The sequence below is a fragment of the Dicentrarchus labrax genome, unplaced genomic scaffold, assembly GCF_905237075.1.
Source record: "Dicentrarchus labrax unplaced genomic scaffold, dlabrax2021, whole genome shotgun sequence".
NCBI classification, from domain to species: domain Eukaryota; kingdom Metazoa; phylum Chordata; class Actinopteri; family Moronidae; genus Dicentrarchus; species Dicentrarchus labrax.
The window spans coordinates 22447113-22591291 of record NW_026136723.1 but is presented as its reverse complement, the minus strand read 5'-3'; the positions used below and the strand labels follow the sequence as shown (position 1 = coordinate 22591291).

Genomic DNA, 144179 nt, shown 5'->3' with positions numbered 1-144179 from the left:
TTTATACTTTTACTCGTTTAGTTTAAGCTACATTTGTCTGATAGAGTCTTTGTAGATTCTGATTTTATATATTTATATTTTTGAATTTGATCAGGATTAAGTGGCTGGTTTTATGAGCTCATGAAAACTCTTTTAAGGCCTTTAAACACAGAGGATGGGCAATTAATTCAGACGTCAAAAAGTTTGATTTGTACTTTCACACAGAATACAAATATTATGCAGCTACTTTTCTTCAAAAGGACCTTTAATGTCGAACCACTGGGTGGACTTTGTAACTTTTTTATTATATAAACTGAATATAAGCATTAGTTCAATCACTTTTCATCTGAATCTTTTTAACAAATCTTCAATTACCCAGCGGGGCACTGCAGCATAATTACATCCTCCTATAAAAACAGTGATACCACCAGGCACAAAGCCATGCTGTGGATTACTAAGATAGCTCAGAAGGTACAAACTGGTTTCCAGCATGAACCCGTTCTGGATGAACATAAGGATTCTTGGTTTCCCTCTTTAAGTGCTTCTTGTCGCTGCTAATGGGCTGCTGGGAGGGCAGAGGAGTACATGGGAAACAAGCTTGTTAAGTCATCCTACAGCAGGATTTCTAAGGGCTTCTCTTATGTGACAAAAGGGGGCGAAAACAAAAACCAACTGGTTTATTGTTTGGTTTTTGTTATGCAGTAAAAAAAAGAAACCTACCAGTCAATGAAGCACATTCCTCACAGTGTGAACATGTTAAAGCTCAGATGTAGAGAAAGAAAGTACGATACTGTGGCCTTCAGTTGATGTAGGTAATTAGAGCCCTACTTAACCTACTCTGGTTATCATTATTACTATTATTATTATTATTTTAATACCTAATAATCAAATTTTTGCCAGGTTTCACAAGCTCGAAAACCCATCAAGCTTCAAAATTCAGTGAAAATTTACATGTTCAGCTCTAAAGACACGTACGATCGTCAGGTACGAAAATTGGTATGCAGGTGTATCATCACCAGACAAATAAAAAAGCCTCTTGGACCCCAAACCCAACAGAAATCTGCCATTTTGAATTAAGTGGTCTTGATTTACCGTCCTTCGTTTAATTTCTCATTATAGGCAAAAGAAGCTGTGTGAAGCATTCAAACGTTTATTACTGTTTGATAGACACAGAGGAGGGCAAAAGGGCTGTTGCTCGGGCAACTTTAGCCCGTCCCTGTGCACGTCCTTGCTAAGCACATTAAACAGCATGGGGTTGAGGTTTGTGGGGGCCCTTACTCTTCAAAAATCACTGCTAACAACATGCTGACTGCAACATGCAGGCTGCAACGGCACAAGTTTGTTTATTCTGTCCCTCGTTCTCCTGCCGGGGCTCAGCTGCTCTACGAGTCAGTCCCTCCAGGGAGTTGCGACATTGTGGTTGCAACAGTTAACGCGAATTCAATCAACCCCTGTGAATTCTGCACAACCTTGAAATTTTGTCCCATCATCGTAGTTTCACCAATCATAGCAATGTCACCAAACTGCTAGCAATTTTATTGTCACTGGTACAAAAAAAAGACGCAACATGCATCGCAGTGTTTTAGAAAAGGCATTGTGGGGCTGCAACAAGAGCTCCTGGAGGGACTGATGAGTGTTAATGAAACAGTTTCTGCAAATCTCCATCTCTAAAACTGATTCATTTGTAACATTCATGGTAGACACACTGACAAAAACATTATTTTCTTGAGGAAAAAAGGTCATCTGAGGATCTGAAAGATCAAACTGTAACCCGGGACGGAGACGGTCTGGCTGCAGTTTACACTGAAACAAGCTTTGTATGTTTCCTAAATAACATGCATACATAGGAGAGGCACCACGAGGTAGAACAGTTGCTCGACTGTACACAATGTAACCTTGAAATGGGGCTTAAGTGCATGACGGACAGAGGATTTATCATCATAATCCACAAGAAGGGCACTGAGGTAACATCATGTTGCATCATCAAACAATTTACCCAGAGTGGACGAACTGTTTTAGTCTTTAAATGACTTATATGTTGCGTCAAGAAGATCCGTCACCCCCTCAGCCAGTTTGTTGACAGTGAAAACGTGTGTTTGTTGACTGCAGTTGTCCCCTGGGTGCTCTTCCTGTCGTCTGGGATGAAAACTAAGCACCAGAAAAGCAGGCCCAGTGACCTCGGCCATCGGCCCGAGGATGGAGGGATGTCCCAGAGTGTGAGCAACGGTGTGACCCCTTTGAGTTCACATATATTATGTCTACAGGCGGCGTGTCCAAGCAGAAACTCTGACATGATCTCCATCCAAGTGCAATATTAGCAACAAGTCAGAGTAAAACTGGTATTTTTGTCTGTTTTTTCCTCAATAATTCTGGTTACTTTAGTTTTAGGTTTGAGCCAAAAAGCTTGGTGATATTTCCGATTTTTCCTTTTGTCAGCAAAACCAAACAAAAAGATCCAAACCACATGTCTGAAACAGTAAGTTGATTATTTGATTAACAACTGTTTAGCAGTGCTGTAGTCAAGACCATCTTTGTTGAGTCCAAGACCAGGACTTGTCGCGACTGCATGAAAACTTTCATGTCACGATTAGCTTGTCCAAAATAATTGCGAGACCTAATACCAATGGGTCTGAGACAATAGCAGAGTTCTCACGCGTCCTGGGAAACCTGGATATTTAGAGACTAGTTTTCTGGTAATGGAAACACCTGGAAATTGATTAAAATGACCAAATATTGTGGGAATAATCTGTGTTGTCCTGGAAAACTGTAATTGTGCAGATCGCCTACTTAAACCTTGGTTTGAGGAAAACTGTAGTAAAATCACTGGAGAAAGCAGAAAGTGAGCTGACATGGAGCATCCTGTAAACGATGACCATCTACCTGTAACGAACCTGCATCACTTCATCACAAACCTGCATTATTGAGATAAAGGAAAAATAGAACTGGGGAAAAAATGGTGGAAAATGTCTCGGGAAAAGTCCTGGAAAAGGATTTCTCTAGTGTCAGTTTCTTGTTTCAGTTATATTTTAACATTTCCTGGTTCCATCTTCTAAAATCTTAGAAGATTTAGAACTTAGAAGAGTTTTTTATGCTTCTCTTTGTCTTATATGACAATAAAATGATCATTTTGTGGGTTTTGGACAGTTGGTGAGATCAGTTTGGGCTCCAAGAACTTATTTATAAACAGTATAACAGAGTATTGGACCTGATTATCAGCAGATACATTGATATTAAAAATAATAGTTATTAGCAGCCAACCAGTTGTTTTTGTACAATAGGAAAATACAGTTTCCAGAGTCTCTCAGTCAGTCAGTCAATCCATCACAATAAACACAAATCCTTCATTTGGTTTCTGCTTTATCGTCTTGTTTCATTGTCCCAAAGTTGAATTGTCGTATCAGTGCACTTCATTATGTTTCACTCTGTTTGCTGTCAATCAGCTGCCGCCTGCACAAAGAAACACAAATCTCTGCCAGAACATTGGGATTGAAAATCTGGGTCTTTGTTTGCCGGAACAAGAGTTAATTTCAAGCTTGGTTTCAGACAAAAAAAACTGAACAGAAAAAAACCTGCTGATTCTGTTCGACTTTGCTAACAGATTACGAGAACTGTAGTATGTACCAGTAAATAGTCAATAAGTGAAGAACAAAGCTTGAAATGTTGTGTGATGCGGAGACGTCCTGACAGCTTGGTAAAACAAAGCTGCATCTGTTCTTGTGTTGTGCGGAGACGGATGTGGAAGCAGCAGGGGAGCAGGTATGAGTCCCCGCAGGCCTCCACGCACTCAGTCTGCTCTCTCCCGTTAAAGCTCAGACCAATATTTCATTGATTTCTTATTTTTTCCTCCCCCCACCCCCTGCTCCTCATTTCTGTGACAAGGCAGAGAATAAGGTTTTCAAAGACGTCTCATCCTCAGAGCTCTAACCTAAATGTAGCAGCAGTGGAAAAAAGAAAAAAATAAGGGCTTGAGGTTTGTCGTGCCGGTGGGATTGCAGTCTGGTTTTACCGAGAGGGGCTCGCCTGGTTAGGAAAACGGCTGCCATGACCCAGTTCTCTGCTCCATGTGAAGCTCCTCTCTGGATTTGATGTGGTGAAACGAGCTGAGCAGACGTGGAACAAAAGATGTTTTTTATCTTTATGATGTCTTAAAAAAACATTTAGGAAGATCTATCGGCAGAAATGGAATATAATATTCATAGGTATGTTTATTTTAGTGTATAATCACCTGAATAAAGGTAATTATGTTCCTTAGAATGAGATGTTTTTAATCTGCAGGAGGGAGCGGGTCGCCTTCTGTGGAGGCCACCATGTTTCTACAGTAGCCCAGAATGGACAAACCAAACACTGGTTGTAAATGTGGAGTTTTGCGGTGAAGCTGAGCTGCATTCAAATGATTTTAATCTAAAACTTCACCGCACTGTAAAACCAGATAAATTCATATAACTTGATTTTTTTTTTTTTTTTAGCTTTTATTCCCTTTATTTGATAAGGGAAAGAGGGAGAGAGAGAGGGGCTCACACACAGCAAAGGGCCGCAGGTCAGATTTGAACCCTGGGCTGCTGCAGCAAGGACTCAGCCTTGGTACATGGGTTGCCAGCTCTGCCCACTGAGCTAACCGGGTGCCCAGGAACTGACATTTTTTAGAGAGAATTTCTTAATTTTTAAATGTACTACACAATAGTCTTTTAGGTTCTTCTACTTATTTTATATCTTCAGTTACTTCGCTGATTTGGACTAATACAAAATATCAACTAATAAATTATGATGTATTCTAGATTATGCAGCAGAATATAAACATAACATTATAATTATAATCCAGTAACATAATATAAATGATTCTGTAATCAGCCATTCTGCATAATGAGTACTTTTCTTTTTGGTACTTTAAGTATATTTTAATGCTAATACTAAGTAAGATTTTAAATGCAGGACTTTTACCTGTAGCAGTATTTTTATAGTGAATTATTTCTACTTTTACTTTAGTATCTGATAACTGGCTGTAAAGTACAATTAAACAAAGTCCTGCTGCACATACTGCGGGTTTTGTTTCATTTTCGAATTTACGCTTCAACGTGAAAGAGGAAACCTGAGAAAAGGTAAAGGTGACAAAGAAACCACAACAATAACAATGGCTGCAGTGAAACAGAAGTTACTGCAGGTTAGTTTTCTGGCGTTAGACACAGTGACTGGTTACTGGATCACGTCTCTTCTGTGAGCTCCGTTCCTGGAAATGAAGATTTAGTTGAGAAGATTCCTCTTATGGCTTCAGACAAGTTAAGGTGTGTGGTTTGATATTGCTGAAAGCTGGTAAACACTGAGAGGATTAATCCTGATTTTAAATCCAAATCAGTCACCCAGCCTCAGTTTTAATCCAGTAAAATTTGAACCAGATTAACAGATTTTAATATTGTGTATTTCGGGGGGTTATGCAGTTGATTAATTGCCCAAATTAACAATCTGGCTCTTGAATGGATTTATGACTTTTCAGAAACTTTGTTCGGCTCCACGGTTGCACAACCTTTGTTTTAAAGTCTCTTTTGTCAACATTTTTGAGAATGCGACCACCTTGTTTGACTCCAACGTCACTGAAATTGTCAACAGTAAAAGTTCAGTGTGAAATTACAAATTCAAATTACATATTTTAGTGGGACAGAAAAGGTGATTAAAAAGAAAAATATGAGATAACGAAGCGTACAAAAGATGTTCTACAGAATCTACCTGCTTCAAGAGCAGGAGGCTAATGTATGTGCATAACAAAATGGGAATATCATGATGGCAAATACTAAAGTCTCATAAACCGTCAAAAAAAACACCTAATTAGCTAACAAAATGAAAGTGCACTCAGTAAGTTGGAACGTCTGCTTCAATGCGTTCTTCTTGGCTCAACTGATCCTGGCCGCAACAGCGTTTCTTCAAACACACACCTGTGTTCATCGAATTAAACTCCTGCTGCGGTCTGATTACATCATTTAACAAAAACTCTTGTAACTACATTAAGTAAAAATGTCTCATACAGATTCCTGCTAACCTCATAAGTCCTGCTTTCTGGTGCGGAGGAGATGTAACATTTTAAAACCACTGACAGAAAAACTGACATCATTATAATGACAGACGTTTCTCGTGTGTTTCATCTCATCTGTTGCAGTAAAAACAACTGAAGCTGAAGGTTGAGAGTCATCAGCCTGAACTTCTGCCAGATTGCTTCACAGCACATTCAGCCCTCGATTGAATTTGCCAATCTACCGAGGCCCTGAGGGCACATAGGGGAGGAAAAAATAGATGGTAGAAAGAAGAATACTTTTGCTTTCCCGCAAGAAAAGGGTGATGATAGTACTTCTTGGTTCATTGCTTCAGGTATATTGTTTGGCAAACAGGAAACCAAAGCCATGGAGAGGTTCACAGAGTCAGTAGTAGGTGTGGTTTTCAAATAAGTAAAAGCCTGCTGAAGAAGATACTTTGTGCAACAGGATATGCTCCACAAAAAACTTACTAAAGCTTGGTGGATCTAGTTAATTCGGTAGTTAACTGCTGTCCTGCAGTTGGTTGAAAAAACAAGAATGTTTTTCACTGAGAATCTGTGAATAAAGTTATGAAAGTTGAAACACTCAACTCTGGCAGCGTCTGGCATTTTTCCAACATGCCACATATCACTGGGTTCACCAAAATCAGAAGATTAAAGATACCTTCTTTTTGCAGTTTTCTTAATCTATTTAAACAAGGACATATTCAGTGCTGTGTTTATGGAGACACAGTTACGCCAGCGTTTAGTATTGCTGTAGGAAGTGTTGACTGAAACTGAAAAACTTGCTGGGGGGGGTTTGGGGGCATCAAAGTAGTTATTTTAGGAGATTATTTCACGTTTTAATGTGTAGTCCTTGGAAGAAATACTTAAGTCCACACCTCAGTGGTGATTACCATTTCAGACACAGTCGGTAACAATCCGATTTTATACAATTGAACAAAACCTTTGTTAGACGTTGACGTCACACTGCTGAGTCCACAGCAATGCACACTTAGTTCTTTTTTTATCTCATATTTCTGCACACACACACAACACACACACACAGCATCCAGTTTACCCTTTCTGCGAATGTCCTCTCTTCCCCTCTTACAGTTTCTTTGAGATCCACTTTCAGGCATTGCGATGGAGCAGGGTAATAAAAGAGCTCAAGTTGCCCTTATGTTCATTCACAGGAGACATAGTACGGCAAACAAACAGGGAGAGTGAAAGGCTAACCCTGTTGTTTGCAGTCAACTACATCCTGTACAGTATAATCCCTAAACGGAGGTCTTTTGTTGTGAAAGGACTGAGCTAACTGCAGGGCGTGGTGGTATTACTGTACCATACCTCAACAGAGCTGTCAGGATGAAATACAACTGCCTTCAACTCAAAACAAAAACCACGAGAAAGAGGAGACGGGAGCACCGAGGAGGCCGATACGAACCAGTCTGAATGCAGACGTGACATGAAAAAATAACATTAAAAAAAGGCTTTAACGCTGTTGTTTTGTCCTGGATTATAGTTCAGACACACACACACACACACAAAAAAGGGCCTGCGGTCCACAAGCTTAAATCATATTCATAGCTCCGACAAAAATCAGGTCAAGTCATAATGGGAATGTTGTATCCCAAATGACAGACAAATCCAGCCTCGGCGTGACAGTGATATACAGTAAACGCCCCTGCAGGCTGAAAACAGGCGAGGATGGTTGGTGATAAGTGAGAGAATGGCTCACCCAGACTTGTTATTATAACAGGACGTGGCCATTTTGCGGCTCCTGTTCGGCACACATCCAGCTGCACCATTGCATAATATGAGAATAGGAAATTCTGCTGATAAACTCTCTATTGTTCCAAAAGTGCCAAGCAGACCAACAAAATAAACACAATGCAGGGTGTGAATAGTCCAAACAACTACAGTGAGATGGATGTAGGAAATAACAAAAAATTAAATGTGTATTTTTTGTGTTATTAGTTTTTTTAACATTAACGGTAAGAAAATAATTTAAATGTGTGTCAAGAAAAGGAGCCAAATATTGTCTTGAAGACAATTTTGCTTGACTAGAATTCCTAGAAGCAGCATAGAAATAATGTATATAAACAGGTGGGGATTTAGATTTTAGCAGATGATACACAAACAAGAGTAAATGCTTTAGTTAGGGACTATTTTCAACTGCGGATGAATTCACATTTGGAGTATTTACAGAAGTATGTGTGAAATAAAGTGCAATTGTGTTCGTTGTTATGAAGGAATATGTCTTGTGGTGCAATAGAGTTTCTTGTTTTTATAGTTTTTGGACGACAATGAAGCTCTGGAATAAGTTTTATCAGGCTTCTTATGCGACAAAACCTTTAAATAAAAGATCAATTTATTGTTTTGGATGTTTTTTTTAAAGATTTATTGACAGAAAAATCAGAAAAAAAACGAACAAACCTATTCTTTAAGTGTAATAAATACACTCTAAAAACCAGATAAGTTAATTCAAGTTGGTTAAAACTGTTTATATCAGAAAATTATAATAATTAAAGACCTGTTTCATGTCTTTAATATAATAAAATGAATATTGATTCTAAAAGTGTGCAGCTGTGCTTGACTGAAAAGGAGTAATTTAAAATTAGCCTTGGTATATTTCAAAGTTTATTATTAGAAAGTCTCTTCACAGCAACAAACATACAATCAAATAAAATCCACATACAGTAAATATAGAGATTGTAGTCTTTTAACTTCTAACAGTCCTCTAGAGATTTCATTAGCGTGCCCTCAGGACTCTTCCCGCTCACAAACAAACATCTCCCTCCTCCTCCTCCTCGCTTCGGCCTCCTCGCGGTTTGTGTGGATAACGAGATCAAATGTGGGTGAAAGTCGGGGATGCGAGCTCGGTTTAGCAGCAGCAGGGAAGCCTCAGGGGGAGCTTCACGCAGGCAGGTTATATCAGGTCAGGATTTTGGAGCAGGATACCCTGCAGCGGCCGGCGAGGTTGCCCTGTTTTCATTCCAGCCGTCTGCTCGGGGACCCGGCTCCGGTGGAATTGGTTTAGCCGCAGGTAGCGGTGGATGAGGAATCCATATTTTTCAGCTAAAAATTGGGAAATCTGCACTGCTGTTCAACGCAATAACCTCGGCATCAAACACCAGACAAGGTTGGTTGTTTGCATCGTTCCCCTTTTCCCCCCAATCACATGGGAATTGAAACGCAGACGCAATGGCACATTATTTAAAATGTCCAAAAAACATCCCCAGGATCACCAAACACAACACATCCCTGACTCAAGCCCCATGTTGTTTCAACCGTGACTTGGAATATGAAATGATTTACAGCGAGGCACATTTTTTACCCACATTAAAACTCTGCTCCCCTCCTTCCTCCTCCTCATCCTCCCTCCCCAGCCTCCCTCGAGCCAGAGCAACACAAATATAAACATCACTTAAAGTTCCTGCGCCCAGATGAACTCAATAGCAAAAACAAATGGCTGGTTAAGTCAGGCACAGAGCCTTGTGCACATTCTTTCAACAAATGGATTTTTCATCTGCTGCGAAGGGAGGTTTTTTTTTTCTTTTTGTCGCTTCTTCAGCATCTGTTGCTTTGGAAATGTGAACACAGCATTAATCTGAGGTGGTAAAAAATGTTCTGGAAACGTTCCTGTCGTGAGGGTGCAGAAACCTGAGGGGCATTAGTTCTGTAAATGGAGCGTTTGGAACGTCGTAAAGGGGAAGAAATTAGAAAAATGTGCCCTTATATATAAATTCGGAGCTAGTTGATGAGCTGATTGAAGGCACCCTTTTACTGATTACTTTCCTTCTGATTGGTCAGTGCTGATTCACTATTTATGTGTGGTCTGATGGCCTCCAGACAAAAAACTGCTTTCTTCCTTTTTATTTTCTTCATTTCATAACAAAAAACACGTTTCTCCGAATGAATTTGCCACATAAACAGAAGGATTTAATATTCATTTATGGGCTGAGAAAACATTTAAAAACCCACTGATCCGGGCTGAAAACGGGGCTGTTGAAGCTTTGAATATACATTGTTCTCACAGATTAGTGACTATGAAGTAAATTGATCTTTCTGGCGTCTTAAAAACCTCTTTTAGTTCTTTATTAGTCTGCTTTTCTTCTTTCTACTTGACGATAACCTGATGTCTTCCATCAAACGCACAAACTTTCCCATTTTGTTGGTTTCGTTTGAGCCAAATTAACCAAACGACAGTAAAAAGCAGCAAATAAATCTGGTTAAAAGTATCTTTCAGAGCCGTGACATTGCTCAACTCCGCAAAAAAAAAGTAGATATATTCAATCTGAAGGCTCGTGTATAACTACTGTGTGTGTGGCTGCCTTTATTCAGATTGACTCTGACTGCATGGAGGTGGGGGGGTAGGGGGAGCATGGCATTGAGACGAAACCACTCCGGATGGCCGAGAGCAGAAACTGGATCAAACTGCTGACCACAAGTTTGGCTGTTTGTTCTCGAGTGTGTGTGTGTGTGTGTGTGTGTGTGAGAGAAACAGAAAGCAGAGGACTTTCAGGTGATGGAAGACATATTGGAGGTCTTCAGCTGGTCGGTGTCTAAATATAAAACTCTTGAGGAGACGTGTTTTGTATCTCTTCTAGTTGTTGACGCTGAGGTTTCCTCGCTGGGACATCAGATTGATTATTGCGCGCTAACAATCACTGCCTTGTTGTAAACATCTGTTTCGTGTGCTAGCTAATGTGGCCGTGGCTTGTAGATGAATGTTTTCATGGCAGTCGCTGCACAAAGAAAACTTCAACCCGAAGACACAAAGGGGGGTCAGAAAGGAAACATGCATGAAATATCTGACTTAAATAAAACTCAGATGCAGGATTCCCTCGCAGATTAACTTTATCAGGTTAGCTGGTTTGTTAGTTTACAGCAAATTAAAGTGTGTGTTTTGCTAAGTTTAAATTCTAGTGCGATAAATCGGGTTTAGCTGAGCAAGTATTTTTGTGTATTTCTTTTGATCGCTGAGACGCGTCGCTGCAGGCGCCGCCGCTTCATGAACTCGTTGGCAAAGCGCGTTGGGGGAATAACAGCTGGTGCATCTGTGGAGCAGAGCAGCGTTCGCCACCCGTTGAGCAAATATGACTAACAGAAAACATGGATTCTCCAGCGGTGGAAAACTGAGTTCACTTGGGTTTACTCGCCACCACTTCTCCGTTAATTTCTCAGCCCAACGGCGAAGTAGCTTGCTAGCGAGCTAACCTATTTACCAGCATAGTAAACTGTATCAATGCGACCCGCCAGATTCAGTGTTAGAAATGTTAAGTTTTCTTACACCCCCTTAAAATCAAGGAGGCCTCGTGACCCCCCGTGAAGCTTTGGCGACCCCTAGTAGGGATCAAGACCTCCAGGTTGGGAACCACTGGTTTAGCCTCTTAATGTTTCTTTCAGGCAACTTTCTTTTTCCCATTTTGAGTTGTTTACCAGGTTCACATGACCTCCAGGGTGGTGCCAGACTCTACTCCTACAGCTTTGTTGATGTAATCTGTTTGCTTCCATTTCACAGTGAGCAAACACAACATCGCTAATATGAGAGATGTCCCTCGTCTCACCGTGTCTCATCGTGTCTCCTCCACCCGCAGGCCCAAATCCAGATGTAAGCCAAGCGCTCGCTTTACTTTTCAGCCGCAGATCCCGGGCAGAGCTCCGTGTCCTGACAACGGCAACCAGAAAGCAATCAGAGCAGTCAGTTCTGTTCTCAAGAGCCACAATTAGATTTGTAGCATTTTCTCTCCAGACTTGGTGTTGAGCAACCCGCCAGCCCAGACTACACCCTGCTATGAGTTCATTAAGAAACTACCCACACTACACCCATTCATCTCAGTCAGCAGGGTATGCAGGAAACCAGAACCCCATTTCCAATGCACCGCCAGCCATACCAGAGGCACACAAAGACCTCAGCACGGATGGCTTGCATTGTATCACTGACTTTCCTTCCTGCGTATTCACATATTTCCTCAACTTCTCTGGTGAGATTTGCGCTTTGTCCCGATTGTGTTTTTGTGGGATTAAGTTAAGAAAACACTTTGAATGCAGGTATGAAAACATGGCGAACATGAGCCGGTCCTGGTTAAATAAAGCAGGAAGGAGAAAAGGTTAATGTTGTACAGTGCAGCCAGAAGAAGCTAAAAGTAGGTCAGTTGGCAGAGAGCCACAACAAAAAGGTGAGTAATAGGACCTGAAGTGGAAGCAAAGGTCAGGAATCCCTCTTACAATTGTTTTGTTTTTCTGTTTTGTGCATATTTAAACATGTGTATGAGTGCACTCTGGAGCACCATATTTCGAAAGCCTAGAGGCGGTGGCGGTTTTCACCGTCCACCAACATGTTGTTGAGGAGGGGAGGGAGGGTTGTTGCCTCGTTTTTAGATCCTTCACTTCCCAGAATTCCCACCCGCATCGCCCCTTGCCCGCAGAGCACAAAAGGATGGATGGATCCTCTCCATAAATAACCAGCAGAGCAAAGCCAAAACCACTATGTTTTTCTCTCCATGCTTTGTTTCAAAGCCCCCGACAGCACTCTCTAGAAAGTAGCTGTCCAAATGTGCTGGATCCATCACACGGGCAGATAAATCTCTGGCACACATTGGAATAAAGAGGGGGAAAAAATAAAAGCACTGAATCTTGCAGAGATAGAGGAGCAGAAAACTGTGAATGTGATCAGATTAGACCGACTTGTCTGCACTTGAGATTATAAATGTCAGAACGTGTTGAAATAATGTGTCTGTGGAGGGAAATGAGTGTAATGATCGCTTTAAATCAGTTCTGACACCATCAACAGAGAACTGATCACCAGTTCTGACAATGGATTAACACCTTAAACTCGTTATATTTTACTCAACTCATGAAAAAGAGTTCAGTTTTTCAAATTAAAGGACAAATGAAGGATCTCTGGCTACAAAGATGCTTAATATTTGAGGTCATTTAAAGCAAATTTATTTCTTCCAACTTCATAAATGTAATGATTTGCAGCTTTTGTCTGTTTTAATATTATTTGAAATGAGTATTTTGAGGGTTTTATTGTGTTTAACAGACAAAACAAGAAATTAAATATGTCACTTTGGGAACTGTGGAGACCCAAAGTGTTCGATATTAAATATATAAAACTAAATTCAGACAAAATATTCCGACCACAGCAAGATCCCAGACCAGGACTGCTCTGCTCCCGTTTGTCTTGATGGACAGAAAAAAACGTTGTGATGAAAAGTGGCATTATGACATAAAACAAAATCACATTTTGTAATAAAAACTATACTGGAATGAAAGAAAATGTATTTTCTGACATTTTTTGGGGTTATGCTGCTCACAGTTATGTGTTTTACTACCTTAAGCCATTGGTTCACAACCTGGGGCTCCAGACCCCCACAAGGCCTTCTTGATTTTAAGAGGTGTAAGAAAACTAACAGAAATAGTTCATTGTTGTTTTATTTTCAATATTTATTTGGGTTAATTGTACAGTTTATCAGTTATTTGTCCGTCTATGGCTGAATTCATATAATAAATGTATTCTTCGTCGGGGTCTTCCTCTTTAAACTATAAATAAAACACCACTTAGTCATCAGGTTACACAATGATAGAAAAGGGGTGAAAGGGGTTGGGTAGTAGATTTATCATTGTAACTTTAATCTTTGGGTTCTTCAGTTAGTTTTATGTTTCATTGGTTTTGGTTGATTAGTTTGTTTCTATTCTCCCTGAAGTTCAATTTAAAGCTGCTCTAATCAATATTTTACATTAACACTGAGTCACAAATCATTGTTCTGGGTTACTCTCACAGCTCTGATCAGCAGTTGTTCACAGCAGACCAGAGACCACAGCTCAGGGTGAATGTGTTGCTCTAAAATAAGCTTATTATTATTTAATTCCACCATAAAAAGCTCCAATTAATACTGTTTAAAGCTTCTGTATTCTGCAATAAAAGATTAATCGACTCATATTCTGGTTTTATGCTTATAGACAGACGTGGGATCATAACAATCCACTAAACATTGAATAAAATAAAGGTTATTTGCAGCCTTCTTTTTTTCAAATGAACACACAAAAGACTTCCACACAAACCCACCGTCATCGTCTCAACCTCGGCTTAAAGTGTCTCATTTCACTCCCACAATGCTGCCGATTTAAAGCACCCTGGGACTGGTGGCCTGATTAAAGCTGCATGTGCTCACACATCCCTGCAACACACACCCCAAGTACAGTAAATACATACACACACACACACACACACACACACACACACACACACACACACACAACTCTCCAATCAGACAGAGAGCAGAGGGGGTCAATACGCTCAGTCTGTCACCTTGCCAACTGGAGGTCTTATCATGCTTCCAACCAGGCGGAAAAGCATCTCGCAGCAGAAAATGTGAGTGTCGACATTATTATCAGGCATCATCACCCTTCAAATCACAGCCCGGACTCTAAATCCAAGACCGGTGGTTCCCTGACCCCCCTCCCCCACCGCACACACAGTCCCTTAACACATGAAGTACCTGCAGCCATAATGTGTCAGTTTGAACTGGATGTTGTTTGACAATCTTATAATATTGTGCTGTTACATTATTCTTTTATACAATTAAAATATAACTTCACACCCAGAATTTGAAGCATTGAAATAGTAACGAGTACCCCTCGGAAGCAATACTGAGGTCCACACCATGGTGACCTCAGTGCTGGTGAGTACTGGCCCATTTCAGACATATGGACATTTATTCCCCCCAATAGTTGTACTGAACAGTTTCTCCCATTTTCAAAGTGAAATCGACTCCAAAACACAACTGAACTGCTCCTGCTTCTCCCTGGTTTGCATGTCAATCATATAATTCCCAATCCAGCTGGTTTCCTCACATATACTGACCGTACACTGAGCTCAAAGGTCTCTTCCTGCAGTGTGTTGACTGAAACATACAGGCTTACAGTACTGGTCAGTGGAGTGGATGATTGGAGGCGAGACCTGAGCCTTTACTTCATCAATACCACATATAAGCACCTCCGTGTCCTCACTTTTAACGTGTAAAAGAAGTATTTTTCACCTTCTCGCTTTGTTTCCACTTATAAAGCGCTGCTGTATGCAGGGATCTGTATGTCGTCTGAATTTTAAAACTGCTTCTGACACTGAAGCATTATCCTGCAGTAGCTGGTGACAGAATGATGAACAGTTGGCTCTGCAGCAGAATACAAGACCAATCCAGAGGCAAATTACTCACAGGGGGAAGGTGTGCCCGGGCAATGTACAATGAATGAGCAAGTGAGAGGGATGAAAAAAAAACAGAGTGAACATTGAACTCTGGATTTTAAAAGATGGCCTTGGCATCCAAGTTAAGAGTAGTTTCACAGCGAGCGTCTACGTGTGCAGCACAATCTACGTCTAATACAGACTTTTATGGCCTTGTTTTTCAGCGACCATGGATCACTTATATCACTGCCAAGTTGAAGGCCAAATAAAGCAAAGCCTTTAGCCGCGTACAAGGAGCTATTCAGGTCATTGAAATACAACTGTGACAATCAGACGTAAATGAAACCCTTCATGTTAGTGAGGTTGGTCTGGAGCCCTCGGAGCCTATAGTGCTGCGACTGCTTCCTCTGATCTGTGGTCGATTCAGCTAATGATGCAGAAGGGAATCAATCTACTGTAATGTTTGAGCACGGGCCGGATAATGTTTGTAGACTTGGAAATGTGATGACTTGAAAAGACTGATGTTGGCTCGGGGTCGCTGTGTTGGTTCGACTAAAGTTCAGATCGTTTAAATCTTGTGTCTTTGAGCTGTTGCCAGGAAACAATTAGCCTAGCTTAGCATAAAGACTGGAAGCAGAGGGGTAAAACAGGTAGTTGTGTACTTCTATCGTATATTATATTATCCCAAATGTTTCCAACATAGTCCAAACTCAGAGAAATCTGTGATTTTATTCAGGTAACGCTGGTCGTCTGTCAATGGCGTCATATCTCCTTCATGCATGTGTTGTGGTCGCCTGCCAGAAATTGTCATAAAGTGACTTTTTATCCAGTTTTAAGCCACATTTTTAAAATATACTTTTTAGATTGTGGTTGTTTTAAACTCTATATTTTAACCGTATGAAGGATTTTAGTCCTCTTAGTCTGGATCTTAAGTTATCAGAGGAACAAGCTGAACTAACGTTAGCAGCAGCCCGTCTGAGACGTCTTTTGTCCACCAAACACCATCTAAATAACACAGATTTTTAAGGTGAAACTGCTTTTTTCTGTGTTTTTACTGGTTTTAATCATTGAGTCCATTGGTTTTAGAGAGGAGAAGACCTCTGTGGATAATTCAGCTCTTGGTAGAAACCTCCTGAACGATGAACACTGAATTAATCCTAACCAGGAGCATCTGACTGCAATGGTGGTGAAGACAACAACTCCCATGATCCCACACTACTTTACATTGTCATCAAACTTATTTTATTCTTGTTTTGACGTGAAATCAAGCCAGACAAGCTTCTAGTCTTTATGCTAAGCTAGGCTAATCTTCTCCTGGCTCCAGCTCCTCCTTTTCTAACTTTAAGAAAGCGTATGTCTCTGAATGTTGAACTTTTCTGTTATCAGCCGCTTTAGAAGAAACTGTTTGTTTCTTCATTGTAGATCCATGGAAAACATACATGAACATATAACATCATTCTGGGGATTTTCCAGCCTTTCACTGAGGTTTTAAGCTGGAAGTAACAAGTCAATGTAGTGAAGCTGCTACTACTAGTGACTAATGTATCTCACACACTGAGGCCAGTGTGAGGATCATGCCCGGTTATAACCGCACCTCTAGATCTCTCTTTTTCCAAAGACAGATAAATATCTGAGGTAAGTTCAAAGAAGGGTGCAACACTGTTTTGTCAGAAATACTCTGAATTTACGAGAAGAGGAAAAGTAAATAGTACCAGGGAGGATCAGACTGGTCCCAGTTGCGTAACAACTTAACCACATGTTGTCTTTTCTTTTCTGTCTCAGGTACGTTATTATTTCACTCACCTCTGGTGGTATTTAGAGGATATTTAATGGAATCTCTTCAAGCAGACAGCTTTGATTAAATGTGCCCAGGTTTCAGGAGATTACCGCCTCCGCTCAAATACAGTGAATGAGATTTAGTTTGTGGTCCTCACAGCAAGGTTATTAAAAACACTATTATGTACTTTAAAAACGAACTAAAATAAAGGACAAATATACAGGAAATGTAGTTTTAGCACAACAAGCATGAGGAGGCGTTGGTGGATGTGTTTACTGTAAGTTTACTGTGTTACAAAAATAAAAAAACAACTTACACTAAAATTGAAACTAAACATTCAGAACGAAACTGAAACAGGCACAAACCCACAATGGACACTGAACTGAAAACAAACATTAAAAACTAAATAAAAACGATTTAAAACAACACAATAAACCCTAAAATAACTCAAACAAACTCATGATTTAGTGCAGTGCTTGTGCAGGAGGTAGTGTGTCATTAAGGTGTGGACTGCCTGTGGGTGGTGCAACCTCTGACTTTCATTCAGGAAATCTCAGTTCATGTACTTTTTGTTCTGCCTAACTGTAACCATACACCAACCATAGTTATTGTGCCACAACCAAAACCTTTGCCTAACCTTAACCGTAGCACAGTTGCTTCAAGCAGATAAGGTCAAGAGCAAAAAAAAAACACACGTGGTATTTTTTATGTAAAATAAATTGACTTCCAGGTCTGTGAAGTGAAGCCAACACAGAAGAGTCTTAAACCAGCATTTTTCTTGTGGGCCAGCAGGGGGCAGCTGCATTGGCTGCATTTCTTATGGAGAAATGAGCCGACTTCTCATTTGATTTATTAGCTCGGTAAACAGTTTCCTAATGAGTTTATGGTCTAAATCGCTAGTTTCAACTCTTCTTCCATACAGCATGATGTTAATTTACTAAATTATGATCCAATTTAGATTAAATTAGACGATAAAGCAGGTTATGTTTTAGGGAGAGGCTACCTTGTGATTGACAGGTGAGTGAGTTCTGATCAAATATGAATCAATATTCTGTCACTGTGTTGACTATTTCTCACTTAAAATCGTTTCACAAACATATTTTAGTGTACTGTTAAGCTGTAATATGAGATTATGTGTGACCAGGCAAGCCGCCATTGTTTCCTGCTACGGAGAAGTCGAAACTGAGCAGCCAATGAGAGCAGCTCGACTCGTAGTACATCACCTCCGCTGGCTGCAAAACGCAGTATTTCCATTTGGAAATAACTCTTAAACTCTCAATCCAAATGGCAAATATCCATATACATAAAAATGTTCCAATAGAAAACCAAAGTTTAACTTATTTATAAATGATATAAACCAACAAAGACCCAAATAATATTTGTATATACTGTATGTATTGTTTCTCTTTTATTGAACATCTATGTCATACCTTGTTTCCTCCTTCATGTTCTTTAAACTTAAAATTTGATTATCGATGAAGTTGTATTTTGGTGGTGACGGCCTTAATGCTGAACTCGAGGCTTCAAAACTAAAAAAAAGATGTTGCTGCTGGATTACTAAATGTAATTTTGTTTCCATTCACCTCCGTTGTTCTAGGGAGGCGGCAGAAATCTGAGAGTATATACATCTGAAAACAAATAAAACCAAGACAATGTGAGTGGCTGTAAGTTTAAGACATAACTCCTCAGTTTATGGCACAAATGGCAGAAAAAACATCGCGACCCTGACAGGGTGTCAGACTCATATTTTCTCACTCTTCCGTCTTGTGTGTTTTGTGCATTCCTCTCTGCTGCTGCCCGGCCACAAGGCTGCACAAGGTCACGGGGCACAAAGAGGGAGACACTAAGGACGAGTGGGGGGGCCTCGGCTTGTCTGTGGAGTAAGGAAGGGGGGTGGTGGTCCCATAAATCTGCCTGAGCTGGTTTTGCGAGAGTTTGAGAGACGGTGTTTCACAGGGCAGCAGTGAAGGGGGCCACCCTCCGCCAGAGGCCTGCACAGAGAGCCTGTTGTCAGGCTTCTCCACCAACCAGTAACCCCCCTCCTCCTCCCTGCTTCTGTCCATCCAGCAGCCAGGATCCCGCTTCAGGCAGCCCTGTGATCTCCACTTATGGAAGATGTATGGCTGCTCTGCCCTCTGTTAAACCTGGGGTCAGATCTGCAGGGGCTGCTTATGTAACCAAAAACATCACAGACACCTGGCGGAGATGAAAAGACCCGGAGCGGCTCATTTTTCACTCTGCACTATCACCGGCTGAAAATGTGTGCCATAATTACACTGGAGAAAGACCCCATAAAGACTGGAGGTCTCCTTTTTCTTCTTCTTGTGTAATACTGTAGGTGTGAGACCACAAATACTGCAGCCATGGTGGCAGTTGTCATGACGACCGGGGCTTGCCGCTCAAGCCCAAATGCCAATACAAAATCCTCTCCTTGCCCGGCGATTGTTTGACTTCTCTGCTATGAGATTGAAAAGGAGTGTGTGTGTGGGGGGGGGGCTGTAAACTCCCCGATAATGCGTGTCAGTGAGTTGAAACCAGCCAAAAATGAGACGCCACCAGAGACTGAAGAGTAATGGACTCAATTCAATCCCGCCAAATGTTGTGAGGAGGGGATAAACAAACCTTTTCGGCTTATTTCAGGCTGTTTTCCTCCAAAACAGGCTGATATAAACAGATGGGGAAAATGAGTTGTGTTTGTCATAGGAAACAGGTGCTCGCAGGCACATAATCACATGCCATACACAGAAAAGAATAGCCCCCTCGTACCCACTTGTGGCCCAGAGAATGGGCTCCAGCTGGGCACGGTGTATATTACACAAACGAGTGTTTTGAGTGCCCTTACAAGAGGCATTCATCTGAGGATATGAGTGTTCGGAGGGGGGACAATGAGAGCCGATAGGGTCCCTGTGATTGTGATAAATGAGCTGACACAAATTAGAGCATTCGGAAACACATGAGAGGCAGACTAATTACAGGAGATTTCTGCCTCTTTTATAAGAAAACAGTCTCAATAACAAACAGGCAGACCCACGTCAGGCCTGTATGTGTGCAAAATGTTAGTAATAACTTATTTTCCATTGGGCCTCTGTGTCTTCATGGCATGCAGATCTTGAGTGCACATACTTTGCAAGCTGTGTGCACTGATGAGGTGTTAGCAGGGTGATGCAGAGAGGCGAAGGCTTTCCTGCCAGCTTGTCAGCTCGTCAGAGATCAGTTTGGGTGTTTCTTGTCACCTCCGTTAGATGCTGAGCTGAGTTTATGGAAGTGACATCTCTGCTTTCATCTGCGCTTTCTTCTCTCAAGTCTGGGTGAGCACTGACACCAATAACCTACATTTATGTAGAATAACTTGTAAATTAATGGAAAATAACATGTAAATTAATGTAAAAGAACTTATAAATGAATGTAAAGTAATCTGTCTTTAAGAAATTATAACAAGCAGGGATGTTATGCACTTCTAAATGCCCTCTGATGTCCATCATTCAGTAGCCTTCTGCCAGATTAATTTGTGTTTCCAAGGATGGTTAAGGCATGACATAGTTATCAGTTAAAATGTATGATTATGTAGCTGTCTCGCCCGTCTGTGGACCAGTACTGACTGTAAAATCTGCACCTCTGCTGTGGTCCATTTTTGGGGAGAGATAAATGTGACGTTTATTAATTACGAGTATACCTACTTCTTTAGCCACCAATACACCAAGGATAACAAGCTTGTTTTTGTGAAGTATTAAGAATTTATTGGGAGTTTTGTTTTGTCCAGAAGAACTAAGATTATTATGAGTTACTATAAGACTCATCCTGCCTCTATATGAAACAGGCCTTTAATTCCTTTTGCTCAGCAAAGATGAGAAATACTACCAAATTGTCTATTTAAACCAGTTTGAATATTACTTGTATAAGGCTATCGACTAACATATTAATGACAAATAACTCATATAATCATTTGATACTTTGGTGCTTGTGGTTTCTGTAAAATTAACTGAATGATTAAATTGAATCTAACCGATCTAACGATGTGTTACACGACCACATTGTGTCGGTGATCTGATCAGATTACAACTCTTTCAAGCTTTAAGAGGTTTTATACGTCCAGAAGAATTTCTATAAAATCCAGACTAGGCTAGTAGACTAGTGTTTATGTTGCTTAGTGGTTAATTTATTCAAATGAACCAGTTTCAACAGTTCCAGGTAATATTTGTTTAAATGGAAAGAGACAGTTTCATGGACAACAGAAGGATTTATCAAAGACCTTTGAATCGCCTTGTAGTTTTGTTTCATGTTCAGTTTAGATTTCCCCTAATTCTGGAGGGGATTTCCTCTGATGGAGCAGTGACACTCTTTGGAGGAAACATCTTTCCCACATTTTAACCTCATCTTGTCCTCCACACTCCAACAAAATACCTGTTTGTTTTGTCGTTGATGTTTAAGCACAAGTGTGTGTCATCTGCAGTGCGGGACAGCTGATGGAAAGACGAGGCTATAGCTCGGAGAAAAAACGTATTTATTTATGTATTCATTGAAGAGCAGGATGATGGTGTAAGCTACAGGTGGAAAAAAAAAAGGTTTTGTGACTAGGTGTAATAGCGGAAATGTTTCCGTGCAGAAGAAAATTCTGCATAATCACACTTCCTTCGGCGTTCATAGTTTCACTGAGAAAAACAAAAAACACTTGATCACGTGAAGCCACAATAACTTCCTGATAGGGTTTTTTTTTTTTCTCCACTCAACTGTGTTGCAACAACTTAAAAGCAGCATTAGGTTTCACACTTTAACAGCTTCAGTAATGTGTAATTTTTTTTTTTTGTTGAACTCTGCGGTTACATAATCGTATCCAATCAAATGACTGAAAAACAGAGTAATGAATAATGGTGACTGGAACGTTTATTTTATGTATATGATGTTGTGCAGCCACGCTACGATGGTGACGGCAAAGATATTGCTATTTATTTTATTTAAAGTGAATTAGTGATGAATCACCCTCGTGCACAAATCATACATCAGTAGTAGCCCAAGTTTACGCACAATCCATGACCAGGAAGACATAGACAAATCGAACTGCATGACAAAAGTATCATCATGGACTGTACTTGTGTAGCACCTTCCAACCTCTCAAAGTGCTTTTACACTTCATACCACATTCACCCAGCGATGGCAAACATACCCCCAATGCACAACATAAGGAGAGATTTGGGGTTCAGTATTGTGCTCAAGGACACTTCAACATGCAATGGGAGGAGCCAGGGATCAAACTTTATGATTAGTGGACAACCTACTCTTCCTTCTGGAGTGGAAACCATGTTTTCAGGGGAGCTCATGTCTTATTAAGAGCAGCCCAGCTCGCCTGAAGTTCTTTTAACTCCAGAACTTGCCTAAGAATAATCTCGTTTTTAAGTTTTCATGAGTATCACAGAAATCCAGTGATGGGTGTCTGTACTTGTGTGGGTTCATTACAAAGAGGGACTGCTAATAGCTAATTCGGCACACTTTTAATGGCGCTAATATAATATTCATAAAATTTAGAGCATATTCATCCCCTAAAGAAGTGTGACAAAAGAGTGAATTAACGGTTTTAATGCTGCACTATGCTATTAATATATATATTTAACATCACTGAGTCACATTTAAAATAAAATATAGATATAGATATATTGTTATAATAATACCCCAGTGAGTGGCTGCGTTGTAGCTTTATAATGACGTCATTTATAAGGGCAAGGGAAGGAAAGGGGGCGTGGCCAGAGTGTAGCCTCCACCAATCAGCGGGCTGTTATGCAAATGGGAGGCTCCACGGTCAATGTGGTGAGCAGCAGTCTGGTGTAAAGGAGTAGAAAGAAGCGGACCGGACCCAGAGAGATTCCTCCGTTTGTGTGCGTGTGTGTGTGCGTGTGTGTGCGTTTTCCTCCCGCCTGTGAAGCTCTGGATGGCCGGTTAACCAGCCAGTAAACCCCCCCTCCCTCTCCAGTCCTCCACATACTTTCAGATGTGCGCTTTCTGACGCGACAAAGCGGATATATACTTGTTTTACTTTTTTGTTTCTTGTTTACTGGAGTCACAGAGAAGAGCTACAAGATGAAATACAAAGTAAGTGAAGCGGCACAGATGGGATTCTTGTTCATAATGTTCATAATGCGGGGGTATGCGGGGCTTTTATTTGACCCTCCACACAGCTGTGGGGGGGTTTGGGTCTGGAGGAGTCGACTGTAGTGCTGCGATGATGAAACTTTTAATTATAACTTCTTTAAATTGAGTGCATCCGGGTTTGTTTGTTTTTTTAAAAAGGGGAAACTGCTTATCAAGAGGGGGTGAGAAGAGGATGCTATCACTCTTCTTAAGTGATGTGTTTAATGTCTCATCTTCATACCTCCAGGCTACATTTAATGCAACCACAGGGGCGTAAATGGAGGAAAAAAACGCACCGTCCTCCCCCCCTCTTTAAAAAAAAAAAGAAGGTAGAAATAGGAGCAGAAATATGTTGTTTGAGCTCAGATGATCACTCCTGTGTCTCTGCTGCAGTCAGTTTGACACCCAGCAGGTATAAAAAGGCACATTGATTATTGCACGTACGTCCTCTTTAATGACATCCGTGTTGCTGCTGGACTTTGTTTTGTTATTGTTTTATTAGATTTGGCAATCCTTCTATATTTTATTACGTCCTTCTTTAGGGTTGCAGCTAACAGGTATTGTATTGCAAATGGGGACATCTTTATATAACATATTCACATAATCAATCGATCATATAAGACAAAAAAAAGCAGCAAATCCTTAAAACTGTGAAGCTGGAACAAGGAAAATGACTCTCCATCAATCGACTAATTGATCAATTCTTTCAGCTTCTTCTTTAATAACAACAAATCTGTTCAAAATCTGTGGGGTTTTTTGAGGGGGTTTACCCACTGAGTTAAATGATTAAACCACCCTCACATGGATGAAACAATCCAGTTAATAATTCACCTGTTAAAAGGGAAGCTAAGATTCATATCACAAACCTTTTTGTCATATTTTCGACTTTCACTTGAATGAATCACGTCCTTGTAAGAAAGGCTCGGTCACTGTCTGTCTCAGCCTGCTGCAGCTTCATCTACAGCTACAGGAAGCTTTGGATGGACTTGGAGTGGGATGGTTAACATGTTTTGACCCACTGCTTGGTGAATGTTATATGGGAGTATTTAGCAAGAGACGTGATTACCCAGAGCTGCTGCACATAAGTGTCACCCCCCACCCCCACCCCACTCTCCCTGTTTTATTTCATTCATCATGAGCTACATAGTTTGAAGTCTTCCTCACCATATTAGGGAAGCAAATAGTGCACAGTGTTTGGATGATTCAGGGGTTTTGAGGGCAGTGACTCCTCTTCACTTGCTGTTGTCTGAAGTGTGAAGCTGCTGTTTTGCCAGAGTTTTTGGCTCTCGACTCGACACAGTTTGAGTCCCCTTTTTTTTCTTCAGCATCTGCTGGGCCTGGTGTCCCTGTTTTAGTGAGGCGTGGTGGTGATTGGAGGGCGTCCACGCTGTTGCATCTGCGTCATGGTCCCAGCTGACTCATTGTCCCGTTGAGTACACAGTTCTTCGGGGCAGAGGGAGCGCAACAGTCCAGGATGGTGATGATGTTCTTGGGCACGAGGCCAGAGAGCGTAACGAGGATTTCAAGGGGAAGGGAAACAACCCAGAACAGGTCCTCTATTGATAAAGACTCAGTGGGTGTTAATAAATGTGATCAACACCAGGGTTTTCAAACACTATAGGAAGGAGATATGCAACCTCTCTCTGACGTCTACACTTCTTTTGTTTGCCTCTGCACAGTCAGGCGAGATAGGGAGAGTGCTCTTTGCTTATGATAAACATATCTGCATTATGCAACCCCGCCAGAGGAAGGTAGGGTGGCAGGGAGGGGGTATAAAGTTGGGAAATCAGGCAGCCAGAGAGGCCTTGTCTCGGCTAGAGTGTTTACGGAGTTTCCTGCAGGTCAAATAAATCTGTTAAACGGTGTCAAAGTTTACTATGTTCCCCTATCAGGTCTCAGTGTTTGCTCTTGATCTCCGCCGCAATGAATTATTCACAGCTATATTAAGCACTCCTGTCCTCGCAGAGTGGTAATGTTTCCACAGAAGCTTAACGAGATCGCCCCCGGCGGGTTGGCGCCCCCGTCACATGTCCTGAGGTGAAGTTGTGGCCAGACGCTGCTCCCCCTCCCTCCCCTCTCCTCCCTGACATCAGAGATGGTTTCCAGTGGGTGTTCAGGTGTGAAGGGAAGGCTTGTCTTCCATAGGTCACCTAATGCATATAATCCCCCTGATGGGTCCGCACACAGACTCAGTGAGGCCCAGGAAGAGGAAGATGAGCAGGCAGAAGAGAGACAGTAGAGATGTTCTGATGCCACTTTTTCTTTGCTGATACATCTGCAGTAAAATATATATATTATTATTATTATATATAAGCCTGTGTGATTGCTCTCATTGTTGGCCTGGCTCTGGTTCTGCTGGGATTTCTGAGCTCATAAATTAGGTGGTATTTGATCGGTGCACAGACATGCGCACTCGCCAACAGGTTGGGAACCACCGCGTTAGCCTAAACTATTACATAATTAACTAAACTTTGGGCTATGTATTTCTTCTCTTATTGGAGAAGAATATTTGTTTCACAGTTGTGAGCATGATGTTTTTAGATGGCTAGATTAGGCAAAGTCTGTCCATACAAATGTATTAGAGATGATACCTGAAGGGGGTTTAAAGGAATAGTTAAACATTTTGGGAAAGGGGCTTATTCGCTTTTTGGTTGAGAGTTATGGCGTTTTCCATTCACATGTGGTCGCTCGGCTTAACTCGGTTTGACTTGGCTTGACTCGACACACCAGTCCTGGAACAATTTTATATTTAAATGCTTTTATTATGAATCAGCAAAACCAGGAAGGATTGGGTGAGGCGTCACCGCAGGCCGCTAGGGGGCACTTTGACCCGACTCCAGAGGAGGCCTATCTCGTGGGCAGCGCAGCACAACTCATCACAATTAACGTGGTCATGGAAAAGACCTTTTAGAGAAGACTGATACCACTCTCAGTTTACCTAAACATAAAGACTGAAAACAGCTAAAGAGAGAAAGCAAATGTATTTCCGAAAAAACTATTCCTTTAAAGTGTTATGACACAACTTTCTGGGGCAAAATAAGTTTTAAAAAAAAGTCTCTCCCAGAGACTTCCACAACCTTTTAACTCATTCCTTCGTAGCTGACGTAACTGTTGCAGAAATAGCTTCACAACCACAGTGAGGAGTGATTAGGTGAACCCATATTCTGGCCAATGTGTGTGTGTGTGTGTGTGTATTTTCCTCAGTGTTTCTTTTTTATGGGTTCAGGTTCCAGGCGCTGGTCCAACAGCAAAGAGGGCTGGAGGAGAGCGGAGCAGACATTGTTCTGGGAGGGTGGGAGGAGGAGGAGGATCTGTGATGCTGAAAGGGCCTGCAGAAAATGAAAGAAAGAGGAAGTTGTGTGTGTGGGGGGGAGGGAGGAACGAGAGGGCAAACAGAGTTGGATGTGTTGGGGGGGGAGTGGGGGGATGGGAGAGAGCCGGGAGGTCGAGGAGCGCCCTGTGAGAATGAGAGCATTTCAGGCGATTGTGCGTGGGAAGGTTGTTCGGGAAGATGCACATGATTGTTTCAAGGTGCCCCTTTACATCAGTAATGAGTCTGGCAGCGGGGGCACACCGGGAACTCTGTTCTTTTGTGTGCGTTGTGCATGTTTGGTTTGCGTAGAAGGAGACATTTGTATTCTCCTGAAAGAAGAACGAGAAAAAAGCAAAGCAAACATTCAAGCAGTGAAATAGCTTTTCCATGTGCCGCCCCCCCCCTTTCCACAGGCAGTCTTATCTCGTTATGACTTTGCATTGAACACCATTTATTGCCTGTTATAAAGTCACCGTATTATCATGGCGTGAGGTTTTCGTCTGTGCACTTAAGTGCAGAATAACTTACCCCTCGTGCCCCAAGTTTTGCTCCCGTGCAAGACTTTTCAGTGAGCGTGAAGAGCTTCTCCCCCAGCGACAATGAATAGACATCCCCCCCTCCCCCCTGCGCCCTCGCACCATGAGCCGGCCATTAACATTTGAAAACGGTCAGCGGGGAGACAGACTACATTGTGTGCTCGTTTCAGCCAGATAGACAGGGAGAGAGAGAGAGAGAGACTACCCAACATCAGCAACAATGCATATAATCATTTCCATGTTTGACCTTTTGGCGGAAATAATTCTCGCCACCACAACCCTCCCCCCTCCCTCCTTCCTTCCCCGCGAAGAATGTCAACTATTTTGCAGGGTCATCTCTCAAGATGTAGAGGACCTCTGTCAGCTCACTTCGACCCGGTGGAGAGTTTGTCCTCGTGGCAGATAAGAGGAAACACGACAGCTGGGAACACCAAGGGGAAGAAAAGTGTTAAATACGACCTGTAACGTGGAAAAAGTGGCTGAACATGTGATGTGAGCATGTATGCTCTTATCAGTCGAGCTTGAAAGATTAGTTGAGTCAAAGTTTTGCAGCTGTTTGATAATCAATTTGTCGTCGTTTGTCAGGGAGAAATGCCAGAAATGTGTCTGGTTTGTGCTTCTCAGATGTGACAATTTGCTGTTTTTCTTCCCCGAAGGATCTCAGAGGCTTCGTTGTGGCCTAAAATGTCTAAAAACTGAGATGCCTGTCGCTGTTGTTGATGTTTTTAGGCTTTTTTTCTCCAATGAATTTGTGGAAAAAGGGGAAAATTGAAAAAAAATAGGTGCCATATTTTGTATAATCAGGCTCAGGGGAGTAACCGATTACATGTAAGTGAGTTATGTAATACAAAAAGAGGTAAAACACATAATTAGATTACAGTTACAACTAGTAAAAACAGGGATTATTTTTACTTTTATAACACACTGAGGACTCATTGATGATGCTAAAAATCCAATTCCATTGTTACATTGTTCTGTTATTGAATACACTTTAATCAATACTTCTTATTGACATTTCTTTTCTCTTGTTTTTTTTGCATATTTGGTGCAAGTAAGTAACAGAACGTGACTTTAATACTGTGATACTTGGATTAGGCTACTGACTACATTAAGTAAGGTAATTAGTGACTGTAGAGGATTACATTTTTATAGTAACCCTCCGAACACTGTTTTTAATTCATTCATTCAAGTTGTGAAAACGTTTCCTGAAGGGATTTATCATATAAGAGATTAATCTTTTTGAATTTTTGACTGCTGGTTGAACAAAATTGTCTCTCTGTGCAATTATAATCTGCATTTTTCACCATTCTCTTACCAAATGATCATTTCTAGAACGATTAATCCAGAATAAAACTGCAGATTAACTGATGAAAAGTGATTTCTAATCCTCCCTCACCTGCTTGTAACTTCATATTTATCCATTTTCTTCTGTTATTTCATGAAGGAGATGATAAATAATAGTTTGTTTGTCACCCGAGCTGCAGTTTGTTGTTTTCCTGAACCCTTTGTGTGTAGCAGCTGTCAGAGATCCGGTGCTGCGACTCACCTGTAGTTTATTTGTGCAGGTGTTAGGAGTGATAACATTATTGTGGTTCCTTGAGGTGTCTGTTGGGTTAGAAACTGGAATCTGGTCCTTTTCTCTGTGATTTGTTGCTGCAAAATTTAAAAAAAAAATAGGACCTGACACTTAAATCTGATATTTGTTCATCATTTGGGACATAAGAAATCACTCAAAATGACGTTAAATACGGAGCTGAGACAACTACTCAATTCACTGATATCTGATTCATCATTTAAGTCACTTTTTTTAAAGGAATAATTCACAATATTCTCTGGTTTAAGCTTCTCAAATGTTCGATTTAGTTGTTTTTTCACTTTTCTGTCAATGTAAATTGAATATTTTTGGCTTTTAGACTGTTTGGGTTCCTTTTAAAATCAATTTTTCACAATTTTCTGACCTTTTATTGACAAAATTAGTTGCTTTTATCACAATCAACCTCTGAAAGGCATATCATCAGTCGACGTTTTTCAAGAGCACGAAGCAAAATATTCTCGTTTTTTTTTAAATCTCCGATACCCTTCATGTTTCAAAGGGGAGGAAGATGGCGGCCTCGGTTTGATCGGCCCTTTGTGTCTGCGAGATCTTCTGGCGTGGCGTGAAATCGGGGAGACACTTTGAGTGAATCTCCATCTCATTGGCCGTTGCTATATGTAAAACCATTCAATGTGGCCCCGCGGAGATACCATGAGACATATTTCAACATCTCGGCTCCCCTCCTGCGGGAGGGATTAGCTCTCGTCTCTGGGGGTTACCGCCATGCACTCATGTACCCTCGTTTGGCATCAGTGCCAAGCTTGGAAATAATCCACCTCTCCACTCCGCCAAAACTGAGCGTTTTCTTGGCTGCGGGCCCCGTTGAATACCAACCATATTGTTGTTGTTTTTTTGTGCGTTGCTGCTACTTTTTTGACCCCTGTAGGTGCAGTAAATTGTCTCGGAGGTCAGTGTCAACAACCAAAACAAAGCCCCCAGTTGCTCAAAGACCCTTCAGCAGCATGGGTCTGCAAAACTGAAGGACAGTTTCTCTTCACGCCATTCACACAGTCCTGGAATGACTTGGCAGAATATGAGAGGCGACGTTGCACAATGTGTTTCCCCCCAGCAGCTCTCGCAGTTCACAGAATTTGATACACTTTTGAGAGAATATCTCCAGTGTGGCTTTTCACTTCTAATTATAGGGTTGTACTTGGCGTTCGGGGCCGAGAAGATGTGAAACGATACGACTGGGTCAGGATCTCTTTGGGTTCTGCAGGCAGGAGGCAGGAAGGACTGCAGGCTAAGGAGTGGGGACGGGGGGACGGGGGGGGACGGGGGGAAACAGAGGAGGGCATCATGTCAAGTTACCTTGTAGTTTGTGTGACAGTAAAAAAAATAAAACCACTGATGAATGGACAGAGTGAGGGAGGAGGTCATTTTAACTGCAAAGTTACTCAAATCACTTCCTGTGACTTAACCTAAAGAGAGCTGACAGTATTTCATCAGCATTTTTACTCCAAAAACCACAATTAGATTGGTAGAAATGAGGCAACTGGTGATTATTTTCTTTATAAATTGTGTTTTTCATCTATAAAATGCCAGAAAGTTGCAAACAATGAACCCCGTAACAGTCCCAAAACACATTTCTTTTAGCTGCATATAGAAATATTGTTGGGTTAGTTAATACTAATGCTTATACGAAAACGTAGCTTTGGTAGCAGTACAATAACAACAAATTAGTATTTTGTTGCCTTTGAGGATTAATTTGGCAACAGAAACAAGCTAACGCAACACTGACAGAGAAATTATAACTTGATTAGCGAACTTGTCTTATCTTCACATCCAGAGCAACATTATCATTCATTTGGAGCCATTTTAGACAACCTGATGAATATAAACCCATTATTCACTCTCCTTTTAGCTCCGTTTTTGGTCTCTACCAACCTCTATTTGGCTTTTGTGTTCACAGCTAGTTGTCAGTGCTAGTCAAAATGGAAGAAGCTATAGCGTATTAGCTGGGTTGCATTACAGACTTTTATGTAACCCAACTCTGTCAAAATATAAAGTGCCCCACAAAAATAAGTTGGCAGTTGTGAGACAAATATCTTTTGTATACTGTGTGAGCTTGGTTAGCGACTGAGCAACAGGCTTTCGTTACTTCCTCGCCTTTAATATAAAGATATTGATCATATCTTTATATAAATCTTAACACCAGCGGCCCTACAAGAACTGTACAATGAAGTAGTTCTATACTTATTTTTGTCTAGTTTCCAGGGAAACTCCACAATCATTACACACTTTTAGTCATGCCACTGACTAAACAAATATATCTCGGCTCTCAAACTGAGATAATGTGAGCGTCAGCGGTGCGTTAACAGCTTGCATTGTGGTTAGACGCAACATGGCACATCACATCCTGCCGGAGATAGAGTTGCCCCACGGTTGCTGCTGTTGTTTTCTGGGTGTGGAGATTTCCTCACAGCGCTGCAGAGAGCTGGGTGAAGGTGTCATATTTACAGTGGCGGTATACAATAGTCTTTTATGAAACAGCAGCAGGTTGAATGAATGGAGCTTTTTTTTTTTCCTGTGAGGTGAGCAACGTGTTGTCCAGTGAAAACCATCAGAGAGACGCAACTAAACAACTAATGAGTCACAAAAACAAATGATCCTATTCAGGATGTATGAGAAAGAAATCGACAAACCAATGCTGTGATTCATGTCCAGTCAATGGCTGGAATAAGCTATTGATTATAAGTTACAACTGCATCCGTGCCTCTGCGTCCTAACTATTGATTTACAGCGGTTTGCATAAGATATCAATCATTGTGTGGCAGCAGTGCGTGTGTTGTCGTGTGTTTATGGTCTTAAAATGGAAGCCCTGACAGGGACTCCTCAGAAATCGAGGAGGTGGAAGTTTCACCGACCCTGCTGTGTAATTATGTTAATACACGGCCACTGGCTCGTAGAGAGGCTGTAATCAGAGGGTCAGCCTTCCTGAACACTGTCCAAATGAAGAAATTACCATGTACCCTGAGCTCTGAACCGCTTCCCATGAGACCTTTCCTACCCAGAACCCCTTCACACGGCCCATTTATTTGAACTGGCTCTCACCCGCAGCAGGCCGCACTCTGAGGAACTGCTCGTAAAAGTCATCAGGTCCTCATTATCGTCATTACTATAATTATTTTCTATATTTAACCATGTGAAATGAGGCCAAATGAGCGTGCTGGTTCAACCCCTTTCTCGCGAACCACCCCGGGACACGTGTTACAGTGGTACTGGTACATGACGAGGTACTGCGTGATGTTCTCACAGTCGGAGCGTACCACTTTTTTTATATTTTAGGGGAGCAGGTTGTGTTTGTTTGGGTTGAAAACATCCCAGTGTCTTTCAAAGCAGGGCCCGATCCCGTTGCTGTGGGGACACGGTTTGGGGTTTTTGGCAGCAGTAGCAGGGGAATTTTGAGTGTTTGTGAGCTTGTTTAGGCCAAAGCCACCTTCATTATTATTAGATTGATGTTTAACCCCAGAGAGGCAGAGCCAAAACCACCCAAAGAGCTCTTACTGAAAGCAAAGGTGGGGCCCTTTTTCAGCCTGGCGGTGAAGTTACATAAGTTTTTTTTTTTATTTTTGGCATGGTCAGCAGCAGGCTCCCCCACACAAATGAGAGGACGTTTATACTGTTTGTGTTCAGGCGAGACGCTGGTGGAAAAAAAGCCTTGTTGATGTAGGGATGTGTGAGTCAGAGCAGAGAGGGGCTCAGACAGCTGGGTCTTCAGGCGGTGTGTATATATATATATATATATATATACATATATATTGGGGTCCAGGTGCGAATCTGGACAGCTCAGCTTTGCACGATTCCTCGCTCGGCTAATGACGAGAACATACGAGGGGCCGTGAGAGCGTCTCTGAAGCCAGATGTTGTAGTTTGAGACCCTAAAATGATAACAAGTTTTATATCATCTCATCTCATATCTCATCTGTTTATCAGTAATCAAGGCCAACGTTTGTTAAGCTTCAATCAGTGGATTCATTGCTTCATTTTCATTGCTTTTTCATACTGTTATTGACTGTTTTACCTTTTAATGTTTTGTTTTCATATTGTTAGAATTGTTTTAACTGTATTATGTTTGCACTGTACAGCACCTTCTAACTCGAAAGGTGCTTTATAAATAAAGTTTATTGTTATTATTATTAAAATAGTTGATAACAAATAATCGATTAATGGAGTTGTAGCTCTAAATCAGAACAAATGGTAGAAATCACGAGCAAATAACGGGCGTTTAACAAGATCCGGTCACTAATAAATGAGGTAAAATAAAGTAAAGTAAGATTAAACTTTATTATAGAAGAAGAACATTGAGTTAGACGGCCTTATGGACAATAAACCTGTGTATCTACAGGCTCATATGGGCCTTTAGAGATGTTAAATATAGCGAAGAGCAGAGCCATTAATAGTCCTTAAACGTCCTCATGAGATAAGATCTTGTTTTTACTGTCTGACCCACTCGCTCCGCCTCTGCCGCTCTGTGTTTTTTTATTAAGATTTGAGGTCAGGACCAGAAACGCTTCATATTTACATTAGGAAGCAGCAGAATGCCTCTCGCCTCTCGCCTCGCTGACTTATAACAGATAACTTCCTGGAAGCTCGCACTCATCTGTGGGTGAAGCAGAAGGGGCCCTCCCTCCCTCCCTCCTTCCCTGCGTGCCTGACAAATGACGAACACATGTGTTTATAGGCGGATCAATGCCAGAGTGGTGGAGTCACCGTGTTGTGACTAACCAGTGTTTATGCAGAGATGTGACGCCCCGGTTTAATAGTCAGTTTCACCTGCTCCGATTACAGTGATACAGAAGCAAACAAAAACATAACAACGAGCGCTTCTGCTTCACATCAAAAGGATCTGCACGTAGCTGTTAGCCATTACAGCTAACAACCTGTGTGTTCAACACATTTAGAGCTTCTGATTTGTGATGTCCAGCTCAATCTAGGGCTCAGTCTTTATTGGATGGTACAATAAATGAGATTAAAGTTTAATTTATATTGTCTGTATGTTTACCTCCACGCCAGCCCTGCCTCAATAAAATTAAACCGCAGTGAGAACGAGGGGTTAAGTGTGTGAAAACGTGTCAAACTGTTCCCCTTTGGGATCCGTGTGGTCCCCAGACTCACTGCGACAACTCGTCTCTGTGTGTGTGTCGTGTTTGGTTGAAGCAGGTTTTTTTTTCTTCCACAAACTGAGACGGATGTCTGACTTCTGGAGAGTTCGTTTGCTGATGGATTGCCAGAGATGATTAGCTACAGTTTTAGGTTTTTATATAGTGTTTAGCACCTAATGTTAAAGGTCCAGTGTGTAACATTTCTGAGGGTCTATTAAATCCATCATTTTTATTAGTGTAAATACAAATTGTTGTATTTTAATTACGTTAATACAACCCGTTTTTATCTTCATACACCCTCCGTGGAGTCACTAAAATCTTACACACTGGTCCTTTAATCTTTGTGTTTTGTTGACATTTTCTGGATTTCCTCTTTATTTGAGGCGTAAAAATGATAATAGTATTAATGATATTGATAGATTCTTTCATCTGATCTGATCTGCCACAAACTAGACTTTCACTCTTGATTTAAACATACAAAAATGACCATAAATTATCATTATTGCACTAAACATTTAAAAAAAAAAGTCCAGTAACAGAAACGTGTAAGTTGGACAGAAGCTATAGTGTTTCCACCTGTTCCATTGATTTCAATGGGAATCCAACCCATTGGCAGATATTAAGAAATAACCAAACATCTTGCTGGTGTTCTGGTTTGTTTATGTAGGTCATATAACCAGTTAAAAACTCCTTGTAGTACGTTTAAAGAGACTAATTTGTACGGTGGCCCTAAAGGCTCAACGCACTGCAACCCTGTTACAGAAAACACAATGCTGCACATTTGTTGTCATATTGAATTAAAGATATTCTTTATATTATATATGATATTTTATGATAATAAGTGTACAGAAACAGAAGTAATGCATCAGTTCCTGTAGCTCATTAGTTCAGATGTGTATGTTGTCATGTTTGAGAGCAGCTCTCATAAACTCAATGATATAACAACGTGAGGCGTCTGTTGTTTTGAGTTGAGGGCTTCATGAAAGTGTGAATATGTTTGAGCGACCGTCCTGCCGAGCTGTGAGATGTTTAGCAGATGTGAGCACCTCAGTGTGGTTTAGAGGACGGATGCTAGGTCACAGTCTTTCTCACACTTTATTCCTCCACCAGGTTGTGTCTCTGCAGAGCTGGCTTTCAGTACCTTTTTCAATTGCGTGCACACTTTGGTTTGTGAGTGTGTGCACACGTGGTTGGTGAAACTGGCATTATTGATTTGGCAGCTGGTTATGGTTATCACCGTAATCAGCAGAGACAAAGGAGCGGTGACACTGTTATACGTGCTGTTCTTGTGTCTCTGAGGTGATTTAATTTCCCCTCCGAGCATCAAACACAAAGCAGTAAACAGCAGCCGGGCAAACGGGCCTCGTGCATGAACTCATATGAACAGATCTTCTCTTAAAGGTCCAGTGTGAAACATTTAGGAGGATCTGTTGGCAGAAAGTGTGTTTTCATTAGTGTGTAATCACCTGAAAATAAGAATGATTGTGTTTTTGTTACCTTAGACTGAGCAGTTTTTATCTGCAGAGGGAGCGTAGTAGTTTTTCCTACACTCTTGAAAGGCTGAGCTGTATTCAAATGGTTGCAGTTTTCACCACTAGATGCCACTAAATCTTACACACTGGTCCTTTAAAGAGGCAACTACGAGGGATTTAGAAGTATTTGAAATTCAGCACAGCAGCTTCTGTCTTTCTGCAGGTCTCTGTTCAGTTTCATCCTCTGTAGCACCCCGACAATAACATAATTTCCTGTGTGTTTGTATTAATATCTCTCGTCCCTTCAGGGTCTCACACATTTCTATATTTCTGTCACATTACAGCATTCGCTCATCACACCTCACTGGAAGTTGTACTATTTATATCGTGTAATTGTTTCGGATCCTATAACGTCACCGCTAAAGGCTAAAATTATTATTTTGTTTGACTCCTCTGTAACATTTTTCTAGAATAAAAGTTTCCACAGGCACCTTTTATGTGGGTGTAGATTGTACTCATGAACAGGCGACATTCATGAGAGAAAATTAGCAATTTACGATACATTTGCGCAGAAAGTTTGATGAATCTGACCTTGCAGAGAAAGAGAGTTCAGGATACGAATATGGAAACTTGTCCCTCATATTCAAACCCTAATTGGAGCAGCAGTTGTAATCACTGTACTCAGCATTTTGTTTCCTCATGGATGCCTCTGCCAGCCTCGATCAAGTTACCGCAATGAGCAGACATCAAGGATCCGCTCCCATTGGGCGACGTTGACCTCCGGGGGTCACAATCGAACTTGTTGCAGCTTCAGCTGGTGGCGGGGGGTGATTGTGAGGGTGTAATTGTGCGACGGGTGTTGCTGGCTAACAGCCCTGACAGCGCACACAGACAATAGCCAGGGAGGCCAGGCCCACAGCGAGAGATAACGATGTCACTGGCAGAGGTAGTTTCACATGGGAACTGGGAAAGGGGAAGGCCACAGAGGGTTCAAGACAACCTCAAACCAGCAGCAGCCACAAAGTGGGCTTCCTGATTCCCACACTGAGCTACTGGAGGGTGAGGCCTTAATAACGTCAACCTAAAGAGGTACTAGAAAGATAAGTGAAGTCACACTTTTCCTTTTGAGAAGCTGTATTTCGATGCAGTTTCTGGTTCGCATGTTTCTGATAATCCTCACTCCAAATGTGCGTGTAGCTTTTTAGTCCGATTAGAAATCCTATTCTATCCTCAACTCAGCTCAGCTCATCTGTTACGAGTGGGTTTAATCCAGCTCACTATGCTGCAAGACAAGAGTTTATGAACATTTAAAGTCAGCAGCGGTGTGGTTTCAATCCTGCTTTCCCTTCGTAGTCTCATCTTCATTGTAAGATATTTTTTTGCTGTTTTATTGCTGAAGCTGAGGCAAGAACCCTGAACAAAAAAAATATGTTTCTTGTTTTTTACTGTCTTTACAAGTCCCATGTGACTGGGTTGTGGTGCTGCAGAAATAAAACGAAGTAGGGTTTGTTCGCATGAAACACAGAAAAACTGAACAACAAACAGTCTCCTCTCCCTCAGTATCTGACGTTAAAGTGCCCTTGAGCAAGGCGTTTAATCCCTAATTGTGTTTATGGAGCTTACATAGCTTAAAGTACAGGACTGCTGTTGTGCAGGGCAGCTCCCAGGAGTTAAACTTTGTTATTATGTGAGTATAATGCAGCTGAAAAGGGAGTATTCATGCTCAGTTAACTCCTTCTCTGGATGAATAAAGGCAAAAGGAAAAAGATTGATGCATTTACTGTGGCAATTAGTCCTAAATGCCTCTCTTAGACACAGAAGTGGCACACTCTGGGGCTTTTCCTATCTACAAAATCTGTGGTTTTGAGTCATTATCCCTCAGTCCTCACTGGCCCTTTAGATAACTGTGCCCTGGAGCAGGGCGCAAGCTGAGAAAATCCCATCAAGTTCAGATTTGTTTGAAAGACATCTGGTGTGTGGAGCTGGGGGCTAATGCAACCCTGCATGGTAATCTGAAGAGCAGTAAGAAGTTCACCAGCATGTCATTCACCGAAGCATTTTAAAACTGCCAGAGAAGTGTTTTAAATAACTGTAAACTCATGTGTATTAAAGGAATAGTTCCACATTTCAGGAATCGCGGTGGAGATTGAAAGCACTCTTGTGTCTGTATGTTAGATACAAAGCTACAGACAACAAATTATTAGCTTAGCTTAGCATAAAGACTGGGAACAGAGCAAACAACTAGCTTGATTCTGTGCAAAGCTAACAAAAATCCCACTTCTGAAGCTCAGTTATTAACGTCTCATGTCTTGTTTGTTTATGTAAAAACCACTCGTTTTCAGAGGGTTTTGAAGCAAACTACTTCCTGACGGGGAGCAGTGACTTCCTGAAGTCTTGTCATCAAAGTGAGGTTGCCAGGCAACCCACAGGGACTCCAGGACACCCCCCATGAAACCAACTTTTTAACGCTTTTTGGTCCGGATTAAACAAAGAAGATATAATGTGTCAATTAGTGACCTTTTGGTGGTGCTAGAAACTGGCTTGCTAGCTGTTTCCCTCTGTTCCCAGTCTTTACGCTAAGCTAAGCTAACTGGCTGCTGGCTGTAGCTTCCAGTTTAAAGTAGAGACACGAGAGTGGTATCAATCTTTTCTAATTCTTCTTAACAAGAAAGAAATAGGTGGATTTCTCAAAATGGCAAACTATTCCCTTTCCATTTCATTTAATTTACTAAAACCTGACATTATGTGACAGAAGGTAAACACTGTTTTTTTTTGTTTTTTTTTAAAAATAAAGATAATATAGTTTTAAATAAAATCCGCTCTTTCTTTCTGCAGAACCTGATGGCCAAAGCGTTGTACGACAATGTGCCGGAGTCCCCCGAGGAGTTGGCCTTCCGTAAAGGGGACATCCTGACCGTCATTGAGCAGAACACGGGGGGCCTGGAGGGCTGGTGGCTCTGCTCCCTGCACGGCCGCCAAGGCATCGCCCCTGGCAACCGACTGAAGCTGCTGATTGGACCCATGTTCGAGGCTCAGTCGCCGGTCGCTGCCGCCGCCGGCCGGTCGTCTCCTCAGAGCGCGGCCTATCAGCAGAAGCCTGGCTCGGGGTCTGAGGGGATCTACCAGGTGCCACCGTCCCTCCAGAGTCCACAGCAGAGTCAGCAGAGCATCTACCAGGTTCCTCCCGGACAAGACGTCTACCAAGTCCCTCCGAGGAGTACTCTAGCTGCCGATAACACCCAGAGCAAGGTGAGACAGCGAGAGAGAGCAAGAGAGGAGACGTTACCCTAGAGCTGCAACTAATGCGTTTTTCCATTATCAGTGAATCTGTCAATTACTTTATGATTAATCATTTAATCCAATCACGCCACCATGGAGCGCCAACAAGGCTGGACCAGCTGATTTCACTGATTAGCGTTCCTTCAAGCAGAGGGGGGGAACTCATCAGTGAAACCACCCGCCGAGGTTGGAATGAACACCTGCGGCACATTATTCGTCATTAAATAAAATAAAGAATACCTGGAACAGCCACAGTGACGTCTTACAATCGGTTGTTTTGTCCAAAACGTAACAATATTCAGTTTATAGTGACGTAAAACATAAAATCCTCATATTTGAAAGGCTGGAACCAGACAAGATTTAGCATTTTTGCTTAATAAAAGACAATTAATCCACTGATTCTTTGATGATGATAGTCCTAAAGTAATGGCATACATACTTGCTGTAATATTTATCATATATAATGGTAGAGTTGGAGACTGGTCTGTTCTCTGACCTCTGGAGTTGGTTCCTCAGGATCAGAGCGGATTTAAAACATAACGTCGTGGTGGGTGTGGCTTCTGCTGGCGAGCGCCGGGGTATTAGATGTGACAGGACATGACATTTATGCATTTACACCGTGACCTGTTATCCTGCCAATCTGCCACGACTCTCATCAGTGAGACTGCACACACACACACACACACACACACACACACACACACACACACACACACATACAGAAAGCAGGAGATATTGTGGGTCTGCGATGTGAAATGTGGACAGGGTGTGCCGGGCCTGGCGCTCACCACAGTGCAGGGTAGTGTTTTTGTGCAGAGCTCCCATTTGGCTTTTCTTGTCCATTGGCACAGTGTGTGTAGCAGAGCCAGTCTAAGCCACAGAAGGGCAGTGAATATGGGAAAAAACTTGTGGAAAAGCAAACAGCACAGAGCTGTTTTTTTGGATTTTGGTCGAGCCCAGCTGCCTGAAAGTCATTTTTTTGTTTCTGTATTTAAATGCTGTACACAGGGTTGCTGGCAAACTCATTACACCTGGCATGGTCCTTTACCATATAGCTATATATACAATCCTCCAAGCAGCCCTATATATATTGTGTTATTGGCTGGATGGTATATCATTTAAAGAAAATACAGCCTGTTATTGCACACAGAAACAACCAGCTGCCCAGTGAGCCACATTTTGTTCTGATACATATGCAGAGGAATCATCTTTATTGAATTTTTATTCATTTACAACACAGAGGAACAACAAGAATAAATGTTTCCTGTAATGTGCAGGCTCACCGACATAGTCTGACTTCTTTATGTGAACATATTTAACCAAACATAGAAATACAAAGACTGAAATATGTATAATCAGCATCAGATGCCTGAAGAAACTTGAAATTTAACAATTTAGAAATTAAATGAAAAGTATTATACATAAAGAAAATAGATTATCGAGGTATAATATTAATATATTGTCACATAGAAATCAGATCTGATCAATCTGTTGTGTTGGCTAACATTACAAAAAGTGACTAGATGTTACCAATTGTTAGCTGATGTGTTGACTAACATCAGTAATTCCTGTCACTTTGGTAGCTGCTGGTAGATAAATTAAGCCAGGTATTGCTTTATAACTGACATTACGGAGCTGGCTTGCTGACATTGACCCCTCCGTGCTACCGTTGTGTGATCCTTCATTACAAATGGAAGTCACTGACAGGTGTGTTGCTTAAACAGGGAGGAAGAATTTCCCTGTTTATTCAACCATTTAACCAGTTCTAGCACCTCAGACCAGATCATCCCTCCAGGAGACGGGTAGTAATTACATGCTGGATGAGCTTTTCACTTCCCCAAGGGTGTTTCCCCCCCCCAAACAAATCAGCTCCAGCCATCATATAAATGAGCTAAGGAGTGCATTTTAGTAGGTAAAATAGGCAGCAGGCGCCGACGGCTTAGAGGACTTTGTGTGATTCGCTGTGTGATAGAGTCCGTCGGAGCCAGGGGGCTGAGAGCAGAGACCTGTCAATCAACCTTGCACACTGCAGCTCAGTCAACCAAACACCTCTCTTTTCCACTAACACGCCTCAAGCCTTAAAACTGAGCAATGGTATTAAAAAACAAAACAAAAAAAGGCTTTTGTGATAACATGGAAAATTAAATGTGCCTCTAATGAGAGTGTGTTATGTGCAGTAATCATGTTATTGGAGAGATTAAATTAAAGTCTTTCCCCTCCAATCTGTGGTTATCAAAGCAGTTTTCAGCGGTTGTTCCTGTCTGTTAAGTAGAGAGATTTATTTATTTTAAACTATGTGTTACACTCCTTCGTCTGTGTGTCGGCGTATTGCAGGAGTCCAGACAAGGCTCTGTTGTTTTCCAGTGACGTCTCGCTGTTGGACAGAAGTCAGTTTAGTGACTTGGTTCACACAGTGGAAGCTGAAGGAGGTTATTTTTGGGCGTCCAGGGTTGGCATTGTTAGGTAGGTGGAGCACCTCCGAAAGGCTTGGAGGGACGTGAAACTTAATTTAGCTTTTTGGTAAAAAGTTAAAGATATGTACACATACATACAATCATAAGGAGGCTGATTGCATTCACTGCTAACAGTGAGCAGAAGCTAACAACTATGTTTTGTGGGAAACTGGCTCGTTTTAGTCCGTTGTCTTTCTTCGAGTTTAATATTCATTACTCAACTTTAAATATAACAGTAAATATAAATATATATATATAAATATAAAAGTTTTTCTCCAACACACAGAGCTTCGTACCCTTTTTTGACCATTTTGTCTTTTAAAGTACAATATTTCATCCAAACTCTTGAACTTATTAACACAAAAAATAATTTTTTTTACTGTTTTACCTTCATCTGTTTTGTTTTTTGCACTCTGAAACTAACAACACTGCGTCATAGTATTTGTGGGGATCATTTTTGTTGACGTGAAATCCAAACCCTGACCTTTTTTCTTTAAAAACACCAGCCTCAGTGTTGTTTACTACTGCTCGTCTTAGTGGAGCAGTATTGATGACAGGTCCAGGGCGTTGACTCACGCTGCATGCGGTGTAATGTGCTACGAGCCGATGGAGCCGAAGGGGGAAAAACAGCTATTTTCTTGCTGTCAAGTGCAAACATGCATGTGAGATAGGCGTTTGCTGAATGATTACGGAGACTGCTGCTGGCTTCCTGAACTGATAATCCCCTCTCATATTACTCTAAAGCCCCCCCCGCAGAGAAAGGTTCCTGCACGTCCTCGACCATGTGTGCGTAGATGTCATGCATGTATGCGTCTGTCCTCGGGTTTGCATGCCAACCCCGCAGTGCAAATCCAGATTGGCGACTGGTTATTTTCTCTTCATGTGGTGTTGGGGCTCTGGTATATAAAGGCACACTGAGGTTTGGCACTGTCTGCCTCTCTGGCTGTTTGGTTTGATGCTGCGGCCTTGTCCTTGGGTGACCCTATCGGGAGGGTGAGCTGCACAGCTTCCCACCACCCACCCCGACTTCTTCAAGGCCTCCGTGTTGGCACCACGTGGGACAGATGGCCTGGAGGGTCAGCGGACTTTGTGGCCAACAGATTTTTTGTTTTGAAATGAGAAAACTAAAATCTGGAAACAAGCTGTTTTCTGATTTTTGTTTTGAAAATAAAAAAAAGACAAAAATCTATACTTTTATACTTTATTTTTTCTGTTGTTAAAAATAAACAGGAAATTAATAAACAGCCAGTTTTTTTCCCAAAAACTAAGAAGGAAAGATTATACTATCTTTTTTTGTTTTTAAAATAAAAATAGAAAACCAAAAAAGACCAGAAAATCATAAACAGGAAATGAAAAATGACCCGTTTTTTGTTCTTAAAACAAAAAAAAGAAATATTTTCTGTTTTTTGTGAAAAAATAACTATAGAAAAAAAAGGCACCTTATCCTTTTTTGTTTTGAAACAAAAACAATTTTCCACGTTAAAGAGAAAATGAAAGAACTATCAGTTTTTTTAGGTTCTGAAAACAAAAAAGATACATTTTCTGTTTTTAAAAACAAAAAACCAACCAACATTTTTCCTTATTTTTGTTTTGTTTTGAAGAAAAAAACCTAGAAAAAGAAAAAACACAAACCAAAAGAAGACCAATTTTCAGTTTTTAAAAACAGAGAACGAGCAACCCGTTTTAATTCCCCACATTCATTAACATCAGTCTGTAAACGGGTCGTTCCCTGGAGCTCCCGGCCACACAAAGAGAGAAGGCTTGTCCTGCCTTTCATCATTCTGCTCTCACAGGGACGTTTCTCATCTCAAGTCTGCTGCTCTTGATTTCCTTCTTTCTTCTTCAGCTCTGAAAGGTGTGTCTGTTTCACTGCATCAGTTTCTCCTCAGTGTTCCCAGTTTCCTCTGTGCTTCCCCGTCTGACTCAGGCACTGAGGTCACGGCGTTCAAAGATGGGTTGGGTTCAGAGTTCAAAGATCTCCACCGAGCTTCTTATCTACTCCTACCAGGCGGCCCTTTCTTCATTCCTCACTTCCTCTGCTCCTTGTACGGGCATTTCCTGCATTCGACTGTGTCATACCCATAGATCCAATCTGCTCATTGGTGCCATAAAGAGGTAGCGGTGCAACAAAAGGATTAATAAACTCCCACACAACTCAAGGAAGTGCTCTGATAGCTGTATATGGGCCCTGAGGGTGTGCCATCTACCTTGATAAAAGTCCCCTTTTTGGAAGTAACCAGGTTACGTGTAATGAATAGCTTTTTTGTTTGCCTCGGTCATATTTTCTCTGCCTAATCACGTGCACGACAATGTCAGCACCAGATAAGTGAGTTATTTCTTCCTGGAGCGAGCCAGCTCCTTCAGAGACTTGTCTGCTCGCCATTGTCGCGGCGGTGATGAATCGCTGGCCCATGAGGTTTGACCGAGAGGGGCAAGGTCATAAATCAGCTCGACCAAAAGTAATCTGCTCAGCCGGTGTGTGTGCATACCAAGGAGGACTTTCTCCCCTTGAAAAAGTTTAGAAGAGGATGTGATAAAGGAGCAGAAGTAGACAGGAAATGCTTTGCTCTGAGAGTTAAACATTTGAGCAGCGTGGGCTTTAGAGGTGGCAATTACCAAAAACCCCAAAGTTGACACTCACATTGCTTTTTTTAAATCCAACCAGCTGTCCAAAACCAAAAGAGATTCAGTGACATGTGATAGAAGACAAAGAAAACCAGGAAGTATTCACATTTAAAAGGCATTTTTAGCCACATTAGCAGCTGTATGGATCCTCCACTTCGGTCAGGACTGAACAACTATGGGATGGATTGAAATCGGGTTCAGACTTTCATGGTTCCTTCAGGATGAGTTGCAGTTCCTCTGGTGATCCACTAACTTTTTATCTCTAGTGCCATCATCAGGTCAAATCTTCAATTCATCCAATATTTAAAAGGTCCAGTGTGAAACATTTAGGGTAGAAATGTAAAATTATATTGATAGATATGTGTTCATTAGTGTAAAATCACCTGAATATAGGAATCATTAGGTTTTTATTACCTTAGAATCGCCTTCAATGGAGGTTTGTTTGTCTTTGTTCGTTGCCGCCGTACGTTTCTGTGCTTGGAAAAGGAGTATGAAGCAAGTGAGATACTAAGAGATTCACTTAAATCTGAGACACTGGTCCTTTAAGTTTATGACCCAACATCTGCAAAACTAATGAGATTTCCATCAGCCTCAGCTGCACTTTGTGTCGCGTGTTAGCAATGTTAGTATACTAATACGGTTGGACGAATATGTCGGCTATCTGCGATTGAGTCCGCCGCTGGTTGGGGCAATTTTTGGCTGATTTTGTGTCGTTTTATTTGACCAATTGAATGGTCGGCTTCCAAAGAACGACGGAAGAAAGAGTGAGAGGAAAAACAGCCGTAGAGCCAGAATGTTTCAGACGGTTTGACACCAGAGTTGCTGATTGTTGGAACAGTGGAAAGACTAATAAAGACGATTGTAGTGAGCTTTTATTTAGTTTGAATAAAGTAAGATTGCTTAACAAGGCAATTAAGCCTTGAATTCAGATGGTGTAAGGTTGTATTAATTCATAGAGCAGCCTTGCAGTGCTAATGGCGTGACTGTTAGTCCTGTTCCTGTTTAAGCTTTAAGGGTCATTCACATTATCCTCTTTTTTTTTTTTCTGGACTGTCTCATGATATTGTCTTCCTAGAAAGTAAACACAGAATGTCAGACACATCTTTTAACATTACTTCTCTTCAGATAATCACGCCGCCGGATTAAGAAGCCGCTTTGATCAGAGAGGATGAGAGATGATCCTTATTAGTGCTAAAATCAGTGTGTTCTCTTTTAATGCTCCTCATTAAGTCCGCTGTCTGTTTGGGTTTAGCCACTTGGACGTGTTATGGAGACGGCTGAAAGCCTCACAGGATTCACGAGTTAATTACCTGCATTAATTAGTTTGGCACTTTAATAGGCTGGAGCAGCGCCGAGTGGCTGAGTAGGGGAACATTATCGAGCAGTTTCGAGCTGCGAGGAAAAATGGCCCACAACGCCGCAAGAGCCGTCTTTGTGCTGTGATTCAGCAAAAGCAGAAAAAGGGCAGGTTACTACAGAGCAGAAACACACCCTACATTTAAAAGATGCAGTCATAAACAAAATACCACTCCTAATATATAAGTGATGGCATTTTCTTGGGGCGACACCCACCGTAAGGAGAAGCTACATGCACAGTGCTGACAGAGCTAAAGGCAGAAAGCCGGGGAAGAGGGGGAGGTTGACTTCATCCAGATCGAGGGATAAGAGCACAATAAAGGAGGATGTGTGAATAAAGAGATGGATGGATGAAATTCAATAGTGTGCCACTCTGACAGCAGTGTCATTGTGAACGTCTTTTATAAGCCGACCTTTTGGTGAAAAGCCTCGTTAGGGTTGTTGATTTGTGTCAGCAGACCATTAACAGGGGTGTATGTGTGTGTGTGTGTGTGTGTGTGTGTGTGTGTGTGTGTCGTGTGTGTGTGTTCGTGTGTGTGTGTGTGTGTGTGTGTGTGTGTGTGTGTGTGTGTGTGTGTGTGTGTGTGTGTGTGTGTTACCAATGAAAAGGTGTGACATGATGGTTTCCTGTGAAATCTTGCCACACACAGGTGCCTTTAATGCACCCACAGACAGTCAGGTAGAATTTAACCATGCTGTGGTTGAGAACATATTATATATTTATTTATTATATATTATGATAATGGTGGTGTTCAGTTGGGTTGACTGCAAAGGCCAGAGCATGTGTTTATCATCATTTTCATGCTCAAACCTTTCAACTTGTGTCTGAGTGGAAGCATCTACTGTTTGTTTCGGGGTTTCTTTATCTAATTTGTCATCTGTTTTTATGTTTTGCAAATGCGTGTCAGAGCAATTACAGCTCAGAATCAGTCATTTGAGTTGTAAGGCGATGCAGGTTGTGTTTGTGTTGCACATTTCAACAACGAGAGACATAAAAAGGCTGAAACACATTATGTAATAGTGCTCTGATTTAAGTGTTGGAGCAGTTTTCTGGAAATATCTTGCAGATATTTGGTGCATAAAAGCTTGCCTCTACTTCAGTAGTAAGTAAACCAAAATCAGTTATTTGCTAGTGCAAGGATCTGAGTGATGTGTTTCAGAACAATAATACAGCGTTCCCACGTGTCCTGGAAAATTACAGGCAAGTTTTCCAGTCATGAAAGCCCCTCACTCAGATTACATATATAAAGACCTGAGTATGTTTTTTGTTTGAAATTCGACTGTTGTTGTGATAAACTGATATTTCACAGCAGGTTCACCGGATACAAAGTGGAACAAGTCTATTTTTCCAGAGCTGTGGGCGAAATTCTCTTATCTACATGCATACAGCCTAATATTGGTCCAATTTCTTGTTGCTGTGGTTCATAAATACATGCACAGTGATGTTAATTGTACTTTCTAGAAGATTAATTTTCCGTAAAATGAAATAAATTCTACTTGATTTGAACTGTTACTGATGTGCTGGGGCCAAATTCATGTAGTCAATCTGCCTGAAACCAAGCAAGTGCTGTACTGTATTGTCAAGAAAAAAAAACCCTGAGAGAGTCTGAGGAGGCCTGAAATAGGCTCATATCATCACAATCAGATTCTGCAGAGAGTTGCTAAACAATAATTCCTTATTACCGTTGAGCTCTGCAGCAACAGCTCATCAGAACATAAATCTAAGAGAGCGTATAACAAGCTGATGAGGTAGTTGTTGATGTTATGACGACACCTCTCAAATGACTCCGAAGTAAAGCTGAAAAGTCGTACCTGCCAAAACCTGAGCCTGCCAGGATGCTAAGTAAACACAGCATTGCTGAAGGACCCATGAGTCACTCGCCGTAACGCGTAGAAGCGTTAACAAGGCATCTGTTTGGCTCCTCGGGGCACTAGTTTAAACCTGATCCCTCTTTAGGCGCTCTGCCTCCTCCATGAAGGAATCTTGAGAGCCTATCACCTGAGTGGGAACAAATGTTTGCTCAAGTCGCCCCGGCTCTTCATGATGTCATCACTCTCTGAAAAAGGGCTGCCATCGCCAACCACGCCAGCGCCAACCTCATTGGGCGCTGTAAATATTTACCCACCAGCAATTACAGCAGCGCCGGGCGGCCGCGGAGCAACAGCCTGCTGGGTAAACAGAGGGCGGAGATGGGAAATAAATGAGCAGTGTGCATCTGGCAGCGGCTGAGGGGAGCCACTGATGGGACGAGTGCTACTCAAAGCGATGACACGTACCTGTGGAAGAAAGGTCACTGAGGTTTTTTGACAGTCACCTCGCCGCCATCTGCATGTGACAGATGAGGCCAGACGTCCCCTTATCGTCAGCACGCAGGCTCGACCCGCAGGGAGCAGCAGCCGGGCTTCAGTGACCTTTTACCAAGCATCACTTTGTTGTTACTAAGTGAAAGGCGAGCTCCCTCTCTGCTGTGTCTGGTTACAGCCTCTGTCTTTTTTTTAAACTTTAACACATTTTTATTCAGCAAACAGTGAGAATAAAACATTCAACAAGCACTGAGGTACTTGGAGATATAATATGTAACATTTCCGACATTAAAATGTCTATAAACACTAGATTTATGTTATATATTTTGTGGAGTTGTGTACTTATATTATCCCAAATGTTTCTAACAATGTTCAAACTCGGAGAAGTCTATAATTTTTATGTCCTGTCAAAGTCATATCTCTTTTGCACATGGTTGTTGGGCAGTTTTTATGCAGTTTTAAGCCACATTTATATGATACACTTTTTAGATCTCGGTTGTTTTTAACCAGATGAAGGATTTTAGTCATCGGACATCTGGATCTTAAGTTATCAGAGAAACAAGCTGAGCTAACGTTAGCAGCAGCTCGGCTCGCAGCCCCTCTGGAACATCCTTTGTCTGCCAAACATCTGAAAAACACAAATTTTTTAGGTGAAACTACTTTATTCTGTGTTTCTACTGGTTTTTAATCACCGGATCTGTTTGTTTTGGAGAGGAGGAGACCTCTACGGATAATTTGGCACCCGGTAAAAACTTCCTGAACGATGGACAAAGTCATCAAACTGCGTCTTTTGTTAATGTTAATGTTAATGTGAGAGCAGCTGAAATCCCATATTGTACTCTGAAAAACCTTTATTTATTATAATTCGGCCCAATTGCAGAAATGAGCATCGACATTCATATTCCTCGTCGGAGTCATAACTCAGTCACACACACAAATGATACGCATAGTTTTAGATTCTGTGTGGCGTGCACTTCCCAAGGATATCATTATCTCAAATAAACAACCATAAATCCAAAAGACTGCAGAACTTGCCTCAGGATCCTCTTGTCTTAAAGTTTTCTTCAGTATTGAAGTTATCCCGTGATAGTTGTCTGTATTTTTCTGGGTAAACTGCAAACGGGAACTACTAATAGCTAAATCTGCCTACTTTTAATGGTGACAAAATGTTACTCAGCTACTGTAGTAAACTGACTAAAGGGCAACTTTATACTTCTTTTTACTCCTTTTAAAGCTTTAAAACCTAGAGCCTAAATAGAGGATAGAAGAAAAGAAATACAGGAGTTACATAATCCATTAATATCAACATTTTTCAATATTTCTTTGACAGTAATAAGGGACTTTGAAACCTCCCTGATCTGGATCATATGAACCAATTACTCATAGTAGCTAGAACGTCTTTCTTCAACAGCCTGAAGTGTGCGAGCGACAGTGCGTGACAAGAGCCCAGAGCAGCGAGGCTATTTATTCCTCTGCTGGTTTATTCCTGAGGCGTTTAAAGCCCACGGTGTGTGTTTCAGCTCTGACCCCACAGGCCCTGTTGGGATGATGTATGCACGGACAGGAATGCCAACAATGAACACCTTAAATCACCACAGGCTTGTTCAGATGGGACTTATGAGAACCATATGGACTACCGTTAGTCAGACTCCGGCTCAGATGAATGGCATTCCTTTCCATACTAGGCGACTATTTTCCGTTCCTCCCCTCCCTCCACTCTTCCACCTCTGTTACCTTTTTTCATAAATCTCTCTTTTTGTTTTTTTTACAAACCCCCTCCTCTTCTCCATCTCTGCTGCTTCCTCAGAAACATTAATCCCATCCTGAGCTGGCCGAAGGTTACGGCTCCCGCTGCTCACGCTCCCATCAACGTCTCCACAGTACGAGAGATGGTATTAGGATATTTAACTTGGCTATACGGCGAGTCATGAGTGGAAAAACCGGGACTAAAGTCTTGCACCTCCCTGGAGACTTTCCCCCCATCTGCCAGGAAGCCATGTGTATGGTTCCTATTTTCGAGCCCTGTTAGTGAACCCTGCTCGCTCCGGTGTGGCGATGCTGGTGCGTGAGGGCAGGAGAGGGCTCAGGGAAGGACATTCCCAGCATTCCTGTCTGGCTGACGCAGCAAGGAGGTCTGCTTTTAGGTTGTATGACTGTTAATGGGGGGGGGTTGGAAACACTGGGGGGAGGAGGTGTGGAGGGACTGATTAGCACTGATGGGAAAAATGTGATTTAAAAAAATGTGACAGGAAGTTTGTGTTTGTTTCCGCCATTATTCTGGAGCCTGTCTGCACCACTGTGTAAAATATTTTAAAGGTGTATTAAATCCTACAGCACGAAATGCCTGAGTTTTTATAACAAGGTTGTTCATCAGCATCAATGACCCAGTGATTACTTTTCCAGGCTCTGAGATTCTCTGGATTTACAAAAAAAACCTCCACAATCCAGCCAGTCCCCTACGATAAAACTCTTTTAATCATAAAACATCTTCCATTCAGATGAAGTCTATGCTAGCTATCAAGTATGGGTTTAAATGTTTTCACAAAGTTTTACTTTTGCTCATTTAATTGCTCAACTGAACCACATTAGTTTTATGTTTTATTTGGTTTATATATTAGGTGGACTGTGGGATTGTGTTTTATCTTCCTCTTAACAGTTCAGCTTTTACAAACACAATCTTCCTCGTACAAATAAAAAGTCGGAGAGGATTTTGTCCTAATTCCCTCTGAGTATTTATTTGATTTATTTATTTGTAGGTTTAAAGATTATGAAGTCTTTATAGTCAGTCAATTTTGCTGGGGACCTCCTACAACCCATTCAAGGACCCTTATTGGTCCCAGTTTCAGTCAATCGTTCTTCAAGCAAAAATGCAACAAACATTTGCTTATTTCAGCCTCTCATCTGTTCTATATCATTGTATTTATCGATGAACAAAACAAGTAACTGATTAATTTATCGAATAATCTGTATTTTATAGGTATTTTTACCTTTATTATACAATACAGAGCTGACAGGAAATTGGTTCCAGGTTGGACTCGAACCAGGTCCCCCCCCCCCCCTTAAAGACTTTGTTCTGTAGCTCCAGGTTTCTGTTTATCTCTTTTTTTCCTGGGTCCTTAACAAACAGCCTGAATCAGGGAGGATGTTGGTCCGTCTCTGTTGCCAGAAAATATCTCCCTCGACTGCAATCACTTACTGTCCCGGGGTCACTCGAGGACCGGGGATGAAAATAGGACAAAAAAATGGAGGACAGATGTACAGAGAGCTGGGTGGCAGGAGGAGTGTGTTTGTAATTTGTCTTGAACACTGCTGTGCCCCAGGTGTCGTTTTTTTTAGACAGCAGCTCTGATTGTTTGTCTCTCTTTTCTCTCTCTCTCTCTCTCTCTCTCTCTCTCTCTCTCTCTCTCTCTCTCTCTCTCTCTCTCTCTCTCTCTCCCTCTTCCCTCTTCCCTCCCCCCCCTTCCTCCCCCGGCTGTGATCGGACAGGTGGTGACCCCGACCAGAGTGGGACAGTCTTACACCTTCAGCCCAGGCCAGCACAACCAGCAGGACCTCTATGATGTGCCACCCAGTAGGTCACAGGGGGTAGGTGTCTCACATTCCCACAGCATGAACATGTTTACCAGTACGACCCATTCTGGCTGCTTCAAAAGACCTAATAATAAAGTCTGTTAACACATTGTGGATGATTTTAGAGTGACATTTTAGCTGAAATTTAGTTCTAAAAACTCATAAAGAAGTGAACTGGAATCATAAAAAATTAAATAAAGTCAAAAGTGAAATGTCAAAGTCAAAATTCTGCATGAAAAATTACTTTTCTTAGTTTGAATTAATCATAAAATAGCAGTGTTTTTGCATGTTAAAATTTTGCATATGCATATTTCTTTTTAGTTTCCGTTAATATCCTATAACAAAATATTACAATATTTAATATTTAAAACAATCTGAGTTGTATAATGCATCAGTGCCCAATACGTCGCATTATTATTAGTCAGAGTTGCATTATAGACATACATAAGTAACACAAATGATATATAATAATAATAATATCCTAACAAACATAAAATAAAGGGACGGCAGCTTTAACGGTTTCTGTGTTGAGGTTTTTGATTGAATCAGTTTTGATTTTAGTGATTAAAAATATCATTTTTGCTCTAATCCACCACAATTAAAAATAAATAAATCAACTGTTCAAACAAACAAAAAGAATAGCTTGAGACAAATACAGTAGGAGGTTTATATTTGTCAGAGCGAGAGAGCTATTTCTTTGATCTTCAGTTTGTTCTGTCTTTGAATGCACCCCATATCCTGTTCTCTGCAGCTGACCTTGTTTTCTCAGAAAGGATCCCTGACAGTTACATTTCTGTCCTGTCAATCTCGTCTTAAAAACTGAAACTCTGCAAGTGCTGGAGCAACGTTGGTTTCACACACTGAATAAAAGCTGATTTTTTTATTGCGTTATTTAAAGCAAAACAACAAGTTTCTACCACATAAAATCAATTCAAACCACCTCTTTGTGATCACAACTCGTGCTGTAAGTTTTATGTGACGTTTTACACATATTCGTCTATAAACTGCAGAGATGTGAAGTAAAATAGAATGAAAAAGGAGTTTTTCAGGTATATATACTTTAGATTATAATAGTTCTGACAACTTTGTACTTTTAGCACTACACAGTGGTGTAGTGGTGCCTGGAGAAAGTAGGTGTACTCTTTAATTTATGACCCAAATTTATTTAAAGCGGCCAGTCCAGCAAAGTATAAACACCCTGTGTTATAAACAGTGACGTGTGAGGCTACTCTTCCATATTCAGCCAGCAGTATTTGCACATTGTCGCTGCTGCTGGACGTCAGGGGTCATTATGACATTAGCCACAGACGAGGTGCAGATTTGGCAGTTGTTACTGGTGAGACAACCACATAATTATGCATTTTGAATGAAGTGTTTCTTACTCAATCCACTCATAAAAACTGGGCAACAATCTGATGCCTTCCCCATCCTAGGAAAAACATTCATCTCGTAGGACACTACTGAATGAGGGGCATCAGAGGGCATTTAAGTGAGAGATAATACCCGACGAGGTGTCGATTATTAGGCGTTAATGGACGACGTGGAGGCCAGAACAGTCATATATTCATGAGATATTTAGCTAGATTTTGTTTTTATTCAATTTAATTAATTTAAAAGAGAAAAATGACTACTAAGTAAGTTAATGGACAGCCAGCAGCCAATCAGAATCAAGTATACAGTGGTATAAAAGTAGGTACACCCAATGCTCACTGAAAGATAACTGGGTAAACTATGTTGCTATATTTTACACTAATATCTGTACTTTCTACTCATTAAAGTTTCAAAAACAGGCGTGTTACCTTTGTTTTAATGCATTCGAGCAGTTATCGATTATTTTTTGCACCATTGCACACCTTCCCAACATGACGAAGAAAAGAGAAGAAGAAAAAGAAACAGCCGGTAGAAATGTCCTTCAGAGAAACTACTTTCTGAATGTGTATGAATGTGTTAGTTTATGTTTGATGGGCTTTGCCATCACTGTGAATGTGTGTGAAAGGGTGAATGTCACATGTAGTGTAAAAACACTTTGAGTGGTCGGAAGACTAGAAAGGCGCTATACAAGTACAGGTCCATTTAACATTTACCATTTACTTTCATACTTTTATACTTTTATACGAGTGAGTACTTTGAGTACTTTTCAGTTTTACTTGCATAAAGAAGTTAAATCAGTCCTTCTACTTTTACCAGAGTTATTTTTATACTTTCTGCTCGAGTGAAGAATGAGTGTACTTACACCTCTGATATATTGTGTTCGTTTTGTGTTTCAGGTGTACGATATTCCACCTGGTCAGATGTTCCCCGGTGCCAGAAACCAAGGCGTGTACGACGTCCCTCCGTCCCAAATGGACGCCAGGACGCAGGGCGTTTATGACATACCTCCCTCCTCACAAGGGGTAAGAGAAAATTTAAACAACTAGTCGATCTTCCACCGCAATGAAAAGGCACATCAGTCAGACGCTCTGTTCCTTTTAGGCAAATAAAGAAAATTAAGGAAGTGGCAGCCGCTTATGACCAGAAAATGTTATTTCATGTTTATTGATTCAGTTCCTAGTATTTCTCTTAATTGTCTGTAATAAATGAATAATACGTCAAATGTCATATTTATGACATTCTTGCGGCTGCGCTAAATGAAACCTTTGCCTGCCAGAAGAGTTTAACCGAAACTCCCCGAGTATGGTTCTGTGTCTGAACTCTCCAGCAGGGAAAAAACAGTCAAGGACATAACTCTTCTCTTTCCAGCCCCTCTAAGATTTCACCAGACTTCCAGACCCGACCAGGCAGAACGCCATCAGTTTGTTTGTAATAACCTGAAATATGCTGGGACCTGTTATTTGCGTCGTTCCTAATTACAGTTTGGGCAGGCCTGTCTAGCTGTAAAAGAGTGCATTTCAAGGCTGATGGAAATCACTCACAGGCCACTGTTTTTTATTCACCCCACTGCGCTCCCATCATGCTCCGTGCCCCGTGTAGGTCAGGACGCATACTCTGCCCTTGTCGAGTTAGTTGGAGGTTTAAGTTTTGGTGTGTCTCTTGCAGCAGAGGAAGAAACATGTGAGGTTTTCAAATATAGTATCTGCACAAGCCAGAAGGTCTTTCACTTCCTCAATCTGTAACTGTAGTGCGACTCTAAGAACTGTGTCCGGTGCTGACATTCAGTGCGTTTACAGTGACTTTATCCTGTAAGGGGATTTCTCAATTGTCATACAAGTGAGAGAAATGGTTTTACTAATCCGGGTAATTACAGAAATATAGTGAGATGTTGCTCCTGGGGATTCCTAGTGTAGGTAAAAGGGGACCTTTAATGTTTTTCCTAAGTTTCTGTCATAGTTTTATGATTATTTCTTTATTTAATCAGAACCAGTATTTTTTTATATGAAATAACAGGTTTGTGTTTATAGAGGAAATCAATTATTTAATAATAATGTTTTAGAAACTTTGGTACAGGCAAAAGTTAGTGAACCCTGAGCTGCATTTCTAAAAAACGAGCAGGTGAATACAATCGGGGGCTAAATTAACCAGTGAAATGAGAGTTTTATTGAGCATCTCTGATTAAAACAGTTCAAACTAGGTCAGCCGTACCAAAGTGAACCCATACAGTTCAATAATGCTGCACAATTAATCCATTTAGCTCCATGGGTCCAGCAGTGTATAATGTTACAGTGCCGGGTGTTGATTTTAAACAATTTGTGAAATAATGAGGTAAACGTACGTAAAAGTAATCTTCAGACTGCTCTGAATGCAACGTTTCTTTCGACTTTACGTGGCTAGCCGCTGTCGGCAACCAGGTTGCCGCAGTGTACCTAAACGTGTCAACTGATTACCTGCGTAACCTGAATTCTCTGAGTAACCTGCTTACTGAAGTACATCGTGTTCCCGATTTCTTTTGATGTTTGGTACAAACCTAAACCACCAACATACTGATGAGAGCAGAACCAAACCACATTCAGGCGTCATTAGCTGTAGAAACATGACATTAAACATGACAAACAGGCCATTAAGAGGAAAGACTTTATTTGATTTAGGCGTGATTGAAGATTCATATTTTATTTTAGTGATGAGAAGACTGGTTCTTTTAAGTAACCTGCTATATAAGCAATGTTTAGAGAATATTAGGGAGCTAAGATGAAACTGACAGGAGGGCCGGACTGAGAGAGAAAGGCGTAATTACAAATCCATCAACACTAACGGACAGCACCCGTGATTATCAAATACACAGTTAAGCTCCTGATATTTCAGAGCCACGGTCGGGACAATGAGTTCATAACATGTTAAACATTATGATATTCCTGACCTTTGCTCGAAGTAATGTTCTCTAACTCTTCCCTCTTCAGAGCACGCCATTTGAAATTACTTTTCTCTGACTCACTCATTTCCCCGGCTGTTGTCTCTCCCCTGTGTGTATCTCACTCGCTGACTCGAGTCGTAATGCGCGCTGGCTGAGTAGCATCACCGGAGATGATTTATAACACATGCACGGTCTGGGAGTTTCCTGGGCCGTTAAACCAGCGCCGTAAAGGTTAGAATAGCTGCCCTGGTTAACGTAGAAACGCTCTGTCAGAATGGGATAATGCTCAATAATTTATTGGTTATAGGTCTGGGTCGGGATAAGATGGCGTCTGGGTCTAGATCTGCACCGCAGTCTGCCTGTTAGTGAGTTTGGTACTAAGGCAGGGGTCGGCAACATTTACTATCAAAGGAGCCATTTTGCCTGGAGCCACAAAACATATTTGATCCATATAATGCTGATTGAGTGAATTGATTTCTCGCCACAGATCAACCATAAGCCAGTTTTCCTCCAAGACTTTTCTTTTTTGGATTTGGAGTCCACAGTTTGTCTTGCGAGGGAACTCAAGACTGATAGCCACCTAAGGCAAAATATAGAGGAAGAGGTGCCAAGTCAGGACCTAACCTATGAAGCACATTTTAGTTGACAAAATGTTAATATTTGTTAGTAATGGCTACATATTTTTTACCATTGGAGACTCTTTATAGGCCTACAGCAATAATAAATGAAAATGTTTTTCATTTCCATAGAATTTTTAGTCCAAACCACAGGGAGCCACTGAAAAGGGGCTCCAGAGCCGCAGGTTGCATTCCCCTCTACTGGGGGATGGAGAGGGGGGATGGCAGGTTAACAAGGGGCATTTATTTGACTCATTTTGCTAACAAGGGGAAAGTCTTCCCCCCTGAAATCGCCTACTGATTGTAAGAAACTTGAGTTGGGTTTTAGAAATGGAACCATTTCTCTGGCTGATGCCGACAACAGAAGACGAAGTTCCTTGTTTGCATTGTGACTAATGGATTCCTGTTGAATTGCCTTCACTTGCAGGTCTACTCGGTGCCTCCCTGCAGGACCAACCCCGCTCTCCAGGAGGGAAACTACGACTTCCCGCAGCCTCTCAAACACAAACAGGAAGGCATCTACGACGTACCGCCACCTGTCCTCACCAAGCCCGCACAGTCGCATTACGATTTCCCCCCGAGTGCGGAGCCTCCCAACCATCACCAACACCCCAACACCAACGGCAACGAAGGCATTTACGATGTGCCTCCCCCCACCCTTCACTCGGGGGCATCTCAGAGGGACGTATACGACATCCCCCGGGGCATGCAGCCCCCCCAGCACAGAACCTCGCCTGCTGACAGAGACGGCAGCAAAGGCATCTACGACATCCCCGCTCAGGATGCTCGTGCAGTAGCAGACGTGACGGACGGCGTGAACCGTCTGTCGTTCTCCAGCACCGGCAGCACGCGCAGCAGCATGTCCACCTCCTCATCCTCCACGGGCTCCAGCTCCGAGGCCCGCCTCATTCTGGATGTGGACGCTGCCATCCAGAGGTTGTACCGCCTGCAGCAGGGCGTGGAGGCCTCAGTTGGGGCGTTACATTCAATGGCAGCTTCCCCTCACTGGAGGACTTTTCCCTTCATGGAGCGGCATGCTAACGACGTCCGCACTGTGCTGGACAGGGTCCGGGCTGCTCTGGGGGACTTTGTTGTGTTTGGTAGAGGGGCTGCGGCAAACGCCACAGCTCTATCAGACTCCAGCCTGCACAGTAAGCTGAGGAGGCAGCTGGGACGCCTGGAGGACTCGCAGCAGATCCTCCTGCAGATCTACCAAGTCCTGGAGAACTGCAGCTGGGCTCTGAACGCCCTGGCGTCCTCCGGCAAGCTCCACAACAAGAGCGACGACCTGGATCGCTTTGTCATGGTCTCCAGGACTGTTCCCGACGATGCCAAGCAGCTGGCCTCCTCAATAGGCAGCAATGCTGAGCTGCTGTTTAGGCGGACGCACATGGACGGGTCTTTCTCTATCGGGAGCACGCCTGATGAGAACACGATCCACCCGCTCACCTCCCCCTCCTCTGACAACGACAACTACGGAGGCAAGACCAAGCCCTTCCCCGTGCCCTCCAGCAAGGACAAAGACAACATGAACAACAGCGAGAAGTGTGTCAAGAGCTGGATGGAGGACTACGATTATGTTCATCTGCAGGTAAATCCTCAGTGAGAACGTTATATAACTCATATAACTTCATCAAAGTCAGACATTTTTTAAATCCTACACATAGTGGCTTCATTACCCTGAATGAGAAAAGTCAATTTCACATAATTAGTCACCAAAGTGAAGATTTAATGTAGCAAATGTCCTTCAATCTTCAACCTTCTGGGGTTTTTTGGGGTTAAAATTACATAACCATCTCTCATATTTCCACTTTCATACTACAGAGATTATGTGTACTTCGTGTAGGACGTAACCTGAGTACGTTTGAATGCCTTTTCTCACCTACTTGTCTTCCTCCGCAGGGCAAAGACGACTTTGAGCGTCAGCAGAAGGAGCTGTTGGACAAAGAGAACATTATCAAGCAGAGTCAAGTTCAACTGGGCCAAGAACAGGTGAGACTTTCTCTCTCTTTTTTCACATGACACCGACATTGAAGACGTTGCTAGAATTAGTGCCTCTACGTGATTCTCTGTTATCAATAATGGATAAAGCGATTGACACATAGAAAGTGAGACAGAATAGACATCACAAAAAACATTTTTTATAGTTTTGAGGGTTAAACTCTATAAATAATAATACAAAGGATGTTGTTACTTGAAACCTGTCACATGGAGTTTTTACCTGGTTGTGAAACAATCTCAGTTTAATACTGATGCTTCTATATGATCCACATAAACTAACAACACTATAAGCAAGAAGACCGTCTGTTTCTATATAGTTATTCTTAATGCCTGATGCCTAATTCAGCCGGATTCCCCTTGAAATCAATGACATGAGGCAGTGAGACACTAACACTTGTGTCCACGGGGGGTGCCAGAATCAACACAAAATGAAAGTTCCTTGTTGCTGCTTTAAGATTTGAAACCTAGCTGTCAGGGGCTTCAATCTTGAGATTTTCATTTCTGTTTAATCTGCCCAATATGTTCTCAATTACATGAAATGTCAAAATGTGGTGAAAAACCAGATTACTATACTATAATTTATAACTATATTTTTCATTCATTTTATCATTTATGATAAAAAAAAACAAGTTGCAAATCCTCATGAATGAGAAGCTGGAACCAGCAAATATTTGGCATTTTTACTTGATAAATGTCTGGAAATCAATTTTCTCCCGATCCACTAATCGATTAATCAACTTATAGATGCGTATTTCAATTGCAAGAATTTTAATCCTAGGAACGTCACCGTGACATCAGGATCTCGTTACATGTTGACAAGAAAATAATCTAAATCCTCTCACCCTCCACAGATCAATCAGTTCAAGAAGCTGGAGCAGGAAGTGATCAAACCTGTGGAGAACGACATCACGCAGTGGATCTCACACCAACACTCGGGCATAACCTCGGCCTCCCCCTCGGACTCCTCCTCCTCCTCCCTGTCCCCATCCACGCACGTGTGCGCCCGTGACCGCCAGCTCCTCGGCTTCTACTCGGAGCAGTGCGAGCAGCACTTCGTCACGCTCCTCAGCGCCGTGGATGCCTTCTTCGGCTGCGTGAGCGCCGGGCAGCCCCCTCGCATCTTCGTGGCACACAGCAAGTTCGTCATCCTCAGCGCCCACAAACTGGTCTTCATCGGAGACACTCTGTCCAGGCAGGCCTCGGCTCCCGAGGTGGCCAACAGGGTGATGAACTCCAGTAACGTGCTGTGTGACTTGTTAAAGACGGTGGTGGCTGCGACCAAAACGGCCGCCCTGAACTACCCGAACACGGCCGCCATCCAGGAGATGGTAGATAGAGTCACTGACCTCTCTCACCACGCGCAGCAGTTCAAAGAACAGTTGCTGCAGTTGGCCAATTTGTGATTTTCAACCATGTTGCTCCAGTACATCTCAACACAGACTCCACATGTACATTAATCCAGCATAAATATATATATTTACTTTATATATATATATATATATATATTGCTCTTCATCTTTAAGCCTGTTTTTGTTGTAAATAGTCTGTTCTGTAAATATTTGCTCTATTTTTGTGTAGATTGTTTTATATTATGGTATGAATATATATATATATATATATATATGTAGATGCAGTATTGGTGTCTCTGTAGGATTATGTAGACGTTTTTCATAACATTCCTGTCGCATATTATGAAGCACCTTATGAGATGAGTCCCGTTTTTTTTGTTTTTTTGTTTTGTCATTTTTACCTGTAGAATGTCGTTGATGTGTCTTACTGCTGGGTGTGACGGTAAATCTCCTTGTAAATCATGTTGTCCATATGTGCGTGGACCTCTCCACAGAGTAAAGACTGTTCTTAACCGTGTGACTGTGTCGTTTAATTTCTCTCAGGTATCAGATTTGTTATAGTTAAACAGAGGAGCATTTACTTAAAGGTCCAGTGTGTAACATTTAGGAGGAAATGGAATATTATATTTATGAGTATGTGTTCTTTACTGTATAATCACCTGAAAATAAGAGGCCTTTTTCCTTCATTTCACAACCACCACAGCTTCTCCTTCCTCCGATAGATCTACAACTGCACCGTTAGATGCCACTAAATCCTCCACACTGGACCTTTAAATGCACTAAATTTGGATGGATGTTGAGTCAGTAGGACAGAAAGGGGTTTTGAGGGCCAACACTTGATATTTTTGGACTAAAGCCACAAGGCAGTGGCAATTCATTTTCTATAAATATTGATAATTTTCATGCTGAAATGTTATATTTCCTCTCAGGAATGTGTTTACACCAAGGTGAACGCTTAAAAAATACACCACATAGTCAATTATGGGACACAAAATCAAGAAACTTGATCTATGATTATACAACAAACACAAGGTTGTGTAACAAAATGAAAGCTCCTTCATGCTAAACACACAAAGAGAAAGTTAAATAACAGAAAATAAATTAAATAAACCAATAATAATGTGATAATTATAAAATATAATAACAGTAACAAAACAATATGAAGCTTACTAGCTGTTTTTGCCTGAGCCCGATGAAGCCCATAAGATGCATTTGAAAGCTCTGGAAAAACAAATCATACAAGATTTACATTTGAAAATGGAACTAGTAGTTTGACAACAACAACAACAACAACAACAACAACAACAACAAAAAGTTCACTCAAGGTCAACTTACTGGCTTTTTTTCTGGGGCTTTCAACCATAGCTCATGGTCTTCATCTGCTACAGCGAAAGAAAAAAAGGAGCTTGGTTACTACTTTTCAATATGAACTTAAACGCTGAAATACAGATCTTTGTATGTCGTTTTTCCGGAGCTTTCAACCACATGTCATGGTCTTCGTGGAGAGTGGACCTCTGATATTTCTTACTATTTACCAGGTCAAGAATGCACTTTCACACTCATGAGTAACAAATATCCAGTAAGTCTTGAGCAGCAACATCAACATCCTGGGGTTTTATTTATTTTCCAGGACTTTCAACCACAGTTCATGGTCTTCATCAGTGGATGGAGTTGTAATGACAAGTGGACCTTGAGTTAGACACTTTTTGTACAACTACCATTTTTCAAGGTCAACGCTCAAATATAAATCTAATATATTTCATTTTTCCTTAGCTTTCACCCGCATCTCATGGTCTTCATCGGCTTATGTGGTTCATTCAGTTGTCGACAAGCTCAACAATGAACGTCAACTCTCCAATAATAATCTAATATGTAATGGGTTTTTCTAGAGCTTTTAACCGCAGCTCATGGTCTTCAACGTTCACACTGAAATATAAATCCTGTACGTTTAATAGCTCTTTACGTTTGAGTGATGGCCCCATTTCAGTGATAAAAAACTGAATTAATGGTTAACTAACAGCCACATTTGTGGGTAAAATATAATTGCGGGTTTTATGGTGTTTTAAAGTGTAACCATGGTAATCCTTGTGGACCCCTGAGGGATATTTTTGAGTCATTTGTACCCTGTTAAGCTTTAAAAGGGGTAATTTAAAGATGGAGTTTTTCACTCTTAAAGCAGAGCTGCTGGATGACATTTATCCTCCTTCCTTGTAGGACATTAGATACGACACACAGAGAGAATAATGAAGGGGGCTAGAAAAGGACGAGAAGACGTTGCATATGTTCTCCAGACCATGAGAAACACGTTTTTTTGCAGAGCGACCTGATCAGCTGCAACACATTTTCTCTGGTTCTCAGTGCAGTGAATTGATAAAAATGTATAGAATGACCAAAAACAACCTTCTTCACCTGCTCCTCTTTCATTATAGCCTGAGTGAAATATAGCTTCTCCCTTCAGAGATCAGACTGATGGGGCTGTGCAGAGAACAAGAGCTCACACAGGCTGCCACTTACAAGCAATCTAACCGTTTTTATTATTCACAGCATTCCTCTCTGCGCTCTCCGGGGAGATGGGGAAAGAGAGGAATTTTTTTTTTTTCAAATGACTTTAAAAAATACGGGTTCCCATTTAACGGAAACTGCAGACAGATGCGATAACTCAGGAGATGTCAGGTCCGTCTTACATGTCTGTCGGAGACATTCTTTGCTAATCTGCCCTGAAAAAGTCAGAGAGCAGAAACTACAGAACAGCAGTGGAGCTGAGAAGAAAGGATTGAAGGTTTTTCAGGCTCCTGTAAAGGTGTAATGTTGTTTTAGATTATTTAATCCTAGAAATGATTTAATACAACCGGGCAGTGTTGGGCTAGATACACAAAAAATGTGTTTAGCAGATTAGCTGGGTTTCTCCATCATGTTTTTCCTACTTATTCATTTTGTTATGTTAAATAAAGATGTTAGTTCATCAATAATATATTTTAATTACAGTTAAGAGCTTGGTCAGTGTAGTTTAAGCTTTAGCTGAGGCTAGCCACAGCTATCATACCATATTGATATATTAAAGGTTATATTCATTATAACCTTTAGTTTAGCTCTTGTTTTGCCTTTGTAGCGCAGTAATAACATTTCAGGACATCTTGTGGCTCTTAACAAGTCATAAAAATATCTTTTTGCTGATTAATGCCTAAGGAGAGATTGGTAATTGGTTATTTTAGTCTTGGAAACTGTAATAAATCCACTCATTACTACTAATACATGCACTAGTTTCAAAAGCTGCTTCCTCATTAAGTTATGTTGATAATCTTTTATTTAAGTTAACAGCTACATGATTTAGCTCAGGTCTGTTGTTTTGCCTTTGCAGGGCAGTAAAAAAGAAAAAAAATGCATCTCAGGACATCTTGTGGCTCCAAACAAGTGAGAAAAATAGCTTTTGGCTGATAAATGGTCGAGACCTGGGGTGAGATTGGTGAATCAATGAGTTATTTTAGTCCTGGCAGCTCTAATACATCCACTGGGGCCAGAACACAGAGTCCTGCACTCAACAGCAGCAGGAGCTTCTGTGTGTGTGTGTGTGTGTGTGTGTCTGTCACCAGGGGCAGCATGCCAAACATCTCATAAATGTCTGTCTTTGGTTTACCACAATTGCACAAAACTACGCAAAAAAAAAAAGGTGCTGCAGAGAGAAAGAGAGAGAGAGAGAGAGAGAGAGAGAGAGAGAGAGCTGAAGCTGCATTTTCATTCAAATCCCCTGGAGCAGTTGTCTCCACACTCCCCGATGAGATACTGTCTGGTCGAGCCGAGAAACAGCAAACAGGTGTTCGGACTGCTGAGGTGGAAATTTCTTGCAGTGACCTACAAGAGCAGCAGTGTAGAAAGTCAGCTGCTCACCTGTCTGTTGAGAGTGGAAACAAAACAGCGAAAAGGTCACCAGAGAGGTAACAGTGCAGTACCTGCAGCCAGCAACAGGAGCAGGAGTGTGGCCCTCGCTGTATTTATGTATATATATATATATATATATATATATATATAGAGAGAGAGAGAGAGAGAGAGAGAGAGAGTGCTGGAGAGTCTATGTCATTTCCTTGGCTTACCACAATCATTTCCTGTAAAGTATTTGCAGGCTCTGAAATTACAGCCTCATAGCTCAGCGGGGCTGAAAAAGGCCCCAGCTGCAGAGGCAAGAAGCACACCGAGCCAGATCTGAGGGAGAGGTGGCATCATTAGTATGAATAAAACTACGAGTGAAGGTTTGCCTCAAAGTCAATTTACTGTAAGGGTGGGTGCTTAATTTTCTGCATCTGTTTCCAGCGGATGATGGATGCAGTTTATTCTGGACGAGCAGGATTCTCAACATTTGAGTCATACCGCAGTGAAATGTATCAATTACTGCACTTTAAATATTTTCTTCTTTGGATTTAATTAGATTTATGTTCTTTGCCCTGGAGGGAGAAGATCTTTCACTGAAGTAAAAGCAGCCAATAAGAAACAGAAAATAAGTAAAAAGTCCTGCAATTCAAGTTTTAAGTAAAAGAGTCAACGTCAAAAGATACTTAAAGTACTGCAGAACGCTCTGTTACACAATAATATGTCATTTTAAGCTAATTTATACACTGTTGCTTCATTATATTTTGCTTTAATAATCTGCATAGTAACCGCAGTTGTAAGACAAATTCTAAAAAGTGCAGTAGATGTGTAAAGTAGCAGAAAAGGGACACATTCAGGTAAGTAACGTGTTTGGTTTTTATTTAATTTGGTTATACCTTTAAATGCTGAACTGAGTCTGTGTGGCAGCTCTGAGTGAAACATTTGAAAAAGAGCTGACTGACACGGAAAAAACACGAGCTGAGGGGGAAATTCAATACATTTGAACTTTTAATGTTTCAGTAGGATGTTTAACTTACCGCTTTACACTTATGTTTCTCAAACTTTCCAACGATAAATCTGGATTCATCGTTTTCAATCTCTCCAGTCACCAGGGGCGGATCCAGAGAAATATTAATGGGGGGGGGGCAGAGGGTGGCATGGAGACTTTAAGCTGATTTAATAAGAAAAACAACCACATATATAAGTATTTGTTTGGAAAAGCCTCAAAATGTACAAATTTGTACTGACTGACTGCTGACTGCAGTACAGGTCTTAAAGCCTCCATGTTAGCAGATGGGACAAACTAAAAATGTCAAATAAATGTTTCCCATTTTATGTCGTTTTTAATCACGCTGATGTATGTTCAAGTATTTTTCGGATAGGTTTGGTTTTAATTTGTTATTTGAAGCTATAAAAAGGGGGTTTCACGTCACGATTGACAGCTGAGGTCTGCTCAGGATTGGGTCGGCCGGGCGTATGGGCAGGACTTCGACACTGAGGCACCAACCCAGACTCTGGTTCCAAATAACGTCACCAGCGTAAGATGGCAGCGACCGTACCTGGGATATTTCGGCATCTTTTTTAATGGCCCAACCCTGTAAAGCCCTTAAATATCTAAAGGTGATATAAGAAACCAATTGTTTTATTTCTAAATCTTCTGACATTTTTCCAAATATAACACACTGTTTCATTAACCTTAAGCCTGACCATCAGTCTAAAATGTGTCCATAACAGATCATTAAATGAATGTTTGTTTTTTTAACACGTTATTTATACAGTTAATCTAAATTAATGTGTTATTTTATATATATATATATATATATATATATATATATATATATAACTAGACACTGAACTGGGGTGGTCAGGGTCTCCGGCAGTCACAATCATCGTATCCTTGCTTTGCATTAAGAACGAGCACTTTAGGAATAAGCTAATGACCCTTGAGGCTGAAATAAGCTTCACTAAAGACTGAAATGGTCTTTTAAAGCGAGACAGACTCCAATTAGATTATAGTAGATTAATTCACTGCAACGAGTTCGGGGACATTAATTCATGGCGGCCAGCGGAGCTTAAAGGGCACAGAGAGACACACTGCAGTCAGGAGAACATTTGGTTTCTGTGTTTTATTTTTGTTTAGTAGTAATAATGTACACATGTATGTAATGTGTAGTAATGTACCTGGCTGCTATGAAGACCCAATTTCCCTTTAGGGGATTAATAAAGTCTATCTATCTATCTATCTATCTATCTATCTATCTATCATCAGCGTGCCGACCGCTCCGTCTGGTCCAAAATACAGTTTTATAAAAAAGATCCAGATGAAAGGATTTTATTCTTTATCTGCACGGTTTCATCCTCACAGACCCTGAACAGACTCTGAGCCTCAGAGGTAAAACATGAGCTCTCCTGCTGCTCAACTGTTCGTCTTTAAGCTGTGAGTTTGTTAGTGTGCTGTTTGATATCGGTGCCACACTGCCACCTTGTGTTCAAACTGCAGCATGTCGGCAAAATTGAAAAGTTTAAGTACTTAAAGTAGTTTTGAGAAGTTCACAAGTGTGTTATTTTAAGTTGCTTTAAGCTTTTTTATATTTATGAATGACTCAAAAATCTTCTTTAAATGTTAAAAAGACTTTGTGAATTACTTGCGTTATATACATTGATCAAACCCCCTTATTATTATAATAATTCATTAAATTTTTGTTTGCTTGTTTGTTTCTGTTTTCTGTTAAAGACAGCTTCTTCTTTTAGGCTGTGAGACAAATTCTTCCTCAACAATTCATCATATGAATCAATAAGTTACTATTATTAATACAATTATACTTTTTAAAGTAGCATAAAGGGAAACATCTGAATTTCATTCTACAATCTTGCGTTATAAATGACAATAAAATAAAGTATACTGTTTGGATTAATTGACCACTGATGTCTTATTTAAAGAAGCTTAATAAAGTACAACTTTCTTGTATTTGTACTTTTACTCTTTATACTTCAATTCAGAGGCAAATATTCTCTTTTTACTCTACATTTATTTGATTTTTAATTTTGATTAATACAAAATATAAGCAACAAATAAAATAAAGTATGAGATTATTACATCAATATGACTTTATTCAAATTCCCCAAACTACCCAGCAGTATATAATGTAATACACATAAAATAAATCAAAATTAGCTCCACATTTACCAGCTGCAATAATAAACTGAAGTACATATTAATGCATCAATAATCATCGTCCAATGTGGAAGAAGTATTCAGATCTTTTACCTGATACCACAGTTTAAAAATAGTCTTACAAGTAAAAGCAAATGCATTTAAAATGTGATGTCAGTAAAAGTACACAAGCTTAAAAATAAAACCAAAAGTTAAAGCACTATATAAGCATTATATATATTATATTACTGCGTTATAAGTACTGAAGCTTTAATATGTAATACTTTAATGTTTGAACTGGTAAAAGTGGAACTTATTTTGATTACTTTATAGCAGAAAATGAAAATACTCAAGTAAAGTACAAGTACTTAAGAACTGTACTTAAGTACTCAGTTACTTCCCACCACTGAGGTTAAACAGTTTCTGTTTGAACGAACATTAAAGATTGTTTTCTTCATTTTTCTGGATTGTTGGTTTGATCTATATAACATCAGAGAACAGTTTAAAATGCAGATAACAACTTCATCCTATCAAATATCTTGTAAGTAGTTAAAAGAAAGATATTCAATATATTTCCAAAAGGTTATATATATATATATAATATGTGGTTATTTTCACCTGTTTATACAGTTTGAGGCAGTTTATAAAGTATTTCGTATGTTCATTACCCTAGGATCAATCACACTGTGTGTTTATTTTTCCTCATAAACAAGCAGGTCAACATGTTTATGGCATTATTTATTTGAAGCTCCTGCTCCACTGGAGAAGAAAACAAAACCAAAAAGGTGCAAGAGTTTACATGAGTTTTACCTGGAGGGAGAATATTACATAAATATCAACTAGGGCCCTGGTCAGCTTTGCTTTGCACCTGTAATGGAAACCAAGCTCCTGTCAGCTATTACAAAAAAGGAGGCCATGTAACAAACAGTGGATGCCTTTTAGACAGGCACAGGTACAGACAGAGGCACAGGGAACGGGAGAGGGTTCAGACTCCACTCGGGCAGCAGGGAGCCTCGTTTCATCACTCCTAGAGATCAGCTAATAACGCGTGGAGCTGCTTCTGAACACAAACAGTCCCTGAAACTTTCTCCTGACTCTTCAAGTATAAATCTATTTAAAGGACAAAACAAAAAAAGGGGGGGCAAAGGAGAAGTTGCAGGTCACATTTTACACAACTGGAATGAAGCCGTGTCATTCGTCATCTTCCGTGGAGACTTTTGGGTCGTTATCTACTGGATGGTAGTCCATAATACGCAGAGTGTACTGTGCAAGAAACAACAAAATGACAGCATAAACATTCCTTTCATTGCACTTTGTTAGGTTTTTTTTTAAAAAAGAAAATACAATTGTCAGTTGTATAAATGACTGTTTCAGTTGTTGAAATGATGTAGAACATTATTTGCCTACTTTTGTTCAAAGTAGTCTTCTGGTGAAAATACAAGATTAAAACAAGTACACGAGAGGATTAATACATCTTTTTGCACCGGAGCATCGTCACGCTCCACATTAGGTGGCAGGAAGCAGCGTGGCCAGCTCACGAAAGCCGGCCGTCACTATTGCAGGATAACAGGAGCAGCACGAGCGGAGCCCCAGCCTCGGTGCTCGGTACATTACACGGCTGCACATAATTAAACTTATGAACAGATGACATAAAAGAAAAATGGACAGTAATGGCTTTTCCCTTTGAAACCAGGAGATCTGCCTGGCCAGTTTAAAGTGTCCTGGTGAAGAGGAGGGCTGACTACCGAGTGTCCACAAGTGTAGTGTAGAGCGCAAGGTCAGTTGGGGGGGGTCTCTGATGGTCGCACATGACGTTTGCAGACGCCGTGGTGATGAGCCGTTTTCGTGAGTGGATGTGAAGGATACACAGTGGCTGTCTGGATGATCTATGAAGCGCTTTCTGAAGAGGCGACTCTTTGGCGTGCGGTCCTGGGCCGATTTCGTGTCGGGGCGCTGGCCGTGCGTTCGCTCTTGGCTTCGGACGGCTGCGTCTCGGCCTGCGGCGTGCTAGCGTCCCCGACAAGTTCACGCAGGAACTTGAACTTGGACAGGAAGAGCTGCCACACTACATACCAACCTGAGGGGTGAAGAGGGAAAAAACAGACATTTACAGGCCTGATAAAATGATATCTATTAAACCAGAGGTGCTCAATACACTACACAGAGATAAGCATTTGTTTTTCTGACAAATAAATGCTCATCAAGGTCATTTAACACCACTTAATGCCATCCTCAAATTCTCTGACTACTTATTCTGCACGATAAAGGAGAGTTTTACGCCAACAAATCAGTTCCCAACTGTCCAATCCATCAAAATCATATGACTCAGAGCTCATCAATTCCTCCTATCGATGGCCAGACGTCAAAGACAAACTCAGCACGGAGGAAGAAACAGTCCAAAGTGTGGCTCCATCTCAAAACTCCTTGTAATGTTCGTTAAATGATGATTTCATGTAAGAGTGGAGACACCAGTAATGTGCTGAAATATCTGTCCACACAAAATGGATTAAAACACCATTTATCGGACACTCTACGCACTCGAGTGCTTCCCAACCGAGCAGCGGGTCCGTTACTGAGGGTAAATATCCTGAAAATCAATTCTGTAATCCCTTTTTGGTATTTCTACACTGATGCTGAAGACCTAAAACCAATAAAAGGAACTGATAAAGAATCAAAGAAACAGGCAGATAATGGCACTGGAATCAATAAAATCTTATCAATTCCCATCCCTATTTACAAATCCAAACACAGCAGACAGAAATGACACATTCTCACTCAATTTCAACACGTAGCAAAATTAAAAATCATTATTATTCACAGTATTTCTCTATATTAATCATTACTTCTTATTATTTCACATTTTTCTTCCATTACACGAAACACAAGCAAGAAGTTAAGTAATTTCTGGTGATTAAATGAGTTAAAAATCTTCTTTTTTTGTGTGCAGCAGTATACATCTTTTCATGTCTTTCAGCTGTTTAACTCCGGACCTTGAATGTACCAGTAATGGTTTTACATCAGAGCCACAAACTGGACACACAACAGTTCATATTTTCTAGGGACGCACATTTCCAACTCCTATATTGGAGAAATTATCATCCCCTGCTGCAGTGAACGCCTCACATCCAGGATGAGAAGAGACTGAGCTGTAACAGGCACAGATGCTTATTTGTTTGCAGATTAGTTTCCCTGCAAAACAACAACAACAACAACAACAACAACAACAACAACAACAGGTGTGTTAAGCCAGTGTTGTGCAGGTGAAAGCCGCCCAGGTGCAGGCAGAAGGAGGGGATGCACAGAGTAAACAAACACCTGCAGTCTTGAGGAGAGGAGCAGCCATGTTTGTGTTATGACATCTGCCACACTCCTCTGATAAATATAGAAACTCTCTCTGAAATCCAAACCTGCAGGTCAGAGACACCCAACACACTCCGACCTGCCGTACAAACCCAAACGCGAACATTCAACCAGTGTGTTTATTTAAGGGAGGCTGCAACCAGCTGCTGTCAGCTTTTAGACTTTAACAGTGAATAATAATAATAATAATAATAATAATAATGTGTGTAAGTATGAAAGTTAACTCACCAAACAGCATGAAGAGCAGCGCACAGACGAGTGTGGCCACAATGACCAGCAGTGTGAGTCCGACGCTTTGCCACATCGTATCCGGACACTTTTCTGCCCCCCAACAACAACACACAGATATATTTATATATATTTATATATCTATAAACTGAGCTTGGTCGGCCGCCCCGGCAGAAAGCTTTTAGCCGAGACGAGAGAGAGAAACAAACAAACAGCAGCACATCGCTAACTCACACCAGCTTGTTGTGCTAGCTGGTTGTCAGCTAGCTCGGTTGACGGACGGAAGCCGCAGTTTGTTTTTTAATTCGCGACACAAGCGATGAAGCATGAGCTAACGTCAGCTAGAGGGTGGAGGCCTCCTTCTGTGCGCTACATAACTGCGACATGTGCTTTATTTCCCGCAGACGAGACAGAGCAGTAGCTACAGTGACTGCGGTAAGACAACAAAATCAGCGTCATGAAACCGACTCGATCTGCGGCTGCGCGAGTTTTCCATTTGGCTTCTGGGTAATGGAGTTTATGTTAAAAAAAAACAAAAAAAAAACACCTCCGCAATAGAGCCATTAAGATATAATGTAATAATGTTATATAATATAATATGTAATTATATCTTAATAATAACTATTATTATTATAATTTCCATTTGAATTCTGGGTAATGAAGTTTATTAAAAACAAACAGTGCCAGTGGTTCCCAACCTTTTTCCTTAAGGAAATAGTAAACTGACTAAGCAACATATTTTATGGATGTTTCATGTTATATTCAAGCATAATAATAACAATAACAGAACAACAGACAACAAACTGTACAATAAACTCAAACAGGGAATAAAATCACTGCAGGAAGTTTGTGTAAAACGAGCGATTTGGATGTTGAGCAGATGATTTCCTGTGAATATTGATCATTGATGAAGATTTATGAGATGAGCTTTCCTGACAATGTATTTCTTATCCTATTTTCAGTATATAAATATTATATATTATATGTATATATATTTTTTTTTACATATATATTCTGACTGAACTACAAATGTTCATATTGTTATACAGCCTATTGTTGTGTAATGATTACATACATACATACATTGACATACATTCCCTTGATTCCTTGATTAACAAATTCAGTGATGTCCTCTTATTGTTCTAGTAGCTTTTTGGTCCTTTTGAACTTTTAAAAACGACTCATTTACTCAGTGAAGCAAGCTGTAGTTTCTAATTCAACACTTACAAGCCCATATAAAGTGTATTCTTGTAACATAATAATGTGATTTAAAATTCAAGCCACTCAAAATGGTGCAAATGCATGAAAAATACTTTAGATTACAATAATCTTAATAAGGAAAGAGCCTAAATAGTTACATTACATATTAATAAGTCATTTTATGTATTAAGATTTACAACATGCACATATAAGAGAGGGATACATATAAATTATTTTGTGACATATAAATAAGTTTTGCAGTGAAATTACTTTAACATTAAATTTTTTACTGAATCCACAAAGCATAAAAAAAGCACTGTTGCATTTATTCATTAAGTCCAGCAGGAGGAGGCATTTTCACACATCTGGAACCTGGAATAGTTTTTTTAAAGTAACAAATCCACCTAACAAAGCAGTTTGTTTCTGGCTGATATTTCCATGTATTGTTGCACACAAGCAACCAGAGACTTTGCAATAAATTAACAGTCTCTTTTGAACTGGACTGCGTGAAGTTACAAAGGAAGTGGCATGTGAAGAGTATTTAAATGAGGCAGATAGAGATGTCTTATCTGGGCATACGGAGCAGAGAAGTAGGTGGTTGGGTGTCAGATCCGCTGCCATGACCCCCTTTTAAGCTTCCTTTCCAAGTTAATTAACATGATGAGGAACTTTATCTTTAACACGTTCAAATGGGGGTGTATCGGAAAATGTGAACATGTCCAGTTCACTAAAATCCAGTTGTGGAATGGAAATAAGTACATTTACTCAAGTACTGTTATTAAGAACAATTATATGCAGGTAATTATATATACTTAAGTATTTAAGTATATATACTTAACTGTCAACCTGTGTAAACCTTGTTTTCTTGTATCAATGTGTGTTTAATTTTATTTTACAGTTTTTTTTTACTATTATTTTATTATGTATGTAGTTTGGTATTATCTTGCCCAGTATAGATAAGGTCTTATATATTTATTTTTTGAGCAGTATAGAGGTGGTTTATGTACAATATTATTTTCTTGAATACAAATATGCATAAAAAAGAACAATTTTGAGGAACTTGTACTTTATATACTTTTTTCATACATTTTGTTCTTTTATATTGACATTATTGTTGTTGTGTTTGTATATATTCTTATTATTAGTTTGTCACCACTTTTAGTGTAGTCATAGTCTTTTCTGTATGTTAATTTTATGTTTTCAAAAACTGAATTTTGACCTTTAAGCTTTGAATAAGTCCACTTTCTGTCTCTCCTTACACTGTACTCTACTTGTCATTGTAATTTTGTTGTTTTAAACTGAACGGAGAAATTAAACTAAACTCCACTACATTTATTTCACTAGACTTGATTAGTTACTTTGCAGATTCAGATTATAAATACAAAATATAAACCAGGTAATACATTATGATAACCTGAGGGCTAGAGTTAGGGTAAGAGGTCGCCAAAGCTTCAACAGGGGGGTCGCGGGGCCTTCTTCATTTTAACGGGTGTAAGAAAACTTAAACAATATACACAGTAGGCCTGTATCTCTGCATTTTGTTCATTTCTGTGGAAGAAAACTGAATTAAATTGTAATATTTAAAAGTTATTTAAGATATAAACTTTGAAGATCTGAACACAAGCTATATTCACAGAACTTTCACTCTCTGACAAACAGCCTCGACCTGCGTTAGAAAAGTTAAAACAACCGATAAGGGCCGATAGAACAATGAGAAGAAAACACAAAATCTGTCAGAAAATAAGTCTATTAAGTCTGTATGATTGTTAAATGATTGAAAAACATAGGAACAGGAAAAAATCTGCTTTAAACAAACTTGACTTCAAAGTTCACTGTTTGGGTTCATTGTACAGTTTTGAATATAATATGAAAATATCCATAAAATATGTCAGTTTAATAAATACTAGAAAAGGGAAAAGGTTGGGAAGTATATACAGTTGTTATATTAGCTCCACCTTTACCAGCTGCATCTGGTACTTTAATCATATATTAATGATAATGCAATAAAATGCAGGACTTTAGTATTTCTGTGGCATACCTGCTTTTATTTAAAGTTAAAAAGATATGAACAGCACGTCCTGTCTCGACTTGTGCGCTGGCAGTGGAGCGTCTCCTTTCATGTACACCAACTTCAGTATTTGCATATTAAGGTTGTGGTACAGACAGAACATGAGTCATGCTTCAAGAAGGCATTTTTACAGACTCGTGAAAAGGAACAGCGTGCTGAGCCAAAGTATGCGAGTCCAGCCCTTATAACTGAGAGAGAACCTCCGTTCTTTTGTTTGAGGCTTTTCACCCACACGTGTGTTATTCTTACGTTTTGTCTTATTAGTTTTAAATTTAAAGGAGTGTAGCCAATATTTTTTAAGAATGTGTTAGGACTTTCTGTGGTGAGTCTCAGCTCGTTGTTTATCCTTCTGGCTGCAACTTTACTGCTGGTTCACAAACACCAAACAGCAGACTGACAACATAGTGGAGCATTTAGCAGTTAGAGAAGTGAGAGTAAGAGCGAATATTGGACAGAAATACGATTAATAAAGTCAAATGAATGAGAAAGCTGCTGCTGGATGCGTAAATAAGCAACAGTTTGATAACAAATTTGCCTTATCGCAGTTTTAAAGATCCCCTACGGACAATAATGTGCGAATGATACGTCCACATTAAAATCCTTAAAAAGACCATTTTACATCACATTTGTATAAGTTGCAAACTGGACCAGGATTGACTTCCAAACTATTTGTGATGCCTCTTAAAATCAGATTTTCAAAGAGAAACGTTCCACTTTCAGCAGATGAATGTGAAAAACATTCTTCTGGTGTCAAACTTTTTGATTATCAGCAGTATTTTAGACTTAATCTGAATGCAGTACATACATGACTATACAGTGTATATATCGTGTGGTTGCATTAAGTGTTCATCCTCGTTGGATGGAGTCATGCTAGCAGTTTCCCCCTGTTTCCAGTCTTTGAGCTAAGCTAAGCTAACCAGCTGACAAACAGTAACTTCATATAATATTATGACATTAAAGGCCTGTGAGATCTCACCTGTGTGAACCTTCAGTCATCCTATCCTATTATATACTGTTTATGAAGTTTGTGTCTCAGCTTTCCAGTCGTTCCCAGTTTATCTAATTCCAACACTGTTTATGGACCTCAGTATGCAGAAATATTCCAATACAGTTACACATTTATACCACATGCAAATGTTTGTTTGCCCAAAACTATATGGGATTAATATAGAGTAGGTATGTCTGCAAAAGGGAGACCCATTTTCATTCAGATATCTTGAGGTCAGAGGTCAAGAGATCCCTTTTGAAACTGGCCAGTTTCCCCAAAATGCCTAACTTTGGAGCATTATTTTGCCCCCTTCCCGGCATTCCAGCATGACATGGTTGGTACCAACGGATGCGTTAGGTCTATCTAGTTTCATATTATAGCAGCGACTGTCACTCTAGCTTCAAGTGGCCAATCAAATTTGAGCTCCAGTTTGCTCTCCAGTCATTGGGGATGCACAAGCCAGGCGGTGTTAAAAAGAATATAAACAGATTCTGTCACTGCGGTGCTTATTTCTTGCTTAAAATATTTTCAGAAACATATTTTAGTGTATTTTTTAGCTATAATAGGAGAATGTGTTTGACCAGGTGAGCCTAAGCAGCCCTGAATACATTCAAAATGTTTGTACATTACTGCTGCTGGCTCCAATAAACAGACATGGTGACAGTCATAATGTGGAACGATACAGTCGCACCAACCTCTGCAACTCTTGTTTCCAAAGAGACGCTAAAGTAAGCCAGAGTTGAGGGTGCTGAGAGAAAGTTAGTCTGTAATGATGATGTCTTACTAAATGCTAAATGCATGAGATTAATGTTTATTTTTACACAATTTTTTGTAACATTTTACTGGATAAAACCAATTTTCCTGCCATAAATACCACAAACACATGTAAATCCATAAAGTCCCTACAAGTTTAAACATTTTTAGGAACTACTTGTTATCATTATGCCATATTTCTGGGGGTGCTGCAGCCCCTCTCATCGGCAGCGCCCCGTTGTTAGGTTAGTTGTTTTGTGTTTTATTATGCTATACCTGACCTGACCTGACTTCTCAATAGGTTAATTATCATTTTAAATAGGCTTTGCTATAAACACACACACAAAAAATTGTGCATCAAAGAACACGACTGTTAATATTTACATGTTGAAAAGAGCCCTTCCCAGCGCCTGCAGGCCAAATCTTGGCTCTAAAGTCTCCTCCTGACATGGCGTGATCTAACATCACCTAAATTTTTTTTAACTATATTGTACATAAATATTTATTTAACACGTTAAAAAGTGCATATTTCACTATATTTTCATTAATAATATAGTGTATATATATACACATGTTTTATGGGCTTGAGTGGCCTAATTCACACAGTCAGTTTTATTTAATCTCAAAAGATCTAAAATTAGACAAAAGCAACATTTTCTTCGGTATGTGTGTATAGTGTGTTAATATCTATTCAGTCAGTATTAAATTTCATTGTAATCAGGGGAAGTACATCAGTGTCAAACTGTTTCCGTGAATGAGTCATAAATATCAATGTTAGAGGTTTTCTTTCTGTTTTCCTTCCAGAGGCTTGTTGTCTGATTGCTAATTATCCCTAGACTAAATGCTCGTAACAATACATGAAGTAATTACTGACCACAGTGCTCGTTATATTCGACACTGTGTAAACACAGTATGTGTTGACTGTGGATGAGCTCATGGAAGTTTTTTTCCCCCTCCCCATTTGTAAGTAACTGATTTAAAATGAAACTCCCACCTCTGTGATTATTATCTGATCTTCTTGCAAACACATACCGACCGGTGCTGCTTTTGTTTCTCTCAGTTGTGGTTTTGTGTTGGAGAACAAGTTTTTGAACAATGTTGGTTTCAACCTGCAACACCAATACCCGTTGACACTGTGAGATGTTTTGAGTACACAGGCATCAGCGCTACGCCGAGACATCAAACCTGTTTTGCAAATATAGTCGTGCATGTACTTCTCAGCTTATTTGCACATAGTCAGAATAACTAAATAAAGTTCACAAATTTACTGTACTTAGATACTGAGCTGGGAAGTACAAATACTTTGCTGCTGTACTGATGTAGTTTCCTCCTTTTACAGGCTTGTTACTTTGTTTTTAATGAACCTGAGGGAATTTACTGAATTTTTAGGGCGTAACTACGGTTATAGACCAGTGGTTCCCAACCTGGGGGCTGGGACCCCCACTAGGGGTTGCCAAAGCTTTACAGGGGGTCACGAGTCCACCTTGATTTTAAGGAGTGTAAGAAAACTCACCGATATCTCTGCATTTGCTTCACTTCTGTGAAGAAAATAAAAATACATAATACAGACAGTGAATTGTGAAACAACACACAACGTACACATACAACTTGCAGTCGCAGAGTTCACTATTTGGGTTCATTCTACAGTTTTTATTATAATATGAAATATCTATAAAATATGTCAGTTAATCCATTTACTAAATGTTAGAAAAGGAGTCCCTTAAGGAAAAAGGTTGGGAAACCAGTGGCAATATTGAGGGTAGTGGGTGCAACCAAGTCAGGGGACTCAACTTAATATATAAACAGAAAATAAATAGGAAATAACAAGAGACAGCGCTCAAAAATGAGCAATATTTAACATGTTTTCTACTATTTGTAGGGAGGACAGATTGACATGTGTCCTGTGAAAAGAAAATTTTATATTATATATATTTATATTTAATATTTATTTAACATGTTGGTGCATGTTTGTATGGCCCTCTTTTACTATATTTTCATTAATGATATAGTGTATTCATACATATATATATATATTTTATTTCTTCAGGGACCTAATTTATGATTAACCATCAGTTTTATTTTGTCACAGGATCTGCATATGGAGGGGTTAGGGAGAACATTTCCTTTGGTCCACATCCTCTCTTGTGTACCTCTGTGTTCCTGTAATGTGTATTTAGAGTGAGTTAATATGTATTCAGTCAATATTCATTTTCAGTGTAAGCTGGGGAAGTACATCAAACATTTCCAGGTTCCAGATGCTCTTTTGTAATGACTTTTCTCTGTTTTATATGTTGGTAAATTGAATATTGAAGACATCATCCTGATTTTATGGGCCGATTCGATACTTTCCTGTTCGATTGAGCAGATTAATCGATGGTGAAAATGATCTTTAGTTGGAAACCAAAACAATCTTCTGGCATGAAAACATACATGAATATAATACATTAAGTGGGAAATGTTACAGAGACTAGTTGCTTGAGAGGATGTGAATAAGGCTCCAACTACACACACACACATTGTTTACGTGTCCAAAGAACGTCAGAAAGTGGAATATATTTTGATTAGTACTTTACGAGGAATGATAAATCTTTTATAAATTGCATGTGACAGCCGTGACGCAGGTGCCAAGTACACAGAAACAGTACAACACAATTGAACAAACTTTTGAAAAACTGGAGCAAGACAATTGTGTGAAATAACAATAAAGTATTAAAATAAAGAAAACAATAAAACACATTTTACTTGTGTATGTCTTTCTAAATAAGATTTTTAGGTATGAAAACATGTGAATGTGATGACAGGATCTACTTGTGCAGACAAGACTCACACAGACACCCACAAAGTGTCTGTACTGTCAAAAAGTCATAAATCACCATGAGAGTTAATTACAAAAGATTTATTTTTATTTCATAGAAAGCAACATTCATAACACATACAAGAACATTCCAGGTTTGTCGTACTCAGTCGACGGTCTATAAATTTGCCCTCATGTAAAATACGTAACAATACATTAAACACTGTCAAACATTTCTGTCCCTAACTCACGTATCAATAACAAATGCAAAAACGCATTAAATAAACAAAACTGGGTGTATAAAGCCAGTTTTTAATTCGATTAGTTATTACTCACATAAAGTATAGCCTTTATTAAAATGTACATAATAATAGTATTATTTATTCATGACACTTTCACTGCAGGGTTGATGCTCATTAAGGCCCAACCCTATGAAACTATTGGCTGTGAAGGCGGTGTTCAGTGCCAATATGACACAAAGACCTTTCATTCATCTCATCCATTTCACAGTAACGTCTAATTAACGCCGCTGAGAAATAAAAGTAGATGTTATGACAGGAAAGTTGATTGTACCTAATAAATTGCACACTGTTTGTAAATGCTTAAATAAAGATACAATTTGTATCAACTTCATACTGGTTCTCCTTGTATCCAGTTCACTGGGGCAACTTACGCAGTTCAAAGCATTCAAATATAGCAAGGTGGATACCACAATACAAGAAATAACATAAACTCATGTTTAATTCGGCTTCTACGGCCTTTTCAGTCTTTCCACTGGAAGACGCAAGGGAGGGGGGTTTCAGATCGGACCCCCAGCCCTCGTCTCACCTCAGGGACCGGTTCTGACTCTGCAGCATGAGGATCTCAGCCACCAGCATCTGTGGATCCATCACCTGAGGAAAACGCTCCATGGCCGTGTCCACCAAGTGGGCACCAAAAATGGCGAGGAGCTTCTTCCGGACAACCTCTCGCTCCTCCTCACCGGCGGGACTCGGCTGTGTCCCCTGCGGAGGCTCCCAATGTGAGCTCACCCTCGGCAGGTTGCGGGCTGGAGGGTGAGCCCCGAATGGATCGGACCAGTACTGCTGCTGCTGCTGCTGCTGCTGCTGCTGCTGCTGCTGTCTGCGTGAGACTGTACGCGGGTATGCTGACCGGGTATGCTCCGTAGCTGGCGTAATGAGGTCGGCCGTAGGGAACCACGTCCGCGCTGCGGCTGCTCACAGGCCCGAGGCTGTAATGCTGGTTGTGGTGCTGGTTCTGGTGCTGGAAGGCCGCTATGGACCCCTGAGAGGAAAGGCCATGTGAGCAGCAGCTGCACGGTGCACTTCTAGGAAGGCAGTACGGCTGTCTTACATTGTGGGTGTGCTGGGAGCTCCCGTACGTCGGCCCACCGTACTGGGGATCACTCCAAGGAGCCTCCATTGGCTGACTGTCTATGGAGCCTAAACCAGAGTCCAGCTGCTCCTGAGAGCCACTGCGTCGCACTGAGCCATGGTCAGAAGACGAGTGTTGGCCGGTTTTCTCCTTTCTAGTTGTGGCTCTCTTGCGGTGACTCGTCTTCACCTGAGCCACGTTTTCGTTTTTGTGGTCTTTCTTTAAGGAGCCACTCTCGTGTCCCAGAGTCAGTTTCTTTGCCATATCCTCCACCAATGCGAGGCTCTGTCCGGGCACGGGACTCGAGCGAGCTGAAGGCTGCTTCTGAGCAGTGGAAGGGTGCTTAGCATTCTCTCGAAGCTCGTCGGCGACCAAGCGGTTGGACTGATTGGCTCGCTCGGGGTGGAGGAATTTACATTTGATCCCATAAGTGCATTTCTTCCCTGAAAGAAGGAAACAAAGGATTTTATTAGTGCTGATGATCTTCAAACTAAAATGAGAGTCTACAGCCACTCTGGGCGACTCTGTGAGCGACACGCGAACGTCAGCCTGTTAATATTCTCACAATCACAATGCTAACATGCTAATGTTTAACTTTTTACTGTTTTATATGTTAAAAAAACTCTTAAAGGACAATTTTGTAATCATAAACAACATTTTAAAGCAGGATTCAGCCCATTCACTAGAAATATCACATACTTTACAGTACAATTAGCCGTTACGCTAACCCCGTTTCTGTGGTTATATACACAAGATTTAGAACATTATAACAGCAAACAACTTGCCTATTTGACTCTGTGAATTAATGATTGATTTGACCAAACAGACTCTATTGTTGGAACAGTGGAAAGACTAACAGAGACTCTTATGGGGAATTTTTTTTGTCTTTGAAGTATGTTTTATGATCTGTGAGTCAAAATTTGTGTTTTTGTCAATGGAGTCTGGTGGGCGGTAGCGCTCACTCGTTTAGTTTGGTCTGAGATGCTGTGCTCTTTAACCGTTGATATGCTTAATGTTTACCCTGTTCACCATGTGAGCTGTACTACTGAGTGAGACTGCCTTAGTTATTATTATTACGTACATTTGGTCATAAATCAAAGTATAATAAAAACGTAATACCCCCCGAGGCCGAGGCATAACAAATCTAGGCAGGACCAGAAATGTGTTACACGGGTTTCTCACCATAAGGGCATGGCAGCTTTTTCTGAGTCTTTGGAAACTTTCGCAGGAAGTTCTCCAGGGTTGGTCCATGGCGGCCCAGAGGATCATCAGGAGGCATAAACCTGCGTCAGGGTGAAGTTCAAACATAAGTCTATAACTTATAACTTCACACGATTGACTGATTTATAACCTGCCTGTGGTAACGTTTTTTTTAAAGCAGCCAGAGAAGCTGAACTAACTTGTTATTAACGAAGGAGTACATGAGCAGCCTCTCCTCGATGAAACGCTTCCACTTTGGCACCTCTGCCTGAAGGTCCCGGTACATGTCGTTGGACACGATGATGCCGTCGGACTCAAAGCCCAGCTTGACAATGAAGCGGTCGTCATTGCAGACCACCCGTTTGCCTGCAAAGTGCCGCGACGGCGTGAACACGAGAATCTTCCTCCTCTCCAGGTCTCTCAGAATTTGCTGATCTGCCAATATAAAGTCACATTGAAGACATGTATTAACACATATATACAATAATAGTCTGCCTGGAACAACAATGTGTGTCTGTTGTGGGTTTATTTCTGCAAACAATAGTGTAATTTCCCTTCTTTCCACGCTGTCTGTCTTTACGCTGTATAGATAAGGTGTACAGTTATATAAATATCTATTTTTCTTTTATAAAGAAGCATTTTATGGAGCTAATTTATTCCCCCATTCTGGGAAAGATGAACTGGTGTGGGCGGAGTTGTGTTTTAGTTTTTGTTTAAACATTAAAATCCTTTAAAAATCCTTTTCTGCTGTCTCCTACTTCACTGTAAACTCCTCATTCTCAGTGTTTGCGCACTGGAAGCTTCAAGTTTCTACATCACATTTGTAGTTGAAGTAGCAAACTGGACCAGGATTGACTTTCAAACTATTTGTGACGCCCCTTTAAAATCAGATTTTCAGTGAGCGCAGAGAAACTGTCAGTTGATGAATGTGAAAAACATCCTTCTAGTGTCAAACTCTGAACATAAATCATCCTGCACAGTGAAGCTCTGATATAAAACTGTAGGAACAAAGAAGAAAAACATGTTTTTGAGTTGAGAAGGACTCAAAAACATGATTTATTAAACCTGCAATAACCTAAGTAAGTAAACTTACTTACACATCCAGCAGTAGTGGAACAACATCATCATTCATCATTTAGTCCAATATTTACTCTCTTTTAGCTTTGTTTTTGGTCTCCACCAACTCCTGAGGGAAATATCTGGCTCTTAAAGCTCCACCAGCTAGTCTCTAACTGTGTCTGAACTCTTTTTGAGACCGGTGAGAGTGAACCAAAGCAGTCGAGTTGCAGCCAGGCAGCTAAACAACGAGCTGAAACTCTCTATAAAACCCAGTGGAGCCGAGGGGGAGCTGCAGAGTTTAGGTGATAATCCTCTGTAGGTGCTGCACAAGAGACCCATTTCAGATTATCACATTGTCAGGATGCATCTATTATAAAAAAAATACTGATTAAAGCCGCCTACAAAGAACGACACAAACCCTTCAGGAAGCCACTGTTATTTGGGTTTTTCCCAGCAGACAGCTTTGACCTCGTTAAATATTAACTGAGAGCTGTAAAACTCCATCATGTAAAAAAAATCGATTTATCTTAGTGAGAAATCTGTTCATCTACATAAAGCAAACAAGCAGTGCGGTGTCAGTAGCCGCTTCCAAATGTAGGCCACCAAAGAACAGAATCACTGACGGCGACAATTCAAATCATTCGTTATCTCTTGGCATCACCAACCAGCGGAAAAACCCTACATTTTTATCTCGAGTTACAGGCTACACAGATTACAGATACGGCTCATTTACTGAGCATTTGGAGAGAGAAAAAACCTACATGGGGTATTTCCCATTTTGGCAAATTCAACTCAGCTCTTTAATCTTTACTCTGACTTTCAGATCTATTCAAAGCAAAACTAATTTCAAATTCTGCTTGGTTTTCCTCCAGTAGTCATTATAGTGAGCGAGTCCTGCGCTAACCCTGGTTTTACGTCTATTAAATATCTATAAAAATAGTGAAAGCTTCAAATCACAAGTTGACTGTGTTTAAATGTCTCGTTTTATCCATTTTAAAACACAAAGATGTAGAGTATAGTTGTTTTAGTTCAACATGAGGCCTTATGTTGATTGACTCACGTCTGGAGCCAGCATCAAGTGGCCGTTTAAGGAACTACAGTTTGTGTTACTTCTAAATGTTTTAATTAATCAAGAACTAATTCCAGGTATCATTTCAAACATGATAAAAAAAAAAAAAAGAACGTTGCACAACCTGCTTTCCTAAACACAAAATCCTCACAGCGCTCACACCACGCCTCGGTTTACTTGTTCACAATGAGGACAGTGTTGTGTCTGTTACGGTTCCACGAATAGAAGGAAGTAGAAAAATTCCCTGCTTCTTACCTCTGATGGGAGCGTCTGGCCTGGGCTGCTCTTTCCTCCATGATGGAACAAACACGGTAATTTCAGTGTGGCCTCTGTCCAGGAAGAAGTTCACAGCCAACTGGATTCCCAGACAAGAGAAAACTTCCTTGTTCCCATGGCTGAATGAATGAATGAAAGGAAAAACAGAAAACATTCACACGTTAACAATTAAACAAACTTCTAGTAAGTAAGTATGCTATTAGTATTATGTATTACTATGTAAACCTGATGTTTATTTTCTCCATTAATCAATTCATTCTTTAGCATTAAAATGTCAGAAAATTGTTTTTAAAAAATCTTCAAATTTGCTTAATTGGCAAAAGATATTGAATTTACATTAATAGAAAATTAAGACAAGAGCCAATATTCACATTTGAGAAGCTGGAACGAGTGAATTTCTGGCATGTTTGCGTATAAAATGTAAAATTATGAATGAATTATTTAAAGTGTGGCAGATTTATTTACAGCCAATTGATTAATCGTCAATCGAACAGGCTAAAATACAGAATCTGAATCAGTGAATTTACAAAAATCGTAATTAATGGTAGGCATACCCCCCTAGAGGTACTTTGGAGTACTGCAGGGCGTATGTGAGATTTTTAAAACTAATTTTAAAAAACATCATAATTAATTATGTATCCCTAAAATAATTATATAAAATGTAAATGTAAGTGTGATAAACCACATTCAATCGTTCACTGGTTGTAAAACCTCACAAAAGAAGAAGAAAAGACAAAGGAATATGTTTTTTTTACTGATGTTCACAAGATTTGTAGGTCGGGGAATCTCTGCAGCATGACATTAATTCATTATAAAGCTGTTTTGTCACATATTTTTACCTGTATTCTGCAAACGTCAATAATATTGTGATAATATTTCCCTACAACAAACGCAGTCACGTTCCCGATCGCGTTTGTTCACTGTGAGTGAACTGGTGTGAAAAGAAAACAGAGAATCGTGTATGCTGTCAATAAACACAGCCAATAAAATACCTTCGGTGTCAGGAGGAACATGTTTTATGGGGATTTACCTCAACAAGCTGCAACCCTGCCAAGAGGTACAATTAATAAATCAATCACAGTTCGGCTCTGTGGCTCATTACACCTCTTTATATAGACGAGGAGATCAATGCTGAGAGTGGGAGACAGTTAGCTTAGCTTACCGTGAAGGCTGGAAACAGAGAACAGGCAGCCTGACTCAATCCAGACCTCAACATATAATAACAATCAGTCCAGCAGTGCCTTTAAAAGCGCACTAATTAAAGTTAAGTGTACAAGAATAACACAGGGAGTTGAATGGTCTGCAGGAAGATAGCAGAGACTCCTACAAGAAAAGGAAAGTTGTCTAAATTGTTGAACTATTCCCAGGTTGCATTCAAACCAGAGACTGAGGTTCCCCTTTTTTAAATTTTAGGCCTGAAAAGGAAAATTGTCCAGTATTTCACAATAAAAAGGCAAAAAAAAAAATTGTGAAACATCTGCAAAAAACTACATAATATGTGAATTTTTTTTTTAAAATCTTGTCTCTTCAGGTTTATCTTCTCCAATGCAGAAACCCACAAAATACTGATTCTCGGGTTTGTGGTTTAAACCCTTCTGGGTGTTTAGCTTGGCAGCAGTTCACCTTATCTCCTTGCTGACTTCAAATCTGTGAGAAGCAACCATTTAAACATGAGCACAACAACTAAATATACATTCAACGTTCAGGAGGCCCCTTGAGGCCTTTTTTTGGAAGCGCTTAAAGCAACAGACAAATGGCACAATGACAGACAGAAGGTACTTACAGGAGAGCCGGTGGCATTAAAATGCTGTAAGGCCTGTTTCTGTCAAAATGAGGTGTTTTCACTATAAGAAGTGTTTGTCTTTAAGGAAACAAGAAGGCATTCATATACGCTTGTGCTCTGATTTGCATACTCATGCTGCCTGTCTGCAACTTGTCTGAACAGGTGTGCCCCGGTCGGGAGAGGCCAGAGGACAGAGGGGCGTGTCGTCTCTGCACACACACACACACACACAGAGTTTACACACCTCTCTCTTTCCGCTCACTCATTTTTCTCTTACAAACCGTAATTATCTTTACGAGCTCAGAACAGTTTGTCACAAAAAATTTGTGAATCTCTGAAAAGGATGCATTTTAGGTCTTGGAAGAGGAGGGTGAAACGAATGTCTTATTGTCTGCAAATGTTATTGTTGTTGTTTACATATATTCCCTTGTATTGTAGTTTATGTCTATTTTGTTGAGCTTGTTGTCCTGTTTATTTACACTTTTCTGTGTGTGTACATTGAGAGCAACCGGGGTCAGATTCCTCGTACGTGAACACTTGGCCAATCATCAATCATCTGTGAATGACATTGAATCATTTGTTGTGGCATTATACTGTCCCTACCTGTCCTCAAGCAATAAGGCGGGGAAAAGGTGAGAGCAGGAGAGGTTTTAATTAAGGATGCAACCAACCTGAAGAATACCACAGAAATATCTCAGTTTATGAAGTTTATATTCAGTGCCAGTTTTTGTTTAAAAAAATAGTCAAATATAGTTTAAATAGTAGATTAATGTTCTGTCGATCCACTAATAACCTAATGGTTGCAGATCTAAATGGAAAAAAACATTGAGAAAAACAGCAAATCCTCACATTTGAGAAGATTCAACCACTGGATTTGGGGCATTTAAAAAAAATAGGGCTGCTTAATTTATCACAATATTATCAAAACTCGCATTACAGCCAAGTGCAACATACAAAGAAGAAGCTGCAATGTTTCGATGACGTTAAAAGGAGTGACAAACAGCTTTATAATGAACTAACTGTAGAGCTGCAGGGCAACTCTGGCCTACATATCTTGTTCTCCTGATGTAAGAAAACATGTTTGTTTGACACAGTTTAGTCATTCTCACTCTTCATGAATCATCTGTCAAAATAATCCCAATATGCTTTATTTTATCATATTGTGCAGCCACATGATGGAGTAATCAATCAGCTGGAGTCTCTCACCTCATGGCCACGTTGCTCCCATCTATGACGACGGGTCTGAGAGCGTCTTCATCCTCACCGCTCTCCTCTCGGCTCTGAGGAGATGATGCAGTAAAAGGCATCAGCAGGGTGGGGCCCGGAGGCTGGACGTCACCTCTGGGCGCCAGCACCGACATGGTGGTCACCGGCCCCTGCTTGGCCTCCTGCTTGGCCTCCTGCTTTGCCTCCTGCTTGGCCTTCCGACTGGCCCCAACCCTAACTAGCTCCCCCAGAACTTTATCTATGTCCATGCTGGGGCCCAGATTCTGCTGAACGGCCTGAACCTGAGCCGTGGAGTACCCGAGCTTGTGGAAGAAGTCCAGCTGGACCTCCAGGTGCTGGGGGTCCGGGGAAGGGTCAGGTTCGCAGGGAAACATGCTCTCACGGGAGGGACGAAGGGAGGAGTTTGGAGCTCGGGGAAGTGAAGGGAAGATCCATGCAGAAGTGTCAGAGTCTGTGAGGTTCAGAGAGGTCTCGTTTGGGATTTTATTCCACAGGTGAGCTGACAGGAAGAGAGTGTTCATCTCTCCTCGCTCACGATCATTTCCCACCTGTTTGGAAACATTACAACACATTATAACTGTCACTGTAAACCTGAAAGACTACAGCAATGATCCATTAATTACAGTTTAGTAATAAACCTGCTTTTCTTTGTCATATATGATAATAAACTGAATATCTTTGGTCTGTTGGTCGGATAAAACAAGGGATTTTAACACATCCTCTTGGGTTTTTTTTCATATTTTATAGATAAAAACTATGAACTGATTAAGAAATAAATGAAAATAATCATTATTGGAGCCCTAGTTTCATTATGAAACTTTGCAGAAACTTTGCAAACGTAAATTAATACAACTTATCTCAAGTTGACTTGATTTTTCTTCTTCTTTCTATCTTAAACACGTTTATTTTGTCCTAAATCACATTATTTTATTTTATATTTATTTATATTGAGTCATTTTTATGTCTATAAAAAGAATCATTATAAAATGCCCATCCCAGATTCCTAGAGCCTAAGATGTCTTCAAATGTCTTACTGTGTTAGAAATATTCACTTTATAGTGATTTTTAAAAAGAGAAAAGTTGAGAATGATCACATTTAAGAGGCTGAAACTAGTGAATATTTGACATTCCTTGTGAGTTAAATGACTAAAGTTTAAAATTATAATTGTAATATTAGCATTTTACCTCTTTTACTACACCTGCCTGTTTATTCATACATTACTACTATTATTATAACTTAATTTATACATTTGTAACGCTGGTTTTGATAAGTATCAGACTAATAAACTTAATTTGTATGACAAAAGTATTAACATAATCTAACAAAATCTATAAATCGACTAAATGTTTACGTCCTGACACAGCAGTGTTTTATCTTTAACCCATCCGACAAAAGTTTAATGTGGTATAAGAAATAATAAAATGAGAAGTGAGAGAGGAAATAATCGATCACAACAAAGAATATTCTGTCATTGTCTCACCATCTAAATGAATTAAATCACAGTGAAACTTCTCATTTTGTGGTGGATCCACTGTAAACACACAAGTCTCATTGTGTGTTTCACTTGAGCGTCAACTTAACGAAACAAGAGAAACAAACTTACCTTAAAATCCTCTCATGGGCTGTTAAATGCGCCTTTATTCGCTCCGGTTCAGTCGACTGACAACTGCTGAATGTGGCGAACAGAAAACGTCTGACGGAGTTGACACTCGATGACAAGGAAGTTGGGTATTTTTTCCTTTTCTTTCCTTCCTCCTCTGCACATCATCAACACACAGCAGCCGGCGAGCAACGTGGAGGTTTGGGAGAGTCACATGCTGCAATATATGTTCTCTGACTCATCCACCGCTTTATCAATTACACACCAATAAGAGAGGAAACATTAGGGGGAATAAATACCTGTATATTATTATTATAATTTATGGTTTTAATTTAAAGGCTTTTAAAAAAGGGCCCCAACCATTTTCTGTCATTCATTAAATTGATTATGTGACATATTTTATGGATATTTCATGTTATATTTAACCCTGTAAAGCCCAAACTATTAAATAATTGTCAGAAAATTCCAATTCTTTGAAACTGGAGCCTTTATTGGTCCTTCTGAACATACCAAAAAAAAAATTCAAATATCAATTTCCATATAGGAGTTTTAATTTGTATCATATTTGATACAGCGGGTCACAATGCTCAAAGATTCTTTTTTGTCTTGAACAAAAAATACACCAACAAAAGCAATGCAGCAATGGAACTGGCAGGGAAGTCTGGAAGAAACCACATGTGTCCACTTCCTGATTAATGGCAGTCTTGTAGCATGGCTGGAAAGCCCTCTAGTGAGCAGATTACTGCCCCCTGGTGGATTATCCGTGCACTGCATTATATAATTGTATACATCGGGTTTTTCAGGGAAAAAAATTGTCACACTGCTCATGTGGAGGGCTCAAAAACTCATGTATCACATATGATACGTTTGGCGTTATAGGGTTAAGTATAACGATAAGAGTAGAGAACATCTGATGAACTGTACAATGAACTCAAACAGTGAACACAATAACATAATATAATATAACATAATAACTGCTGGAAGTTGGATCAATTTTGAGCTTTTTTTAAACAACTTTTCTAAGAGGCTGCTTATGAGACAGTAAAGGCTCTGCTGAATATAACTTCAGGTTCAGGTCTTCAGAGTTTAGATCTTTAATAATAATCTTTAAACCTAATTTAGTTTTTTTCACAGAAAAAAATTAAGTGTCAAGATGTAGCCCTGCTGTGAATATTTTTAAGTTTTCTTACACCCCTTAAAATTAAGAAGGCCTTTTGACCCCCTGTGAAGCTTTGGCGACCACTAGTGGGGGTCCAGACCTCCAGGTTGGGAACCACTGCCCTAAAGGGCACTTTACTGTGTTTTAGCTACCATATGGGGCAAACAAGAGGACACTTTAGCTGTGAGTTTCCCCCGGGGATCAATAAATTCCTAATTAATCTGTTAATCTGTAATAATACATTATAATACATAATTTCTTTGTTGGACACATTTTGTATTATTATTCTGAATCTGCAAAGTAACCAGTAACTCATGTTGCAGTGATGTAAAAAGTCTAATATCTGCCTCTGAAATGTAGTGGAGAAGAAGTATAAAGTCATATTTCATGGAAAATGGAAATATTCAGTACAAATACCTCAAAACCGTACATGAGTATATGCACGTAATTGCTTCCCACCTCTGTGTAAAAGAGAGATGACTAAAAGTTATTTTTAATTTCACAATTGTTCGCCACCATTTTTTTTGTTGTTGTTTCACTAAAAATAGTCCTACATGTTCTGTGGCACTCAACAGTGTATTTAAGAGACCATAATTTATATTATTTAATATATTTAATGTTGTGAGGGCAAACATTCGCTCTCTAAATGTTAATCACTTGGTGTAGTCTTGATCAATCAGGCACAAATTCATTGAGTAAAATGTACCATGTAAGTATAAATCATACTAAGATAAAATAAAAACTTTTAACGTAATAAAATCACATTGTGGGAAAATATTTTGTTTTCTTCTTTTGAATCTTTTGTGGGTTGGACTTTATTTTTATTTCAGCTTATAAAGAGATTTAGTGGTGTGTTTTGAGTATTAACAACACATTTTAAGTTCATTACACAACCACAAAGTGATTTTTTCCTGTGTGTTAAAAGGGTTTTTACAGAATAAGCAGAAATATATGTAATTTTGCAGAGTTTTACAAGGGTCCTGACCTCAGTCACTGCTATAGGCAATATGTACGTATTTTCTTTTTACCTAAAGACAACTTTACAAGTCTCAGTTGATTTACAGCTTTGACCGAAGTGGAACAACAAGGGTCAAGAGGTTCTTGAAAATTACAGGCCTCATGTTCAAAATGTTCTGCATACTTTCAGTCAGCAGAGTAATATTTGATGGGTCTTGTCGGGAACTTTACCTGCCTGAAGCCTGTTATCAGTCACACGTATGTAGAATAGGAAGGCGACGATTGAGTCCTGAGGTTTTCAACAGTTAAGATTTTAAGGGAGATTTAAAAGGTCAAGTGTGTAAGATTGAGGAGGATCTAATGCCAGAAATGGAATATAATATTTATGGGTGTGTTGTTAAATAGCTTCTCCTACACACTTCACAGCCTGTTCTTATTTGCAGGTTGTCAAATACAAACACGAGCGGTTGCAATCTGCAAATTCACCGCTTGATGCCAGTAAATCCTACACATTGGTACTTTAAGAATAAAGTTAAATGTTTCTGTACATTTAATATTCTTATTAAACTTTGAGGAATTAAGCTCTCAAGTCAGGAGGTTTTGACTATTTCTTGACTTTTACATCCAAATTCCAACCTGAAATTCTGCCTCTTAAATTTTGACCTCAGAATTCAAACAATCTTCTAACTAAACTAAAGTCTAAGATTACTAAAAATAACCTCTAAATTCAGTAATCTCCCTCCTTCCTACCACTGACATAAAGTATATTCATGTTGATGAGGTGTACATATGTAATCATTTAGTTTGTAAACACCATTAAAATTTAATTTAATTAATATCCATGTAGATTACTGGCTATGTGGTTGGATTTATGTAATGTGATGGAGGAAGTTTACGACATCACCACGTACCTTCAACTGCGATGACATCACTGTACAGGACTGACAGAAAATATTTTGTTAATTTATTGTTTTCCTCTTTTCGTGTATATCACATTTTTATCTTATTTGCTGTCTTAAGTGTTACTATATTCCTCTTTAAACACCAGTATAACACCAAATACATGCACTTTTGTTTCTAGCAATGCAGGTGAGTATTAAATGAAGTTAGTCAATTAGAGGACAAACAACTGTTCCACCTTTTCTTACAATTTATTTATGTTTTCAGAATAAAACATCCTTTTCCAGAATTGTACAAGATAATCTGATTTACTTAAGTGATACATTTCTTATTCAATTTACCCTCTGTGACAATTTCGCCTTCTCCACTGAGGTTCTGGCTTGCGCACTATTGCAGGAGGGATGTTAGGGAGCACAGCGGGATATGACTCAGGTATCGCTTCTGGTATAGTAGCTGGTGGATTTATCAGTTGTGGTCTGTGTTCAGCTGAATCATGTTCACTGAAGTGTTCTTTATCTTCATCTGCGGTGTGTGACTCAGGGGTTACATTCAAGTCATGCTCAGATGTTGGTGATTCCGCTTGAGGTCCTGCTGCAGGTGTGGTGTGTGAATCAGCCGGTGGCTCTGAATCCTGCTCAGATGTTGATGATTCTGGTGTAGGTGCTGGTTTAGGCACAGTGTGTGGAAGCACAGGCTCATGCTGATGTGTTGGTGATTCTGGTTCAGGCTCTGGTGCAGGTGTGGTGTGTGAATCAACTGGTGGCTCTGAATCCTGCTCAGATGTTGATGATTCTGGTGCAGGTGCTGGTTCAGGCACAGTGTGTGGAAGCACAGGCTCATGCTGATGTGTTGTTGTTTCTGGTTCAGACTCTGGTGCAGGTGTTGGCTCTGAATCTTGCCCAGATGTTGTTGGTTCCGGCTCTGGTGCAGGTTTTGGCTCTGAATCTTGCCCAGATGTTGGCGATTCTGGTTCATTTTCTGGGGCAGGTGTTGGCTCAGAATCCTGCGCTGATGTTGGTGGTTCTGGTTCAGGCTCCTGTGCAGGTGTTGGCTCTGAATCTTGCCCAGATGTTGGTGGTTCTGGTTCAGGCTCCTGTGCAGGTGTTGGCTCTGAATCTTTCCCAGATGTTGGTGGTTCTGGTTCAGGCTCTGGTGCAGCTGTTGGCTCTGAATCTTGCCCAGATGTTCGAGATTCTGGTTCGGCTCTGGTGCAGGTGTTGGCTCTGACTCTTGCCCAGATGTTGGTGGTTCTGGTTCAGGCTCTGGTTCAGGTGATGGCTCTGAATCCTGCCCAGATGTTGGTGGTTCTGGTTCAGGCTCCTGTGCAGGTGTTGGCTCTGAATCTTGCCCAGATGTTGGCGGTTCTGGTTCAGGCTCTGGTGCAGGTGTTGGCTCTGAATCTTGCCCAGATGTTGGTGATTCTGGTTCAAGCTCTGGTGCAGGTGTTGGCTCTGAATCTTGCCCTGATGTTGGTGGTTCTGGTTCAGGCTCTGGTGCAGGTGTTGGCTCTGAATCTGGCCCAGATGTTGGCGGTTCTGGTTCAGGCTCTGGTGCATGTGTTGGCTCTGAATCTTGCCCAGATGTTGGCGGTTCTGGTTCAGGCTCTGGTTCAGATGTTGGCTCTGAATCTTGCCCAGATGTTGGCGGTTCTGGTTCAGGCTCTGGTGCAGGCGTTGGCTCTGAATCCTGCCCAGATGTTGGCGGTTCTGGTTCAGGCTCTGGTTCAGATGTTGGCTCTGAATCTTGCCCAGATGTTGGCGGTTCTGGTTCAGGCTCTGGTGCAGGTGTTGGCTCTGAATCCTGCCCAGATGTTGGCGGTTCTGGTTCAGGCTCTGGTGCAGGTGTTGGCTCTGAATCTTGCCCAGATGTTGGCAATTCTGGTTCAGGCTCTGGTGCAGGTGTTGGCTCAGAATCCTGCCCTGATGTTGGAGGTTCTGGTTCAGGCTCTGGTGCAGGTGTTGGCTCAGAATCCTGCCCAGATGTTGGTGGTTCTGGTTCAGGCCCTGGTGCAGCTGTTGGCTCTGAATCTTGCCCAGATGTTGGCGGTTCTGGTTCAGGCTCTGGTTCAGGTGTTGGCTCTGAATCTTGCCCTGATGTTGGTGGTTCTGGTTCAGCCTCTGGTTCAGGTGTTTGATCAGAATCCTGCCCAGATGTTGGTGGTTCTGGTTCAGGCTCTGGTGCAGGTGTTGGCTCTGAATCCTGCCCAGATGTTGGTGGTTCTGGTTCAGGCTCTGGTGCAGCTGTTGGCTCTGAATCTTTCCCAGATGTTGGTGGTTCTGGTTCAGGCTCTAGTGCAGGTGTTGGCTCTGAATCTTGCCCAGATGTTGGTGGTTCTGGTTCAGGCTCTGGTTCAGATGTTGGCTCTGAATCTTGCCCAGATGTTGGTGGTTCTGGTTCAGGCTCTGGTGCAGGCGTTGGCTCTGAATCCTGCCCAGATGTTGGTGGTTCTGGTTCAGGCTCTGGTGCAGCTGTTGGCTCTGAATCTTGCCCAGATGTTGGTGATTCTGGTTCAGGCTCTGGTGCAGCTGTTGGCTCTGAATCTTCCCCAGATGTTGGTGGTTCAGGCTCTGGAGCAGCTGTTGGCTCTGAATCTTGCCCAGATGTTGGTGGTTCTGGTTCAGGCTCTGGTGCAGGTGTTGGCTCTGAATCTTGCCCAGATGTTGGTGGTTCTGGTTCAGGCTCTGGTGCAGCTGTTGGCTCTGAATCTTGCCCAGATGTTGGTGATTCTGGTTCAGGCTCTGGTGCAGCTGTTGGCTCTGAATCGTCTCCAGATGTTGGTGGTTCTGGCTCTGGTGCAGCTGTTGGCTCTGAATCTTGCCCAGATGTTGGTGATTCTGGTTCAGGCTCTGGTGCAGGTGTTGGCTCTGAATCTTGCCCAGATGTTGGTGGTTCTGGTTCAGGCTCTGGTGCAGGTGTTGGCTCTGAATCCTGCCCAGATGTTGGCGGTTCTGGTTCAGGCTCTGGTGCAGCTGTTGGCTCTGAATCTTGCCCAGATGTTGGCGATTCTGGTTCAGGCTCTGGTGCAGCTGCTGGCTCTGAATCTTCCCCAGATGTTGGTGGTTCAGGCTCTGGTGCAACTGTTAGCTCTGAATCTTGCCCAGATGTTGGCGGTTCTGGTTCAGGCTCTGGTGCAGCTGTTGGCTCTGAATCTTGCCCAGATGTTGGCGGTTCTGGTTCAGGCTCTGGTGTAGGTGTTGGCTCTGAATCTTGCCCAGATGTTGGCGGTTCTGGTTCAGGCTCTGGTGCAGGTGTTGGCTCTGAATCTTGCCCCGATGTTGGTGATTCTGGTTCAGGTTCTGGTGCAGGTGTTGGCTCTGAATCTTTCCCAGATGTTGGTGATTCTGGTTCAGGCTCCTGTGCAGGTGTTGGCTCTGAATCTTGCCCAGATGTTGGTGATTCTGGTTCAGGCTCTGGTGCAGCTGTTGGCTCTGAATCTTCCCCAGATGTTGGTGGTTCTGGCTCTGGTGCAGCTGTTGGCTCTGAATCTTGCCCAGATGTTGGTGGTTCTGGTTCAGCCTCTGGTGCAGGTGTTGGCTCTGAATCTTGCCCAGATGTTGGTGGTTCTGGTTCAGGCTCTGGTGCAGGTGTTGGCTCTGAATCCTGCCCAGATGTTGGCGGTTCTGGTTCAGGCTCTGGTGCAGCTGTTGGCTCTGAATCTTGCCCAGATGTTGGCGATTCTGGTTCAGGCTCTGGTGCAGCTGTTGACTCTGAATCTTCCCCAGATGTTGGTGGTTCAGGCTCTGGTGCAGCTGTTGGCTCTGAATCTTGCCCAGATGTTGGCGGTTCTGGTTCAGGCTCTGGTGCAGCTGTTGGCTCTGAATCTTGCCCAGATGTTGGCGGTTCTGGTTCAGGCTCTGGTGCAGCTGTTGGCTCTGAATCTTGCCCAGATGTTGGTGGTTCTGGTTCAGGCTCTGGTGCAGCTGTTGGCTCTGAATCTTGCCCAGATGTTGGTGATTCTGGTTCAGGCTCAGGTGCAGCTGTTGGCTCTGAATCATGCCCAGATGTTGCCGATTCTGGTTCCGGCTCTGGTGCAGGCGTTGGCTCTGAATCTTCCCCAGATGTTGGCGGTTCTGGTTCAGGCTCTGGTGCATGTGTTGGCTCTGAATCTTGCCCAGATGTTGGTGGTTCTGGTTCAGGTTCTGGTGCAGGTGTTGGCTCTGAATCTTTCCCAGATGTTGGTAATTCCAGCTCTGGTGCAGGTGTTGGCTCTGAATCTTGCCCAGATGTTTTTGATTCTGGTTCAGGCTCTGGTGCAGGTGTTGGCTCTGAATCCTGCCCAGATGTTGGCAGTTCTGGTTCAGGCTCTGGTGCAGGCGTTGGCTCTGAATCTTGCCCAGATGTTGCCGATTCTGGTTCAGGCTCTGGTGCAGGCGTTGGCTCTGAATCTTGCCCAGATGTTGCCGGTTCTGGTTCAGGCTCTGGTGCAGGCGTTGGCTCGGAATCTTGCCCAGATGTTGGCGGTTCTGGTTCAGGCTCTGGTGCAGGCGTTGGCTCTGAATCTTGCCCAGATGTTGGTGGTTCTGGTTCAGGCTCTGGTGCATGTGTTGGCTCTGAATCTTGCCCAGATGTTTGCGGTTCTGGTTCAGGCTCTGGTGCAGGTGTTGGCTCTGAATCTTGCCCAGATGTTGGTGATTCTGGTTCAGGTTCTGGTGCAGGTGTTGGCTCTGAATCTTTCCCAGATGTTGGTGATTCAGGCTCTGGTGCAGGTGTTGGCTCTGAATCTTGCCCAGATGTTGGTGATTCTGGTTCAGGCTCTGGTGCAGCTGTTGGCTCTGAATCTTGCCCAGATGTTGGTGATTCTGGTTCAGGCTCTGGTGCAGGTGTTGGTTCTGAATCCTGCCCAGATGTTGGTGATTCTGGTTCAGGCTCTGGTGCAGGTGTTGGCTCTGAATCTTGCCCAGATGTTGGTGATTCTGGTTCAGGCTCTGGTGCAGGTGTTGGCTCAGAATCTTGCCCAGATGTTGGTGATTCTGGTTCAGGTTCTGGTGCAGGTGTTGGCTCTGAATCTTTCCCAGATGTTGGTGGTTCTGGTTCAGGTTCTGGTGCAGGTGTTGGCTCTGAATCCTGCCCAGATGTTGGTGATTCTGGTTCAGGCTCTGGTGCAGGTGTTGGCTCTGAATCTTGCCCAGATGTTGGTGATTCTGGTTCAGGCTCTGGTGCAGGTGTTGGCTCAGAATCCTGCCCAGATGTTGGTGGTTCTGGTTCAGGCTCTGGTGCAGGTGTTGGCTCTGAATCCTGCCCAGATGTTGGTGATTCTGATTCAGGCTCTGGTGCAGGTGTTGGCTCTGAATCTTGCCCAGATGTTGGTGGTTCTGGTTCAGGCTCTGGTGCAGGTGTTGGCTCTGAATCCTTCCCAGATGTTGGTGGTTCTGGTTCAGGCTCTTGTGCAGATGTTGGCTCTGAATCTTGCCCAGATGTTGGTGGTCCTGGTTCAGGTGTAGAGTCGGGTTCAGTTGTTTTTTCTATGTCCTGTTTCGTTTGCAGCTCAGTCGTCGTTTGAGGCTCCTCTCTCTTTCCACCTTCCCCACAGTTGCACGGTTTGAGTAGAATTATGTTTTTAATGAGTTCCGCACTGGGGAAGTTCACACTTAAGATCCCTAAGCAACCTTGGTTTACGGACTTTTTCTTATGTTCCACAACAAAGTTATTAAGCTTCTTGTTAACTGTTTTAGCCAACGTTTTAGGACTTTGATGAAATGATGCTGCAGTGTCAGTCAGCACAACGTGATGGTTACAGAGGTGTGACTTGTATTCCTTTATTTTTTCTTCAACATTGATTAGCTTGTCATATTTGATGAAAAACGATTTAATGTTTACTGTTCCTTGATGGAAGCTGTTACTCTGGAGTAAAACAATCTTTCCCCTTGCCTGTTTCATGTTTGGTACTGACAAATTAGTCCATATTTTGTTTTTGAACTTTTTAATCAATTCATCTATCATTTGTAAGACCTTCTTCTCAAAAAACCCATGTATTTTAATTTTCAAAAGCACAGTCTCACTCTTGTTCCTCCCTAAGAAATTAAAAATGATCTTCAGGACTTTATCAAATTGAATATGTTGCCAAAACATCCAGTGACTATCACGGATATAAATATGGTTTTGGACAGATAGCCAAATCCCAGCATGCACATCAAAATACCGTATTCCCACATTAAGTTGCTTGTCCAAATCCCAAACTTGACATACGGCAAGTGGTCCTCCGTATAATGATAAGCTTTCATGTGTTCCAGGAATGGAGATAGCAGATACTGGAGTCTCATCAGGGATGGATTTCATCCAGTTCAGGTTATAATCTTGTTGATTTAGGGTTGAATAATCATTGAAACCTGTCCCTGAACCCGAACAGGTGGTTATTCTGGGTGGGGAAGACAGGATACTTGCTAATTTTAATATTTCTTTGGATATTTCAACATTAGATAAAATTCATTATTTAACAACAAGCAAATAAAAATCACTTAGTTTAAGTGTTAAAGCATATTCTTATTTGCAGAGTAGTGAGATATGGTGAGAATAAGTAAAAAACACAATACAATTATCAATATTAGGTTAAACTTACAGTGACAGAAGCCAGAGATAATGATCGATCCCCATAATTGGTTTGTTGGTTAATCGCCGGTGAGATCAGTCAGGATTTGTTCGGTTCTTTTTCCCAGATGTTTACATTTTTGTCTCCACAGTCAATTTGTAAAGCACTTGGAAAGCAACCGTCGACATGACTATGACAAATAGGCAGTTGTCTCCGTTGGAGCGAGCTGCTCCAGTGTACATAAAGATAAAGTTTTCATTTGCATGTTTCTACTCTCTAATCTTTTATTCGAAATGGGAGGTAGAGTGAGAGAAAGAAAGAGACAAAGAAGTGTGGGCATCGTAAAAGTGAACATGATGATATCGTATAGTTAGGAAAATGTGGCTTCAGAGGAGATACAACTACAGGTATCCTTAACTCACTGTGTGTAGCATTCATCCAGGACCTAAACTAAATTAATAGAAGATTTTTGAGCGCATATTTGCGCGGTGAATTTGCAGATTGCAACCGCTCGTGTTTGTATTTGACAACCTGCGAATAAGAACAGGCTGTGAAGTGTGTAGGAGAAGCTATTTAACAACACACCTATAAATATTATATTCCATTTCTGGCATTAGATCCTCCTCAATGTTACACACTTGACCTTTTAAATCTCCCTTAAAATCTTAACTGTTGAAAACCTCAGGACTAAGTCGTCGCCTTCCTATTCTACATACGTGTGACTGATAACAGGCTTCAGGCAGGTAAAGTTCCCGACAAGACCCATCAAATATTACTCTGCTGACTGAAAGTATGCAGAACATTTTGAACATGAGGGTGTAGTGTGTGGATTGTGTTTCAGTGTCAGACAAACTCTGTGTATGATCATTATTCATAATAAAGATTGAGGGCCATGCAAATTACGTGAGGGTGCCGTAGCATGAGACATATGAGTGGCGTCAAACTACTCATCTAAACTCTGTGAATACTCTGTGTTGGAACTGAGGGGCAAACCATTAAAAATAGCCCCAAACCCAAAGTATGCTGACAATAGTGTCTCATACTTTTGGCCATAGCTTCCTGTATGGATATTGTGATATTTCTTGCAAAAAAAAAAAAAAATATTAGATTGCTTCTAACACACCAACTTTGAGGAGAAAATATTCACTTGCTTCACATCCCACCCACTGACAGCTGCCATGATACCAAGATAACCAGTGTTATTCACTTCACCTGTCAGTGCTCACAATGTTATCGCTGATCAGTGTATGGGTGCAATGTTAAGTTGTCCACATACTTTTCAGGTTACCTCATACGTTCAGTGATGCAGTGTTTTAATAAAGCCTAAAATCCTTGCCTCGGGGGGCTTCACAATCTGTACAGCCTCTGTCCTCAGATTCTATGACATTATTTAGTTTCTAGGGTTTATTTTTCGTGTTTGCATCTTACTGTAATCATTGTCAACAGACATATAAAGCACAGTTTTGCTGTCTTTTTCCAGAAATTGAACACATACTGTATATATATAGCAGTTTCTGTGATTGGTTGTGCTGTACTGTCCTGTCACCCTCATCCTGGCCAATAAGCTTGCGTCTGGCCTTTTGCTGATCCTCTTCCTGGCCACCTGTTGCATCTTAGTGCGACAGGTTATCTGCAGAAGCATGATCAGATAAGACTTAACATGGACAGTTTGTTATCCAGTGGGAAATTCACCACAAGAACAATAAGATAATGCCTTTTAAATGACGAGAGTGCTTTTGATCCACCAAGGGGCTCAACTGCTTCTAACGCCTAACTTTCTGCACCAGCTTTTGCCCAGGAGTTAATCCCTTCTTTGTCTTTTGCAAGATGTCTGTGAGAACTCTGCCCCTGGTTTTCATTAATCTTGGTGGAGAGATGCTTTACATACTGGACCAACGACTGCGAGCTCACAACACGTCTGAGGACAATTCAGAAAAAGGTAGAGGTAGCTAGAGTACTGACAGGCTTGCTTAGCCCCTGAGTCTTCCCTCCTCCTGTCAGAACTGTACCTGTCAGGTGTCAGCTTATAAACTCAACATGAGCATCTCATGTTTCTCATACACAATACCTCAAATGACAAGGCTATTTCCTTTCTTTTCTTTCTTGGAAAACCGCACTCGGATGCAGGGGTGTGGTCAGAGAATGACAGAAAAAGAGGTATCCACGCCATACTGCAGCATATTATTGTTTAATCTGCTCCCTCCGCCCCCGTAGTGTCCGCACAGTGTTAGCTGTAATGCTAATTACTGTAAACTGAGGTCCCTTTGTGAGATACAGTAGTAGTCTACATGGCCAAAACACAGATATCTACATATTTGACTTTTTGGCATTTGTTTTATCGTATAAAAAAAATATTATGCCATATAAATGTAAAATGTTGGCAGTAAAAAAACAAAAAATAAAAGCAGATTTGCTGACTGATTATACTTTAATCGTAATATTGTCCAAAAAAATAACAACTTTGATGAACTAACATGTTGTTAATTCTGTGTTTTGGTCCACATCAATGAGGCAGTAGCTATAATACAATATTGATTAAACTAGGCCTAGAAATTGTAGCTCACAGTCATTAGCTTAGCAGAATAGCTAAGTAACTAACTGAGTAGAATTCATTCGATTCGGTGGGATTAATTCATTTATTTCACATATTTATTTAATTGTAGTGTTAGATTCATTCAGTATTGACTTCCACATAATGCAAAAGTGAATGATTGACAGACAGACACTTAAAAAGATAGAGATACACTGAATTCATGGACTGGAAATAATTAAAAGAAAGGTGAAAGAACACATTTTGTTTGTAGATTCTGTGTCTAGATTTCCCATTTTTTGGGTCTTATGTTGGTAATTATGTGTTTTGGTCCACATAAATGAGGCAGTAGTTAATACAATTTGATGAAATGGTCACTAGCAACCCAATTCACAGTGAGAAGAGCAAAAGTGTCCTTAAATGAACAGGTAAAGCAGCCATTTTGAAGAGATAAACGTTTGATAAATCACAACTTTGTTTTAATGAATGTTTTACAGAAAACACACATTCAATACTTTATGAATAAGACCAACAACAGGCTGTCTCGTCGTTTTTATTTCAATAAAATAATACACATTTTAAATACTTTTACAAAATAAAAGCATTGAGGTTAACAGGTTCATGTTTTCTTTCATTCAGTAGAACAAACAGAGCTCACTTTATGAGACAAAATATGTGCATTAAGGAAAAGTTACACACATTTAAATGCTTTATCAATGAGAAAAAATTATTTAATTTAGCAGGTCGTGACCCAAACAACACATTTGATCTGTTCTTTGGGTCTTATGTAGGTTCGTAATCCACCTAAAATGCATAAAGAAAGGCAAAACAACCTGTTTCAAATGCATTTGGCCTTCCAGACTGAAAACTTTAAACCATTTTTCAACCCTTTTCATTGCTTCTGTACTCTTCTCTGTTATCAACCTGCTATAGAAACAACGCAAACTGCATTAATATCAAATACGACTTTGCAGAATTAATCATATTTTCTGTTTTCATAGTTCTGAACGACATCGTTTGGACCATGTTCAGTAAACCCTTTATGGACGAACTCCTCAAACCTCAGCAGCTGTATTCTCACAGGACCCTGAAAACGGTGCTAACTCGGTTAGCGCACTCCTCCATCATGAGGCTGAACCCGGCCAGCATGGACAGGGTGCGTACAAGATGAATGAAAGAGATGCTTTCAAAGCACCAGCGTGTACGATTCAGTGGCATTTAACAGTGAAATAGATATTCCCATGTCTTATTTCTATCGTCTATATATTGTATTATAATGTAAATAAAATAAAGTATTTCTAATTCTGATTTAAGAATTTTGACAAGGCCTGTTTGGCTCAGACTACATTTTTTCTGTTTCATAGGATATTACCAGGTCAAATCTTGAGGTTTGAAATAATTTAAAGTCTTAAAATGAGTCAAGTCATTTTTTGTGTTTTAAAGGAGCAGCGTGTAGGATTCAGTGGTTTCTAGTGATGAATTAAATACAGCTCAGCCTTCGAAGCGAGTAGGAGAAACTATTGTGGACGCAAAACTCCCAAAAAACACATAAGGCCTTAATCTAGAACCAGTGTTTGGTTTGTCTGTTCTAGGCTACCGTAGAAACATGAGCTGTTTTTACCTCTATAGATCAAAAACAGATTCTTAGGTAACTGAAACATAATAATTCCTGTTTTCAGGTGATTATACACAAATAAAAACATACCTATTAATGTTATATTCTATTTCTGCCAATAGATTCTCCTGAATGTTACACAGAGGACTCATCATGAGTTATTATAGAATAACAATCTGTGACAGGTGGTGAAGGGAAAATTGTTAGTTAGGGAGCACAAAGTAGTTTTATTTTTATTGCAGGGGCGTTCACAACACATTCTTTTTTTTTTTTTCCTCCTGTAGCTTTACGAGCTGATGATCATGGCGTTCAAATATCAGGTCTTTGTTTGCCCAAGGCCAAAAGACTTGTTGCTCATCTCTTACAATCACATAGACGCCATCAGGGAACTTGTAAAAGACACTCCCGCGGTCGTGAACCAAGTGGACGAGACGCATAGGAAGATCATTGAGGTATGCCGAGAGCTAAATCTTTTACTGACACACACCTCAAGGGTAAATCAGCCCTTCTTCTTCTTCCAGTTGTCAGCCTGTTCTTCTTGTTGTAGGTTTACGCGTCTTCATCAGAAGGCGAATTCCAGCTGCTCAGACAAACGCTGCTCATATTTTTTCAAGACATGCATGTTCGCGTGAGTCCTTTTATTTATACTCATCCATACATACAAGTGAGATTAATATATAACAGCTTATTTTTCCTCCAATTGGCATTTTGTGTCTTTACGTCTTCCTCTCAGGTGTCACTTTTCCTCAAAAGTCAAGTTCAGAATCCCAACGGACGCTTTGCCCTGTTGACTTCGGGCCCAGTGCCTCATAGGGTTGATGTTCCAGGACTTATTAGGTATGCAGCAACAACGAGGCACTGAATGCTATTCCACTAGCATTTTGTGACAAATATTAGGTGGTTTGCTATGAAATTTTGGTGCAGACGTTCGAGGTCCCCAGAGGATGATTGAATCCTAAAGACACCAAGAAGCCAAAGTATTCAATTAACTGGTGAAATATCGTTAAATGTAAAAAACAGAACACGTAGCCTACCTTTAATCTTAAATACACATGTGTTTAATATCTACGTGATATACATAAAGTTCTTATAATGTGTATAAAGACACCTGTATTATTTAATTTATATATTATGTTTAATTCAGGAGCTGCTGACAGTCACCGGTTAACTCGGTCACTCATTAAACCGTAACACCAGTAGTGAAGTCGTGTCCTTTTCCTCACTAAAGTCGGAAGAAACCTTTAAATTAGGCTTTTTTATATCTAATATGAGTGAAGATTTAGCAACTTGATTGCTTATTTCTTGTCTAAAAGTTGTTCAGAAACAGATTTTGGTGGACCTGCTAAGGTCAAATAAGTTCAAGTTTAATCAGCTTACTCAATTACAGAACTAATACCATTTGTCCAGTACTTTAGTTTGGCAAGTATATTGTCATAATCCGATGGGATAGACTTGAAATGCTGAGCTGATGATGTCAGGGGAACATGAATGTTTGATCTAAATTTAAAGGCAATCCATCTAATAGCTGTTTGAAACTTTTCCAACCTCATGGAGGCGCTAGAGGGTCGTAAAGGGGGTCACCAAAGTCATTAGTATTCATCATCTGGGGACCATGAATGTCTACACCAAATGTAATGCCAATCCATCCAGTAGATGTTGAATGTGAATTGAAAAGCACCGCATGTAGCTGTAGAGATGTGTTACTATGAAGTTAGCTGTAACGTTCAATAACATGTTTCAGTTTCTCAAAAAAAAAAGCAATGAAATATGAAATTCCTCTTTAAGAGTTTATTTTACAGTAGTTAACAGAGAAGTTAATTGTCTAAAGTTACAGCTAACCTTTATAATACAGCTAGAAAGATCATTTTTAATAATTTAAGCTTAAAAAATATATGTTCTTTTTCATTTAAGGATCTAGCAACTCACAAATATGCCTATTATTCACTCGGGAAACTGAGAAGTAGCCTGTGGATGAGTGGTGTTAGTGTTTCACAACTAAATATCAACCTCACCTTTATACACTAATTCAACACTAGACCTCCAGTACTGGCATTATATATTTTAGTCACCGATTTCCTCTCGACCGCTTCGTGAGAAAAACATCTCAGTGTTCCCAGAGTGTCATCATCTGCTTCCTGTTTCAACAGGACGTTTAACAGTAAGGGCAGAGAAGTGAGACGGAGTGAGTTCCCCACAGGAGGAAGTTACACCAGCCCCATCAGGGAGGGATCCTTTGAGCTGCATGGAGACAGAGTCATCAGACTGGGCACGAACATGTATGAACCGTATGCTACTAAATCACATATACTGTAACTTATATGGGTAACATAAAGGTGGATTAGAGGCTGATGCTGCTGTGTTTTATGATTAAAAAGGTACAATGTGAACCATCCAGAGGAGACACACACATCCAAGGTTCCCTCTGTCAAGGTAATCTTATAGTATAGGTAGTCTGGTATGGAGGGTTTAGACTTAGTGGGCTCATTTAAACCAGGACCTCTTTCTGGGAAGTCATTAGACTCAAAAGTACGAATGTGCCTGATTGTATTTTTGCTCCTTATCTTTTTTTAATATTGATATATTACATGTTAATTTTCCCTGAATAGCTGTACAGTTCCTCTGATAACAATACACCTACATTAAAATGAACATTTTACAGCAGATTAGCTCTGTTTTAAGAACATATGCCTATTGAATGTCCATAATAAGTGTCCGATATGGAGGGTTTAAAACTGCATTATATATATATATATATATATATATAGATAGATATATATAGGCCAGCAGGGGGAGCTCCATTGACTGCAATAGAAACCAACACCATGCAGTCTTATAGAGAAATTACCCGACTTCTAACTTGATTGATAAGCTCAGTAAACAGTTTCCTAATGAGTTTATGGTCTCAATTGCTAGTTTCAAGTCTTCTTCAATACAGCATTATCTTAATTTAGTGAAACACCAATAATAATAATCAAATGATATCTTAAATAATATAACACACACAGTATCAGAAATAAAGGTACTTATCGCCCCTTTAAGTACATTTTTCTGATAATCTTGTGTACTTTTACTTCCTTAAATTTATACTAAATTTGTACTAGATAGCTTCAGACCATCTTTCTATCCATGTATAACCCTTCTTGTAACGCCTCCACCTTGCTGCAGACAGATGACGCTCCCAACCTGCTGGCCAAAGAGGAGCTCAACCTGTTGGCTCGTCTGATGGGCAGCATGAAGGCAGAGAACGTGCCCGGAGTGGAAACCGGCTTTCGGATCAGCCTGTTTACCACCGACCAGGAGGAGGAGGAGGCGTGGGTTGCTTTTCTTTTTCTGTACTCACTCTCTGCGATTAATCACCCGGTATTAATTACAAGTATTTTGCTTAACAGGGAAGCTTCAGGTGGAGCTGAGGAGTCCTTGTGCGGAGTGATAAACATTCAAGCGATGCAGGTACAGTATGGATTGACTAGGTAGGATGTAACAAACACCTACAAGAAGGTACACACACCTTATTGTATCACACATCATTCATCAATCTTAAATAAATGTGATATTTGTTCATTCAGGACGAACAGGCTGCTACTGAGCTGGCTCGAATCGCCGGACAGTTTGCAGAACGAGAAGAGGAGTCGGACAACCCGAGCAGCAGCAAAGGAGACGACCTGCTGGCCATGATGGACGACCTCTGACCCTGTTGTGTGGTTTCAATGAGACACATGTTTGGTTTCATGTTTACTGCCTAACTCTGGTGGATGCCAGACTCTTTATCTCAGGTAAAAAATCACATTATTCATTACTGTGAGCTTCTGTTTAATCTGAAATATGCAGTTGTTTATACGCTTTGGTTAACATTAGAGAGTAAGATAAATATCTGACTATGCACTGAGCGACATTAGACAATGAAATGTTTTACTGTTTAAGTTTTAAATTACTAGCATGTGGAAAAGAATCACATGAATGGACTATAAAAGGACCTGCTATATTTGATAATGTATTTTATATATAATAATTCTATGTTTTCAATAAAGCATTTATTCATATTGTTTTGTTTGTGTTTTTTTTACACAATGTAAGACTAAGTTGGCCGGTCCTGATTCAGGAGTCTTGACCCTCCAGAGAATTTATCTGATTTTTCATTTATTGACCAGCTTGCTTTAGGGAGATATAGGCAAATATGGTGCATGTATGCAGAAGAATGTACCCAGTACCTCCGACCCCCCCAGACTGGTTTAAAGCTCCTCCCTACAATGCATAAACCTTTGGCACTATTTATATTTAATTTCCACTTGTACAGTTTAGTTTTTTAGTTTTAGTCAAGTTTAATTTGCTCATATTTTGCACTTCATGTCATGGCTCTGCTCCCCTCCTGCTCCCTTTGCTCCTCCCCCTTCCCTGTGTGTCTGAGGGTGCGGCCTCCATTCTCCTCACCTGCTGCCTGCTGTCTCAACTGCTCTCAATCATTCATCATTCCTCAGTCTTCAAGAACCCCGGTCTTCCTCCCATTCATCGCCAGATTGTTTCAGCCTATGTGGTGGTAACTCTCGTGGCTCCTCTCAGTATTAAGTTAGGCAACTTCAAGCCCTCTTGTGTTTTCCCTGTGCCTGTCCCCTTGTCTAACCGTTTCTCTCCCGTGCCCCAGGGTCCCTTTGTGCAGTTTGGCTTCCTGTGTCCGCTCACCTGTGCCTCTGTGTCTCCGGTCTCTTCCGCCATCTCACCCACCCGTTCCTGCTGTGGCCGCCCCTCATCCCCCCTGCGTGTGTGTGTGTGCGTGGAATAAAACCCCCTTTAAACCTTCCATACTGTCTGGGTGTCTGCTCCTGGGTCCGGTCCTAACACCAGCCCTGTCACTTCAGGTCATACTTGAACTATGCATGGTTCAAGTATATACTTTCATTTATAGTTTTTATATCTTCTATTATATTTTGTATTTCGTAATATTTTTATTTGTGATATTCTTTGTTCTCTGTTTTGCATTACTTTGCCCTATTGCTGCTGTGTCAACCTGGATTTCTCCAAAGGGGGATAAATAAAGGAATATCTTATCTTAAGATATATTAAAAAACATGCTCTTTCATTTAAATGTACATGTTTTTTCCTTAACATTGTACATTTGTTGCTATTTCATCAGTTTCACATGATCCATCTGACCATAATTATCATATCATCATATATTTCATTTTATATTTTATTTTATTTACCGTAATGGAGAGTATATGGTCCTATTTTGCATTTAAAATATTCAGGGTTTGTAAAGATTGATAATATTTAGGGAATAAACACCCTGTAATGTGTATTAGTTTGTTATCCGGAGCAGCCTGCAGAGGGTGCTGTTGTTCCGTGATGAAATTGAAACGTCATCACGCTCGACGCTAGGTGAAACGTCATGACGCTCCGCTTCCTGGTTCGGACTTCTTGCGGGAAAACCAACTTGTTGACGTCTTTGAACGGGTTTCTCTGCACCTGCGGCGCCGTTTGCGGGGTTTTCACATTAAAAACAAGGGTTGAACTAACGCAGGTAAACGTAGCACACAACAAAACGTTAGAGGAACCGTGTGATATGTGTGATATGTGCTTTCTAGAGGCTCTGGTGTGCTAATTCAACTTGTAACAGTCTCTCGTTATAAAACTGTTTGTAAAATTACTAAATGAAGTTAGCTGCATTCTTCACAAACCTATACCATTAATAGTCTATATAAGGCCTGTACATATATTTCACAGCCACACAGGCTTTTGTATGAGCTAGATACACCGTTATATGTTGTTTGTTGACTGTCAGAGGTTTAAAATCTGTGATAATTCAGTCGTAAACATGTTGTGAATGTTGTTTTTATTGCTGGTGTTTGTTCACACCAATAGTTTATCACTATGACAGTGCATCTGTTAAAGAGATGTGAGCTCCTGTCCTGTGTTTCTGCTGTGAAACCTCCTCTAACGAGACCAAAACTTCTTGCTGTTTTTCTAAAAATGATTAAGGTTTGTTTTGTTTTGTTTTTTAGAGATCTTTTAGAGAATAATATCTTGCCTTCGTTTTGTCCTGAGCTGATATTTTCCTCCCATAATGACTGCTGAGTAATGGTGCAGCTGAGAGAGGCTGACTCACTCCTAATTAGTGCTTTATTAAATTCAGTTTATTGCATCACAGAAAAGACATAAATTAGGACAAAAAACAAAGATACACACATTAAAACGAAACATTGAACGTGTGGGCTGATTTATAGAGTTTCTCAAGGGGGTTGGTCGACCGTCTTTGAGCAGATTTTGATTTAGTGGAGTAGTTTTGTGAACTGCATATCTGAAGAAAGACAACACTGTCATCAGTTCCTCTGCAATGAATGTGCACAGGACTGTATGTGTCTGATCAGAGAGATAAAAGTTTGGGTCATTTTCAGCTTTTTCTTAACAATTATACACATTCCTTGGTTGTATTGTCTCATTTTGTACTTTGAGAATACGTTTTATATTAAATTGAACAGAAAAAGTAGTAATATTGCAGACAATTATGTGTTCACTTTTCTTCAGTGATCACAAGACCAGAATAGACCTTTTTCACAGCAGCCAGTTTGACATGAAATAGTAGCGCAAACACGGATGTTACCAGTAAAACAAATTAAGCTTTTGTTCTGTTCTGGAGGGTCCGGGTGCTGCAACGCTCTGCTACACTAAACAGAACCTTAATTAGTATCACTGGTAACACCTGTGATTATCCTACTGTTTCATGTCCCAATAGCTGCTGTGAAAAAGGTCTTTTGGTGAATCTAGTTTTCAGTAACGAGGCTCAGTTCACAATGTCAGCAGCATAATAATTGTTCATTTTATGGATAATTCAAAGTCTTTTGAAGGACATTAGATAATCTTCTGCCTGTCTGCAGGTGTCCCTGACCTCCTGACATCCTCTTCATCAGTATCCATGGAGTCACAGCAGGAACCCGAACACCTGCCGTCGGGCCCGACTGAAGTGGTCAACTCCATCCGGGAGCGCACAATCGCAGAGAACAGCATGGTGGTCCTGCTGCAGGGCCTGCAGGGCCAGGTGACCACGGTGGACCTGAAGAACGAGAGCACGGCGCGGGGCCGCGTGGTCAACGTCGACGCCTTCATGAACATACGTCTGGACAACGTGCTGTACCGGGACAGACGGGGTCAGCTCACCCAGCTGCAGGACCTGTTTATCACGGGCAGGAACGTCCGCTACGTTCACATCCCGGACAACGTGGACATAATGAAGACCATACAGAGCCAGCTGGCCAGGATCCACAGAGTCCGCAACTTTGCCAGTCACGGAGGAGGCAGAAAAGAGTTTGCCACGAAAACAAAATAACTTTTTTCACTGAAGGATCAGTTGGGTTCTGCTTGTCCAAAAATACTTGAAGGCAACAAGCAATTATTCCTTTTTTTTTCCTTCTCAGATTTGAGGACAAGCATCCTGCTAGATCAGCAGTTTACAACCCCAGGGGTCACAGTTGTTGAAAGAGTTGATAGTTTCATCTCTTCAGGCCTCTAAAAGTCCTTCAAATAACTCTTTAGTTGAACTGCCTACAACTCGTGTGCACATTAAGGCCACAACCTGTGATGAGGAGTCAGAAGTTTACATTAATTTATTTTAAGAGGTTGGCAATGTAGCCTGACTTATTTTCATTATTTAATTAATCTTTTCTTGATTAATTGATGGAGCTTTTTATCTACAGAATGTCACATTATTGTGTAAAATTACCAATATACTTCCCCACAACCCAGTGATGTCTCCTAATGCCTTGTTATATCTGAACAAAACCCAGTTTACAGTGATATGAAGTAGAGAAAAGCAGCAAATACTTTCATTTATGAAGCTGGAACCAGAGCGTGTTAAAAAAATCATTAGTTGCCGATTAGTTTTTCGTCCATTGATTAATCAGCTAATTGTTGTGGCTCCACACTTTAACATTTTCGATGAAGTTCTCTTCTATTTGAGACTGAGCAGGACATTTTAACTTGGAATATAATCTTATGAGTTCTCTCTGGGGAACAAACAATGTAATGACACTTTCTAAATTACTTCAAACCTGCAGGATCTAACATGTACACCTATAACAATGTATCTGTGATAAGCTGATATTGGCCCATTCATCAGTCGAGCTCTTGTTGGTAACCGCTGGACCAGCTACTCAAGGAAGTTAACGCAACTTCAACCAATCCCCAGCGAATCGCTGCAGATTTTCCACAGATTTGACCAAACTTACTTCCTTCTCTCTCGTTGAGACGATGCAGACACAAGCTCCCTTTAATTTTTCATGAATTGTACCAAAAAAATGACAGTTTTAACTTTTCACCCACAATTTCATTGCAAAGAAATGCCTACAAATATCGCAATTACATTACGCATTACATGTGTCACTATTTTTTTCAAAAGCTGCCGTGAAATCATTTTTAGGCCACAACAAAATCCTAGAGGGACTGGCTGAAGAGTTAAACAGTGTCTTTGTGTTTTGGTGATTGTGTTTGAGGTTTGTAATTGACACAAAATAACCGTCCTAAATTTCTTTTGAACATTTTTTTTAAATAAATACAGTAATTATGAATAAAGATGCGATACAATCAACTTATTGTCCACTAACAAAAGTTTCTATTCCAGCACATTTATTAAAATAAAATGTAACATATTACAATTAACAGTGTGTGCAGGTGTGGCCCTGCAGTGTGTTTACTGCAGAATATTCCTGGCATGCACCACAAAGTCCATCTGTCTGTCTGTGAAACCAGAGTTAATAACTGCCCATATGCAGGAAAACATTAGTCATGATCAGTGCCAGTCGGGTGGAGGAAAAACAAGCAGCCGTGTTTCCACAGCTTCCACCTCACAAACATCTCCGCTGCATGCATCGGCGAGCTGTCACTCTCTCCTGTGATTGGTGCTGTGACATCCAGCCGGGGCAGGATGGGACAGCCAATGGAAATAAGCGGAGCGGGTGAAAGGAAGAGAGTGTTTCGCTTGGAAACACGTCCCAGTGTTCTCCCAATACACATATAGGATTGGGAATTTGAGGAATTTGCAGTGGGGTATGTTATTCCTACACAGTGTCAGGAAGAGGACAGGCCTGACATAACACAGGCGGAGGCGGCCGGTGCAGATAAACCCCCCCCCCCCCCACACACACACACACCGGTTATATCATTGAACCTGAGTGAATCGTGCAGTAAATTAAGAGCAATATGCACACAGGAATGTCCCTTGGCGGTTGGATCATTGTTTTGGCTGCGGCCTCTGTGTTTTTTAGGGACATATTTTTCTCTTGACTGCTTTAAAAACCAACCTTGAGAGCGTCTGAATGACAGCAGCCCACATAATGACTGCTTACTGCTTTGCTAAAAACACGACCGAGTGCCACATCAACACTCACTCAACTCAGAATAGCACTTTACGGAGGCTCGACCGCATAAACAATTCTTTTACGACATGTAACGGCCTGGTTTGGTGCCGCAGACTTCGCCAGAAGTACTCAGATTACTTACTTAAATAAAAGGCCCAATTTTTTCAATATTTCACAACAAATTAATATAAAACAAACACAGGAAAACATGTTTCTGTATATTTGTGTCAATTCTTTCCTCATTAATAGTCTCACAACCCCTCAGTAATAATCCATTTATATTGTATATATAATATTATTTACAGGGGCCATTTTATACTCAGGGGAGTATTTATATGTTTGATACTTCTGGTACATTTTGCTGATTATATGTCCGTACTCTTACATAAATAGGATTTTTAATGTCGTGTGCGTCTGGGTGAAATATTGGATTATTTTCTTTTATATAAGTTATTAAGTTAAAGTAAAGTGGAGTGTTTAGAGGAGAAATTCTATTTAAATTCCCTTTTTTTTATCCAGGTAAAAGTCATTTTGAGGAGAGACCCACCATGAAAACACTGTAAGAGCAATAAATTAAAAATAATGAGTATGATTAATGATTAAATCGAAAAACACAATATAAAATGTTATTTAATTACAGTACAGGACTAAATGTACTTAATCACTCTCCACCAAACAACAGAACCTGCTGGCCTGTGTGCTGCTCCACTGTTTGCTTAATAAACTCTGTTGGCTCCCCCCCCGACGCTGAGATTAAAATACAAAGAGCTCAATTAATCCACGAGCCCCCCTGAAGCACCGCGGTCCTGTGCCCATGGCAGCCGACTAGCTATTTCCTGTTCCACCCTCCTGGCTTAACAGTGAACAGACCTCACTGTGGTGCGTCTGTGGCCGGCAGAGGAGAAATCACCTCCCTCCGGTCAGCAGTGTGGCTCAAAATCTGCACAGTGGCAGAATAACTCCAGTAAAAGGTGGATTTCTATTAAAAAAAAAAAAAAGGGAGGGACTCCAAAGTGTGGTTTACCTGCATTGTTTTAAGGGCTTTTATTTTGGAGTGGTGCACGAGTTTCACTTATCTCAGGGAAAAGGAAACACCTCCTCCTCAACACGACTGGTCCTCCTCCTCCTCCTCCTCCTCCTCCTCCTCCTCTAAAGGATGACAGGGAGTGGACCAAAGTGGAGGGCTGCTCTGTCTGCGGCAGTCAACATCAGCTCCTCTGTCTCCCAACACTGAGTGACCAACAAACTCTCTGTCCAGATTATGGGATCTTATCCAAGTGCCGGGCTGACTGATCCGGTTCAAATCTGGATCTAACGTCCTTGTTTTTCCAGCGTTGTGAACGTCAACCTGTGCAGCTCTCATCCAGGACTGAGGTGAGTGATGTTCTGACTTGAGTTTATGTTCATCTTTTACTCTTTTTCCTTTACATTTTAAAACTTTTATTGGGCTCTTTGTTGGGGATATATTAGCTGCTTTACAAAATGTTTTAAAACCTTCTTTCATTTTCATAAGGATCTTCCCAAATATAGTGCAGTTGCTCTGCTGTCAGGCAATAAACAAGGCAACAAAGTAGTTTATTAGCAGAGCCTGCACCATGTCTTATACCACAGGCCATAAAAGTCTTTATAGGTGCAGCAGCTACAATGTGTCCATATAAATCCACAAAGAAAACTGTATTAATTCCTCTATTTTTATCCTTTATTAAACCCTCTTACGTTCACTTTCCACTGTGCTACAATAAAGTATTTCTGACAGCAACTCTGAGAGACTGCACACATTTAGTGAGAAGCAGGGTTCACTACTGTAAAATAACAAGTCTTATTTTCAATGGTTTCAGGTTTCATCTTTTGACTTAAATAGGATTATCTAAGCAGGAAGTGTGGGAGGGTTGAACGGGAGTGCATTTTATGGAGTTACATAAACAGCTACAGCTGCCGGGCTTTGTATGTGTATAGTTAAGTCGAGAAGTTATTGGACTTGTCTGGAAATGTTAGGTGTTAAATGTGTCTGCCCCGAGACTGCGGCTGCATAAAATGGACATTTGTCTCCCTCTGGTATTTGTGTTGTGCTTCCAGCTCGGACAAACTTCACCACAAAGTGCCCGCCGTGAAGTCCCGTGGAGCTCTGCATAAAAATATATATATATATATAGTTTTATTCTTGCAAGTGAGAAAACAGGAGTGTGCTTCTGCAAGGATTTAAAATTATTAGTGTTGTTTGCATAAATAGTCGACTGTCACTGTCTAATTTTATACTTTCTGTTTATAATTTGAAGTCCTGACACTCTTTAAGAAGTTTACTGAAATTAGATTTTAAAACATGAAAGAATAAAACTCGTCTCTGGAGGAGAATCGAGAAAAATTCAACTTGATTTTGCGACGAAAACAATTTGATTTACATTGTAGAAATATTCTTACTGCACTATCAACCTGCTCAACTTCTTCTAAGAAACGTTACTTTCTTACCGAGAGTCAGATGAGAAGATTGATTTCTAAATGTGAAAGTAAAACCAGCAGCCAGTTAGCTTAGCTTAGCTCAAAGACTGGGAACAGGGGGAAACTTTCTAACATAATCCAGCAACATTAAAGCTCAACACGTTATATCTCTTTTGTTTGTTTCCGTACAAAGAAAAAAGAACTGCTACAAGAAATATCTCTGCCCATAAAACAGCACATTGTTGTTTTTAAACTCAAGTTTTAAACAGATTAGATATAACTTGTTAATTAGTGAACTTTAAAGGTTCTTGTAGTATTCTGTTACCGTTGGACAGAGCCAGGCTAGCTGCTCCCCCCTGTTTCCAGTCTTTATGCTAAGCTAAGCTAACTGGCTGCTGGCTGTAGCTTCATATTTATCGCACAGACACGAGAGTGGCATCAATCTACTCATCTAACAATTCCTTTAAAGACTCAAATTACAGGAAACACGACTTGATAAGAAGTTGGTATCTGTGATTCAGTGTTATAAACAGTCTGACGGTGGAGATGTCGCACCACTGGAGGCCGGCCTTTAATTAAAACAAACATTGTTCAACTTTACACCAGCTGAACCGAAAAACTAAATTGCCCACTTATGTTGTTAAGGTCTGGGGGCCACAAATTGAGGGTGCAGATGGAGTCATGCTTCGTCTGTGAGTTAAATGTCGAACAGAAGGCAGCGCTGGTAGAGAACCATCGGTTCCCATGAGTCAGTGGACTCTGACTCAGCCACCAAAAGCGCCTATCGCTTTAATTGCCCCTCAAAACAAATAAAAAAAGAAAGCCTTTTGAGAGTGTACAGGCTCTGCCAAGAGTCACCAGGATAAAGATCAGGGTGGGAGAGCAACTCAAGCCCCCAATGGCAGCAATTGGAGCAGGGCACGATTTCGTTTCTCCCTGGAGAGAAAGCAACAGAAAGAAAAACATTCGGCTCCCACGCACATTGTTGTTGTAATGACAGGGAATGTGAGGGGGTGGGAAATATCAGTCATCGTGTTTACATCAAGCTTTACTGTAACCGTGGGACCATCTGCGACCGAATCCCCGCTCTTTACCCTCAGTTTCTCACTCGCTTAAAGGACTGGTTCACACAAATTCCAAAAAAAAAAGGGGGCATCTCGCACATCAAAACAATAACACAAGATGTAGTTTGATGGCGTCGTGAGTGATGGGATCATGGGAGTTGTTGTCTTCACCACCATTGCTGTCAGATTGTCCCGGTTAGGATTCCTTCAGTGTTAATCGTTAAGGAGGTTTCTACCGAGAGCCGACTTATCTTCCTCTCCAAAACAACCAGAGCTGTTGTTTAAAACCAGTAAAAACACTGAAAAAGGTTGTTGTGTTTCTCCGACTGCTGCTAACATTAGTTTAGCTTGTTTGTCTGATAACTTGACTAAAATCCTTCATCTGGTTAAAATATAGAGTTAAAAACGTCCGAGATCTAAAGTGTATCGTAATAATGTGGCTTAAAACTGGTTAAAAAATCAGTTTATGACACAACACATATACAAAGGGGGATATGACACCATTGACAGGAGACCAGTGAAACGCACCGTTACAGGAATAAAATGATTTGAACATTGTTGGACACATTTTGGATAATATAAGTACACAACTTAACAACATATATAACATATCTAGTGTTTATAGACATTTTAATTCAGAAATATTACATATTTTATTTTAAAATCAACACTTTTTGTACATTTTACACTAACAGGAAATGATTACGTGACAATTAAACTTCACAGATAGACTTTAAAATGTCTATTTCCGAGGTGTCCCAGGAACTGTCTCACCACCATCCACAATTAGCTTTAATTCATTGCAGCTGTGAGCAGCTCCTCTGCTTCCTTTGTGTATCGTGGGACAATAACGTCCATCAACAGCAACAAAAACCAACCATTTTCAGTATTTATTCACTTATTTATTACTCACTTTTTTGAGTAAATTTATTTTTGTCACCTTTAGTAGGACTTTCTAATAAGGATCCCATTGTCTATAAAAAAAACATCTCTGATAGACTGCAGCACATCTCATCAATGACAACTTATTAAACATTTACAACTACAGATGTGATGGATTATCATAACAACCTTTTTATAAGTTTCATACATTGTGAAACCAATGAGAATTTATTATCAGATTACCGTAATTTATAACTGTATTATTTACCAAACAGAAAAGATAATGAATCAAACCCTTCATAAAAAGTTCCCCTCATTCAAAGGCTGAAGAGAATAAAACAAAATCAACAGTTTGTCTGTAATTTGTTATTATATTTTTCTCCCGGTGGACATGCAATTCGACACGCAAAATATGTCATGTCACTTTTTCTGTGGGAAAAAACAGAACCCAAAAAAAACCCCCACCACTTCCTGGATGCCGGAAAAGAGCCTCCTCAGGCACTGATGTCATAAATATAAACATCCCTATCAGACGCAGAGGGCCCCACGTTGTCCTAACCGCAGGCCTGAGTGTAAAACACTTACGAGGAACACAATGTCCTTCTCCACTGACCTCTGACACTAGTTTAGATCCCAGGAACGATGGGTGGGGAACACACTTTGTCAGGCTTTTGGCATCCGTTGGATGAGCTCAGACTTCCCCAGTGACAAAGTACATCAGATTGAACCATTAATGCATATATTAACTGTGTTTTTCTCTGTGTGACAGGATCTGTCGTTTGGTGGACGGTCCTGGAGTTCGGCGTGTAAAAGGAAAGTCCTGGAGATGGTAGATATTTGAACTGACAGTGAATCAGGATGGAGCCTGTTAAAAGAGACATGGAGCTGCTCAGTAACAGCATGGCAACCTACGCTCACATCAAAGGTAAAACCTCCCTGTGTGTCCATAACTGTGGTTCCCAACCTGGGGCTCGAGGCTCCCTCGGCAGTTCGCAACATGAATCCAATGCGGTCACAAGATGATCACCAGCACAGATAATAAAAAACTTCCATCTGATTTTGCCAAATTCTAAAGTTTTACTTCTTGATTTCTGAGAATTAGATGAGCCGTTTCGTTAATACCTGTACGTCAAATACAAACCTACTGCCAGAAGCTAGTTAGCTTAGCTTGGCATAAACACTGGAAACAGGGGGAAACAGCTAGCCTGGCTCTGTCCAAAGATAGCAAAAATGTTTTGTTCTCCTCTAACTCTCAGCTAGTGTATTTGCCAAAATATGCAAACTCTTCCTTTAAAATGAAACCGTATGAGAAAGTGAAAAATCCCTCTTTGAGATGGCTTCACATTAAAGGAATAGTTCACATTTTTTCCCCAGTCAGCTATAAATTGTTATTCTATTATTGTTATTGATCACTGTTATTGTTCCTCCTGTCTATACTGGACGTTACCACAGACTTGGACAAATATGAATCTTGAGAAACCATTGGGAACTAGAATCACAGCAGATCCTCAACAGAAGAGTTTTCTTGTGTCTGTCTGTCCTGAATCGGTTCCAGGGACGTCAGTGTCCTGTTTTCTTTGGCTCATATCACTGCTGTACTCTGACTGTGTATCTGCTGTCTTTGTTCTGTTTCTGCTCAGGCGAACTCACTCGCACTTCATGTAGTTTCTCTTAGGAAGTATTCAGATCTTTTACTTAAGTATAAGTAACAATACATTAATGTAAAAACTCCTGCATTCAAAATCCCACTTAAAGCCCCTAAAAGGAACTTTATTTTGTGTTGATTCTGGCGCCCCCTGTAGACAAACGTGGTAGTGTTTCTACCGCCTCGTTTCATTGATTTCAAGGGGAATCTGACCTGGTAGCAAACATTTTCTATATAGAAATCTCCTTGTAGTATAAGAAGTAGTAAAAGTACAGAGGTATTATCTGCAAAATGTACTCAAAATATCGTTTTTGAACCCGGGTGTGGTTTATTGTTATATATGACATTATTAGACAGTTAATACTGGTTCAACATTACAATATGTGGCATGTTACTGTTGCAGATGGTCAAGATGGAACTAGTTTTTAACCACTTTATAAACAGTTTAGTTCAGGGGTTCCCAACTCCAAAAGGTCACAGGATAAATCTGAAATCTGAAATGTCTCTTTGGGAACTGAAAACAACTCATAGGCATCTTAAATGTAACAAAGCTTCCCAACAATGTTTTTTAAAGACAAAATTTAATCAAAAACAAGACATTTTATTGTTTTCATCTGAAAAGTAACTAGTAATCATAGTTGTTAATTAATGTAGTGACATAAAAAGTACAATATTTCCCTCTGAAATGTAGAGAAGTAGAAGTATAAAGAAGCATAAACATACTTTTTATGATTATTTAATTACTTTCACTACTGTACTATGTCTGAGGTCATATTAATCCCTCTATGGAACCCACACAGCCAATCCAGAGAGCTTCGCCCTCTACTTCATGATGGGCGTCTGTTTCGGCCTGCTCATGGCGCTGTGCCTCATGGTGGTGGGCGTCGCCTGCAGGACTCGCCGCCCCAGAAGGCCTCCCCCTTCCCCCGAGAGGAGACAGCTGAAGGAGTCCAGCGAGGAAGAGGAGGAGGATGAGGAGGAGGAGAGCATTGCGGAGGAAGACGGGCAGGAGGTGGAGATCCCTAAAGTGACTATGGGGCCCCTGAGCAGCGACCGCAGCAGCCAGTCCAACGGCACTCTGAGGAGCGTGAACGTCTTCGCCTCTGCCGAGGAGCTGGAGAAGGCCCGACGTCTGGAGGAGAGGGAACGGATCGTCAGGGAGATCTGGAGGAACGGACAGCCGGACATCCTGGTCACAGGGACGGGAACTATTGGACGAGTGCATTACCACTAACAGACACTGCTGACTGTGGCCCTCAAAATCCACCTCATGACTGCAAAGGGCAGATAGAGACCTTTTCACCTTGACTTGTGTGGAAGCCCAAAGTGTTCAATATTAAAATAAGGGACTGTGTGAAGATGATTGTGGTGGTGAGGAGGAGAAAAAGCATTAATAACCCCTTCCCGAGTTATTAATGCTTTCTTTTATTTGGCTGTTTACCATCTAGATGAAAAGTCAGGATCACTAAAGCAATATCAATCCCTCCAATAGTTGCCAACCACATGGTGGCGCTAGAGGAACATCAGAGGATCACCAAAGTCAGTAGGATTAATCTTCTGGGAACCACGAATGTCTGCACCAATTTTCGTGCCAATCCATCTAGTAGATTTTGAGATATTTCACTAGATAAGTGGAAGATTTGATCTGCTTGTGGCACTAAAAGAAGTCAGGGGATCACCAAAGTCTGTAGGATTCATCTTCTGGGGACCACGAATGTCTGTAGAAAACTTAATGTCAGTCCATCAAATAGTTCTTGACTTATTTCAGTTTGGACTGAAGAGTCCAACTGCTAACATGAACATATTAAATCAATATTAAAGTGTTAAATCAGTCCAATTTCTTCTATTCCAACTTAAATTAGGTAAAATACAAGTTACTACCCTTCAGCCAAAATAATATTTATCTGCCCTCCTCTCTCCCCCTAATAACTTCTTTTAGCAAAACAAAATAATTACTCATATGAATAAATATCTAAAAACCTGCAATAAAATCCACATTTTCAAATAACCTAATACATTTTTTAACTCAGCTCAATGTTATAAATGTTATTTCATCCAGTTTCTTTTCACAACATCTTTATTGCTCAAGAAAAAAACTGTTTGTCCTGCTTGAAAAGTGTCAATATGAAATAAAATGAGATCTTGCAATAAACTCTCTTATTGTGAAAAGCAGAATAAATAACATTGTAATAATAATGAGATGAGTTTCAAAGGTTTATTTAATTATTTTTACAGTATCAGTGTTATATATTTTGTCTGTTTTAGTATTGAACACTTTTGGCCTCCACAGATTTTGGTATCATGTTACTTGTGACATAAAGATTTTGTATGCAGCATTAAGCTTCATGTGTATTTTACCATATCACTGAAATGTTAATAATTAAAAGTTGAACCACTTTTTGAGCCAAAAACAAAACATTATATTTATCATTTGATGTAACAGAGCCCATGTGTCAATTTTTGTGTGTTAAACTGAGTTTTATTTGCTTTCTTGATACCACTCCTGTGTCTTGTTTGGGTAAATAACCGGTATGTAGCAGCTGGAGCTGAGAGAAGGTTAGCTTAGCACAAACACTGGGAACAGGTGGAAACAGCTAGCCTAGGGACCAAAATCCACCTAACAGCACATTGAAGTGTAAAAAGGACAACTTCTGAGGTTGTCAGGCAATCAAGAAACATAAAATTAAATAAAAATTTTAAGCAATAATGTGTAACTTTCTGTGGTTAGTAATAGTAAATTGAATATGTTTGAGGTAACAGTCCAAATTTCTGTTAATTTTTCAATGATATAAAAGAGAAAATCAGTAAATCCTCACATTTAATAAACTTAATTCAAAGATTGTTTTGGCATTTTATTTAATAAATTACTCAGAATTGTTCTTTAATCTACAAATAACTTTAAGCCATTTGAACACATTATCTTATATTATCTTATTTCATTATTATTTCTTTTGGTTATTAACGAGTATATTAATCCAAAAGTTGCAGCCGAAGCGTCAAACTGCTTCCACAGAGGACGTTTGGGTTAATCTTAGCAGAGAAGTCTTCCCACAGAAACCCTCCAAAGTCTTTTCTCAGCCTCTAAATTAACTTGTGTCTCTGACCCCATCCCTTCCCGTGTTTCCCCATTTCCCACAGTTCCCAGCACCTTGCCTCCCAGTTCGAGCTACAACACTGCAGCTCTCTCTCTGCTGAAGACACGTCTGTTTGCGGGGCTATGAAAGAGCCCTTTACCTCAACCCGTACTGTAGATTTTACCAATGCAGAGCTTCCCCAAGTGGATCCAAGCGACGTCCCAGGAGACAGTCTATTTTCTGTTGGCTGGAGTTTCCTCCTCCGTCCATGAACGGGTTGATTATGTTACAACTGGAGAGCTTGTGTCCAGTGTCACGTTATGAAGGGCTGAATTGGAGATTGTTGTAGGTGTTTGGAGAAAAACTGCTCAATACTGACAAAACCTCATGACCCGATGGCGTCTGCTCAGTCTGTGACTAACTGTCACAGACTGTTTGGTGCCTCTTTAACAGCTCTAAAAAAAACATATTTATCATTGTCTCACCAACTTGATACTTGAGAATGGCTTAAATATTATAATGAATTGATGTTTCAGACACTCCAGCTGTAAACAGGAGCGGTATATGTAGTTGAAAGCACACAAAGTATAGCCGAGGCTGCTGGGAATGTAAAGTTTTACAGGCTGAATGATGTTAAAGGGTCACCAAAGTTTTTATAGTTCAGTCTGAACCAAATTGTTTTGGTAATCTCTCCAATAGTTGTTGACATATTTCATCTCTGGAGCCACATGTGGCTGCAAACGGTTAAATATGACGGACTTTAGCTTGAAAAATGGCGATTATCAAAATAGTTGTCAATCAACTAATAAATTAACTTTGAGATCTGACTAGATGTGATTATATATTATTATATAAAATATACAATATTAATATCTTTACATGAGTTAAAGAACTAATTTTACATTACTAAGAACCAGTTAGAAAAAAACTGTACCAAAGAGGATTTTGTTTGCGTAGTCTCCATTTCAGCCGTACAGAAGCAGTTCCCTCCCAGACTCATTCACCCAAAACATGACGACAAATTTGAATATTAATCTGAAAAAAGAATCATAATATTCTTTCTCAATGTTATAACTCTGTTGTTAGAGTAGCATTACATTTGTTAAAGAGTCCATTATGACTTGCTTAGGACTCGAAACTCAAAATAATGACTCGGTCCCTTCTCTGAACACTTCAAGCAAAAATGACATTCTGCTTTCAGCTTCTCCAACGTTAGGATTTACTTCTCTTGATAGAAAATCAATAGTAAACTTTAGATGTTCTGACTTTAAACTGTTTAAAATGCTCTGGAAAATGACACTGGCCATTTTTTTAAAAGATAATTTTAAAGACAAAAACAATCAAGAAACAATAACCGGCAGATTAATCAATAATAAAAATGTGCGGGTTTGTATCCAATCTAAAAGTTACCACTTCAATACTTTTATACATATTGGGTTTTTAATAAGATCAGAAGGAGGAAAAAAAGTTGTTTGATTTTGCAACTATTCATATTTGTACACAGACTGCAGCGGGGTACGTCAGACCCCAAACAATGAAGTAAATCACAAACCATTGAACACAGTGGGCTGGGTTTCTACAGCCTGCTCATTTGTAGGTCTCAAAAATAAAAACACACTCACAGAATTGCCCTGAATCAAAGGAAAAAGAAACCTATTGAAAATGAAAGAGACAAGTACTTCAAAGCTCTTGAGAACAGTAAAAAAGTTTTCAGCTTCAGATTAAACAAAAAGAAAGGACAGTCCTACAGTTCAGTTTAGTACATGCAGTATGTACAGTCCAAAGTGGGACAAAGCAGCAGTGAGACACACAAAACTAGTTTGTGTCGACTCCTCTTTAAAATAAAACAATTTCATCTTTGCCTTTGACAAAATGTTTCGTCACAAATTCTCAGGTTTCGCTTCACTTTTTCTCCGACAGATTGTTTTTGAGAGACGATTACTGCGACTGTTTTAAAAAAAGAACCATGTTGTTTGTGTTCCCTCCCCTCTCCTCCCCAGATGTTAAGATTACAATAATTTAGGTCTAATAATTCTATTCACATATTAACCTTTCGTAATAACTATCCTTTTTTTTTTTTTTATTAAAAATCTCAACAAAAATTTAGCCACTTACCTAAATTGATATGACAGAGGAAGAAAAACCTACATGTGTTTAAACCGTTTAAAGAAAATCAGGCGATTTCGGTGCCAATTCACACTTGTTGTTTTTTTAAACTGAAAAACACCCACAATGAATGAGAATATACTGTAGCCCACACACATAAAACTGTCTTTTTACCTCCTAATGAGAAGTACAGGTGAAGTGGCACTATATGAAAAAGCTCGGATAATATAAGTGACAAACACCAATCGTTCAGGGGTTCAAAACAGATAGTAACTTCTCGTGAGAGATAATCCAGACGATCAGGAGCCCTGAGCCCGCTACTGATTGGTCCCGTGGAGCAAGGTATGAATCCAACGTTTCATGCAGTAACATCAACGGTTTAGCACAGCCCCCAAAACACAAACAGAAAAACATAAACAATGAAATGGACATCATCTAATGTCTTCCTACGCTTATAAACAGGTACAGAGCTGCACCTCTCATAACCGGGGCTGTACCTTCAAACACATCACTGTATTATTGTTATTTTCTAAGGCACAAATGCATTTCTTATTTTCTCCACCTTTACAGAGAATGTTGAACTTTGTTGCCTCAGTAATTTCTCCCCTAAAAGATACAATTAAATCGACCAGTTGCGAAACAAAAACTCTGAAATTAAGCTGAAACCTCACATACAAAAGTAACAGAGTGCTGCTCTTCTTTCGAGTCAGTTCTTTCTTCACTTTAACTGTGAGAAGGCTCAAACTCACTGAACATTTTAACCATTAAACGATGGGATGACGTAGAGGGGAAAATAAAGAATAACCCCTTCATCGTCACTGTAACCGTCCGTGAGACGCTCGTCAACGTGTAGGGTGATGGAGTCAGACGTCTACTGCTTCGGGGTGCTGCCGTCTCCGGCGTTCTTGGTTTCCTTACGGTCTACTTCTAGGTTGTCGTCTCCCAGCGACCCCTCTTCTCCCCCCTGGAACATGTCGTGGGTCCACTTCGGGCTGCTGCCTCCCTTTCGGTAGACGAAGCGTCCCCGGCGAGCTGGGAAGGCGCCCCGGCCTCTTCCGCGGTTGTCTACCCAGGTTTTCTCTCCGTCGCGATCGTCATGCTGGAAGAGGAAGGGGAGTCTTTTACACTGCCGGAACTCAACTCTGGACTGATTTCTTGATATTTATTTATTATTTATTTTGCAGTGTTTCAATTAGAGCTGCCTCCTAACAGTCGACTAAACCCTGAGAAGAGTCTTAAACCTGCTTCACACTGCCTACCTGAGCAGTGCGTGACAGCTGGCTCTTTGAACTGCTTCAGCCCTATCTTTCTCTACTGAGTTTGCCTTTCAGTTTAATAAAAGTCCTGTTAACATGTGAACAGATTCTGTTCTGTCAGAATCACGAGAGAGCTTTTAATCTCAAACGGATACAGGAGGTGTTGAGCTTTTTCGTGTCTGTGACACATTCTACAGATATAGACATTGAATCTCGAGTGAAAGCTGTTTATGTTGCTTGTATAATGTCGATAAGACTATGAACAGACTCCTTTTCACTGTCTATTTTTGCTGGAAGCCTTGCTAGTCTAGCCTTTATTTCCCCGGTATATATTGGTGCTCGGTGGCAGACCGCATTACATAATGAAAGCGAGGCTTATCAACATTTACTTCATAATGATGAGTTAAAGCCAAAACGTTGTTTCCATGTGTTTAACATGAGGACTACTTTGGTTTTTGAGTGGACTACAATCTAATTGTTAAATTTAATATATACATTAAAGTCAAATCAAAGCATGAGTATTTGTAGGGACATTTAGTTAAGCCTATAAAATCTGAGTAACATTTTGATTGAAATGACCCCCCCCCCACTTTACATCACTGAGAAACGCACAAAGAAAACAGCACAAACAGGAATAATAATGTAAAATAAACAAACCTTTGGCAGAAAATTATGTTGAGTAGGTTGACGATTCTTTTTCACAGCAGACATTTTGACATGTCACAGTAGGAAAAGCACAGATGTTACTCATTAACAATGGCTCTGTTATAAGTGTCCCTGTAAGTTAAGACAGTGAGCCAGCATGCACAATACCAGGTCCCTGAAACTGAAACAGATAAATAAAATTCAGCCATCATTTATTCTATTATATGTCTACTGTGACACGTCAAAATGTCTTCAGTGAACAAGAGAGATGTTCAGGAACGTCTCTGTGTGCCACTAAATCAATGAGTAGAGACTTACCAGGTAATACTTCCTGCTCTTGGGAGTGTATTCAGGGTCCCACTCCTCCTCCGGGGGGCGCACTGGAGGATTCATATTGGCAGGGTTTCCATTACTGCTGTTGCCTGGATAATTTCCCCTGTTCCAACCTCTCCCTCTCACTCTGGGGAACTGAAATCAAAACAACAGGTTGGATTTAAACTCGCAGTCAAGGGGACAGACGTGTTTTTCACAATAAGATGGAACATTTGTCAAATAAAATCGACCCAGGTACGATGAGAACGACAGAACACACAAATAAAAAGCCATACTGATGGAAATTAGGCATTTTGTTTAGTGATGAGGTGAAGTTCCACTGATTTGCGCTACGTTACCTTAATAAAAATCAGGTAGTGCATGGAATATGTATGATAGAGTGTCATCATCATTATCATCACCATCCACATTATGTTCCTTAGTATTAGGAGGAAGGAACAGAGCAGAGAAGGGTAGTCTACTGTGATGCCATTAGGACAGAGAATTGCAAGAAGATGAGATGTCAGTAAAAACACAGCTGAAGAGCTGAACAAAGAACAGACGGGAACTTACAAATCCACGGCCCCGGCCCCTCTCTGCGTTGTGGCCCTCGTAATCTCGAGGGGCTCTGTCTGCGGGCCCACTGTAGTCCCGTGGAGGATAACGTGAGTGACTGTAGCCCTCCTCCGAGTGCTCCATCCCCTCTCCCATGTACTCTTTACCTTTGAAAGGTGGAGGATACGGGGATGGAGAGGAGGAAGAGGAAGAGGAGGACGGAGAGCGATCCCGCTTCTTTTTACCCTTCCTATGGGCACACAACATGAAAAGGGTTGGAGGTGAGTGGCGTAATGCATATGAATGAGTGGTTTGAATGTCAAGGCTGTGGTTTGAAGAGTAGTTACAATGGTTACAGGAGACATGACTGATGTGTTCACCTCTTCCTCCTTCACAAAAACAAAAAACACCCAAAACCTTTCTTTAAATAAGATGAACTACCTCAGCAAAGTCCTTACTAGTTTCATTTTGGGAGCACTAATGTTTTTGACCTTTACTTGCCTCACCCCACAGACATAGCATTATATGTTTAAGTAACGCCATGGTGTACAAACCTGCAGGCGTTATTCGGTTAAAGAGGTTATTTCACTCCTAAATCAGTGTTAATCTACTTTAATCTATTCCCGATACACTCTCCAACAGTGTACATATTGTAGCTGCTTATGCTCATTTTATTCTGCTGTTTCCATCTTGTACCCTATTTCCACCATACAATCACAAGAACGCTTTAATTTTGAAGGTGTACAGGAAATGCAGTGTATTCCTAATTAATCAAATGTTCTTCTAACAAAGAACTGACCCATATAATGCGATAAGCCAACTACTGTAAGGCACCAATTCTTTGCCGTGGTGGGGTGTTTAAAAGATGCTTAAAGAAGAGGTGATAATGTTTGTGTCCCCGCTAACAACAGTAACCACTCCTGACTGTGTCAACCTCTAGTGGAGACTGAACGCACTTGGATTTCTTGTGGTGTTTCCCAGATTTCTCAGAGGACCTCTCTCTGCTCGGTCCTCGGGAGCCACCAGGGCTCCTTCCCCCTTCACGCTTGTAGTCCTTCCCAGCGAACCTCTTACGCCTTTCAATATCCAGGCGAAGGTCCATCACGTCGCCTTTGAACTTTTGACTTGGATCCTGCGGAGATATGTCGTTCGTCAGCCACTACAGAAGTTGTTTGCAACACTGACTGGCAATTTTTGAATGAAGCAATCAAGCCCACATACTCCCACAGATTCAAAAATGCTATACTGGTGAAAACATACACATCTGCACTGTGCACAACATAACATAAGCACTGTGTTCCCTCTAGTGGTGAAGACAAAATGTGAATACTGATAAATATGACATTACATTAAACACTATGTGTAGTACATAAAGAATACAAAATGCTTATTTCTTATAAAAATGACTTTTCACAATGTAACAGTATTTGTGGAAACCAGCAGCATGCATGTAACTCATTAAAATAAATATAATTTCACACTTTTTTTGTGGCTTGATTTTTTCTTTTTAGGAAAAATACTTACAAGGTAAAGGCACTGATAAGCGTTCCTTGAGAGGCTTGGACTCAGGATCTTAATTCACTTCCTTTTAGCCTTTGCTTGGGTTCGTACATACCCAATCAATAACCATATCTCATACGCTGGGGGGCTTGCTTGGCACTTACAAAACACAATTGGGCTCTTTTGATTTAGAAATATGCATCCTTTGAAAGAAAAGCACAAAGCTGAACACTGCTGCTTTGGATCGTCTCAAATTTGCTTGTTCCAAAATACTTCAAATTTCAAAAGGGCTGGTCACCTTGTAGCTCGTCTCCTCCATATCCTCAAACAGGTGAGAGTGCCTCTTAAAGGCACTGGGGGAAACATCGATTCTCCTGAGAGAGAGAGGGGAAAGAGTCTAATGTCAGTAGGCAGTGATTGGGGAAAAAGACTGCGTGACGGACATGTTGAATAAATTACTTATGATCAGCTAGTTAGACGTTGGAGATACCTGTGGATTTCTGGGCTCTTCCTTGGCTTCATCATTTCTACCTCTGCAGCTTTTCTTTGGTACATGGCAAACCGCTCACTCAAAGTCATGTCTGAGGATTTGAAGTGTTGAGCTGCGAATAAAAAGGGAGAAAAACTATTATTCCACATACAGCAGCCACCATCTGTGGTAACTAAACATATTAAAGTAATGAATAAGTGTCCAGCAGGTCTCGTCAACTGTCCAAACTCCACTTGTCTTGTCATCTTGAGAGGACAAACCCAGCATGAATCATACTCTACCTTTGATGTAGTGCACAATTGAGACTATGTGCTGAGCAAACAGCTCAGAGGGGCTGCGGCGGAGCTGTGCTGACTGAATGTGCTGGAAAATGGAACGAAACTCTGGATCTTTCTTATTGAGCAGATCTCGGGGCAGGAGGCGATCGCGATCTTTAGACAGGGAAGAGCTGAGAGAACAGAAGAAGTGAGTTGATTAAAGAGGGCGAGATAAGGCTTCAAAGCAACATAATATATCTACCATATTGGGCCAAATAAAGGACGAGCGGGTGGACGAATATCACTGCGTATTCACGTCATTAGATATTCTTCTTTTAACTGTAGATACCAACTGGGCCACCAGCTCCTATAAAGTGTTTCCACTCACATGTTTTATGCACATTTTCAAAAACATAAATGCTTTATTTCCACCATCTTCCAACGGTTTAATGGACCACCAACGGTTTCTCGATTTATCTCAACTCCAAATATTACAGATCTCAGTATACACATGCATTACTACCTGCTTATTTACATAGTAAGTATATATTTATTTTACTACCTGTTACTACTACTAGCTGTATATATTGATCCATCTGCATGTCTATAACCTGTTCTCATTACGTATATACACTTTAGAGATGCACGATATGCATTTCTTTCAGCTGATAACGACAACTACCTTCTTCTCATGGCCCATAAGACAACAGATCATTTCACATTTTTGTATTTTATAGAGAAGTTAATAACCTGTAGTTTACGCACACCTGAGGGTAACAAAGGCTAAAAGATCATAACTCTGTTCTAACTAAATCTATAACTGACAACACTACTGTTAACAAACTTGATATAAATATATCTAATACACATCACTCATCTACCACAGTATTATATTCTTTATATATTATATTTTATTCCTATATTTTAGCTGCTGCACTACTTTATGTCTCAGGTTCTTAAAAATAATACACTTTTTTATACATATTTGTATGGGCATTGTTGGAGGGAGCCTGAGATTTAAGAGTTTTAATGCCAATGAGTGCTTCACTGTAACTGTTGTTCATATAAAGAATAAATAAAGAACACCAGTAGCAGATGGAAACACGCATTAATTAACACTTTCTTCTGCCAACTGTCTGGAAATACGGTTAAAAAAGGTTCGGGCTGCAACTGGATTGAACTTGATTACAGGAAGTGTTGCATTATGGGTTGTTTAAAGCCTTAGTGTTGCTCTGCTAGCTAGATTTTAAAGTCTGTATATAGTGTGTCTGTTACAGTTAGTCCTAAAACAGGAGATTACTTACATTATATGAATGAATATTACTACACATACCTGGGCAATTCATCTAAAGAACCGATTTTGAGGTCAAATTCCTCCCTTGTTGCAGACATGTGTCGTACAGGTGACTCCTCGCGAGGAGGGAAAGCTCCAGGGAACAGCGGCCGCTCCTTCTCTCTGGGGATTATGGGAGGGGACGGACTCCTTCTGGACTTCTCTTTCTTCTCCTTCTTCTTGGACTTCTCCTCTTTCTTGGAGCTGTGCTTGCGGCTTCGGTACAACTCCTCCTCCATGTGATCTAAGGGCTCTGGCTCTTCTCTCCGGCTCTTCTCTTTGACTGACGGGTAGGACGTCGAATAGCTTGGCTCATCTCCCCATTTACCGAAAATGTCCCGAGCTGTGAGGGTGGGTTTGACCTCTCCCTCCTCCTCAATGTCCCTGTCTTTCAGCCCGTGAGACTTGAGGAACTCCTCTTCTCCAGCATCGAAGAAAGGCATGGTCTTGTCTTCCTTGGAGTCGCTGTAAGATGTGGACGAGATGTTGAAAAGGTCTCCAGGACTTGCTTCCTTTCTCTAGCTCTCTGTCTGTGGTGCTCTGGTCCTTATCGCGTCCGTTCTCCTTTTCAGCAGCCTGCTTTTTGTTTTTATTCTCAGCCAAGAACCTGAAACAGAAGAACCAACCTGAGCTTTAGTAACTGCCATGCTAGGTACATGACTAATATGCTTTATTTTAATAACACTTCAGACAGAGATGAGCAATGTAAGAAGAAAACTGTGACACAAGTATAACATATTCTCGAAAACTGAAAAAGAAAATGTAATACACATCAGGGATGGGCATGCATACAAAAAAACTGCTTTTATAATGGCAGCAATCTGTTGCAAGGACGACCTGAAAAGTGTGTCTGCAAAACGACCCCAAGTAGACCACCAAACAAAATATGAACTTCAAAAACTAAGCATCTAACAATGCTGAGAGAATACCTTACTGTAACTCTTACTGCCTAATAATATTACAAGCTGACAGCAAAAACCTTTTTATGTTTGTTAGTGTGTTAAAGAGGAATTAGAAAAAAAGAGGCTTTAGAAATCTAAGACTCCAAAGACTTGCAACCAATTTCAGTTGACTTGGACGAGCCAATTTATCCTAAAAATGGCAACTTTTCAATGAAAATGGAGTTTTCTTTGGATTAATATTTGGGACATTATTCTCAGTATTAATGTACCTGCTTGTTAACATAGAAATTCAGTCTCTTCTATTCCCCAAGTCAAATTATTCTTAAAAACAAAAGCAAGACCTTTAAATCCCCACTGCCTCCTGACTGCTTGCAAAAATGCCAGTTACCCTACAACAGATAGACCTACAAGCTGCTCACAGACTTTTATCAGGAGCAGACCGGCTTCTAGTTTTAATTTCCTATCTTGATCATTTCTAATAAAAGTAAAAACAGAGAAAGAAAGAAATGCCCATCCTTAATGCAAACAGTACAGACCAGGACTCACATTGCAGTAATCATACTCACGTAAACCCACCACCGTTTCATACAACTTCCTCTCAGTGCACAGTAAACAGCCGGCTACATTTTCAATGCACTTAAAATCAGGAGTCTTATGTTTTCCTTTTAAACCTGTATTCATCCAAGGATCTTTGAAAAAAAGACTAAACATGTTTGAAAGAAAAATAACGTTCATAATTTGTTAGGGAACTTAAAAAGAAAAGAATGTAATTACATTCAAATAACAAAAAAAAAAAGTAATAGACATACTTTTTGAAGGCGGCAGAGATCACAGTCTTATCTCCAGCTTTGAGATCTTCCTTTGAGAAGAACCCAAAGCCGCTGAAGGAGGCGGTTTGTCCCGACTTTGTGGGGCTTTTTGGCGGAGGGGACACGCTGCCGATGGTTTTCCACAGAGGGCCGCCGCTTCCGGGCCCTTTACCCTCAGGACTAGTGGAAACATCCTCTTTCTTACTGTCTGGGCTGGCTCGTTTGGGGCTGGCGTCATAGTCAATCCATTTACCTCCGGATGCCTTCTCGATGGCGCTGCCGTCTGCTGCCTGACCCGATTTCTCTACTTGACTTTCTACTAGCTTGTCTTTACCGTCCTTGGAACCGGGCTTGCCTTTGCTGCTGCGACGACGTGGTGATGAGGACCGGGATCGTGAGGAGTAGCTGGAGCGCCTGGAGTGTCGGGATTTACCTGAAGAGGAGCGGTCAGAGAAGCGGGAACGGCTTCGGCTGCCAGATCGCTTCTTGGGTGTGCGGGATCGTGAGCGCCCCCTCCTGGGGCTGTGTGAGTGGTGGTCCTGGTCATGGTGACGGTCGTGCCATCCTCCACCGCCACCCTGCCAATTGTTCTTATAGCCATAGCCGCCACCTCCTCCCCTGTTCTGGTAATGGCCGCGCTGGTAATAGCCTCGGTTTCTGCCGCGGTAGTGGAAGGGCCTCCGGTAGCCTCGGTTGTAGCCTCTGAAACCACCTCTGTTGTTCTGATAGTCCCTGGTTGGATAGTTTCTGTAGGACGGAGAGTGAGAACGAGAGCGGGAGCGAGACCTAGAACTGGATGAGAGAGAAGACAGAAAAGATAGTAAAAGAAAAATGTTATTGAGGGCAAAGCAAATGGTGTGGATGAACACATTGTTCATCCCTGCAAGTAAAGAGCCAATCACCATTTTCTCAAGTTACAGGCAAAACAAACAATTCAGCTAGAAAAGAATCTGATTAATATAAAATAAATATAATAAATAAACTGTTAGTTACAGCTCTATATTGTATTATACACCTACAACAAGAGACCATTTTAAAAGACGGAACTGATAATTCAGTTGTCTGACCAGCAGATGGAGCCTATTGCATCTTCTCAAAGCAACAGGTTGAGAGTTGGTGAGATTTTTGTGGACCCCTCCAGGTGTACACAATGGCCTCTGGTGGCCCCAAAACCACATTTTGAGTAGCCTTTGCAAGAAACTGGGACCTACTTCTGCCCAGGTGCATATCAAGTCAACAGGGGGCAGTATGAGCTTAGTGATGATGACTGGGAAGTGTGAACACAGCCAGACGACTGTGTCATTCACTCAGAGAGACATAAATGTAATTCTTTATAATATAATATAATATAAAATAATATAGCTATATCAGAAGACATACACACTGAATAATTTCAGCTTTCAGCAGGCTGCAACAATGAGAACAAACAACTGTTGATGTGAGAGTGGTACAGACTTTAATGCAAACGATATCTGCAACTTACTTATGAAAGACTACAAGTAATTTCCAGTGTGCCAACATGTTACAAAACAAAATTATATGATAATAGACATGTAAAGCAGCATGTAAGTTACACAAACACTGCACCTGTCCTGACCAAAGACATAAACATCAAGTTTGCAAGTACATGCCAACACAAAATTGTAATTTCTCTGCTTACCCCTCACACTTTTTCATTGTAACAGATCAGACTATGATGCAGTGCAAATAAAATTCAGTGTACTCCCACAAGCAGGACAGCCGGTGTCGCCTTAATGTATGTGTTGGACAAAGGGTACACCCAGGACACAACCTGCTCTAATCCCCAGAGGGAGGAGGCAGTAAAGGGGGAGGGAGATACAGCAAGGCCAAGAGTACTCGCTCTCCATTCTATTTTTCTTTGACAATCATTGACACGCAGTGAAGCAATACTCTTTAAAAGGGATCAAATCAACTCACTCAAAGTGTTTAAACTTTGAGCTTCAAACTGAAATAAGGACCGAAAACAAGGGAAGCACTCACTCGTTTAGATCATTTTAAAACTAACATGAAATAAATGAAGCACTGTATCGGGTGTTGACATCTTAACAATGTAACACAGATCACAAATGAGGACATGAGATTCCTAACAAGAATGAAGCTGAGCTAATTTGCTTGAGGCATTTTCCCCACACATGAAAACATTTATGCAAATTGAAGGCAAACCGAAAACGAGTGGAGCCCAGAAACAAAACATTAGGTAACCAACTCACCTTACCTTTAAGTTCAACTAGAGTTAACTGAAAGAAACCCTGAATACGGATATATATCACAAGATCAAATATCTGGTAACTCACTTAAATGCCATCCATTCAAAACAATTAAATCTTGTGTAAAGTCGACTGGATTTAAAAATATGCCTTCATTCTAAAAAGTTATCTCTGCATTGGCCTTCAGAGCTGTTTCACTGTCGCAATGAAGTAAATGGTGAGTAAACACAAAACTGAAACATGAACTGGTCATTTTCTTGTTGTTTTGCACCGTCCTACTACAAAGCCAGACAGATAATAGTATATCAGTTTACTCAGCTGATGTTTGTGTTATCTCACAAACAAACCACAGCCTCTATATGAAGACAACAAAACGGAAGGAAATATAATAGTCATCAATGCAAGAGAAAGTCTTTAAATACTAATAGTTTTGACCTTGGTCTTATTAAACAGCTGCACTGAATTTGAATGTCTATTAACATTAATACCCCTAATTTTAATATTTTGCAAGGTGCATTTGCATCATGAGCTGTATAAATTATCTGAATAATTATTTAAAGTCAATCCAATATTCCGTTAATTAATCTTAAAAAATAAATAATAATAAAACAGTTTTGTTCTTCAGTTCCATTTGGTTGGCTTAAAGTGAATGGTTAATAAATGTACTACGTATACTGTCATGTATATTGATGTTTATCAACTAATAAAAATTTGTCACACTGATAAAACATATTTATGAACAAGTTTTTTAGGAACTGGCGTGCCCACCAACTCCTTGTAGCTGCTCTTTAATCACTGCACAAAATTACCTTTCAAAACTTATTTGATAAAAATGATCATTCAAAGTCAAACCTATATATTCATATATTCACCACATACCCCAAAGAAAAAGACAGTGACACTGGATTTACCTATAGCGACGTTTTCTGGATCTTGATCTGGAACGGCTTCTAGATGGTGATCTGGAGTAAGATCTGGATCTGGACCTCGATCTGGAGCGGGACCGAGCAGGAGAATCCGGAGCCTTTGACATCTTTGCACTTAGGCCAGTAGTGATATTCTTTTCCTTTAAAAAAAAAAAAACAACAACAAGTGTATTTTATAGATTATTTAAAAAAAAAAAAAAAAAAAACATCGAATTTAATTCAAACAAATCCTCCATTTATCACGACTGTACAGCTACATATTTCCAGACCTGCTGACAGGCTGGGACTGGACAGCTTACATGACACCCTGTCGCCCGTCATCAAGGCCCCTGCACCTAGCTGCTTTCAAACCTGCCATCAACAGCCCTGAAAGCCCCACATGACCTTGAACAGTCGTAGAAAAATATATCAAAACCAAAGCAGTGATAACGTACGGAGGGCCAGCGGGTTAGCTTTAAAACTGGAACAGACAGCAGGGGCGGCGTGTAAACATGAGCCGGGAGCATCGGGAGACAGGTTGAGCTTCTGTGCAGCACGATATGAAGGCTCAAGAGGAGTAAAACCAGACACAATTATAATATAATAATAAGAAGAGTGCAGCTGTCCAAGGATGGGATACAAACAAAACACAAAATAAGCTTCTGAGAATATGTCATCTTTGCAACAAAATTTAGTTTAAAGCTCCACAACCAGTTCTGTGGGAAACTTTATTTGTTAATTTCTGCCGATTGTGAGAAAACTGACTCATCAGTGATTGTGTAAAACTCAAGATACCTTTACTGGGGCGCCCTTCCCCCCCCGTGAATTAAGGGTGATGAACCGCAACATCCCCGCTTCTAATCTCAACCTTTCTTGCGTCTCTCTCATTTCCTATCATCACTCTACTGCTGCTGCCTATATATAAAGATATAAAGATTCAAGATACTGTCCTAAAAAGGGGGACACATATAGTAGTCACACAAGTGTATCCCCATGCTCTGATTATAATGTTAGAGAAAATCATCATTTTAAAGTACACTGAGACTTTAAGGACGACCAAAAACAAACAAACCTATGAGCATAAAAGGGACCAAACAAATATCCAACACTAGATATCATCCACTGAGCAACTAGATCACTGCTGCATTACATCATTCTGTAAATTATTTAGATAAACGTACTCCGAGGTAAACAAACAGTGCTTCGGTCGAGTGACTTTGACCCCTCAGGCTAACTGGTGAATCAACACTGACTGAAAACGACAACTTAAGAGGTGAAACGTTAAAGGGAACACGCCATCGCTTATTTCCTCCCAAACCTTCAGGATGCTGAACTTTATTTTCTCTATCTATGTTAGCTTCTACCACAAGAGAAAAGATGAATATTACATTTACAATTATACCGACTAAAATTCAGCTGAATCTTGCTCCCTATTTACCAGATGCTCAAATAATGCCTCAAACTGTTTGTTTCTCTTTATGCGTCTCTTCAGCAGAAATGGAGATCAGACCACCAGAGTCTCTCACAAAGCAGCAGCCCCGGAGCAGGTAGTGCTGCTTCAGTGCGGTCGTGCAAGGAAGATTGCTTTTACTACTACAGGGACTTCTTAAAGATGAAAAAGGCAGCGTCCCGCGTACCGATGACGTCTGCTACAATCTGCTACTCCAGTGGTTAAGTCTGAGTCTGAAGCGCTTGCATTTTATTCAAGATTCCCTTTGAGATCCTAATGAAATGCACCACGGGGGTTTTTCACTGAATGTTGAGGATTGCCCGTTTTTTCTGTCATGTTTGAAGGGACAACAGTTGCTATGTGCCAAACAATGGTTGCTACGTGTTCTTACAGGGTTTCCCCTTGTTCGTCCAAATCTAAAGCAGGACACTCGAGTGTTTTATTGATCACCTAGGACAATCTGGGGGGACAAAAAGGCCCTTGAAGCTCAAACTTAGAATACACATAATTAAGATAAGCAATGCCTCTTTGCTTGCCAAGGTCTCCCTGTTTGTTAGGTATGTAAAACACTTTGTTAAACTAGGGAAACTAGGTCTCCATGCTTAACATTTTAAATGTAGAATTACCAGTTTGTATGTCTAAAAGGCTCAAAAAGCAGGTTTTTACTGTGTTAGTTCAACCTGCTTCACACACTTTATAATAGTTTGTATTCACAGCATCATCTCTGATTCTGTTCTTTTGTGGGAAAAAGGCCCTGCAGACTTCACGTATGCCCTGAATGATAATTACAGGGAGGTGCATCAGACAGACTGACTTTTTGTTACATTATCTACTGTATGCTACCAAAAACCCAGCTCTCCCTCCGGCGTCAAAACCCAACAGGAAGTGAAACTCTACACGAATAATTTCAAGTTTTTCCATTTCATCAGAGCGGTGCTGGTGCGGTCTGTGCAGCTATACGCCCAGCAAGCGAGTACTATTAACAGGCACAGGCAGTGAAATGTAAATATATGCTTTATACTTCTACACCTGTGTCTCTAGCATCCACTAAACATACATACATGAATACATACTGTGTGTTCTGGTGTAGTTTGATGCACGACTGGGCTCTAGTTGTGGTAGCCGGGCTGGTTTTGTGGGTTGATGTGAAACAGAGCGTTGCCCATCAAATGGAAAACAAACACATTATACAAACTGTGGAGGGGGAAATATCCAGAAGGGACAGAAACTGGTTTAATTATGAGTTTCTTAAGTCAAAAGGCAAATCAAGTCTTAGAGATACTGAGGTCAAGGTCTTAAAATGTAGTATTATAATAGTGAGACATGTTGAAAATACAGATAGCTGTTTAATATATAATCCTAATATCATTCACCCTCACTTGGACAAATACATTTCCATACATGTCAGTGCAAGAGATCCTGAGTCTAACATCTTTTAAACCACTTCTTAACATTATTTCTTAATATCTATTGATTCTAGCACGCTGCTTAATGTCTCATATGTTCTGTTCTCATCATATAGTAGCTATTATCGTTATTATTATCACTATTAATGGTCAGTTTGCTCGTTAATAACCATCATTATGTGCCAAACAGACAACATAATATAATAAGCACTGCAGAGACCAGCCGCCGCTGGAGTTACACATACACAGAAAACGTTATAACAGACTAAAACAATGCCACAAATATTGAGTTAGTGACGCTTCAGCGAGGACACACAACACTGTAGGCGAATAAAAGTCCAATAAAACTGATCAGAGTTATGGATAATGCTCCTGAAAGCACGGACGTGAACGGCAACCTCAATCTCTTCACCATTAGCAGAGCCGCAGCTAACTTCCAACCTATCCGCTTACAAAACGACGCTCACAAAGTTGTAATTACCTGCTCCTCGTTTTCACAAAACACACGGACGAGGCTCCTTTTTTTTTCCTTTTTTTTTTTATGAATTAATAGTCCGCAGAAGTGGAGCAACCGATTTGAGGGCCAAGCTCGCCTGCTCGTCTGCTCCCTCCTTCCTGGTTGCTGTGCGGAGCGGAGTGGAAGCGGATGTAGCAACCTAGCGACGTTAGCTTAGCGGTTAGCTTAGCGGTTAGCAACCGTTACCGGACGCAACTCGCGCCTTCAGAAGAGGCCCGGGTGTCGGGATTACCGGGCCGCTCCCCATCAGATATACACCCGGAGGTGCCCCTCGGTGTCAGTACACCGCGCTAAACGTGTGTTTTCGGAGGCATTGAGATTTAACGGCAGCTAACGGTCGAGAGAAAGTGTTAGCTCACGATGCTACATTCGAGCGCTACTCTGGAAATCACGCGAGACTTTGCGTGATTTTGTCCCCGGGGAGAAAAAAAAAAAAAAAGGGTCAAATTTCCTGCGTGTGTGTGTGTGTGTGTGTGTGTGTGTGTGTGTGTGTGTGTGTGTGTGTGTGTGTTTTGTGCCACTGGGGGTATAAATGTAGTGGAGCTCATTATCTAGTGCGGTGTTTTTCTTCTTGTTGCACCACCTGTGGCTCAGGAGCAAATCTTGGATTAATCGGCCCGGGGGTAAAACCTATGAACCCTCTGTTCTCCTCTAAAGTAAACACAAATAAGTTCCTTTAGGACTTTAGAGCTATGCACCAGTTAACACACAGTATAAAAATATTTATTATCTTATTATCTACATTAATTTAATTAAAAAATAACATGGTTTTTAAAAAAAAGAGCACATTTTACATTTAAGTTTAATGAGAAAAGACATGTATTCTAATGCCACCTTCAGATATTTATATTCATTGCTTTACTAATGTGCCACAATCAATCAAATCAGCATATATTTCTATATAATTCATATATATCACAAAGCAGACCGTTTGTTCTTAAAGTGACTATTATTATTTTACAGCAAAATCTATTTCTATCATTGGAAAGCCAACGGACTCACTTTATTATTGAGTTCTTGCAATCCAGTAATTTTATTAGCATTTTATTTATTTAGTGTAGCTGCCGTGTATGTCTGTTTCCTTTGATAGTTCCCTATTTTGTGTAAGATCTGCATTGCAGCACCGACTTCCTGTTACGGAAAGAAATGCAAAATTTGTATTTTTATTACCAGTTCTCCTTCATGAACAAAATGTGACCCACCTTAAGGCCCCTATCGTGTCAGCTGGTATTGTATCGTGTATATTAGTGGCATATATTCTTCTAGATAGATAGATAGATAGATAGATAGATAGATAGATAGATAGATAGATAGATAGATAAAGGGAGTGATCTTAGGCCCCTGCTTGTTCTTTGGTTAATTACATCATTGACACAAATACCTTTTATCTGCAGCTGTTTACAACCTCATGACCTTTCCTAGCTTTAGAAATCTTTTTTTTTTTTTTTTGTTCATTCTGTGGTGGTAGATGTTCACGCCCCCCCCCAAAAAAAAAAAAAAAACAAGCAGCTGTCTGTTAGTGTCATAGGGCCTGTTTGGAGTGCTGTGCACTATTTTTATCAGACTAAAAGCCTCATAACGCCTCCTATCACAGACACAGATTCCTCCCTGAACGCCACTCGGGGGCCTTGTTGCCTCGGCACAAACACAAATACACTTGGTTAGTTATCTAAAGTTATGTTCTGTCTCATCTCGCAGACAGTTGTTGTCTATTAGAGATGTTAAAGTCGGTTGTAAAATGAAAAACAGATCTATCACAAAGACTTCATTCCTGTTAGGGTTGTAAGAATCTGCTGCTGGTTGGATTCGCCTTCAGGAGATTGCCTCCTGTGAGATGAATTGTATGTCAGTGTCTACTCAGAGCTGAGGAACACAAACTGAATTACGGCAAAATGTGTCTGACTGTTGGGTTGAGGACCACCTGTTGACCTCAGGGAACTTTTAAATCCCACATGGTGACGAGGAAACTGATCCTCAACAAACAGGCGCGCGGTCTCAGTCTTCCTTTATGATATTTACTTTATTCTTTTATGAGAGTCTGAAACGGTTTCCTCATTACTTTTTAATCTCCCTCAAGCTCAGTCAATATGTCAGTGTATAAAATGAGTCAACAAAGAGCCAATACATATAGTGTAAGTATAATATGCTATATAATCCTGTAATATCCACTGTCTTAAGGATACTGTGTATTTGTGAGGGCAGTATTTAGTGTCAACGTCATAATTTGTTTGCATAAGTGACAAAATACAGCTAATTTACATACAAGACAGCATTAATATTTGAATATATTATATATAATATTTTTTATCATTATTATTATGTCCAAGTTTGATGCTTCTTGTGTTTCTCCTTCTTTTTAATCTATTTTTTGAACTCCTTTGTTCATTGTTGGTCTTGTATTTCGTTGACATATTTCCACTGTGGTTGTACTCAGTGACTTCAACTTGAAGTATTTCAGCCTAAAAGAAAAGGGTGACATTTGGATGATGCATGCGCTGCCACAGAGGGCTGAGCTTTTACAAACCCACCATCTGGATAACTGACAATCCAGTGTGTTACAGCCCCCCCTGAAGGCTGTCGTTACAGCTCAGATACTTTCTTGAGCCTTAAACGGAACTTTCTGTCCTCCGTTCTGCACGAGAACAACATGACATCCAGTCCACATCCTTGCACTAAGACATTCGCACAGCTCTGCATGGCACGCAGTGATCAAGTCACCCCTCGTTGACCTTCGGCAGAGGTATGCAAACAGTCCCTATTCACTGTCATTTTCCTTTGCAGCACAGGTGTCGGACACTCGGAAGTGCCAAAAGATAAAATTAACCCCCCCCCCCAATGTGAGACGACACATGGCTCCTTGTCTGTCACTCACTGTTATGAGCTGTTTATGGTCTCTGAATTCCAAGGGTCAGAGGACAACTTTGACCAGTGAGGTCATGAGATTAAAGTGAAATAAAGTCAATCAGATTAAAAGGGATTGTGGCGTGTTTACTCACTGCAACATGAGACCTGTGGGGCATTTGTGTCATCGTTCAAAATAGAACAAACAAGCAAAAATAACAACAAAACTACAACCAAAAAAAAAGGTCCTAAATTTAATCTTTTAATACTACGGAAGCCCTAAAAAATTTACAGTGTATTCCCTTCCGGTTTTCAAAACAGTAAGCTATAATTCAAACCTACATTTAAAATCAAATATGTTACATTAAAGTGTTTCATGCAACCATGATGAATAAAAAACATACTTAATATCAAGCATTTTACTGCACCAATGTGAAGAAATGCCAGAACAAAAGTTCCATATTTGTACCTCCAAGTGGAATCTTTTCATATATTTGAGGTACTGTAAAAACACATTGCTCAATAATTCCTCGCCATGGATGGTATATTTGACTTCTACACATATAGGAATACATGCATGGCCCTTTAGGGCTTCCATATAATACATATTTTTATACATTATTTTAAATGTTTTCTCATCACAAGAACCCTATTGATCAGTTCTGTTTTTGGAGTTTCTCTCTGAGCATCCTGATTATTTTTCTTTCTTTCTCTAAAGTACAACAATCCCTCAGTTTGAAGCAAAAATATATAAAAATTAAGACATTTTGCACTAATAAGAAAGCTTTAATTAATTGCCTTTATTGTCTTTATTTAATTATATTCTATTGTTTTATGACTATTTTATAAATTAATTTATCTCTATTTATTCTTGCTTATTTTAACTTCCTTCTGCTCCTTCTTTACGGTGTACCCTCGCATTTTGTTCTCATGATTGTACTCAATTCAACGAAGACTAGGAAGTTAGACAATGAAACCCACAACTCAATGTCTACTTTCTCAGAGTTTGGACGGCTGACATATCGTTAAGACACAGAAACATGGCTGAACAACATGTAAAGATGAGAGAGAAGAGAAAGGAAAAGGCTCACCTTGCAGGGGGAGAGTGAAAGTGCTGTGAAAGTGCAGAGAAGCGCGAGGCGTCTCAGCTTCCTCGTTTATAAAAACATGTGGTGAGGAAAACTGTTAAGAACGTGCACAGACTCTTGCAACCAACTGTCTGACAACCACTTGGTGAAATCACATCAGAATTATAAATAGTTCACCCTCTAGAGGCTTTTTCAATGATGTTGTTTGAAGAAAGCGCTTGTGATGATCTGTGGGTTACAGTATGTAATATGTCTGCTGGTGATTCTGAGAGGAAAATGCAAATGTGCGACATCATTTGAGACTCATTTTGTTTGTTTTCTGAAGGATGGGCAGGTTGAATCACTCAGCTACGTGGCTGCAGTCCAGTGTAGCTTCCTGCTCAGCCTTTGCTCGCACAGAGAAACAGTAATTAATTCAGTGTTGCTATCTCTGGTTGCTCTCTCGTCAGGTTTATTGGGTAATAAACAAGCAGGTCAATGTGGGACCAGAGATAGCTGCCTGAAAGAAGCTGAAGGCTAATGACCTCGCGGTGTAGCACATATTCGAACCAGGACACAACCCTGATACTTTTCATATCACTGTCAGAGAGTGGTTATGCAAAAAGTCTGTTGAGGAAACATGACAACATAATCCAAACATTATTCTCTCCTACTCCTTTCATTTGAATGATCTTATTTATTATTCATGGATCCATTTCTCCGCAAAATCATTTATTTATGTATTCATGTTCTTTTATATTGTAGTACACATATTTTGACATGTCTTATTTTCTGTTTTTCTTATAATATCTCTTGTTTTTTTTATACATTTCTATTCAAAAATGTAATATAATCAAATTTCTCTGCGAGGAATCAATTAAATATTTCTTAATTTTCTGATAGAGCACATGTAGAGTACATCTGTATTGGCCTCCCTTGTAACAAGTAGTTCAAGTATTACAAAAAAAGATAAAGAGAGTTTGAACAAAAGACTCTACAGCCACGCTAGCAGCACTGTGAGGCTGAATTTAGGAACGCTCACATACTTTAGTAGGTGTTTAGCATGTTAGCATGCTCACATTTCCACAGCTTAGACTGATGGGGATGTCATTCATTTTGCAGATATTTGGTCACGAACCAACATACTCGAAGAGTTAAATGTGCCGACCTGATCTTGGCGCTGCAAGATAAGTTGAGGGATCGCCTGTGTTGTAACAATTCATCCTGAGAGGGAACATGAAAGTCATCTGAGAGTGTTCGAGATGCAAATGTCACCCTCATAGTGGTGTTAGAGGAACAGTCAGGGGATAAGTCTTCAAGATCCATCCTCTGGGGAACATGAATGTCTGAAAGCTAGTCCATGGTATAGATGTTGAGAAATAAAAGGACCAAGTCTCATGAAAATCTATCCTTTTGTTGTGATATTTCACTAAAAAACAAAACTGTCGACCTCATGGTGGATAACTAAATACTTTAGGCTTCATCCTCTGGGCAACATGAAGGTCTTAAGAGGCCATATGCAGCGGCAGTAGCTCGTCTGTCAGGACTTAGCCTGGAGAACCGAAGGGTTGCCGATGCAAGTGCAGCATGGACCGCAGTATGGAGTGTTGATTGGGAGCTGGAGAGGTGCTCGTTCACCTCCTGGCCCCTGCTGAGGTGCCCTTAAGCAAGGCAACGAACCCCTAACTGCTCCCGGGGCGCTACGTTGGCAGCTTATTTTCTCATTAGGGATTAATAAAGTGAATCTTCTTCAATCCAACGGCCACATCCATCAATAAATGAAGAAATATTAACTTCAGAAGTCAGACAGCTGTGTTGCACCTGTGTCATGCAGGTGAAACTGGAGTAACGTTACCATGTAAACATCAGTCCAACAATAGAACCATGAACATCAGCGTAGCCCTCAGACAGATGAGTAAACAGGGTCACAGTAGTGTGCAGCGCTGCATTGTATAATGAGTAAGCTTTCTAATTACAAAGTCGCCATCAGAACCAAAGCAAACAGATACAGACACGTCCTCCTCCTCTCCCCCCTCCCCTCCAGGTTTCTGTCCAGAATCACATCTATGTGCCAAATGGCATCGTGGTCACAGTGAAACAAGGTCCAGTGTATTTTGTTAGACATTTGATACGCTAGCGACTCTGTGACAGATGCACTGTGACCAAAACTAACTGTTGCAGCAATGAGACTTCTATTACCTGAAGCTGAAGGGAAAAACGAAGAGCGACCACAGGGCTTCTAATATTTGATCGCTAGAGTGCATCATTGCAAAGTGGACAGCAGATCTCATGGGGCCCCTTTGATCCTTTGGCTGGACTACACCTCAGAGCTGTCTGAGGTCAGTTCTCTGCTCCGTGTAAACCTAAAGCCACAGCCAAACAAACAGGCTGTTACTGAAAACAGAGGGAGCCTGTTAAAACCTTCATTCTTTCATACGTAAAATCCAGTTTCCCAGAGATCAAGCTGTGGATTGTCAAGTAAAAGCCCAAAAAATAATCTTATGAACACCACAGCTGCTCTCTCAACATGATAAATGTCTTTTTAGAGTTTTAAGAAAAGCAGCACGAAAGCAGATAAAGAAATAAATGGCTGAAAAAGTGAAATTAAATTAGTAAAATGGAGGTCATGAATCAGTTTGATACGAGATGGAAGAATATACAAGAAACTAATATAAAAATAAAAACATATATACATATACTGAGCAAAGCCTGTTAGTTTATTTATAATTATTTAAATTATTATTATGAGAGGTCTAATTATGATGGGAGGGATATACAGTAGTTAGCAAAATATACAAATCTGGTATGGTTGATTATTACATGCTTTAATTTTCTGAAAAGTTTCTACTGTAAGTGGGTCACATTTCAACAAACAAAGAGTATTAAAAAAATAAATAAAAATAAGAGACAGAATTTAACTAAGTACATTTTCCCCAGTACTTTTGATTACAGTACAACTAGATCAAATTAAAAATCATAATTTTGTCAACGGTCAAAGTCAGGCTGTTTCTAAAATGTGTGTGTGAGAGAGAGAGATAGGTGTTTATATGTATTTGAGAGTTAGTGGTTAACTCAAAGAAGATCGGAGGTTTAAAAGAAGCCAACAGACAAACTGCCTCCATCAGATTCAGTGGTCATTGATAAGCATTGAAACTATTAGAGAAAGGCCCCATAAATGAATGTTTTCACCTGCTGTCTGACTAATAATAGTCGTGTGCAACTTTTATTTATATGGAATATATAAATAGGAGTCTGTTGCATGTGTGTACTGAATAAAATAATACAATCCCTCAATTTTTACCGCTTATTTCGAGGCATTTTCTACCATTTTAGGTGAAAAAAACAAACAGTAGTACCAAGTTTCCAAAGATTAAATACAGTTTGATTAGAAAAACTCACTTTTCAGCCAAATGGTTTGACCAATTTTTCTAATTTCTTCAGATTTGTTCTAATTTTGAGTTGCATTTAACCAATTATTGGGTTTATTTCTTGGTTCAGCCACTCTCATATTTGTCTTTTGTTCATTTATGTCCATCAGTTTAATAAATAAGCAGCTTCCAATTGTTTTATAATCATTTTTCACATTAGATTACCATCCCACCCCATTATGAGTCTATTTTTAAAATATTTCCATTACATTCACATGACTACTGGAAACAACCTTAATCATCTAAATCTTGAGAGAACAAATTAAATGTTGAATTTACTCATCATTTGGAGTTATTAATCATTGTGTTGAAACAGTTGACTAATGTCCTCTGAGACTCCGGTTTGTCACGTAGGAGCACGACTCATCCTAATTATCAAAGCCAGGAGGATACATTGTCCTCTGCGGCTGAAATTATTGTTATTCCTTTTTTAACTCTGTCTCATATAATTCCTCTAACTTTATGAAAGTGCAGCACTAAATTAGTGGAGAACCCCTTTCAGTAATTTATAAGGTTTCCAGTATATTCCAGAATATATTTTGGTATTTTAATTATGCTTTAGAGTCTGTGCTCCCACCTTCTGGTCTCTGATATTAATGCAGCTAAAGGACTACTCATTCTGCAGAAAAATGACCTGGTATTATTATTTATTACATAATAGATTGTAAGTAAGGATTTATCAATGTGTAAGCAGCATTTTACTGCTGTAGCTGCTCAAGATGGAGCTAGTTTTAACTCCAGTGGTTCTTAACCTGAAGGTCAGGCCCCTTCAATGGGTCACAACATGAATCTGAGGGGGTCGGGAGATGATTAATGTAAGAAGACAACAACAAACGCTGCATTAATGTAAGAAGACAACAACAAACGCTGCAGTAATTTTAGGGACTTTTAACTAATCTTTGCCTTTTTTGTGCAATATTGAATAATTTTAGCTCTCTTGGCTCCTTAAGTTTTGTCTGTTTGGTCGAACTGCAAACTTCTGAAATGTCACAAGGAGCCACAACCACTATTTCTTGTAAGAAACCACTAGTTTAATCTGTAAAACAGGATGTAATTTATAAGATTATCATGTGTTTTATTCAAAATGTTAATCTCAAAAGTAAAAAAAGTACAACATTT

General features: G+C 40.5%; 8 protein-coding genes and 1 long non-coding RNA gene across 10 annotated transcripts; 4 read left to right on the top strand and 5 right to left on the bottom strand.

The window, feature by feature from the left end:
- The first annotated feature begins 20191 nt into the window (after positions 1–20191).
- nedd9 (neural precursor cell expressed, developmentally down-regulated 9) lies at positions 20192–59443 on the top strand. 2 transcript variants are annotated; one of them, XM_051391353.1, is made up of 7 exons: positions 20192–20255; positions 37923–38336; positions 50591–50689; positions 52942–53067; positions 56004–57167; positions 57479–57568; positions 58429–59443. In XM_051391353.1, the coding sequence occupies exons 2-7, from the start codon at positions 37929–37931 to the stop codon at positions 58978–58980; spliced, it is 2439 nt and encodes an 812-aa protein (XP_051247313.1). In that variant the 5' UTR covers positions 20192–20255; positions 37923–37928; the 3' UTR covers positions 58981–59443. The 2 variants fall into 2 exon arrangements, with proteins under 2 accessions (XP_051247313.1, XP_051247312.1); XM_051391352.1 differs by lacking the exon at positions 20192–20255 and adding an exon at positions 22754–23028.
- Positions 59444–65877: 6434 nt separating this feature from the next.
- Positions 65878–70003, bottom strand: smim13 (small integral membrane protein 13). The gene is made up of 2 exons (XM_051390445.1): positions 69530–70003; positions 65878–68018 (listed from the first exon to the last, which is right to left on the bottom strand). The coding sequence occupies exons 1-2, from the start codon at positions 69603–69605 to the stop codon at positions 67828–67830; spliced, it is 267 nt and encodes an 88-aa protein (XP_051246405.1). The 5' UTR covers positions 69606–70003; the 3' UTR covers positions 65878–67827.
- A 7416-nt stretch (positions 70004–77419) lies between these two features.
- On the bottom strand, positions 77420–87101 carry zc3h12ab (zinc finger CCCH-type containing 12Ab). The gene is made up of 6 exons (XM_051390442.1): positions 86925–87101; positions 85300–85868; positions 82290–82429; positions 80107–80341; positions 79889–79989; positions 77420–79149 (listed from the first exon to the last, which is right to left on the bottom strand). Exons 2-6 carry the CDS (start codon positions 85839–85841, stop codon positions 78311–78313), a joined length of 1857 nt encoding a protein of 618 aa, XP_051246402.1. The 5' UTR covers positions 85842–85868; positions 86925–87101; the 3' UTR covers positions 77420–78310.
- A 3337-nt stretch (positions 87102–90438) lies between these two features.
- LOC127358309 (proteoglycan 4-like) lies at positions 90439–96515 on the bottom strand (the record flags this gene model as incomplete). Its single annotated transcript, XM_051391301.1, has 2 exons — positions 90439–95456; positions 96494–96515. Coding segments are annotated over 2 exons (4992 nt in total), but the record flags the coding sequence as incomplete, so codon positions are not given.
- A 1538-nt stretch (positions 96516–98053) lies between these two features.
- oscp1a (organic solute carrier partner 1a) lies at positions 98054–105403 on the top strand. Its single transcript, XM_051391083.1, has 13 exons — positions 98054–98402; positions 98591–98620; positions 99995–100149; positions 100893–101060; positions 101156–101236; positions 101342–101445; positions 102756–102884; positions 102984–103038; positions 103774–103919; positions 103998–104058; positions 104175–104381; positions 105084–105142; positions 105248–105403. The coding sequence occupies exons 1-11, from the start codon at positions 98291–98293 to the stop codon at positions 104295–104297; spliced, it is 1164 nt and encodes a 387-aa protein (XP_051247043.1). The 5' UTR covers positions 98054–98290; the 3' UTR covers positions 104298–104381; positions 105084–105142; positions 105248–105403.
- A 606-nt stretch (positions 105404–106009) lies between these two features.
- Positions 106010–109183, top strand: lsm10 (LSM10, U7 small nuclear RNA associated). The gene is made up of 2 exons (XM_051391085.1): positions 106010–106123; positions 107478–109183. The coding sequence occupies exon 2, from the start codon at positions 107516–107518 to the stop codon at positions 107924–107926; it is 411 nt and encodes a 136-aa protein (XP_051247045.1). The 5' UTR covers positions 106010–106123; positions 107478–107515; the 3' UTR covers positions 107927–109183.
- A 1907-nt stretch (positions 109184–111090) lies between these two features.
- Positions 111091–118820, top strand: eva1bb (eva-1 homolog Bb (C. elegans)). The gene is made up of 3 exons (XM_051389744.1): positions 111091–111326; positions 115104–115259; positions 116780–118820. The coding sequence occupies exons 2-3, from the start codon at positions 115193–115195 to the stop codon at positions 117211–117213; spliced, it is 501 nt and encodes a 166-aa protein (XP_051245704.1). The 5' UTR covers positions 111091–111326; positions 115104–115192; the 3' UTR covers positions 117214–118820.
- Positions 118821–120471: 1651 nt separating this feature from the next.
- thrap3b (thyroid hormone receptor associated protein 3b) lies at positions 120472–130975 on the bottom strand. Its single transcript, XM_051389743.1, is given in 11 exon segments — positions 120472–122258; positions 123379–123528; positions 123946–124177; positions 124884–125059; positions 125726–125801; positions 125918–126029; positions 126199–126365; positions 127508–128007; positions 128009–128114; positions 129219–130010; positions 130879–130975. Coding segments are annotated over 11 exon segments (2556 nt in total). The 5' UTR covers positions 130896–130975; the 3' UTR covers positions 120472–122030.
- Positions 130976–134873: 3898 nt separating this feature from the next.
- LOC127357516 (uncharacterized) lies at positions 134874–136154 on the bottom strand. The gene is made up of 2 exons (XR_007882272.1): positions 135689–136154; positions 134874–134995 (listed from the first exon to the last, which is right to left on the bottom strand). It is a non-coding gene; the product is annotated as an uncharacterized LOC127357516 (long non-coding RNA).
- Between the last annotated feature and the right edge of the window lie 8025 nt (positions 136155–144179).

Bases quoted from the DNA above. Each gene is read 5' to 3' on its own strand.
- eva1bb (XM_051389744.1), top strand. From the start codon at position 115,193: ATGGAGCCTGTTAAAAGAGACATGGAGCTGCTCAGTAACAGCATGGCA. The intron at 115,260-116,779 runs GTAAAACCTCCC...GAACCCACACAG, and splicing joins AACCTACGCTCACATCAAAG to CCAATCCAGAGAGCTTCGCC.
- lsm10 (XM_051391085.1), top strand. From the start codon at position 107,516: ATGGAGTCACAGCAGGAACCCGAACACCTGCCGTCGGGCCCGACTGAA.
- smim13 (XM_051390445.1), bottom strand. From the start codon at position 69,605: ATGTGGCAAAGCGTCGGACTCACACTGCTGGTCATTGTGGCCACACTC. The intron at 68,019-69,529 runs GTGAGTTAACTT...TTCACCCCTCAG, and splicing joins GCTGCTCTTCATGCTGTTTG to GTTGGTATGTAGTGTGGCAG.
- nedd9 (XM_051391352.1), top strand. The intron at 53,068-56,003 runs GTAAGAGAAAAT...CTTCACTTGCAG, and splicing joins TACCTCCCTCCTCACAAGGG to GTCTACTCGGTGCCTCCCTG. The intron at 57,569-58,428 runs GTGAGACTTTCT...CACCCTCCACAG, and splicing joins TTCAACTGGGCCAAGAACAG to ATCAATCAGTTCAAGAAGCT.
- oscp1a (XM_051391083.1), top strand. From the start codon at position 98,291: ATGTCTGTGAGAACTCTGCCCCTGGTTTTCATTAATCTTGGTGGAGAG. The intron at 101,061-101,155 runs GTATGCCGAGAG...TTCTTGTTGTAG, and splicing joins CGCATAGGAAGATCATTGAG to GTTTACGCGTCTTCATCAGA. The intron at 101,446-102,755 runs GTATGCAGCAAC...CTGTTTCAACAG, and splicing joins GATGTTCCAGGACTTATTAG to GACGTTTAACAGTAAGGGCA.
- zc3h12ab (XM_051390442.1), bottom strand. From the start codon at position 85,841: ATGAACACTCTCTTCCTGTCAGCTCACCTGTGGAATAAAATCCCAAAC. The intron at 79,990-80,106 runs GTTAGTTCAGCT...ACCCTGACGCAG, and splicing joins TACTCCTTCGTTAATAACAA to GTTTATGCCTCCTGATGATC. The intron at 79,150-79,888 runs GTGAGAAACCCG...TCCTTCTTTCAG, and splicing joins AAAGCTGCCATGCCCTTATG to GGAAGAAATGCACTTATGGG.